The sequence below is a fragment of the Desmodus rotundus genome, chromosome 12 (assembly GCF_022682495.2).
Source record: "Desmodus rotundus isolate HL8 chromosome 12, HLdesRot8A.1, whole genome shotgun sequence".
NCBI lineage: Eukaryota > Metazoa > Chordata > Mammalia > Chiroptera > Phyllostomidae > Desmodus > Desmodus rotundus.
The window spans coordinates 34,565,021-34,688,748 of NC_071398.1; the positions used below are offsets into that span (position 1 = coordinate 34,565,021).

Consider the following 123,728-nt stretch of genomic DNA (forward strand, 5'->3'; position numbering starts at 1 on the left):
CAGCACTTGATCACTGCACATACAACACTAGTGCGGTAACCACCAAATTAGGCCATTCTGCAGAGAACATTCAGGCCTGAGTTCCCTTGAAGCTGTCCCAGGGTTACATTTCACCATCCAATTTCAAAAAGCAACAGGATATCAAGTCTGTTAGGATTCAGTGAAAGTTGGGACCACAGCACATCATGCAAATTGAACATTTGCTTCCATCCACCATCCCTAATAACGGTGGGGGAGGGAAGGGGAGAGAATCTTACATGTTTTCTAAGCATTAAACTGGACTTGCAGAGAACTGGCCAAGATGGAGGTGTAGGTAGATTTTGCCTCCTTGCACAACCAAAAGAAAAACAACAACAATTTGAAAACAAAAAACAACCAGAACTGACAAAAAATTGAACTGTATGGAAGTCCAACAACCAAGGAGTTAAAGAAGAAACATTCATCCAGATCGGTAGGAGGGGCAGAGATAGGCAGCCAGGCGGTGAGGTGGCGGCTGGTGGACCTGGCAGTCCCACATTTGCGTTTGGATAAACAAGAGGAACAACTGGGGAGTGAGACAGACTGTACAACCCAGGGTTCCAGTGCGGGGAAAGCAAGCCTCAAAGCCTCTGACTGTAAAAACCTGTGGGGGTTGCGGTGGTGGGAGACACTCCCAGCCTCACAGGAGAGTTAATCGGACAGACCCACAGGGTCCTAGAACGTACACAAACCCACCCACCCGGGAATCAGCAGCAGAAGGGCCCAATTTGCTTGTAGGTAGCTGCGGAAGTGACTGAAAGCCAACTGAGAGCCAAGCAAGCGGCATTATTCCCTCTTGGACCCCTCCCCCACACAGTGCCACAATGCAGTGATGTGGGTTGCCCCGCCCTGGTGAGTACCTAAGGCTCCACCCCTTACTACATAACAGGTGCGCCAGGACAAAAAAATGTGGCTCAAATGAAAGATCAAACCTCCAGAAAAAATAGAACTAAGCGACGAAGAGAGAGCCAACCTATCAGATGCAGAGTTTGAAACACCAGTAATCAGGATGCTCACAGAAGTGGTTGAGTACAGGCACAAAATAGAGGAAGAAGTGAGGGCTATGCAAAGTGAAATAAAGGAAACTGTACAGGGAACCAACAGTGAAGGGAAGGAAACCGGGACTCAAATCAACAGTTTGGACCAGAAGGAAGAAAGAAACATTCAACCAGAACAGAATGAAGAAACAAGAATTCAGAAAAATGAAGACAGGCTTGGGGACCTCCGGGAAAACTTTAAACATTCCAAAATCCAAATCATAGGGGTTCCAGAAGGAGAAGAGGAAGAACAAGAAACTGAAAGCTGATTTGAAAAATAATGAAGGAGAACTTCCCCAATCTGGCAGAGGAAATAACTTCCAGGAAGTCCAGGAAGCTCAGAGAGTACCAAAGAAACTGGACTCAAGGAAGCACATGCCAAGGCACATCATAATTACATTACCTGAGATCAAAGATAAGGAGAGAATCTTAAAAGCAGCAAGAGGAAAGGAGACTGTTACCTACAAAGGAGTTCCCATAAGACTGTCAGCTGACTTCTCAAAAGAAACCTTGCAGGCAAGAAGGGGCTAGGAAGAAGTATTCAAAGTCAAGAAAGGCAAGGACCTACCTGCATTTAAGATTACTCTATCCAGGGGGGAACCAAGATGGCGGCGTAGGTAGACACACTGCGCCTCCTCGCACAACCAGAACTGACAGAGAATCGAACAGCAAGGGGGACTGACACCAAGGAAATATAAAATAATCATTCATCCAGACTGGTAGGAGGGGCGGAGACGGGCACCGGGGTGGAGAGGACTCGCGAGGCTGTGGCGGGACTGAGACTGGCGGAGTGTGGGACAAATGGCGCAGGCAGTCAGAGCACTAGCAGACACTGCGGCCCCACATTTGCACAGATAAACCCAGAGGGCCGGACTCAGAGTGGCGGAGAGTGGGGCAGGCAGAGTGGCGGGTAGCACCCTGCGGCCCCACATTTGCACAGATAAACCCAGAGGGCCGGACTCAGAGTGGCGGAGAGTGGGGCAGGCAGAGTGGCGGGTAGCACCCTGCGGCACCACATTCGCACACAGATAAACCGGACGAATGGCGGGCAGCGAAGCAGACCGCGCATCCCAGGGCTCCAGCTCGGGGAAATAAAGCCTCAAACCTCTGATTGAAAGCGCCCCTGGGGGTTGGGGCGGCAGCAGGAGAGACTCCCAGCCTCACAGGAGAGGTTGTTGGAGAGACCCACAGGGGCCTAGAGTGTGCACAGGCCCACTTACTCGGGAACCAGCACCAGAGGGGCACAGTTTGATTGTGGGTATCGGAGTGAAAGACTGAAATCCGGAGGAGAGTGAGGCGGGCGCCATTGCTCCCACTCGGCCACTCCCCCACGTACAGCGTCACAGCGCAACCAGCATTACCCCGCCCCGGTGAACACCTAAGGCTCCGCCCCTTAAAGTAACAGACGCGCCAAGACAAACAAACAAACAAAAAAAGGCCCAAATGACAGAACACTTCAAAGCTCCAGAAAAAATACAACTAAGCGACGAAGAGATAGCCAACCTATCAGATGCACAGTTCAAAGCACTGGTTATCAATATGCTCACAGACTTGGTTGAATCTGTTCGAAAAACAGATGAAAAAATGAAGCCTATGCTAAGAGAAACAAAGGAAAATGTACAGGGAACCAATAGTGATGAGAAGGAAACTGGGACTCAAATCAATGGTATGGACCAGAAGGAAGAAACAAACATCCAACCAGAAAAGAATGAAGAAACAAGAACTTGGAAAAATGAGGAGAGGCTTAGGAACCTCCAGGACACCTTGAAACGTTCCAACATCTGAATTATAGGGGTGCCAGAAGGAGAAGAGGAAGAACAAAAAATTGAAAACTTATTTGAACAAATAATGGAGAACTTCCCCGATCTGGCAAAGGAAATAGACTTCTGGGAAGTCCAGGAAGCTCAGAGAGTCCCAAAGAAGCTGGACCCAAGGAGGAACACAACAAGGCACATCATAATTACATTACCCAAGATTAAACGCAAGGACCTACATCCAAGATTACTGTATCCAGCAAAGCTATCATTTAGAATGGAAGGGAAGATAAAGTGCTTCTCAGATAAGGTCAAGTTAAAGAAGCTCATCATCACCAAGCCCTTATTATATGAAATGTTAAAGGGAGTTACCTAAGAAAAAGATCAAAAATACGAACAGTAAAAATGATAGCAAACTCACAGTTATTAACGACCACACCTAAAACAAAAACGAGAGCAAACTAGGCAAACAACTAGAACATGAGGGTTGTCAATAAGGGAGTGGGAGGGGGAGAGGGGGGTAAAGGTACAGAGAATAAGTAGCATAGATGATAGGTGGAAAATAGACAGGGGGAGGGTAAAAATAGTGTAGGAAATGTAGAAGCCAAAGAACTTATAAGTATGACCCATGGACATGAACTATGGGGGGGGATGTGGGAGGGAGGGGGGTGGGCAGGATGGAGTGGAGTGGGGGCGGAAATGGGACAACTGTAATAGCATAATCAATAAATATATTTAAAAAAAAAAAAGATTACTCTATCCAGCAAAGCTATCTTTTAGAATGGGAGGAGAGATAAAGTGCTTCCCAGATAAGGTCAAGTTAAGGGAGTTGGTTATCCCCAAGCCCTTATTATATGAAATGTTAAAGGGACTTATCTAAGAAAAAGAAGATGATCAAAAATATGAACAAGTGACAATAAGCTCACAACTATCAACAACTGAACCTAAAAACAAAAAAACAAACTAAACAAACAACTAGAAAAAGAACAGAATCACAGAAATGGAGATCACATGGAAGGTTATCAGTGGGGAGCGGGGGAGAATGGGGGAAAAGGCACAGGGAATAAGAAGCATAAATGGTAGGTACAAAATAGACAGGGGGAGGTTAAGAATAATATGGGAAATGAATAAACAAAAAAACTTATATGTACCACCCATGGACATGAAGTAAGGTGGGAGAATGCTGCTGGGGCGGGGGAGTGCAGAGCAGAGGGGAATAAAGGGGAGAAAAAATGGAACAACTGTAATTACATAATCAATAAAATAAGTAGATGAGTGATTAATATGAACGGGTAGCACATAAAACAGTTTGATTAAAATACTCAACTGGATACACTCCACTGGTCTCCAAAAGGAATAAACCGACTATAATTTCTGTCTTCTATTAGTGCATTTAAGGGCAGTAATTGTCTAAAAAGTGTGTCTCTTCAAATATTTGTTGTCTCAACCTTGTAAAATCTGTATTTAGTCTTAATTCAAAGTACATAGTCTTGGCCAAGTAGCTCAGTTGGTCAGAGCGTCGTCCCCATACACCAAGGTTGCAGATTTAATCCTCAATCAGGACACATACAAGAATCAACCAATGAATGTATGGATAAGTGGAATAACAAATCAATGTTTCTCTCTCTTTCCCTCAAATCAATCAATAAATTTTTTTTTTAAATGCACAAAATTGGGAGTGGGGCTGGGTGAGCTCATTATTTGTGTTGGTGAATAAGTACATGTTGGTTTAATTAAAAAAAGAAAAACTCAGTAGAAATGCAACCCTAACTTTAAAATGGAGTTTATGATTGTCTAAAGAGTGCTTTCTGATACAAAATGAATTACAGTCTAATTTTTTCTCCAAAAGGGCTGGTAGTAGGCCAGAGAGAGGGGGAAGCCTGTGGTACTGCGGTCTCCTGGGAGGTGTGTGCTGCTGTTAGTCCTGAGCGTCCACAGATACTCAGAGGGGAGTGTGTGTTCTCCCAGCACTTAGAGCTACTCTTTTCCAGCTCTGGGTCTGATACCTGCTCCTCCTCACCCTCACCCCAGGGCTGTAATGAAGGGAACAGGGTGGAAATTTAGGCCTTACCTGTTAGAGTCACCGGTGAGTAAGGTCCATGAGGCAGTCAGGCGAAACAGGTCAAAAAGAGACTGTAACACAAGGCCAGCAGAGCATGTGAAACAAGGCACCAGATGCTGGAGTTGATGCAAAAAGTTGCTGGTGTGATGAATCAGGGTGTGCCTGGGGAGAGGACTGTTGAGGATTATCTGACTTGGCGCACCCAGTGAGCATACCGTGACAAAGAGGTTAAGGGAAGTTAGTTTACTTGGGAGATGAAGGACACACAGGTGGAGTTGTAGGGGCTTGAGCCAGGGAAGGGAAGGCAACTAGCTAGTGAAGCTTGTGTGTGTTAGATGGTAACCCGTGGGGATGGGGGTCCATGGCCCTTAATCCTTAAGGGGAACACTGAGAAACAGTGTAGAGTATGCTCAGAGTTCCACCTGAGGGCCAAGGGAGCCCTGGCAGATTTATGCCCCACCTTACGTAAATCCTTGTTTAAAAGCTGACAAAGCACAGGTTAGAGAAAGCTCTCTGGCCAGGGAAGGCAGTGCTGTACAAAAGAATAATGACTAAGCACACTCTTCCCATAGGATCCAGCAATCCACTCCTTGGTTTTTACCCAAAGGAGCTGAAAACTTACATCCACATAAAAACCTGCACGTGGACGTTTTCAGCAACTTTATTCATAATTGCCAAAACTTAGAAGCAAGCAGGGTGCCTTTCAGTAGGTAAATGGCTAAAAAACAGTGGCACACGCAGACAATGGAATACTGTTCAGCACTAAAGTCAAACAAGTATCAAGCCATGGAAAGACACTGAGGAACTTTTAACTTTAACTTTCAACTCCTTTAACTTGACCTTATCTGGGAAGCACTTTATCTCTCCTCCCATTCTAAAAGATAGCTTTGCTGGATAGAGTAATCTTAAATGCAGGTAGGTCCTTGCCTTTCTCCTTTCCTCTTGCTGCTTTTAAGATTCTCTCCTTATCTTTGGTCTCAGGTAATGTAATTATGATGTGCCTTGGCGTGTGCTTCCTTGAGTCCAGTTTCTTTGGTACTCTCTGAGCTTCCTGGACTTCCTGGAAGTTATTTCCTCTGCCAGATTGGGGAAGTTCTCCTTCATTATTTTTCAAATCAGCTTTCAGTTTCTTGTTCTTCCTCTTCTCCTTCTGGAACCCCTATGATTTGGATTTTGGAATGTTTAAAGTTTTCCCGGAGGTCCCCAAGCCTGTCTTCATTTTTCTGAATTCTTGTTTCTTCATTCTGTTCTGGTTGAATGTTTCTTTCTTCCTTCTGGTCCAAACTGTTGATTTGAGTCCCGGTTTCCTTCCCTTCACTGTTGGTTCCCTGTACAGTTTCCTTTATTTCACTTTGCATAGCCCTCACTTCTTCCTCTATTTTGTGCCTGTACTCAACCACTTCTGTGAGCATCCTGATTACTGGTGTTTCAAACTCTGCATCTGATAGGTTGGCTCTCTCTTCGTCGCTTAGTTCTATTTTTTCTGGAGGTTTGATCTTTCATTTGAGCCACATTTTTTTGTCCTGGCGCACCTGTTATGTAGTAAGGGGTGGAGCCTTAGGTACTCACCAGGGCGGGGCAACCCACATCACTGCATTGTGGCACTGTGTGGGGGAGGGGTCCAAGAGGGAATAATGCCGCTTGCTTGGCTCTCAGTTGGCTTTCAGTCACTTCCGCAGCTACCTACAAGCAAATTGGGCCCTTCTGCTGCTGATTCCCGGGTGGGTGGGTTTGTGTACGTTCTAGGACCCTGTGGGTCTGTCCGATTAACTCTCCTGTGAGGCTGGGAGTGTCTCCCACCACCGCAACCCCCACAGGTTTTTACAGTCAGAGGCTTTGAGGCTTGCTTTCCCCGCACTGGAACCCTGGGTTGTACAGTCTGTCTCACTCCCCAGTTGTTCCTCTTGTTTATCCAAACGCAAATGTGGGACTGCCAGGTCCACCAGCCGCCACCTCACCGCCTGGCTGCCTATCTCTGCCCCTCCTACCGATCTGGATGAATGTTTCTTCTTTAACTCCTTGGTTGTTGGACTTCCATACAGTTCAATTTTTTGTCAGTTCTGGTTGTTTTTTGTTTTCAAATTGTTGTTGTTTTTCTTTTGGTTGTGCAAGGAGGCAAAATCTACCTACACCTCCATCTTGGCCAGAAGTCAATCATTCCTCTACGTTTTTTTTTTTAAATTTTTCATTCCTCTACTTTAAGAAACATTTTTAATCAACATAACGAACAAGCTAGCAAAATACAACCAAAGACGTTGAAATTGATAACAGGCTGACAGTGACCAGAGGGGAGAGGGGAGGGGATAATGGGAGAAAAGGGTGAAGGGTTTAAAGGAACAATTATGAAGGACACATGAACAATAGCAAGGGGGGTGGAAACAGGTAAAGGTGGGGAGGGCCAGGGGAGTGGAGAGGGGTGGGGGAAAATGGCAGAAAACTGTACTTGAATTAAAAAAAAATGTTAAAAAAAAAACATTTTTACCTAACGGGATTTTACACTTGACCCAGGGAACCTCGTACAAGTACATGTCAGCCTGCTCGCATTTATGCATTCACTCATTTTATAGTTGTGTGAATTCCACTACGTGTTAAGGAGACCCGGAAAGGTTTTAAAGTTGAGTAGGAAATTTTCCGTTAGCTGGCTCAAATTGAGTTTCCTCTCTGTGTGACAGAGTGTTCCAGTCATGTCAATCCCTCACCGTGGATGAGTTTACTAAATAGTTAAGAAAACAAGATAAACGTGTGAAAGGTGACCTATTAACACAAAGTGGCAGAGCTTTTGTTCAAAGGAGGGATACAGATAAGGAATGGGAAGACACAGCTTGGAAATGAGGCAACACCGGGCCTCAGGCCAGGCACAGGGCCCCCCCACCCAAGAGACCTGGAAATCCTCATTAGTACCATCAGCTCAGGTAAAAGATGGAGATTCCAAGTTTGAGGTGGAAGGAGGGTGAGTAAACATCAAGCCTGGAGAATCTCCCTGATCTTCAAGCAGGTGCCTATGACAAGTGTGTGGCAGGTAACTTCAGGGAGGTAAGGGGGAGGTTGTACAACAATCATGGAACCAGTGGAAAAAACAAGCATGTGTGACATGGGCAGCTACCCCTGCACAGCGGACAGGAAGGAGTGTGCACTGGTGTGAGAAGATGGGAGTGACACAGGAGCAGTTGGGCAGACAAGTGAGCGTTTCCCTCCAAAGAGCCAGACGTTTCAGGGCCATAGTCCCCCAGCCTAGGGAGGCCCGTAGAGGCCTCATATCCTTGGGGCCCTGTCAGACCTTCTCCGCCTTCCAGGGGAACCCTCCTTATTAGGACAGGGAAGGATCCACCTGTGACATCGCCACCCCACCCCCACCCCTGGCTTAGAAAGGACAGCCCAGCATGCCCTGCCCTCAGGGCCAGAGAAAGAAGACAGAAGGGGAAGGCGCCATTCTGCTCCAGCTGTATTTCCCTTGGATTCTGGACACATCCTGGGCTCTGCCTCTAGGAACCAGGGAGCTGGTGGGTGTCTGTTGCCTCAGACTGCTTCTGCTACCCTGGGAAGGAGTGCCACACAGACTTCCTCCCAGGATGGCTCAGGAAGAGCCTCCCCATCTCCACTCCAGGCCACAGGGCCCCTCCTATCACTGAGCCCCTCACCCAGACCTTCTCTGAGTCGTCACCCAGTCCCCAGAGCACATGTGCACACACCCCTCTCCCAGCTGGGTATCCGGCACACCCACTCAAGACCCACACAGACCCAGTGCCCACACACCATGCAGAGGCAGGTCCTCCAGAGCTGTACTGGTGGGAGGTCACCTGTGACCTGGGCACTCCCGCACTCCCAGACCCGTGCTGAGATCCCAGACCAAGGCCCTCCTGGCGCCCCTCCCCGGCTGAGCCCTCTCCCATCCTGCAGCCTTGGCCCCTCTCAGAGCTGGAGCTCAACCTCAGGGATGGGGATGGCAGTGGGAGGAGATGGTGCTGAGCAGAGCCCCACACACCACCACGTTCATCCTGACCACCACTGGGGCTGGCCCACAGCCATCAAGTCATTCCTTTGCCCCTATTGCTCTCCGGACCTTATGCTGTGGATTCCCATGCCCAGCCCCTCCCAGGTCCCATAAATCACTGCCAAACTGCCCAGCCACGCCTAGCCCCTCAGGAGCTAGGGACTCCAGCTTACCCTCAGTTCAACAAACTCTGTGTCTCCTGGCCAAAGAGGAGCAGGAAGCACTGACCAGGAGGGGTCAGCACCATCCCCCTCTGCCCTGCGACCATGTGAAGGCACCCCAGGCCAAGACCCACCCCAGAACCCTCCAGGAGCCCACCATCCCAGCCTACCATCTGCTCTCACACGTGCGCGCACACACACGCAGTGGACACGGCACTCTAGGGTCTTGCCTCCAGGCACGGGCATTGAACTGAGGGCCTAGCACAAGGTACACCAGTGTGTACTGCCTGAGGCACACATGCACACACTTGACTCAGTGTGCACTACTCGAGAAGACACCAGTTCTTGAGCCTTTATGTCCCACCCGTGGCTCCTTTGTTGGGCAACTTAGGCTGCACTTGGACTTGCAAGCCAATGTGGGATGGGTTTCTAAGTCTAGACCTTAAAAGTCAGGGCAGGGTCTGTCTTGGGCTATGGTGCCAACCATGTGCCAGACACTGGGGAGACCCAGACAGACCCTGGCCTGGAGAGCACACCATCTAGTGAAGGAGTGGACTTCAAGAAAATAAGTATTTATTCTCTTGATACATGAAAGCATAGCAGTGACTATAGGCACGGTTACAAGTGTCACCAAGTACTGACATCATGGGAGATATCCTAGAGGCAGGGGGGCTTGGCACCCAGGATTGAAGGATCATGGGAAATCTATCTGGCTTGGAAGCAGTTGAGACAGCTTCCTCAGTCTCAACTCCTAAAGTGGACTAGAAAATGCTGCTTTTGGAAAATGAGCTTGGAGAGCAGAGGTCCAAAATTCTGGGAGTTCGGCAAAGTGTAATAACTGGGAGCCTGGCTAACTTGTGTACCTGAGACCTGGAGGATCTGACCAGGAAGTAAAGCACTGGGCAGGGAGGGGGCCAGGCAGAGGGCACTGCATATGCAAAGGCTCTGTGGTCAGAGGGATAGTGGCAGTCAGCAGTCCTGACAGAAGGCAATATGGGCCATGGAGCTCAGAGACAAAGGGTGACATGTTGCCGAGATGTACCCACTGCCCGCAGGGTCATGCATTCTCTTGCCTCTGACTTTCGACAAAGTACGGCACACGAACACAGTCCCGCAGGGGGGGGCATGGTGACCAGGGTGGAGAAGGCATGGAGCTGGAAGATCCGAGGCCACCTCCACAGCAGACACAAAGGAAAAAAGAAGGGATGAATTAGCAACAAGGATAACCAAGAGCAAAGCAGCTTTGGCATCAGAAGCAAAAAAGAGAGGGCAATCAGAAAAAACCTCCGTGATAATTGGCTACAGAGCAAAGCAGCCCAGCTTAAAAAGAGAAAGCCAGAAACAGGCTCCCACTCCTGGGATCACCTCCTCCAAGAAACCACCCTGATCCTGCTAAAGTCCCCTTCTCTGGAGACACATTGCTCCCACCTCAGGACAACCTCTGCGTTTAAGTCACCAATACTCCCGGTACTTGCTTCCTCAGCCCACTAGGGGGCCTCCGAGCCCCAGACCTGACCTCGGCTGAGCCACACGGCACCACCTCCCCTCCCATTCATCCCGAAGGGCACTCCTCACAAAGTTCTGGTTCCTTCCGCCTGGCTCTCCGAGATGAATGGTCCTACAAGCAAAGAGCCCCTATATCTATCAGTGGGGGAAAGGAACGGCAAGAGCAGTAGCCAAGAGAAGGTGCTTCAGGTTCTTACAAGAACAAATAGATTTGTCAATATTCCGGGAAAAGCACGCTGTGGTTCATGACGATTTGGTCTCTTGCCCGTGGGGCCACCCACACAAGCAACTCCAACACAGGCTGCCAGTGGGAAGTCCAGGCTTTCCCGATGCTGATGTGTCTTTCGAAGAAAAAATTTAATCTACATTTCTTCTAGCCACACTTCATTAGGTCACCATTCGTAAGGCACCAACAAACAAAACCCCACACTATTATTCTAAATCTGAAAGGCAGACACATATATCGGGATTTTAGAGGCATTTATACAAAAATAGTCGAAACTACAATGCTTTTACCACCTGAAAATATGACATACAAATGGACATTTGTGAGTTTCTTATAATTTTTCTACAAATAACGGTGGGCCAAGTTTTAGAAGAAAACTATATTCTTTTAAAGAAAATGAAAATATTCTCAAAGGAAAAACTTAATTTAAGTCAAATCACATGCGTTAGTCCTGGAGCCTGATATAGTGCTTTCCTGCAGCAGGGGTTCTCCTGTCGCGGGAGCCCCTTCATGGTTTCTCCTCGGAGACTTGTGGCTGGAATTCCGCGAGTGAAGGAAGGTTCTTTTCCCGAGGCTGAAGGATGGGGAGGGGAGGGGGGGGGGGAGAAATCTCCAAGCCTGGAGCTAGGGATGGGGAACTGAGGTGGGATCGTAGCTGAAAACACCCACTGGAATCCAAGGGGCCAAATCCCGGTGACCACACTGGCCAAAGACAAGCCGCCTTTGCAGGTCCCACACCCTCCCGTGACCCCAACCAAACAAGGTACACACTGGTGGGCAAGACGCCTAACGGGACACACAAACACGCACACCTTCATGCCCACCGCCGCCTGCCAGTCCCCCCCCTACCCAGAGCACTCAACGAGGGGATCCCGGGGCCCTCAGGGGCAGGAAACTGGCTCCACCCAGCGGCCATCTGGGTGCCTGACTCTAAGGGGCATATGGGGGTTCCGTGGGAGGGAAGGGAAGGGTGGTCTCAGAACAGAAAGGGGGGTTAGGGAGCGGCAGGGCCGGAAGGAAGCGGCTGGAGGCGGCACAGACGGTGAATAAATAGTAGCTTTGCCGTGGGGCCGGCCCCTCGGACAGCAGCTTGGCGGCAATTGCAGTGGGGTGGGCGTCAGAGGCGGGGCAGCTGCGCCACCTTGACGCAAAGCTCCGACCCTGACCCGGGCCACCCACCCCGCCTGCCCTCACACGCACTCACACACACAAATACACACTGCCCTAGGCCCGCCCCTGCTCAGAGCTCCGTGACGTGCACAGCAGGTGAAGGAAGTGGCCCTGGACGGAGGCGCCGCAGGTGGCAGCGGCGGCACAGCAAGTGGCCCTCCAGCGGGTAGCAGCGGCGTCCATCCTCCCCGCTCAGCTGAAGCCCGCAGTCCTAGGCAAGAACACAGCCCAACCCGGGTGAGTAGGCAAGGGGAACATACTGGGCATCTCAGAGTCCAGGGTGTGGGCAGATGGGTAGGGCTCTGTCCGACCTGGCTTTTTCTCTTCCAGGGTGGGGGATCAGGAGCTCAGTAGAGGACACGGGAAATTGGGTGCCTCTTAGAGGAGCGAGATGGTGACACAACCTGGAGTCTCCGAGAGAGAGCTGGGCAGTACATGGGGACTGGGCATAAAAATGAGATGACCCTGCCCTGGCTGGTGTGGTTCAGTGTATTGAGCACCAGCCTGGAAACCAAAGGGTTACTGGTTCGATTCCCTGTTGGAGCATTTGCCTGGATTTCAGGGCAAGGGGCAATCCATGGATGTGTCTCTCACACATTGATGTGTCTCTACCCCTTTCTTCCTCCTTTCCGCTCTCTCTAAAAATAAATAAAATCATTTTTAAAAATGAGATGATCCTAACAAAACAGACTGCATCTCCCAGGGAGCACAGAAAACTGGAAGAGAGGACAAATGGCCTGAGCCATGGAGGCTCCAATATAAAGGAGAAATGGAGATATGAGCCAAGGACACGTGAGGGGGAAGTGAGTGAGGAAAACCAGAAATGGATGGTCCTCAGGGCACGGTGACAAGCCCGCAAGGGGCTGGTCGGCATGCGGCTTCTGAGAGGTTAGGGCCCTGACAACTGAGAAGTGTCTCCTGGATCCTGCCATGTGGGGTCCCTGGTGATCTTGGGAAGGAGAGGCTGTCAAATGCCTGACCCAGTGGCCTTAAAAGATACTGGAAGAGAACTGAGGACATCAAGTAAACAGGGAGTTTTGCTTTGCCTCCCTCATCTTACCACTTTACTAGTGTGGTGTATGTTATGGGCTAACTTTTTTTAACAAGTTATGTGACTGGCATGTGAGCTCTGTAAAACAAGTGCCAGGAAGTGCGCGGGGCAGCCATGGGAGCTGTGCTGGCAGAGAGAGTGGGACATCGGGCGAAACCAAACAACTTTCCCCTTCATTTTGCCTCCCACCCCAAAGAGGCCCCTTTGGTCACACTCCCACTACACGCAGGACTGAACTCGAAGTTTTGGTACTTGTCACCCAAAGGCCCTGAGACCAACACCAGCCCCCCCCCCCAAGAAGTGACGGAGCTGGGCTGCTGCAGGGGAGCCCCATGTTCCGAGCCACTCATGTCTCCAGTGTCCTCCCTGTCCTGCCACAGCTTCCTGATGGCCCTGCTACTAACTACCACACGCCAGAGGGGGACAAAAAGGGACTTAGAGACCCTACTTCCCATCCAAGGGTCTCAGTCCCGATGCTCTGGGTGTGACCCACCCACTGCTTGACTTGCTCCTGGACTCCCATGATCAGCCTTATCCTAGGGACTGTGCTTAGTGATCCCAAAAGGACACCACAGTCTCCAGGACAGCAGAACAGGATGCCATTACTGGGAGAGGGGGACTGTGACCCTCTACAGGCCAGGATCCTTCTTCCGTGTTCCCCCAACAGGATTCCTATTCCCACTGGGCCACTTGCCCCTACCTGGGCAACCAGGTTCCACATGGACCTTTGATGATTGAAGATTTCTCACTCCCGCTCTTCCCTGGGTTCTGAAACCCAACTGCTCTCCTAGGTTTTTCTCCTACCTACTCATTCACCCATTCTCGGCCTCCCCATATATCGCTTTGCCTCCATATATCCCTCCAAATGCTGATGCTCTTTGGACAATTCTGAACCCCAATTCTTCCACCACAGCTCTCCCTGGAAGACCTGTCACTCCCCTGGCTCCTGCTTCAGGCCATCACAGTAACAAGGACTGGACTTCCCATCCTACCTTTAACAATGAAAAGCCGGGCAAAATATATCAAACAATGGATTCTCAGACCCAAGGCCAGAGGCAAGGCAGGTTGGTGATCTCTGAGAGAAGGGAACCTAAAGAGGTGAACCGTACAACTGCTCCAAGTTATGACCAGGAAAGATTTTCCAGGCTGCCCAAAGTGGGCCCACTGGTCTCCTTGAATTGAGAACTCAGGGAGGCCAAGGCATATAGAAACCACAGGGCAGAGGATCAGAAAAGAAAGAGTTATATGACGCCAATGACTCCCACATACTTGTACCTGGAGTCAGAGTCTGAACCCCAGTCCATCTAGCTGCCACCTGGACACCTCTATTCCGGTGTCTCCAGCTGCCAAAAATAAGAGCATCTTATTCCCCCCTCTTAACCCTCACCTTTCTCCTGGGGTCCTCATGGACACCTCCTGACCCCCAAACTCCCACATCCAGTCACTGATCAAATTCAGTTACTTTTATTACCTAACAATCACTCAACTCGATTTACTTCCCTGAGTCCAGGACCAACCTCCTCAGGGAACCCCAGCTGCCTGCCCCTCTTCCTCCATTCATTCTCTGCACACTGCTGAGTGCCCTTTCTAAAATCCAAATGCCATTGTGTCACCTTTTTGATCATTCTCCATTGCCCTCAGGGTAAGTTCACACTCCTTACTTCCAATGGCCTTTTGTCCCCAGCTCCTGCCAACTTCTTCAATGAAACCAAACAACACACCCATCTTCACACTTAAGCACATTCTGCTTCACCTGCCTGAAAATGCCCTTCTCACTGCCTCCTTGGCTACCTCTTGTTCATCTTTCAAATCTTAGGTTCACTGTTACCTCCTCCAGAAAGCCTTCCCTGATTTTACAAGGCCGCCTGTGTGCTCCGAAAATTCCCCGTGAAACAATGATGACCTGTGCAGACAATGCCTGAAGACTTGGCTCTCCCACGGGAGCAGGACTATATTCTATGTGATCTACAATGCCCCACACTCTGTAAATCATTAGTAAGTATTTGACTGAATAGCAAACAGGCTGAGAGGACATATCTTGGGGACAGGGCTCATGGGGGGTGGGGAGGACAGGTAGGATAGGTAAGAAACCATAGGGAGGAGATGGGCCCACAGAACACCTAGAGAGAGGGGGACCTGTGTGAAGGGGCACTACCCCAGCCTCTAGCCGTCCAGGGGGCGAGGGCAGGCTCACCTCACAGTGGTAACATTCCACGTGGTAGTCTCTGTCCATGGACACCACACGGATGGTTGTCTCACAGCCCTGGAGGAAGAGATGGGGTTCACATGCAGTAAGTTGGGACAAGAGGTGAATTGTGTGTGGGGGCACAAACCTACACCATGTGCTCGTCACGGTGGGCATGCACTCTTGCCCATGTCAGCACCGACACCCGGGTTTCCGTGTGGCCGGAATGGGCACCAGTAGATGCACAAGAATGGATGTGCCTGTGCCCAAGGCTGCAGCCACAAGCACGCACACATCCATGAGAGCCACCACGTGGTGTAAACGTGTGGGTACATATTCTTTTCAGTTCTTTGGAGTCAGGAGACCACTGCCAATCCTGCTTCCCCAGCCTGGGACAGAACCAGCATATGCAGCAGACCCAGTGCCTCAGAGGGCTGCCCTACCCAAGGATGTCTCCTGCACGGACTGTCCCCTCATCTCCTCGGCTCTCCCGCTACCTCCGCCTGCAGAGGTACCAGACCCAGGGAGCAGTTCTTCCATCCATGGGCAAAGGAGCTGAGGGTAGCCAAGGAGCAGGGACCACCATGTCCCTCTAAATCATGCAGGGACACCGCACTCTACATGCATGGGCACAATAACACACCCCTTGGCCCTGAGGGATACAGGGCAGGAGCATCTGCTCAGCCCTCCCATGGGAGCCCAAGGACTGGGGCTGATCCAGGCAGGACCAGGCAGGGACTGGGCTGGGCTAGGCACCTCATCATCTCCTGGTGAGTGGTTCCTACCTGTGCAGGAAGGATAGGACGAGCACAGGAGGCACATTTTGGTGCAAAAACCCTAGAAAAATAAAAACCAGAAGCGACCAGCTGAGTGATCAGAGGTCAAGGGCACAGGGCAGGCCCACCCCCATGACAGCGCCCAAGCGTCAGGCCCCCTTTCCTTCTGTGGACACACTGGGGTGGGGGCAACTTCTGCCATGCTTTCTTGGCACTGGCCTTTTATCTGGCTCTCCAAATCACCTCCACTTGATCACCTTCACCAGGATGGCTTCAGGTTCCACTCAACCTTCTTCCTCACACTTCCTGCAAGATCCCCGCCTACTAATGTCCAGGTCTGGGCTGCCCTCTAACTGCGATGCCTGTAAAGCCTGACTCCATGCTGAGTACCAAGTATCTCTGCCAGGTACCGACCCCATCCACCCAAGGGAGCAACATAGGACCAGAGCTCCAGGGGCTAAGCCTGGAGTCACAGCAAAGGAGAACAGAGTGGCTGCTCGCATGGGTACCGGACAGGTAGGAAAAAGACTGGAGAGACCCCAACCTCCCATCCCAGGCAGAAGAGGCCTGGTCTGGCCCTCAGAGCAGACGTATAGATGCTAGGTGGGGCAGTAAGGGAAGTCCCTACCACTAGGAGTGGGGAGCATACAGGCCAAGGTGGCGAGAGCAAAGAGATGGGTGGTGGCTGAACCACCCAAGAGAGGTGGCTCAAGACAGAGATCTGTGCCTTGTCCCAACTGCTGAGCACACAAGGGGAGGCCAGAAGTGATCAGGTCAAGAATGAGAACACAGTCAGTCAAGCCAGGAAAATGTTTCCAGGAAAGGCAGAAGAAACAGTGGGAGTCATGCCTGCTCCACACACGGCTACTCACGTGTGATAGTCTCTGACACAGTAGATGTTGTTCTCCACGTCCACAGTGAAGGGCACCCCGTCCAGGCACTCATTGCACACGGAGCACCGGAAGCAGCCTGGGTGATAGGACTTCCCAAGGGCCTGGAGGATCTGGGGGTGAGAGGCCCTGAAGGGTCAGTGCAGGTAGAAGACTCAGCAGAGCCCCCGGAATAGGCTCTGGCTCTGAGCCCCTGGCAGGTCTGAACAGGTGAAAAGGGTGGGGTCCTAAGTTCGCCCATGCCAGAGAGGCCCCAAGAGGGTGGGGAAGGTTCTCACCATCTCCATGATGAGGTGTCCACACACGCTACACTTGTCAGCCGTTTGCTGGAACCCGGAGTACTGGCAGGAGACACAGGATCCAGGAGGTTATGTGACAAAGGGGCACTCACTGCCCAGCCAGCATCTGCCTCCTGGCCTCAGGTGTGCATGGGAATCCAGAGGGCCCCTGCCCCTTTGACTCACCAGGAAGTCCTCCTGGCAGTACACTTTCTCGCCCACATTGTAGAAGGCCTTCCCACGAAGTCGTCTCCCTGCAAGGACGAGGGTCGAGAGGGGTCCCTGGGCTGCTGGAGACCAGGGATGGGTCCCTGCTGCCACTTCTCAGCACCCTCCTCCAACAGATGAGATGCGGGTTATGGACAAATTTTTAAATTTCTCTGTAATGCTATCTTATTATCATTATACTAGTTTTTTAATTTGCTTTTCAATTACAATTGACATACAGTATTAGTTTCAGGTGCATTTAAATAACCTATGAAACAACCCCCCAGTAAGTATAGTGTCCATCTGACACCGCACAGTACCACTGACTATATTCCCTAAGCTGTACTTCACATCCGTGACTGTTTTGTACTTAATTCCTTCATCTTTTTCACCCAGCCTCCTAAGCCCCCTCCCATATAGCAGCCAGCAGTCTGCTGTCTGTGTTGATGAGTCTGTTTCTGTTTTGTTTTTTTTTAATACTCCACATATAAGTGAGATCACATGTTGTCTTCTCTGTTTATTTCACTTGATATAATACCTTCAAGATCCATCCATGTTGTCACAAATGGTAAGATTTCATTATTTTTACAGCCAGGTATTTTATAATGTATATGTACCACAGCTTCTTTATCCAATCACCTAACGATGGGCACTTGGGCTGCTTGGTGTCTTGGCTATTGCAAAAAATGCTGCACAGAAAATGACCACGGGGATCCATGGATCTTGTTGAATTAGTGTTTTGGGTTTCTTTGGATAAATACTCAGAAGTGGAATCGCTAGTTTATAAGGTAGTTCTAATTTAGTTTTTTGAGATAACTCCATACTGCTTTCCACGGTGGCTGCACCAACCTGCATTCCCACCAACAGTGCACAAGGGTTCCCTTCCCTCCGCATCCTCACCAGCACTGGTATGTTGCTTTACTGATGGTAGCCACTCCGACAGGTGTGAGGTGGTATCTCACTGTGGTGTTAATTGGCACTTTCCTGATTATTAGTGCTGTTGAGCATCTTTTCATATAGTAATTAATAAAAATTAAATAGAACATGTTGTCAACAGAACTATTGTAAGAGGTTGCCAAATATTTGAAGAATTTATTTCAAATGTATATTGATGTTCTAATTTTTTTAATCACATTTACTTCAGTAAAACTGAGAGCACTTTTCAGAATGAATTTCCTTATTCCGTGAACATCAGAAATACAACTCTGACCAGGTGAAGGAGCCTAACAGGAAAGAGGCGTCCTTGTCAAAACAGCAGCCCCAATAGCTGTGTGAAGCATCCCCATGAGAGTCAGGAGGAAGACACAGCACCTAATCAGCAATCAGGGCGCCTCCTTCACCTGATGAGGGGCATCCATGCAAATCCACAGCTGACACCAGGCATGATGGTGAAACAGTAAATGCTTCTCCACTTAGGGTTCAACCCTGGCCACACGTGGTGCAAAATAAGGCAGGGGAAAAAAATTTTAATTGGGAAGGAAAAGTAAGACTATTTTTTTTTAAGATTCTATTTATTTATTTTTAGAGAGGGGAAGGCAGGGAGAAAAAGAGGGAGAGAAACATCAATGTGCGGTTGCCTCTCGCATGCCCCCCACACACACTGGGGACATGGCCCATAACCCAGGCATGTGCCCTGACTGGGAATCGAACCAGCGACCCTTTGGTTTGCAGGCTGGTGCTCAATCCACTAAGCCACACCAGCCAGGGCAAGTAATACTATTTTTAAACACAGATGACATAATTGTGTTATGTAGAAAATTATAAGGAATCTATTAAAAAAACTACGAAAATAAGTGAATGTATCAAGGTTGTAGAATAGGTGGACAGCATATGAAAACCCAACATATTTTTATGTGCTAGCAACAATGACTGGAAAAAGAACTTATAATTTTTTAAATTGCCTTTATAATAGTACCCCCAAAAATCCATAAATAGTAAGGGATAAACTTAATGAAAGACATGTCTGAGCTTACCCTGAAAAACCAAACTTTGCTGAGAGGAACTGTAAAAGACCTATATAAACAAAGAAGACCACTGCCGGAAGACAGCTCTCCGCTGGGTCTCTCACAGCTCTGCCCATCTTACAAACCAAGGGCTGGCAGCTTTCATTCTGTGTTATCTTTCCATGGACGTCTGTGGAGCAAACTGCTTAGAAGGCAGAGAGAGCATCTTCCTCCGAAGCAGAGGACAGGTTTGTTTGCTGTCCAGTATAATAAAGATGCGTTCCTCTAGGACAAGGGTCAGAGAGCTTTGCTGGCAGCCCTTTATAAAATACTGTAGGTCCCTAAGGTCAGGGATCCTCAGCCCTGACACACACCCACTGCGTATCCAGCATCCACATAGGCCACCCCGTGCCACCCCTGTGGGACTCGGGAAGGCAGGCATGATGCAAACAGGGCGCGCACACAGCTTGTGGTTCTGAGTCTCTGCCCAGCTGGCTCATGTCTTCAGTCAGCATCTGCAGAAACAGTGGCGGCTGACCTGTCACAGACCCTGCACAGTTCCTGACAACCATCTTCATGGCTTCAAATGTGCTGATATCAATTCTCCTCAAATTGATCTATACATTCAATGCTGCCCAATCAAAATGCCAGCACTCATTGTCTGTGTGTGTGTGTGTGTGTGTGTGGAAACTGCCAATTTCGAAATTTATATACAAATATAAAGAATAGCCCTGGTTGGTATGGCTCAATGGACTGAGTGCCAGCCTGCGAACCAAAAGGTCTCTGGTTCGATTCCCAGGCAGGGCACATGCCTAGGCTGTGGGCCAGGTCCCCGGGAGGGGGCATGTGAGAGGCAACCACACAGTGATGTTCCTCTCCCGTTCTTTCTCCCTCCCTTCCCCTCTCTCTGGAAATAAATAAAATCTTAAAAAAAAGACACAGAATAAGTAAAACAATCTTGAAAAAGATCAACAAAACGCGAAGACTTACACTGCCTCCTATTTTAAGATTTACAGTAATCAAGATAGTATAATATTGGGATGAGGACAGACAAAAAGATCAGTGGAACAGAAGAGAGTCCAAAAGTAGACCCATAAATATTTCAACAAACACACAAGTGGGAAAGCAAAATCTTTCAGCACCTAGTGCTGAAACCACTGAATAGCCATGTGGGGAAAAAAACAAAATTCAGCCCTGATCGGTGTGGCTCACTTGGTTGGGCGTCATCCTGCAAAGCAAAAGGTCACAGGTTAAACTCCTGGTCAGGGCACATACGAGAAGCAACCAATGGATGTTTCTCTCTCACATCAATGCTTCTCTCCCTGTCTTTGTCCCCGCCCCATACCCCCTCTCTAAAATAAGAAGAAGAATAAAACATTCAATTTCATACTTCATACCATACATAAAAATTAATGTGAAATGGGTTATCAACCGAAACATAAAATGAGAAACCTAAAGCTGCTAGAAGAAAACACAGGAGACTATCTTCATGACTTAAAGGGAGACAAAAAAATTTTAAATCATAAAAAATACTAACTATAAAACAACAACAAAAAAACCTGACAAACTGGATTTCATCAAAATGTAAAAATTTGGTTAAAAATAAATTTAAAATATTTTTTAAATCACACTAGGAAAAAATACAAAACATATGAAAACAACTTGTACTCAGAAGATACATCTTTTTTCCTACAACTAAACAGTAAAGACAAATTACTTCCAATTTAAAAACTGAAGACTTGAAAGGCTTCACAAAAGATGATATAGATGACCAAGAAGCGGACAGAAAGATGCTCAACCTCATTAGTTCTCAGGGAAATACAAATTAAAATCACAATGAGATACTACTCCATACCTATTTAGAACGGGTAAAATTGAAAAGACTAAAATACCAATTGTTAGCTGATACGTAGACTAACCCAACTCTCTTATATTTTCTAGTAGGAGTAAAAATGGTACAAGCCCTTTAGAAACAGTCTGCCAGTTTCTTATGAAGTTAAACATACACTTAGCCCATGACCCAGAAATTCCACTTCTTGTAACTTACCCAAGAGAAATGAAAACATTTGTCCACAAATGACCTGCACAAGAATGTTCATAGCACAGTCTAGTATCTACCAAGAGTCAAATGGATAAACAAATTACGATACATAAATGTGGTATATTCATACAACAGACTCCTACTGAGCAACAAAAAAGGAGTGAGCTACAGTTCCTTTAGTCCATGCGATAACATGGACAAAAAGATTGATATGCTTAGCAAAAAAAAAAAAAATCAACCACAAAATAGTACATACTACATGCTTGCATTTTATATAAAGTTCTCGGACTGACAAAACTAATCTACGGTGGTGGAAATGACACTGGTTATGTGGACTGACTGGGGAGCATACAGGGTAATTACAAAGGGCAAGGGAGAAGTTTCTAGGGTGTTTAAAATTTTCAATCCCTGGCTGGTGTGGCTCAGTTGGTTGGAGGGTCATCCTGTACACGGAAAGGCTGTGGGTTCAATTTCCGGTCAGCGCACAGACCTAGGTTGCAGGTTTGATCCCCAGTCAGGGCATGTACAGGAGGCAACCAATCAATGTTTCTCTGTCTTCCTCTCTCTCTCTCTGTCTCTCTCCCTCCCTCCCCAACCCCTTCTTCTCTCTCTAAAATCAATGAAAACATGTCCTCGGGTAAAGATAAAAAAATAATTTTTCTGTATCTTTGTTAGGGTTATATAAAAATGTATATGCTTCTCCATATCTTTTTACCATATACTTAGGATCTGTTTGCTGTACTATATATAAATTGCACTCAATTAAAAACAAAGATAAACCTAGAACATCTTGTGCCAGAGTAAAGAAGTGCTCAAAGAATGACGGGGACATGTCAAAGGGCACAGGAGCCAACTGGAAGGGACTTCCTCTAGCCAAAGTTGAGACAATTTGTACATGAAAAAGAATAATGACTCTATTGCAATATACTGCATGAATAAAAGTCCATGAGTATATAAGAATACTCATAAAAGAAAAAATACATTTTCCCCCATTCAAGTTCAAAACTTTTCTTAACAGAAAGCTTTCAAACATTCCCTAGGAAAATGAACCTTCAACACAGACCTCAACGGACTCCCTCGGGCATACCGTCACAATCAAAGGTTACAAAACACGGGAGAAAACAAGGCATCAAGACCAAGAGTAAACAGTAAACCACAGAAGCAGGACTTCAAAAGACATCGGAGACTGGGAACATTAGACACAGAACACAGAGTATGTGTGTTTAATATGCTTACAAAATAAAAACTCACATCTAAAACATGAGACTACGAAGATTTCTCAGAGAGGACATTAAAAGAAATAATTATCAACAAAGATTAATTGGACTTCATTAAAGATGTCTTTTCATCAAAAGACTTCATTTTGAAAGTAATGAAGCAAGAATCACTTAGGAAAAGAATTTACAGCCCTGGCTGGTATGGCTCAGTGGACTGAGTGCCAGCCTGAAAACAAAAAGGTCGCCAGTTCAATTCCCAGTCAGGGCACAGCCTGGGTAGTGGGCAGGGTCCCCAGTGAGGGACGCCTGAGAGGCAACCACACACTGAAGTTTCTCTCTCTCTCTTTCTCCCTCCCTCCCCCTCTCTGAAGATAAATAAATAAAATCTTTAAAATAAAATAAAATAAGTAAGAATTTACAACACATATATCCAACAAAGAACTTTATCCAAGATGTGTGAGAATTCCTATAATAATGGAAAGGTAAGTGTTTTTCTGCTATTGGAAAAACAGCTTCTCAGAATGATTTGACTTAACACTGGGCCTGTATTATACTTTAATAAAATAAAATATTAAAATGTCTAGTGTAAATGAATGAAAGACGTCTGCTTTGGGGCAAAGCCTGAAAGGACAGCAGGAAAATCAAGAGTGCAGATTTATTATGCTGGTTGGGTTATACTTTTCTCTTTTTGTAACTTTGTTTAGGTTAAATTACAATATTTATAGTTTATACTGTGTGCAAAATTCAGACAAAAAAGAATTGCATGGAAAAGAAATATTAGCCCCGTATCCAGGCAGGGAAAAGGCACAGCACCTAGGCAGCCAGGAGACATCAGTACCCTGCATGGGATAAAGGCTCCAAAGCCCAGGCCCAGAGAGGCAGCCTTTCCCTACGGCCAGCAGAAGGCTCCTCCCTGGCCCCACACATCTTCCCAGGGCCTTGGGCCTCTCAAACAGGCCAGGCCCAGAGAGAAAGGGGCCACAGCTTAGCCTCCTCCACACTTCAGCCTAGGTCAGATCTGGGAGTCCATCTACCTGGGATTTTGGTGCAAAGCAGTTCACGGTGCCACAGGGGCCGGGCCATAAAGAGGTTACCTACCACAGGAGTCGCACGTGAAGCAGTCGGTGTGATACAGGCTCCCCATTGCCTGACACGCTTGCCTTGCTCCATAGATGCCAAGCCCACACTTGATGCAAATGCCTATGGGCAGGAGAGGCAGGAGAGAGCAGTGGTCAGCACCATGACTGTGGGGTTGGAGAGACATGGATCTGACTCCCAGTCCTAATGCTGCCCACCCGCCTGACCTTGGGCAAGTGAACTTCTCTAGGCCTCCAGCACACAGTTACTAAAAGCTAACATAGGGACAGTAAGGGTACCCACTACGTACGGTTTGTTGCTGCTGTTGTTTAGCAGAGCACCCGGCACAGAGTCATCCTCACAATCAAAATCATTATGACATGTTTTTACCTAGAAAGTCATTCTGAACCCCTTCCCCCATGTCCTGCTCTTGGACTAAGGAAAACTCCTTTCTTCTGTGACCCAGAAGGAATGAAGACCACACAGGCACAGACAGGACAGGGTCACTGACCTGCCCCAGCCACACTGTTCTCATCTGTGCCCTAAGGTTCATTTATTCTCGTTAGTTAGCACATCAACAGAAATGGCCTGCCATGTGCCCTGCACACATAGGTGCCCGAGACTCTATAATGCACCAATCAATTCCCCACCCTCAGGGGCCTGTATTCCAGTGGAGGGAGACAGAAAACACATAATACCTCAGAAGGAAGCAAGTGCTATGGAGGAAAATAAGGCTGATTAAAAACATGTCTGAGTATACGATTTTTAAGTAGGGCGATCAGAAAAGGCTCTGGTGATAAGGTGATATCGGAGCAGAGGTCTTAAGAAACAAGGGAAGGAAGCTGCTAGGCAGGCATCTGGGATTGCTAGGTGGAATCAGAGACCACCCCTGGTAGCACAGGGTGGGGTGCCCGGCAGGCAGGGGAGGGGTGGTAAGGAGAGGGGTAACAAGGAATGCCAGGGCAAAATTTGGCACTGGCCCTAAAGGACTCCCTGACCAGTGTTCCTGGATACCCAGCCCATAGGTGGCCAGGTCACACATCAGAAATCCCCTTCTCAGAGCTGCCCAGGGGGTCCCAGGCCCCAAGGGCATGAAGATGCACTCCACCTGCCTGCTGGACCCAAATCTGGCTGCTTTAGGACCTGCTACCCTCACGCTCTCCCTCCTGCTTTCTACCAGATCTCTCTCCTTAACGTTTAACTATGGCCAAGCGTCTTCCATCTTAAAAAGCCCCTCTCCTGCAGCCACCCCGTTCCCCTCTTTCCGTCAGTCAAGAAAGCAAGCGTAGTCCACACTCAGTCATCTCCCAACTGCAAATCCATGACTTGCCGTATGGATATTGCTATAAGGGGACCTCTCTTTGGTTTCCAGGACAAGACCTGCACCTGGTTCCTTGCCCCTCCCAGATTGGGTTTTCTTCTACTCTGTCTTGGGTTACCCATAACTGTTCTCCCAGGGCTTAGGAAGACCAGTTCATTTGCTCTCAAACCCTGGCAGGAAGGTAAAGGTGGCTGGTGGTGACCCAGGTGAATGGAGAAGAGAGCCATGACTGCCGGAAGTCGCAGCTATGCCTTGGCTGCGCTACCAGCCGCAGGGGTATCAAACTCATTTTCAACAGGGGCCACATCAGCCTCACGGTTGCCTTCAAAGGACCGAATGTAATTTTAGGACTGTATAAATGTAACTACTCCTTAACTAGGGGCAAGGAGCCCGGGACTGCTGCTGGGTAGAAACAAGGTGCCGGGCCGGATAAAACAAAGTGGAGGGCCGGATTCGGCCCGTGGGCCTTGTGGATGCCACCTGTGAGCTACAGGGTGGGAATGCAGGCCCAGCACTACTAAAGATTCTGATTTTTCAAGAAAAGTTAGATACCTAGATTTGTATGTGAAATCTTTCCATGCTGAAGTTAATCACTAACTTAAATGTTTTGAAAAGGCAGAAGCCAAACACACCATGTCTGCAGGGCTCCCTGGGCAGTCGCAGCTCCTCTCAACTGTCCCCTGCAGAGGGCTCTGCCAGCCAGGACCTCTCTCCTGAGTCACGGCTCCACCTCCCAGAGGGCCCCCCAGACCACTCCGGGGTTCCCACAAAATAGCTCTTGTCTCTGGATTCCTGCTCAGGAAACGGCACTTTTAGGTAACTAGGTTTTAGGGAGCAGCCAGGTCTACCTCTCTCACCTCCAACTCTGAAGCTTGGCTCCTGTGTTCCCTCATCTTGACTCCATTCCCCCCGACACTCCCACTAGCCTGACTGACCATCACCAATTCTTATCCCAATGGTTATTTCAATAGCTTCCTCATGGTGTCCCAGCCTGGCCCCCAATAACGCATCCCAAAAATTGCAGCCAGACTTACCTTTCTAAAATGAAAACAATACACTCTCATACCTTCACTCTTGTGTATCTATTTTGAAAGCGTGACCTAGTCACTTCTCTAAGTTATCAGACTACGTGGTGAAAAAAAAGAAAGAGAGAGAAGTCCGCTGCCTGTGGGACGCAGGACAGAAGGATGGGCTATGACCTTGCATCATTAGGTTTTTGGTTCTCTTTGATGTTTACCTAAAAACGTGCCTGCATCACTTTGACAAAAATACACTGAAGAAGGAAAACGAGAAGCATGAGGCACTTCAGAAATTCAGGGAGCAGAGTGTTTCAAGGAGAGGTGACTACACCTGGGAGACGTAGCAGTGAGGTCCAGACCAGCAAGGCCTGGCAAACACCGGCTGGGGCTGGAGCAGCACCAGGGTCCTGTGCAAGAGCTGGGGTGGCCAGGGAGGGGAGATCAGAGGCAGATAAGCAAAGATGATGCCCACCTGACACCCTGATGAGGAGACGAGATGAAAGGGCCAAGCAGACCTTGTGGCCATGCAGCTTTAAGGTATTTGTTTTTTTAAAATGAAAGATCCTTGTACACAGTTATAACCAAAGGACAAAGGCAGTGCAAAGAGGGAAGCTGAAGGTGGGGTTGGAGACAGAAGGACCCTTGTCCTCAGATCTGGATGTGGACTTGAGAACCCGTGGGGAAAAGAACAGGAAGCCACTGGGGAAGACAGCTGCTGACCTCAACTTTTTCAGCCAAGTAGGAAAGGCAGGGCTGGAGGACAGAGGAATGTTGCTGAAGGAACACAAGAGGGAACTGACCAAGGCTTAGGGTGGTGGATGGCGCCCAGAAAACCAGAAGACCATCACCCTGGCCCCTGGTGTGCAGCAGAACTACAGGCTGCAGCGCTGACTTGGAGTCGAGTTCCACAAGGCAGACAGCAATGAGAGGAATCAGAGATTCTAGTGAGACAGAGGCCACCGTCACAACTGAAGACTGCAAAAGGGTAGCAAAACAGGGTATGGCTCTGGGAGTGGGTGGCTGAGGAGAAGGCAGAGAGGTCACCAAACTTAAAGAGGCTCCAGGAATCTGAGGCGGCTGGCTGGCTAATAGCAATGGAAGTTGGTGAGGAGAGATGGGAAAGTTCCCAAGACATCAATGAATGGCAGGGGAATCAGGAAGTCAGCAGGTGCCAGAGCCAAGGAGAGGAAGGAATGGCACAGGCAGGAAGACGCACACCTTGAAGTTTACTACAGATCACTTGGGCTCAGATTACTTGCAGACTTCCTTGTGTAGACTGTTGTATTATTGAGGTTGAATAGTAAGAAATTGCCACTTTTATAATTCCAAACGTCAAATATCAGCAGTAAAATACCAGCCATTCAAGCAAACAGTTCCCCGTATTTTTAAAATCCGAAAACTACTACCTAAATCCGGCTTCTCTTGAAAACAAACAAAGATCTATCATCACTCACCTCCCCCTTCCACTGCTTCCATGGGCTGGAACTAAGCAGCGGCTCCCTTTATTAGAAAGGCTGACCCACTCACTACCCACCGTGGTCTTGGGCCTTGAGCCCCTTCACTTCTCCCATTACCTGCCTGAGTCTGACCACTTAATCTTCACGAAAGGTTCATTTGGAGCTGCAGAGGCCCACAGAACACACCCCCAGCAGGTTCTGCAGTAGGTAGGGGCAGGAAAATGAACAACCTTTTGTGCGCAGAGCAATGAAAAGTCTTTCTCTTCAGAAGACAGCTTTTGCTCCTGCACCAGCCGGGCACAAGGGGCAGCAGCTTCCTAACTCATCACCCTGCTCCCAGGTGATGCCACAGCAGTCACACCAGACATTCTCACCCTATGGCCCCCAGATGAGCCTGAAACCCTTCCGCGTCTCCCCTTCCAAAAGCAGGCCTGTGAGGGCCTCAACCACCTGATCCCTCCTGGGCTGCAACCCCGGAGAACCTAGTGGGACAATCCACGTCCTTACTTGCCCTGCTTTCTTTTGCTCACATTCTTTCCTCTACCTGAAATGCCCCCATCTGACTTGTCACATACAGCCTCCTCCACCCTCACCATCCAGTTCAGGGCGTCCTGAGCTGCTAGCAGGAATGAATGCATGAAACCCCATGAGAGCCTCAGTCCCTGGCCAGGATAACCACCAGCGAGCTCCCCCCCTCCCCCAAGCTGGGTTCCTCAGCTTTCCTGCTTATCAGTGAGGGAGGGAAGGAAACCCCCTCCCCAGGCCTCTTTTAGGAACCTCAAGCTTTAAGAGCCCTAAGAGTTGTCCAAAGGACTGATGGAGATCTGTGCGGGCCAGGCTCAGACTGGGAAAGGGAGACTGTCAGAGACTGGTGAGCTTTGCAAATGCTGTCAAAGCAGGATTCCCTTTGGAAACATCCCACGTACAGAGCGCAGCCCAGAGAGAGAAAAGCCCAGTGTGTCAGGCTTGATCCCACTCCCCTCCCCCTCATGGTTGGACTCTTCCTCCCCCACCACTCTACCTCCAACAGCTACCATCTCAGGTCAGGCCAGGCGGGGCCGCAGGTCAGGTGGGATCTGCTGGTACCTGAACCGCTCCACCACCCCACCCGGTCTCCACAACCTGTACTGCTGGGGTGGGGGGACACCGAGAGGTCTGGGGCCCTGCCCTACACAGCTTAGGCCGACCCTGGTCACAAATCATCGAGTAGGATGAACAGAGGCAAGTGCCAAGGGTTAAAAAGTTATCCGAAAATGGCTTGTTCTGCCTATTAACGTGACTTTTTCTCTGTTAGGATAAGGACTTCAACTCACTTTCTCAGAACCCCCTCTCCGGCCGGATGACCTAGAGAAGAGGCCGGCGATTCACACTCACACACCTACGAAACACGCCGCCGGGTCCCCCTCCTCATCCGGGCCCCTCGACAGCGCCTGTCCCCAGCCGAGCCGGCCGCCACTCCGCGGCCGTCACGACCCGCTCACCGAAGTAGTCCCGCGCCGTTCGCGCTTCCAGCGCCCGCTCCAGCTCTCGCGTCAACGCCTCCAGCCGCCGCTCCGCCGCGCTCGGGCCGCCCTCTCGGCCCAGGGGCAGCGGGAGCGAAGGCAGAGGGAAGGCGGCCGGCGCGGCAGGCTCGGGAGAGCGAGTCGGAGCAGGGCCGGCGCCAGGCAGGACCATGTCCGCGTAAGTGCCGGCCGAGCCGCGGGAGCCCAGACTGGACATGCTGGAGCGGGCGCTGCCCACCGACGGCGGCCCGGGGCCGGGGCGCGGGTCCGAGCTGCCGGAGCGTGGACTGCCGTGGCGCTGGTCGTAGCCCAGGCTGATGCCGCTGGAGCGGGCGCTGCCGCCGCCGCCGCCGTCAGAGCCCTCCAGGCTGGCCCGCGGGCTGCCCGCCGGCTGCGCGCTCAGCTCGGCGGCCCCCGCGCGCCGCGGGCCGCGCTCCCCACGGCTCAGTCCGTCCACCCCGGCCTCGGGACCGCCGGCGCCGCCCTTCCCTCGGCGACCCAGCGCCGGCGCCGCCTCGTCTCCGGGCCCGGGCCGCGCTCCCTGCCGACCCCGGCCCGGAGAGTCGCGGCCTGGCTGCAGCTCCCGCAGGGCCAGCCCGGCCAGGAGCAGAGCCGCCTCGTCCGTGGCCGCCCGGGAACGCTGCATGGCCCGGCCCGCCGGCCCTCGCGCGTCACCTCCGCCTCGGCTTCCCGCCGCCGCTCCGGCTGCGCCGCTGCATCGTCCGCCCGAACCCGGAGCCCGCCCCGGGACCCCTGGGCGCGGGGCGGGGCCGGCGCCGGGCCGGGGTCGCTCCGCCGGCCACGCACAGTCCGGGGGCCGCGGCGCTCCGCTCACTGGCGCTCGAGGCGGAGGAATGTGCGCGCCGAGGCGCCGGGCCGCGCCCCCTCCTCCCGCGGCCGCGCGGGGGCGGAGGGACTCCTTTGTGGGAGCAGGAATGCGAGGAAGGAGACGGCGCTGCGGCCCCTGGAATGTGGGGGAGTGGCGGCGGCTGCCGCGGCGCCGGGAGAGTGGAGCGGCGCGGAGGCCGGGGCGCAACGCTTCTGGGAGCTCGCTCTGGGGTGGCTGGCGGCTCTCGTGCGCCCGGACGGTAGGGCCTGCGGAAAGATCCACGCGGGCTGAGCTGGACGCGGCTGCCGCAGTCCCGGCCGGAGAAATACGAGCAGATGACAAATGTTTCCCACATCCTCTCCCATCTTACTTCCCGGTGCCGCCACACTTTCAGGCTCTTGGTCTCCGGTCGAAGCGCTGCGCCGGATCCAGGGCTCTGGAGAACACTGTGCGTCTGGAGCAAAAGCGTCCCCAGGACCTCGCGTGACCCCACGACCCCCAGCTGTCCGTGGGCCGTATGGTTGCTCACTAGTTTCAGGAGCCCCCACGTATTTTGTAGATAAGGCGCCTAGTGCTAGGAGCCAGGGTAGAGTAGGGAATGGTCCTCGCGCCTGGTCGCTGTGCGCAGGCCTCGAGGCCAAGCCAGGCCGAAGCAAACCTCAGGCTGAGCCAATAGATTGGTGAGCCTCGGCTGTGACCACCACATGTAGTCACCAAGAGATGTGAGGACTCCCTGTTTTTCCAGCATCTGCCCTCAGAGTCTTGTGTTAGGTGCCAAGGGGATGCTCCTGAAATCACTTGGGCCACCACAGATCCTGGGATGAGGTGGGACCTTGGGGGCCACGTGGTGTGGGGGGAGAAAGAGAGGTGACTAGGGCTTTGTCCCAAAACACACAAGCTACAAAGGCCTTGTCATAATTTCAAACAACTTGTCAGGAAGAGAAGCAAACCATTCATTACCTGTCAGGACCTGGTGGATCCAGGAAAACAACCTTGAGTTGGATGAGTTCTCTTTCCCAGCCACCTCCCAGAGAATTCCAGCAAGGCTCCCACAGTGTCTCAGTGTCTCAGGGAGCAGCGAGTCTGGACTAGGAGTTGTCCTGGTGCAGAATGATCAGGATGTGGGGCCTGAACATTGCTAGGAGCTGGCTGTGGCCCATTCCCCTCAGTTGGCAGTGTCTGATCCAGCAGCCCCTCCCCAGTCCCTGTCAGCTGGCAGAATCTCAACACCGCCTCCCAGCCCTCATGCTCAGGGTGAGAGGGCAGGTGCAGGTGGGGACAAGCGTTTGGGGGAGTAATTATCCAGAGAAGCTATCTAATGAAAAATCTGAGAAAGGAAAAACTAATTAAATCAACAATGAGATACCACATTTCACATCATCTCCCATTTTAAAAATGGAAATTTTGCCCTGGCTGGTGTGGTTCAGTGGATTGAGCAACAGCCTGTGAACCAAAGGGTCGCAGATTCTATTCCCAGTCAGGGCACATGCCTGGGTTGTGGGCCAGGTCCCCAATAGGGGGCGCTCCAGAGGCAACCACACGTTGATTGCTCTCTCCCTCCCTTCCCCCTCTCTAAAAACAAATAAAATCTTTTTTTAAAAATGGAAATTTTGACGAGACTGTGGTGAAACTTGACTATATTTTACTGGTAGGAGTGTAAGTTGGTATATCCTGTCAGAAAGAGCACTTTGGTGGTATTAACATCCTCATAGGTGAAAACTCTTATAAGCAGTAGTGCTCCAAGAATCTATTCTATGGAAGTAATGCAAAATGCTGATAACAGTGTAAGCAAAAAGTGTTTATTGCATTATTTATGTAATCAATACAATTCTATGATATCCAGCCTTCTGAAAAGGCGCTCTCTGCCCTCAGATGTAGTTCTTAAATAACTGTTCCATCCCCACATGCCCCACTTAAAGCTTCCAAGATTTAAACAATATATTGGAGCCCAGGGTCAGCTAAAATGCATTACTCTAATAATAATAAATAACAACAACAACTTGCAGTCAGAAACAGAAACAACCCGAAATAGTTTGCTTTCTCACTTCCGACCATCTTGGTGGCTGTTCTTGGTTGGGGGCCATCCCACACCTAAAACAGGAAAATGGTGGCTGCAAAGAAGATGAAAACACAGGAGTCAATCAGCTCTAGGATCCAACTGGTTGTGAAAGTGGAGAGTACTGCTGGGGTACAAGCAGACTGCGAAGATGATCAGACAAGGCAAAGCTTTGACCAGATCGGACCTGGTCATGCTCGATAATATCTGCCCTGCCTTGAGGGAGTCTGAAATAGAACATTACCCCATGTTGGCCAAAACTAGTGTCCATCATAAGTGTGGCAATAGTCCTGACTTGGGAACAGTGTGTAGAAAATACTACAGAGTATGCATGCAACTGAAATACAGGTCCAGCTGCCTGCCACTATGAAAGCCAATACTCAAGAGGCGGATGCTAATGTAAAGGAATGTGTTTTATTTGCAGATGCTGGCCACCTGGAAGATGGGGGACTCAGGTCACAAAGCCCATCTCCACCTCTCATTGGAGGCCCAGGTTTTTATAAGGAGGGAGAGGGGAACAGAACAGAGGTCAAGGGAGGGAGTTGAAAAGTTCTCTATATGCAGACAAACACAGTCCATTCTGATAAGGCAAGTGATTGTCCGGTGTGCATCATCCTGGTTTAGTCATCCTGGCTTCACTTCATCCTGGTTTCATGGATGAAGGTCAGCAAATCTCCTGGAGCTGGGATGCCTGAAGGTCAAAGCCTGTATCTTTTCAAGTTAGTTCCTAGGATTCTTATATAAACATGCTGTTTATCTACAAGCTAGGATAGCATTAGTCAGAGTCAGCACTTACAGAAACAATATCAAAAAGAATAATGGGGTGGGTTACAATTTCCCACCATTACAATTTTCCACTGTTACATGCAACTGGCTGTCATTGATCCAGGTAATTCTGATGTAATTAGAAGCATGACAGAACAGACTGGTGAAGAGTAAATTATGCAAAATTTATCTTTAATAAAATTGGCCTGAACTCATTTAAATAAATAAAATGTTAATTATTCAACATTAGAGCAAAGTACTTCCATAAAGTGGGAAGCACACTAAGCAATGATTTATAAATATATTACAAATATTTAATGGCATGGCAAATCATACCATTGCCATGCTAAATAGATACAAAGTAGCATTCAAAATTGTGTAGTCTCATCTATACATTACCTAAATGTGTCCCAGACCTCACCCTCTTTTGTAGCCTCACTAAGGGTATGTTCAGTGTTTGACCACAGTTTGCTGGCTTTTTCTGTCTGAGAAGCACAATAGCGGAGAAAGAAGAGAACAGGAGCCAACTTGTGGGATTTGAAGCGCTGCCCATGGACTCATTGCCCAGCTTCCACTGATGCCTTCTCTGTCCTCCACTGATACAGAGGTGTTCTCTGTGCTCACCTCTCTCTCAGGCCTTTTTCTTCCTGGGTCCGGTGGTATGCTGGTAAACGTTTAACAATCAGTGCTCACACCTTGATCAGCAGTTGGATTCCCAGTCAGGGCACCTGCCTGGGTTGTGGGCCAGGTCCCCAGTAGGGGGCATGAGGGAGGCAACCACACATTGATGTTTCTCTCCCTCTCTTCCTCCCTCCCTTCCTCACTGTCTAAAAATAAAATAAATAAATAAAATCTTTAAAAAATAAAAAACCAACCAGTGCTCTGGGGAAGATTTGTGCAAATCAGGAGCCTTATTTATAGCATTTGCCAATACCACCACGGTTGATTTAAACTACCAGTATAGTATCACTGAATAGAGTTGGGAAGAAATGAGTATAATCAGCTTGGAAAAGCTGGTAGGAGCTGGCTCCAACTACCACTGTCTGGGTCCCATCATTGGAGAAAAAAAATGTTTTTCACAAAAAAATTGCTGGACCTTTAGATCTGTCATCCTCTCAAGTTAACCAGAACCTTCTATTTCTAGGCAAATGGATACAGAGGCTGGAACAGAACATGTTCTATAGTCTCACACCAAGTCCTAAACCCACCATCTTTTCCTTTTAAGGACGCAGAGACTTATCCTACCCAGACTCTGTCCACACTAATGGTGATTTTTTAAAGATATTTTATTTATTTATTTTTAGAAAGAGGGAAAGGGAGGAAGAGCGAGAGAGAAACATTGATGTGAGAAACATCAACTGGTTGCCTCTTATATACACCCGACTGGGGACCAAACCTGCAACCTGGACATGTGCCGTGACCAGAAATTGAACCAGCAACCATTCACTTTGCAGGATGACGCCCAACTGAGCCACACAAGTCAGGGCACTAACGGTGATTTTTTTTTTAAAGAGATGCTTAATCTCCCCTTGTAATGTAGCTTCCATCATAAGTCTGTAGTGTCTGTATTGTCTGGATCCCAATTATGGACACAGTTCCAGGGGTTTCCTACAGTCTTGGGATTCACTCAGGTGTCAGTCAAATGTGGCTGGATAACTTTGGTTAACTACAGAAGGGGCATGGCCTTTGAACTCCACAGGGAGGAATTGCTGGGATCCACACTTTCTCTCCCTGAAGCCAGCAGCAGTCTACCGTTAACAGTTATTCCTGGGAGAGTAGCAGGAATCTTTCACCTAAAGCACACTTCGTACCTCTCCCATCTCAGCTCCTAGGGGCCGATCTTCCTATATACACACAGCCCCAGGCCCAGGGTGCATCTTCTGCCTGAACCACTGGGAGGCAGTCCACTGGAAGTCTGCTCGTGCCCTCTTCTGAGGCCCAGCTCTTTCAACCAGATTGAGCCAAACTTCCCTGGCCATGGTATCCCCTTAGGACTCTGGCAGGGCACAGAAGTTTCAAAGCATTGATAGCTGCAGCTGTCAACAGGATGGTCCCAATCTAAGAATTAGGGTTAGGATCCAACAGTTACAGGAAGCAAGTGACCATCTTTTTATTTATTTATTGAAAACTAGAGAGAGAGAGACATCAACCCCGTTGTTCCACTCATCCATGCATTCATTGGTTGCTTCTTGTATGTGCCTGATTGGGGATCAAACCCACCACCTTGGTGTATTAGGACGATACTCTAACCAACTGTCCCACCTGGCTAGGGCCTGCAAGTGGCCATCTTGGAAGGACCCTCACTTTCTCATCCTGACAGCTTATTCTGCACTCAGGAATGGGAATTTATGCCCAAACTTTGTGGAAGGCAGAGCCCAGCCAGTCTGCAGTCTCATGGAGAGGAGCTATTTAGGGAGCCCATATTGCTAGTTTAGGTACATTTCTGAGCTTCAGGTTGGTGTTCATGAGGTTCAGTGATGCTGGGAGCTGCTGCTGGGTCTAACTGGGAAGCTTGGCAATATATAGGATGTGGGGGGCCCAGATCCCCTTCCCACCAATTATTGCTACAAGAAGTTGGGTTTCTTTTGCACACCAGCTCTTATAGTGTCTTACAGCTTTCAAAGGTTTCCACCTAGGCTGGCAAAGTTGGCGAGATTTTCCAAGTGCAGCATAGTGCGGAGCAGGGACGCAGTACATGTTTATAGGATGAGTGAACAGCACAGGGTGTGCACGTCTACATTTTCCCAAGATCGACTATCTCCTGAAAAACAAATTGAAAATTTCTTAATGCCTGAGGGCCTTCCTGGTGCATTGTACATTCTAGTACAATTTTTGCTCAGAGCCTTTCCCTATGTAGTAAAATCATTGTTGCAACATTTAAAATTTTTAAATGTTGAGTTAGACAGCAAAACTTCCAAAAATAGGATAATGGTCTTCAAAATACAACCAAACTGCAGAGCAGCATCATAGCCCTATAATTCAACTCAGTTGATTCAGTGAGTTCAAAAATTTCTCAAGTTTTTGGCTGGATTTTAAAATTAGATACTGGGGGCAGGGGAGAAGGGAGTTCCTTCTGTGTGCAGAATGCTAATAATATATTTCCAGTATGAAAGTGTCTACAAAAATACTTCTCTAAATATATCCTCCTGCAGAATGCTCAAATGGAGATTCTGGACCTCAGGAACACTACTGTCAGATGCAAAGAAATGGGAGGACTTCACCACCTCTGCAAGTCACAATAACTAGAAACACCAACATTTTTCTCCTGATCTTTTTTTTTTTTACTTATTTTTAATAGCTTTCTTTTTCTGTATATTAAAAAAAGGCTATTAGTAAAGGCTTACCTTTGCTCATATTCAATAGGGGAAGTATACTAAGATGTGTGCCACCAATGGGCTATTTTCAATAACAGGAATATTTATTATGAACCAAATGCTTTCTGGAAGCTTCTAATTCATCTACTAGGGACAAGTTAAATTTTCCTAGGTCTCTGAAGGCTCAAATGAAAGAATTCTTCCTAAGTCACAGCCTAGCAACAAGGATGAGTAAAACTAACTTGATCAATGTTAGACCCAGGAATCACTGTAACACTCATGCCAACTTTTTCTTTTAATAATCTTTATTGCCTCCTGATTTCAATCATAGAATATATTCAATACAAAACTTTTAAGTCACATAGGCACAAAAGTAAGGTACAGGCCATATATATAATCCCCACTTTGCTCAGTTTTCAGAAAAAAATTGGATAGTGTGATGAACAATGTGCATAGGCTCCACCTATAGTCAATGTTAATTTGCTTTTATTTTCCTGTATTATATATTTTGCCAACCATTTAAGTTGTATTACAGTTCCACCCCTAATATTTCAAAATCCAGGACACTGTCCTATATAACTACAATATTATCATACCTAAAAAAATAATTCCATTACCACCTAATTTATCCCATTTTCAAATTTCCAATTGTCACAATAATTTTTAGTCGTTTATTTTGCACTTGAGTTCTAGAATGACCTACATCCTGTACTTGTCCCATTATTTGCTCTTAATTTTCATCTGTTCTTCTTACCCCTTTATTTTCTGTCAGCTGCAACTTAAGTCTAGGCACTCGATTAGATTCAGGTTAATTTTTTTTGCCTAGGTGCTGTCAGTTTTTATTTCATCAGGAAGCATGTATCAGGTTGTCCCATTAGTGATGCTGGGTTTGATCACTTGAATACTAACTAGTGCCAGGCATCAGTCCATTGTCAAGACTTGTTTCTTTCACAAGTTACCTGTACAGCATTTGAGCACTAAGCGAAGACTCTTTTGGCATCCAATATAGGTTTGGATATAGGTTTCGATTTGATCCAAAGATTTTGGCATCCATCGATGATCTTTGCCTGATTAGTTACTTCATTAAGGATTCAGGCTCTAACCTCATTGGTACCATGAAGAATTTTCATTTGAGCCTTCAGTAATGCAGATTAATCTTTGGGACCACGAACTGTCCTGGTTGACATCAGTCCTTGGACTGTTTCCAATTGGGCTGGAAGATGGTTTGCAGGCTGTATTTGAAGCTGGAGCTGCTGGGGAAACAGTTCAGGAGCCCTGCTCCAGGCTGTCCCACTGAAAAGACAACTCACATGGGAAAACCAGAAACACAAGGCCAGATCTAAAGTGTCTCCACACTCCAGGGGAGTGGATGCAGCTTGGATTTGGTAAGTCTAGTTGAGCAAGACCCCTGGAGTCAGACCTACCTTGCTGATAAACAGTTTATTTAAAAACAGGTTGAAAATGAACAGAAACTGCTGAAAAAAATATAGTAATAGACTTGTTGAAAAAAATGAAAATCACTGCTCTGCCAAAACAGAAACATACCTCTACAGGTCAAACTGGCACTTACTTCCATATTCTTTCAAATGGGAAAGAACATACACAGAAATGCCAGAAACATTGCTGTTAATTATATCCAAAAGGCAGGTCAAGGTTTTAAGTAATTAAGAGGATTTCAAAATGCAAATTTCTGCATTTTTTCAGAATTCAAATTTCAAAATAGAAAATGATTCTCAGTGACCAACCAGTTAACCAAAAATTATTCTGAGGGGTGATATTTCAGGATATTTCTTTTATCTGTTACTTAGTTCTGTGACTTTGAAGTTTTTTTCTGAAGGAAAATGAAATTCCTAAAAATCTCAAAGCAAAGTGAACCTCACAGGCTCAGAATTGTGGGTGGGGATCCAGACTGCTTGCAGTTGCTATCAGAAGGCTGAAGTCAGTCCATCTTGGAGGCTTTAAGCAGCATGCTCCTGAGGGCTGTGTTGTTCAATATATTTTTCTGAAGGCTTTCATTATATGCTGAATTTAAAATGATATAAAACAAGGAGTAAGAATTAATAAGCTGGGTAGCAATTAAGAGTTACACAAAGTGAGACAATAAGTTATCAGTTTGAAATTTAGTTGACTGCGGCCAAAAATCCAAAGGCAAAGATGGAGAATGAGGAAACAGCTTCATGAGTTTGTTATCTGAAAACTCAAGGCACATCTGTGTGAGGAGATAACTCTAATGGCCCTCGGGGGCCCATGTGAGTGCTGATCCATCCAGAGCTGGTCTGGCCACATTTCAGGCTAGAGTTGGGCCCAAAATGACTGATACCCTCAAGAATAACTCTGATGAAGTAGGGGAACAACTCAAATAAGGCAGAATCAAGGAAAGACTCTCACCCTTTGCAACGTCAAATCCAAGGCTCCAAGTTACTGGGGTTGGCCAAAGATTTCTTAAATGCTCCTAACAAAAGGTCAACTGTTTACAATTCAAATTTAGAAAGCAACATCGCCATTAAAAGCTTTATTTTAGAAAGTATGCATCTGTGGCAAACAGGGAAGATCTTTTAACCACCACATCCATTACAAGTTAATTTTTTTAAAGGAAAAAATTTAGCATGCCTGCAGTAAACACAATGGATAAACCCAACAAGGCAGCAGACACGTGAACTGTGCAGGCATGTATAACAAGTATGCAGAGGCCATTTATTTGGTCCATAGTACAGCATAGTCGTATTTGAGTTATACAAAACGTCAAATATAAATAACCTGAAACTGTAACAATACACAAAAATTGGCTTCTTACACAGACATACCAGGCAGTACAAGCTGAAAACTTCAGTAAAGTAACATTGTTTTACATCAATATACATAGTGCCAGTTAATATTTAAAAACAAGTTTCAATGCATAGCACTTGATACTTTTTGAATCTGTTTAAGAGTATGAAAATGGTTAGATCTAGGCTAAAAATAATTCTTTTTCTAACCAAAAATAAAGGCATAATATTTATAACCAGGTATCAACTTTACTAAACCACAATATTTTAAACTATTAAATGATACCTAAGGGTATTTACATTGAAAAGGCAACATGCATTCTGTTGTTTCATCTCATGACTGGTTACATAAACGCGTTGTTCAAAGGGTTTTAGAACTATATTCCTACTTTCCAAACAGCATACCGCAATGTATCTAACAGTTCTAGCAAAATTAGTGCTTTCAAACGCAGCAGAATCATCTTCAAGTCACTGGTGTCAACTTTTTACCTTTGGAACAAAGGACATAACCACCTGGATCTGCCCAGGTGACCTAATGCAGTAAGAGGGTTCTGTTAGAGGTATTGCTGTTCAATCTAATGCTATAACATCATCAAGCTCTTTTGCCTGTTCTGTGCGTGACCTCTTTGTACTGATATTCTCTTTCTCATCTAATTTCCTCTTGCGACTTCTCTCTTCTTCACTTATGTCATCAGCATTATTTGAAGGACCTTCTTCATCTGAATCAACTATGAGCACATCATCTTGCTCTTGTGCTTATTTCAGAAAAAGAAAAATGAAAAAATGGTTAAAAGTGTGGGAGTTACTAGTGGCTCATCACTATTTCATATAAATGAAAAGCTAATTCTTCTGATATGCTCCAGACTTAAGAATAATTACCCTTAGGGAACCTTTGCTTTATACTTTACATACTCCTGTACTGGTTTAATGTTTTCTGTAACAAACACCAGTTCTTTTCCAATCAAAACAAAAACTTGTAACAAACATTATGTAACTCAGAGAAATTATTCCAGTTCCTTGTTTCTATTTCTCCAACAGAAAATGGGAGGGTATAATTCCTAATACTGGTAGTGGCAGTAATAATTATAAATAACAACAACAAAACAAATATATATATATATAATGTATGTATGTATATATATAGCACTTACAATGTGCCAGGAACTGTTCTGAGCACTTTGCATATAACAACTCATTTAATCATCACAACAACCCTATAAAGAAGATAACATTATTATCCGTTTTCCAGAAAAGGAAACTGAGGTACAAAGAGGTTGACTTGCCCAAGGTCACACAATAGCAGAGGATGAGGTCAGGATATAAACCCTCAGAGTGGGGGACTCTATAGTACATGCTTTTAACCTTACACCACAGTTAGTTTATGCTCCCGCCCCCAAAAATAATCAAAAGTGGGGGACTGATCTTAGTGCTACAGCCTCCAAACCCTACCCACAGATGATCAATAAATGCACATTTCAAGTTATGATTTAAAAGAAAACACCATAGTCCCTTCCTCAATGGGTGGACAGATCTATTTTCAGAGGGGGAAAAAAGGTCGTGAACCCATGGTCCACAAGTGGACCAAACTCTCTAGATATTCTCAAAATCCATCTTTAAAACTCTAGAGAACACCAGAACCGAGAAACACATTCCAAAGAACACCAAGGACCCAGGGTCAAAGAAATGGAAACAAGTGAAAAATTGGTAACTTTTAGTTTCCTGACTTAAAGAATAAAGAGGGTGTGTGCCCGCATGGTGGGGGGGGGGGGGGGGGGCGTGCGCCCTGTGTCAGTAAACACCCAAATCCAGCACAATAAGGCACCAAGCACCAGCACTGAAAACCCAAGGAAAGAGCCTCTGATGCATTTCCCCAAAGTCATACTGGTTCTGAGAAAACTGAAATGCTGTAATTTTATACTCACCAAACATCTGCACACTTAAAATAGATGCACTCATGTGTCACCCCTAAATAAACAGGGGTACAAAATCCAAAACTACTACTACACTAAGAATGAATGGTCTTTATTCACTAGTAAACTCACTGATATTTCCAGTTGTAAAAATCCACTAACAAACAAGTAACAAAGTCTATTTTCAGTAAGTCCTTTTCCCAGCCTTAAATGGTTTCATGGGTCATATATTCAAAACTCCATTAAAACAATCAATGCCAAACCAATACATACCTCTAGTGGTCCTATGGACTTCTACGTTATGGTCAACGTTCATATAATAATCATAGTTTGTTGGTAGATAGTCTTGCTTGTTGGGTAATTAACAACCTGCTGGCTGGGGCCATGACTCACCTGTGGATGTGGAAGGCTGAGCTCCATCGTCACTGCCATTGGTTATGCTTTTGGCAGCACCTTCAGCTTGTTTGGGCCCCACTTTTTCTGGGGCATCACCAACAACTTCAAATTCAACATCCTTTCCTAGGTCTTCACTGTAAGAGAAGACACACGATAAAACTGGGCCAGTGCTATGAATATTTACAAAATAAAGACACACCAGAGAGATACTGTTCCCTCGGCTTCAAGTGTATACGTACACACCCAATATTTGGATTCTGGTTTTTCAAAGAGCTAAAATAAAAACAAGACTATACATAACAGGTTTTTGTGATAATTCAAAATCTAACTGCCATGGTAATACCATTGTACCTCCAAATCAGGGAAACTTTTTTTTTTTAATTAAAAAAATAATATTAAAGAGGAAGAGACACAGAGAGAGAAACATCGATTTGTTGTTCCACTGATTTATGCATTCATTGGTTGCTTCTTTATGTGCCCTGACCAGGGATCAAACCCAACCTTGGTGTACTGAGACGATACTCTAACCAGCTGAGCCACCTGGCCAGGGTCCAGGAAAAGGTTTTAAAAAAAAAAAAAAGTTAAATAATTTTCTTCTGCTAAAGCAGAACATAGTCTAAAACTCTATGGCCCAATGTAACTTGGGCATTGTTTCTTTAGCTACTATGTGAAAAGATTCTACACACTCTACTCTGATCTTGACAAAAACAATTAGGTATTTTACGATTAGGATATATGGACTCTGGGTTTCCACCCATCTTTACCGGCAGTGCCCTGCTTTTGCAATGCGTTTCCAAAAACATGTACGAAAGCTTAATGCATGAAAGTCAAACAAAAGACTTGCATGTTATAAAGGGGGTTCTGTTCCAGAGAGCTAAAAAATATGATTAAAAAACCCCTAATTGTGCCTCCTCTTTCAGACACCATCTGATATATTTCCATTTTATTATATATGTCTTTTCATGGTCTTTTCTTTCACAACTAAACTCAAGCACACCACTGACATCCAACTGGTGTCTAACTGAGGCCAGAGATCATTCCCAGCATTATCCTGGACTCAAATGTCTGACTTTGTAAAACTTATTTCTAACAACCCACATTCAGTTTTTCCTGTTATTTTATGCTTTTTATAAGCCAAATACAGAAAATACAATGTTCTCCAAACCATGCAAACTATATGTTTGTACGGAGATGGTGACACGGGCAAAACAACTGGACACAGCTGTTTGTTAGATGGTACCCAAAAGTCCTAGTCAGGATGCAGTTTAGGAGTATTGAGTGTGTACAAAATTGCACCATGTTCAACAGATAAAATGACCAAAGTAGAGGACCATCTATATTTTAACTTGTCATATATATATGCAAATATTCTATGATACAAGTATTTTGTATTTTGAATGGCTTTTTTAAAGGATGTAAAAATAAATAAAAAGAAAAAAATCTATGACCTAGGAACTATACAGAATAATTTTTAATATTCTTGTTCTTCTTATAGATCCCAAATGAAGTACGTCTTCCTTTCTTCTAATAAATTTTTAAAAATAGAAATTTTTATTCTAGTTCAATTATTAAAATGAACTCGCCTCTGAATATAACTATTTGAATGCCTCAACTTCTACCCTCCTGATCAGCCACCTTTGACAACAGTTATCCTTAAACATTTTTTGTCTATCCCTTTTATTTCTGAATGCCCAAGTTTTTCTGTAGGTCAAACCTCAAGGAATTTTGTGGCCAACTCGAGCAAATATACTGTGCAGTTTCAAATGATCACAGGGTTTAAAGGTATTTTTTTTATCCATACACTTTATCTTAAGTGTATATATACAATTTCTTATAGTTAAAATATTAATAATTCCTACCTATGAAGGATGTTGATCAATAAAGTGTAGTCCTGAAGGAAGTCGTCTGCTTGAAGCCGGCTCCCATTTCTAATTCCAAATTCTGACAACTTCTTGTGATTATTAGCTACAAAATTTTAAAGAAATTTAGATACTTTAGTTATATCTCTATGGAGCAGACACATTAGTTTTAAAAGTTGAAACCCCTACTCTAAGCTGAATTGTGTCCCTCTGATTTATATATTGAAGCCCTAACCCCAACCTCAGAATGTGACTGTATTTGGTTAGCACTTTTTAAAGTGATAAAAAGGAAGCTGTTAGGGTGGGCCCTGATCCAGTCTAACTGGTATCCTCATGAGAAGCCAAGGAAGAGAAACCTCGGGAGAACACTAACCTGTAGACACTTTAAGACCTCTAGTCCCAGAACTATGAGAAAATAAATGTTATGTAATTCACCCTATCTGCATATTTTGGTACGGCAGCCCTGGCAAACTAACCCATTAAAATATTAGGCACTTAGGAACTCATTCTTGGACTATCAACTGCTAAAGCTACTCCAAAGGCACCAAACTAAGAAATTCTGAGAATCTTCTCCCATTCAAACCAAATTAATCTGGGATCCTGAGGAATCAAAGACAACTACACACACACACATACACACACACTTTTGAAAGAGCAAGAGAAAGAAACATCAGTTTGTTGTTCATCTTACTTATGTATTTGTTGGTTGCTTTTTGTGTGTGCCCTGACCAGAGATTGAACCCACAACCTGGGCATTGTTGGGAAGATGCTCTAACCTACTGAGTTACCCAGCCAGGGCCCAAAAGATATTCTATGTTGCAAATAGGTTTTCCATGACAGAACTTTTTAGAAAACTTTACAATTCAGAAATATGAGAAACTTTTAAGTAAAATTTTCATTTTCAACATCTCTCAACGAAGAGCTAGTGGTGGCCGTCCAAAAATAAGTATTCCAACCTAATTCTATCTTCCACATGTCATTTCTACTTCATCTGAAAACCCCCAGTATGCAGATGTGCTTAGTACCCAGTTAGCACTCAATAAAAATTTTCTGCATAAATTGTCAATACTCCAATGAAGAATAATCCCTCCAACCAAACTCTTAGTGTCACCTATTCCAGAGCCTTTCTGACTTAATTATGCTCCCCCTCCTACAAGTTCAAATATTTCAGTCTCCTGACCTGTAAATGCACTCAAGTCTCATCTACAAAATTGCTTCCTCCAGCAGGGGTAGTCCAACCTTTTGGTATCTCTGGCCACACTGGAAGAAGAGGTATTTTGGGCCACACATTAAATACATTGCAACATGTAATAACAAAAAAACCCCTCATACTGTTTTAAGTAAATTTACGATTTTGAGTTGGGCTGCATCTTGGACGTTCCCTGCTATAGCACAGGGAATCAGTGAATAATACTGTAATAACTACATGTGGTGTTGGGTGGGTACTAGACTTAGGGGGTGATCACTTTGTAAATTGTGTAATTCTCTAACCACTATGCTGTACATACCTGAAACTAATTTGACATTGAATGTAAAGCTGTAATGAAAAAAAAAATTTTTTAACCCTCACCTAAGGACATTTTTTTCATTGCTTTTAGAAAGAGGAAAAGAGAAACATCAATTGGTTGTCTTCTGTATGCGCCCCAAAGAAGGATGGAACCACCAACCTAGGTGTATGTGCCCTCACCCAGAATTGAACCCATGACCTTTTCAAGTATGGGAAAGGTGCTTCAACCGAGCCACATTAGACAGAGCAAAAAAAATTTTAATAAAAACAATAAAGTCTTCAAAAACAGAAACTAAAACCCTGCACCTCCATCTTGCTCCTATATATACACACACTCTCCTTGCAACATTCAGTCCACTTCATTTCCTATTTGTTCTGTGAGGGGCACAGACTGTACAGAACCTGTTGACCTGGACCTACAGTTCCTGATACATACTGAGTAAACTATATCTTAATTCTAGTTATCGTGTTTATATTTATGTCATTTCCTTTTTCAGTTTTTATTATTTCTTTCATTGCTTAAAAGGAAAATGCTTAGAAAGTATCTCCCTACCTAACTTTGAAATCCAGAAACTACTAACGGTTTCTAGTTCTTTTACAAATCTATTCTTATTTTAACTTTTTATTCTACCTGGAATATCTTTAGAAAACAGTAATTCTTACCCATACTTCCAACCCCAAGACCTCTCACACATTCCCCACTCACTACAAATTCCTCAGACCCAACATTCAAAACAGTTACTGTGCATGCCATCCTGTTTAATGAACATCATCTGTAAAGCCAGAGTCCTGGCAACAATCCTATACAGGCCGAACAATGCTACTCCTTTTCACCTGTGCCCTAAATTCTGACCTTGCAAATCTCAAGGCTTATCATCTGCTTCTACCTTAGTTAAAAATTCCTTACTCCCCTCATTTCTTTTCCTTCCTAACTGGCTCCTGTCTCCACCCTCACACCGTTAACTCACCTTGCACAGATTATACTAGAAGGTAAGCACATTTACTGCACCACTGACACCCGGTGGAAGGACTATACCGGGGGAAGAAGATAAACACACATTACATGCAGCCACAGTGAGTCTCCAGTGCACCGCCACCCCAGAACACACCACCTTGCAGTGAAACAAAATAACTGGCCATTCCCAAAGCCTTTTATGTTGTTTTTAAGTCATAGCTTTGTAGAAGCTACTCATTCTGCCCAAATGCACACACTTCCTTCTTTGCCCAGAGGGTTCTCACTTCTTCAGGAACTGGCCCAAGAGTCCTTTCGCCTGTGATCTACCCTTTAACCTTCCCCAGTTTCAATCCATACACTCTTTTTCCATAGTATTTCTTAAACTGCACTAAATCTACTAGCTGATAATCTCGCCTCTCCTTCCAGGCTATAAATTAATTCAAACCAGAGACTACTGTTGTATTCATCCTTGAATTATGAATATGTATGACTATACCTATAGCAGAGGATTCCACACGTTATTTGAATAAATGCCATCTCACTCTCAGCACCTGTATTTTGCAGCGAACAGCCACATTTAAGCCACTGCAATTCCTGGTCAGTTTCTATTTTTAAGGTCCTAGCATTAAAAGAGCTGGCTAGAACTAAGAGGACAGTCACAAACAAAGCTTCTTTTTCCTTCCTTTCTTTTTTTTTTTTTTTGGTAAAGACAGCTGGCTAGAATGGGGCCCAAATATTCAACTAGACCCTTAAAATAGACTATTACCCAGCCAAAACAAGGCCTCCAATTACTCATGGCCTAACAGCCCAAACAGTTTGACAAGGAACTACAGCCAGGAAGACACTTAAGTCATAATTTAAAGAAAGCTTAGCATTTGAACCCCCATCAGGATCTGGCAAAGTGTATGAATAAATAACCAGTAAAGAAATAGATAAATAAATAAGTCAATATAGAAAAAAAAGCCCCCAGATTTTAAAAGTAATAATACACTAGCAAGATTTATCATAAAGAAATCAACTAAAATGGTAACCCAAGAGATTCTAAGACGCCAAAGTGACAGAAGAGCTGTGAGAACTTTTGAGTCCATTCACACTGACTAGTGTGGGATGAAGGAGGTACAACCAGAATCAATCCTCAACTAAGAAAGTTTAAACACAATCGAATGCATTGAACTTTGTGCAACAAATGCAATGACAAAAGAGATGGCTTCTTCAGAGCTTTGAAAAAGTCTAAAATGCCAAAAGTAGGCACTGATTTTCAGCACTACTTTTTGCTCTATAGTAGGACTGGCTATCAAGGCTTCCCCACTCCTGGACCAAACACCTAATAGCCTTAGATTACCTACTTTGATCTAATAGCCAGAGCAATCTGCTCACTACCAATTTAGCTCTCAAGATCCATGATATAGGCCAGGCAGTTCCTTTGAAGTAGACAAGAACACTAAGGTCACTAAAAATGGTGGCTGTGCGCTGGGTTATTGAAAAATAGTTACTGAGATACACTGACAACACGGAGTTCCCAAAACCAGAACTGCTGTGATCCCACCAAGGCAATGCTGTCTTGAAAGGGGCACCTTCTTGACCATGTTGCACCTTTCAGCTGTGATACTGAGTAACATATATAGCAAATGGACAGACTAAAGTGCACTCTTTCCTTTAGGCATCTCCGCCCAAATGAAGGAAGTGAATAAATGCAATGCATCATACCTTCTGTCTCTCCCTCTTCTGAAGATATCAGGATTGTTCCTTTCCCATCTTCAATTTGGACATCTGGTGCTACCATAGCAAATTTTTCTTTCACAATCTACAGGAAAAAAGATTCAAAATATTAATATATGTAATTAAGACCATAAAAAAAGACACTTGTTTCCTTAAAAGGTCTTACTTTCCCCTTCCACTGGAGAGGGACAAAGCTGTTCATAAGATACCTGAAGACAAGTAGGAAAGCAGTGGGAATGCACACAATTACCTCATGCCCATGTTCTACCCTCATATTTGACCCCTGATAAGATCAGAAACAACTTTCTCCAAATGGGGGGCTGAGAATTCCTTGACTGGCTCTTGGTACTTTGTTCTTCCCTGCAGATCAGGTACTGAGCCGGACATATTACACAGTTCCTTACTCTATGACAATCCTGTACTGGCAGATGTTTTACAGACACAAATGTTCTCATTAACTCGATTCTCAGCCCCTCCTCTTCCATTTCACTTTAAATTCCAAGATGAATCAAAAGCGGTAATATTCTGTCAAATCTACCTGCTCCTTAAAAAAAGAAAATAGGGGAACTCTCTAAAGGTCCTTTTATTCTACAAATAGTGGAATTGCCTTTAAGCTCAAGAATGAGTAGATGCCAACTGTAACTATTTCCTAAGGAAGAAGGTAGGGCAACGATCCTCTGTTGGCCAGTATTCTAAGTCCTGCTATTTTGCCATCCAAAACATAAGATCTAATTAACCTGCCCTTATATCCATTTCTGGGAGAAAGGCCATTTCCTCTTAAAAAGCCTTTAGGACCATGAAGGTCTAGAAGGTATGTAAATATGTAACATGATGATGGATATAATCAGAGAACAACCTGAAATGATTCCAAAAGTGGGACGTGATACCCACTGGAACATTTTTGGTATCTTCCCTAATAAAGGAACTAAACTAGCCAGTTTAGGAGGAACCTAAAAACCAGGCCATAGAACCAGACCACATCCTAACCCCAGCAGCACGGCAGAGTGATACAGGTGAATGCAGTATATAAATGCTGATTTTCAACTGAACACACCAGAATCAGGACCATCACCTAACTGTTTAAGGATACCTCCTGTCTGCCAAAAACACCAAATTTATATACTAACTGGGAAACAAAGCGTGCAAAGAGTCTCTTGCCTGCCAAGTACTGCACCACCTCTGTAATACTTGTGGTGCATTTTCAATAAATATAGCTAATTCCTTTCTGGGATATGAAACACATATTCTGGAACCACAGGAAAAAAAGCCAACAGGATCCCATGTGGTCAAGTGACCAAGGCTACCAGAGCATCACACTTTAGTAGCCAGAGTCTGTCAGAGTAATTATGGGGCTTTTAGTTTGTTATTGCAGTAACACAGTAAAAGGCAAAAGGAAACTCGAGGGTTGTTTGTTTGTTTGTTTTTAGGAAAAGGAAAAAGAACAAACTTGGGTGAGAGAACTAGCCTCTGCACTCACCTTATCTTGTAATGTCAGAACAGTCACTTTATGGACATTCAGTCGCACAGTCACCTCTGGCTTGCTGGCACATACATAACAATTAGGGTTGGGAGGATCCAGTGCACAAGGCACAAGGAGCTTCTTTCTTGGGTTTGGTTGTTTATTCAAAAAAATCTTTGGAGGGAAAAACATAAGCAGAAATCAGAAATTCAAGTCAATTTTATACATCATACAATTTGAAGTTGTATACAATTATACATCATGACCGTAAGAGTCTGATTTCCCAAACTTCTTTTCAAATTAGCTGCTATGTGAAAGGCCGAGCTTACTGAAAAGAAATCTCATTGTGCTAAAGACACCAGACTATCCTGCAAATGAATTTAGCAACACTAAGGACTTAGCCATACTCATCTCTGGTATCATTAAATCAGCTTTTGGGTGCCTTCCTGGTAGTTATTCACATCAATTTAAAGCCAACTTCTCAACAAGACCAATACATTAATACCTCCAACTAATGATAATGTTTTCATAAATGTGTGGAACCAATGTGCTTGCATTTCTTTTCAAATTTTCTATAACTACAACATTAACATTTACATGACTGAGAGAAAAATAATGTTCTTCTGGCACTGTATGTAGGCACCTATTTACCATTTCCCTAATACCCAAGCAAAAAATAATAACAACCAAAGAAAAATTTAAAAACTGCATTTTAATTTATAAAGGCCCTAACCTCATACTACTACAAAGTTCTGAAATACTAGCTAGATTAATACAAACAAATGTCAAGACAACACTAAAAGCTGATATACAAATTCTCATCCGTGACTACCATGTACTATGGTATTTGCTGAGATTAATTAATTCTAAAGATAAAAACTCCATGAATTCCCCTAAACTTAAAGAAGTAAATTCCTCAGGAGGCAGTTAAGTGGTAGGAAGAAACCTCCTGTATTAACAGTATTGCCGGTACTAGCCATTGTACTGGTGGGTCTGTAAGCAGGATATGACGGGAAAATAGATTTGTTTGATCTTGGGCTTCACTGGAAAGGTAACTGTGCCTCAGCAAACTAAAAGTAATGAAAACAATCACTAACACTGCTAATACCCAGGCTAACACTATTAACTCATCCTGAAATTCATTATGAACAAATAAAAGCCACAGATAAGTATCATTAACCTGAGAGGAAAAGAGCCAGGACAGCAAGAACCAAGAAGGATGTTACAGGGAACAGTAGACATTTTAATAAATTCAACAATTAGTAATGTTTGTGAGCTCAAAGCAATACTGTAGGCACAGGATAAATTAAGGTTGCTATAAAAAGGTAGAAATCAAAAAATGAAGTTCTTAGAAATTAAAAATATGTTAGCAAAAAAACTTTTAACGAAAGATGGCAGGCTGGCAATATGATGCTACACTCCTTCACCTTGAAATTTCATGAAAACAGTAAGATATTTTAAGACGGCATCAATAATGGCACTGAAAAACAAGAGTACCATTGCAGACTAGGTTTCTTTTTTTAAAAAAAAGAAATTCCTAAAGTAAATTGGTCCTTTTATTTCAACATTATAGTAAAAAGGGGAACCTAAATAGCAAAAATATTGGCTACAATATATACATATTTTTTAAATCCTCACCAGAGGATATGTTTATTGATTTTAGAGGAAGAGAGGAAGGGAGAGACAGGGGGGCAGGGGAGGGAGAGGGAAAGAGAGATGGACATGGATGTGAGAAACACCAATTGGTTGCCCCTTCCACCCCACCACACCACAACCAAGGATCAAACCTGCAACCTAGGTATGTGCCCTGACTGGAAATCAAACCGTGATCTTTTGGTGCAGGGGACAATGGTCCAACCAATTGAGCCACCTGGCCAGGGCACCTACAACATTTTTAAGGAATTTTTTGAACTGCTAAGCTGGTAAGGGAGCAAAGCATCTTCAGACACACAAACTCAATACAGAATGAAAGCAGGAATTCAAAGAGAATATCCAAGTGGCTTTAATCTTGAGGTATATCTAAGGAGACACTTAAATAAAACAAAAACCTGCAAGGGGAGGAGAGAAAACAACAGAAAAATATCTTCCCCACAGAAATAACAAGAAAAATTACCTTGACCTTGGTGCTTCAAGGAGTGGGGGAACTTCCTTATAATTAATTACAATATTATAGGGCTCATGCAGATTTGCTGTTTGAATATGTATGTGGATTGAAAAACTAAAGAATTCTAAAATGGTCCCAGATTGCCAGGACCCCAGGCACCCACATATAAGTAAACACAAATCCTCTTTGAAGAAATACACCTTCAATGGGTCCTTAAAGAATTATCAAAGCTACAGTTTTAACAACACTAAGTCAGTTAAAAAACAAATCATACACCATACAATATACTATGAGAGATCTGACAGACATAACCATACTCATTCATAAGACTGTCGAATTAACATTATCAAAGAATATAAAACAGATTTAAAGTAAAATGACTTAAAAATGGGACCAAATACAGGGATATAAAGTACAGCATAGGGAATATAGTCAAGAATATTGTAATAACTATCTATGGTGCCAGACAGGTACTGGAAATACTGGAGAGAACACTATGTAAAGATTATGGCTGTCTAATCACTATGCTGTACACCTAACACTAAGAAACAACAATATTAAATGTAAACTGTAATTGTAAAAGGAGAGGCACTATAAAACGAAAACAAAACTTAAAAATCATAAAGACCTCAGCACTCACAAGGTAATTGGAACAATTATTTTTCCATTGCTTTAAACCAGTTTTTATTGATTTAATTTTTTAATTGTCAGTTTAATGGTTTTTTTTTTTACAAATTACTTTTTTCCTCTGCAAGTATTACTTTACAAAGAGGTTGAATAAAAAAGTACAAATAGAAATACTCACTGTTCTACACTGGTCTATTTTTCCTGATAAAATCTTCAATCCTTCCAATACTATTAACCCAGCAATCACTGCATTAGTAGTAGCGATAGCAGGAATAATGTTCCCTGCCATTGCTAAAAAAATTAAAAATTAAAAAAGAGATAAATATGTTTAACTTCTAAAAAGGAAAAGAATTTAGCATTTTAGAAGACACAAGTGAAGTACAAAGCAACTTACATTTTATATCAAATCTACTCTTCATATTCATACTGAAAATATGCATCCTGAGGTTTGCAGCAGAGGTGACAAAATCCATTGCAGATGGGTCATCCTGCCAATAAGTTAAATAACTTAAAGTCTCCCCACAAATTTACTAATTTGCCTAGTGTTACTTTCAGAACAATACTTTCACATGTTTATAACACTGCAGTCAATGAACCACAACAAGAGATGGCCTTCAGGGAGTGGTAAAACCTCACAGTAGCAGGGAGACTGGATGAGTAGAGGGCAGGGTCTCCTCATCAGCTGACCGGGGAAGTAATCTGACAAGAACACCATGAGCCACCAGGCTTCTAAGAACTCATCCTACTTAAACAAATGCACTGGAGACTAAGTGTATAGACTCAAACAGCAATCCATTCCTTGACAGTGGCAATCCTTTCCTGGGTCAGTCAGTCAGTACAGGCACACCTCGGAGATATTGCCAGTTCAGTTCCAGAACACCACAATAAAGTGAGTATCATGATAAAGCAAGTCATAATCCTTTTGCTGGTGGAGGGTACTGCCTTTGGTTTGTTCAAAAACACAACATCCATGAAATGCAACAAAGAAAGTACAATAAAATGAGGTATGCCTGTAATGATAAGGTTGTTTGACAAGCACAGATTTCAGGCAAAGAAAAAGAGGCTTTTTTGAGAAAGCTGTTTCATTAAAGCCTCAGAAATACCTGGACAACTCCTTTTGGCTTTCCTTCTCCAAATTCCCTTCATATACACCCCACTCTCCTACATTTGCTATTTCTTTTCAGATACGGCAATATCCGAATTGCCTGCATTGTTATGGCAAAATTTTCCCCTCACAATTTATATTCTTCCTGAAACTATATCCTAGTCTCTTTACTTAGATTTCAGCAAGGTTTCCTGCTTGCCTGAGAAGATACTATCCTACCCTACAATTCAGAAGCACCTACGTAAGAAGAAAAAGTATTGACAGGATGTGGATTCTCTATGTATTTACTGGCTGGCTGTGTAACTCGAGGCAAATCAACCTCCCTGACCCAAAATTCCTTAATACGTTAAATAGGAAAATTATATAAACATCTCATAAGGTTGTAGTTAGAATTAAGTTGAAATATTTTAACAGTACCCAATGCAGTGTCCATAAATTACTTCCCTAGGCAATTGGCTTATCATGTTCATTAGGTATAGATTTTATCCAGAGGGTAGCAATTCCCACTTCTTAGACTTCGTTATCTAGTCCCTGTGTACCAATGAAAACCTCCCAAGTCCCTATTAAAATAACAACAATGGAAATATTTTTTAAAAATATTTACTCCTTACAACACACATACCCAAGAGACTGTTTATAAGAATCCCCAAAACCTAAATTTACTAGCTTCATTTTTAGATGTCTGATTCAACCATAATTCCAAACTTTGCACACATAAAGTTATCATCTTGGTTTGCTAAAACTGATTAAACTTTTTCTCTCACTTTAAAACTTCTAGCAAATATTTACCATCATAGGAACACATAAACTTTGTATCAGATTATCCCTTGTAGACACATAAAATATTGCCTACAATTAAAAATAAGTAAAACTCATCAAACCTCAAAATAATCACATCTAATTGCAAAATACTGTTATATATTAACTCGTAAGGATAATTATGTCTCATTTTTGTATGGAGAGGTGACACAACTCCAAAATATTTATGATGCTCTTGTCTCCAAAAGGATTTTGACTTCTAGTCACAAATCTATACTACACAGGAGCTTTCTTAAGTCTGTAAAATATTTTACTCTAATACATTCATAATATTTCTCTAGTCAACATAATTATAAAACCACAAAGTTTTATGATATTGCCTGAATTAATATATAGAAAACTCATAGTTCAATGTAGTAATTAAAGTTAAAAACATCCAAACAGAATCAATACTATGTCCTCAAAATCTGGCAGAATATACAATATTCAAAAATTTACTAGCTTCTAATTACAGGTGAACAACTATATCATACATTTGACATATGAGTAACTGCCACACTACTTCAAAACGAACCTTGTCCCATATGAGCTCAGCTCCATCCCCTTTTTCTGCTAAATGAACTCTCAAAGTCTCAATGCTCTTTGAAAAAAGACGGGCGTAACTCTTTACATCTAGAACCTGTTGGTCTTTCAAACCTAACTGGGGTTCATTTTGTTGATCTGCTGCATTGATTTCTTCTCCTAAGAGGAAAAAAAAATCAGAAATTTCACTATTAAACATCATTCCTCTACTGTTTTTAACAATTCAATGCACGAAAAGTAAGAAAATATAGAAGAAATTCTATTTCATAATTATCACTATGATACATATATTTGTATAAGAAAATTGCTAATACTGAGACGGGAAAGGTGCAAAACTGTTTCAGAACCTCACACTGTTATTGGAGGATTCAAGAATATAATTAATATAGGTAAGATGATACGCATTATGCCCAGAACATAGTAAACACTCAATAAGTGGACACTATTAGAGTCATACTTAAATTGGTCTGTAAATTCAAGTATCCATTACTGTAGAAAACTGCTCTAAATTGACATCCCTAATCTCCTGGGACCCTTTAAGTTCCAATGTGCTGACCACTGCTGTGTACACATCAATAACAATACAATTCAGATACACCAGGGATAATGTGTTGAGGGGGAGTGGGATAAGGAAGTTGTCACTACTGCAATAGTTTTACTCACATTTAAAATTATAAATGTTCCTAATTTAAATTTTAAAAGAGATAATCACACAAAGGTACAGAGATCTTATGTACACGTGTCCTCATCACTACACTGTTTTAGGGAAAGTATGAAACAAGTAAATGTTAACTGTAAGGGACTAAAAATTATTTACTAAAGAACAAGTCGGAGCATATGAATTTACATGATTCCATAATCTAAAATGCATAGATCTGATGAACAGACATTCCCTAAAACATTAACAGTTACTATTTCTCTAGGTGGTAAGACTTCCAGTGATTTTCCCTTCTTCATATTTTTCTCGATTGTTCAAACTTCTTACCGTGAATATATATACCATTGTCAAGAAACAACAGGGCTATTTAAAGACTGAGGGAATTCCCAATGTATCCCCAAACTAAAATGTACCCTTTACCTTGACTCTGTACTTCAGCCCAGTCCAATGGAACTGGAGGTTTCCTTTTTCGCCATAATTTGTCCATTGTCAACAAATACCTGATATCATCTTTAAAAAGCTTTAAAAAAAAGAAAGAAATTTCATGAACCCTACAGTCCTTATGCCGATAAAATACAACAAAATTTCATTGCTGATTTTTTATAAATATTATAATATATAATCTGCAGGTTTAAAGACATGTCATATAGCAGTAGATTAACAATGAAAAATTTTTTTCATTGATTTAACAGAGAGCGAGAAACACTGATTTGTCATTCCACTTAATGTATTCATTGGTTGACTCTTTTTTTAAAGTATATTTTACTATTATGCTATTCCTGTTGCCCCAATTTTTTCTCCCCTTTATTCCCCCTCTGCCCTGCACCCTCCAGCATTCCCCCCCAACTTTAGTTCATGTCCATGTGTAGTACATATAAATTCTTTGGCTTCTCTCTTTCCTATACTATTCTTTACCTCCCCCCATCTATTTTATGCCCATCACTGGTTAACTCTTGTATGTACCCTGACTGGAGATCAAACCCACAACTTTTGTGAATTGGGACAACACTCTAAACAACTGAGCTACCCAGCCAGGACCGAGATGAACAATTTTTAAAAGAAGCTCAAGCCTTTTGTAAAAGGAAATTTGACAAAGAACCCCTATATTTGAGACACTTAGAAGCAGAGGTGCTCTGAGAAAAGCAGAGTAAGGAAACTCTGACTGCGCTGACTGACCCTGCCCTCCCAACTCACCTACCTACCTAACAGCTCTCCAAAGGCCCCAAAGAGCATCTGAAGCACTATCATACCAATCAAGAGGCTAAGTAAACATATACCAACTCCACAAGAATTGGACACAATTACTAAGCCTAGAGATACCAGTTAGCAATATCTTTGAAATGTGCAGTCCCCAAAATAAACACACACACACAAATTACTATTTCAAAAACCTCTACACGTAAACATTACCTCATATAGATTGAAATACTACCACATGAATCACACTATCTCCTTTGTGGTGTAACTTCTAATGATTTTAATAGCCTTAGGTGCATTTTCTATTGCTAAATGAATTATCCAACATATTCATTATATTAATCTGTTATGAATTTATAAATTCCATAGATTTGGCTTAAATTAAAAAAAGATTAAAAAAATGATTTTATTTATTTATTTTTAGAGAGAGGGGAAAGGAGGACGAAAGAGAGGGAGAGGCATCAATGTGTGGTTGCCTCTCATGTGTCCCCAACTGGGGACCTGGCCCACAACCCAGGCATGTGCCCTGACTGGGAATCGAATCGGTGACCCTTTGGTTCACAGGCCAGAACTCAATCCACTAACCCACACCAGCCAGGGCAAAAAAGAGATTATTTCTATCAAAACCTCTTCAATTTAGTATTTATTGAGCATCCTTAATCTTTGGAAAACCAGCCAGATATACAAATAATTAGAATACAATTTAGTGTGAAAATCACATAGCTTAGAATACTATCAGGAATTTTATTGTATCTATCTGAGAAATGAGGGGAACTCAAGGAGAAGGTAACATCTGAAGTGGGTACACAGACAAGGAATGAGAAGTCTGGTATGAGTCACAGATGTGCCTGGAGACATTTTGTAGAGGAACTTCAGCACTTGGCTGAGAAGTCTTCTAGGCAATGAGCAATTAGCATGGTTTCCCAAGCACAAGCTCTATATCCTTCTTTATCCAGTTATTACATGCCAGGAGTCTCTCAAGAGTTTTACACTGAAGTATCTCCACACTCCTCTTCTTCTATAAACCCCAAATACATATCTAGGGAGACCCCTCTACTCACCTATAAAATCACTTGTCATCTAATATTCCACAGCAATCCTATCTCCTTCCTCTACATTCCAACCCCTACACATCTGCTTCCCACCTTACCTACCTCAGAGAATGGTTCCTCTGTTCATCCTGCTGCCCAGCAGGAAACCAGGTATTGATTCCTCACCTCACACATCCTAAGTCCTGTTAGTCTACTTCATGCTCCACTGGGAATATAGGGAATAGAGAGGTTGTCCTTCAGACTACTGTGGCACTGCACAAACCCAGAAGGCACTGTCCCATATTGCTCACAACAGGGTATCAGGTGCTAGAATGGTGCACTGCATACCCTCTATACCCTTACTGTGACATTACCATCTTCTAATGGATTCCCACTATCTTCGTATAACATCCTTATAACCTAGAAAGCCCTTCCTGATCTAGTCTCAACTTACCTTTCCATTTCTCTTTCCACTCTCCTCCTTAATGGGAATGATTTCAATACTGCCACCTGAGATTTCATTTGTATATGGTCCATTCTTGTCCCCACCCTTAATCTTTAAAATCTTAGGGTGAAATGTCACTTCCTCTGGAAAGCCTCTCTCGACCCTTTATGCTAAGTATAAAGTAAGTAGGTTAAGTCTACTTACTATTAAAGGATTACAATGTAACTGAACTTAATGTCTTAACACCGAATCTGAAATTACTTGTTCAATGTTTGACTTGCCCTCTAAACCTTGAGTTCCTTACAAACAGCAGGGACCCTAGTTTCTGTCTTGTTCTCCTGCTAAATCTCCTGTACTTAAAGTGGTGCCTGACACACAGCCGAGGCTTAAAGTAACCAACTGAACAAAAGATTGGAGATGTACTTCAGATTATCCTGGCATTCAACTGTTGCTCAGATTGGAATGGAAATAGGTATGTGGACGTCAGTCTGGACAATAATGTCACTATCCATACCAGAGTTAAGCAAATTTTAAGTATAATCAAAACAAAAAACATTTTTTTAAGGAAAAGGCAATGGAGAGAAAATAAATTCATAGGCTTAATAAAGTCAACCTGGAACATCTGTTGACAGTGAGGAAAGAGTTGAAATATAAGCAGCATGAAGCAGTACTCAGGACAGCGGGACCTGGTACATTAGAAAGCAGACAGAAGGGGACAAGAAAGATGCAGGGCAGAGAAAACACTGTTGCAAGAATAAAGTACAAAGAGAAAGGAAAATAGCAGATAGAAGAGTTAGCCTTTCCTCAGAGATTTCTCTCAAACAAAAGGGAAAAGAAAAAAGATTTTGCAGTGAAATGGGACATTCTTTTAGCAGGTAAATTACGTCCAATGTCTTCTTCAAACCTGTTACATGTCTTTAAGATCATCTGGTTAGTGAGGGTGGCTAGAATAATTAGGCAGTTTAAGAAGAGCTGAGAAAGCTTCAAGTATCTGTTATGATAAACTTGCTAACAAGCAAAGGTAGAGGAAATGAAAAGACTTTAAAACAAAGATCTGAGGGCCTGATCCCAATTAAAACAATCTTGAGTGATTCTGTAGAATTATTCAGCGGCAAATAATATGTACTAATGAAAATGGATTCAGCCAAGAACAAGAGGCTTCGTAATCCAAAAACACTTCAGAACATTTTCAACTGCCAATAGAATATTTAAGCAGGAAAGGGATATAAGCTGGGTAACAGCAAGAACCAAAAGCCAGTTACAAGGAAAACCAACTTGCACTGACAGAAGGGAAGAAAACCAAGAGTGTATCAGCTTTTGTATTTTACCTATTAATGTGCTTTACGAATTTAGACAGATGCCAGTTTCGAAACCTACTTATCTTGACACATGAATCAATTTGTTAAGACAGTTATCAGGCATTAAGGAGGAACATAATTCAATTTCATGTACTATTTTAAAACAAACTGAATCCACTGAATTAATATAATTCCACTATAATCCACTGAATTATAAAGTAAACCTAACCTTGGTAAAAAGTTTAACTGGATCATATCCAGTTGATTTTGCCCATTCCTTTGTGGAAATACGTTTAATGTCACCATCTTCATTTGATGCTCTGGCTCTGGCTTCAGCTTCCATTGGTTCCCCTACAAAACAAACACGTGTTTTCAACTATAATAAATATAGAACTAAGGTCTCTTCCACCTTTAGGAGGAAAAGGGTTACGCATTGAAGTCACCTGCACACAACACATTCTGAGTTCAAGGATAAAGAAAAATAACATGCTCATCAGCACCTTCATTGCACCTCAGTTTCTGAAGGCCACATGCAAAGTAATTCAAAGTATAAACCTGTAATCACATCTGGTAACTCCCAGCCCTATTTACTAGATTTGTGAAATTTCTCTGCACCTTAGTTTTCTCACCAGTAAAAGGAGGCTACTCATTTTAAAAAACATTGTTTTAAAGATCAAATAATAGGTCTTAAGCATATAATATAGGATCTAGCACGTAACAGCATTTCCCCCCTTGAACTATCAATATTAAATTGACAAAATAAAGGTAGTGCTCACTAATAAAAAAACATATCCTAAGTGGTTTAACTCACAGGAAGCTTCAGGGTCAGCTCTGTCAGGAGATACTTCTTGATCAGCGTCTTCCTCCCCAAACAACTGGCTATAATTTAAAAGTAGTAAATATTCATGTACAACAAAATATTCTGAATGTTTACTTTTCCAACTTTACTCACAAACAGCTAATTTAGAATAACCCTAATCTTTAGTAAGGATGAGAACAAACGACTGATAAATAATACTCCATAAACTTCATATCTGTATGTTAAAAGTCTTTGATCAATACACAGGTGAGCAACCTTTACATTCTGACCTGGATAACATTCTAACATCAGAAAAATGTTGGTGAAGTATACCTGCAGTTAGTATTCAACAAACATTATCACATGTCTGCTAGATACCAGGTACTGCTTTAGGTGCAAGAATACTCAGCAGTGAATAAGACGTTTTTTTCATGGTAATATGTATCATCACTACTACAGAATCTTAAAAAAAAAAAAAAAAAGATTTAGTTATTTTTAGAGAAAGGGGAAGGGAGAGTGGAGAGAAACATCGATGTTGCACATTAAAGGGTTACCTCTCACATGCCCACAACTGGGTACCTGGCCTGCAACCTAGGCATGTGTCTTGACTGGTAATCAAGCCAGCAACCGTTTGGTTCACAGGTTCACAGGCTGGTGCTGAATCTACTGAGCCATACCCACCAGGGAACTACCAAAGAGTCTTAAGAAGGAATATAAAAAGTAGTAAGCTGAAATTCTCTTTTGTTAATCAGGCTACACTAAAAGCTGTTTAATTAACAACACTTATGGGACTACAGTTTTCCAACCTTTCCTCAAGCACATGACATGGAGAAAGTTATCTTAAGGGAATCCTTTGCAGTTAAAAAAAAAAAACCCTCAAAAGCTAGTCTCTCAAAGCTCCCAATATATTTCACAAGAAAATGCCCATTTGTTTCTTGAAGTTGTTGTACCAATTTATACCCCCACAACAGCATGTAAGAATTCCTACTGAGTCTCTTCCTCTCCAGGCTTAATGTTTGCCAAACTAGTGGTATAATATGGTATCTTGCTGTGATTTTATTCTTGTCTTTGCAAGTTAGTCATAAAGCTAAACCTATCATCATTTGTTTACTGCCTATTTGGGTTTCCCTTTAAGTGAAAAAAGTGACTGTCTGTATTATTTTTGTCAGACTGTCTTTATCTTTTTTTTTTTTAGGTTGTCTTTTCCTTACTGATTATAGGAGTATATACCAAATCACCTTTTAGTTGCTTATATGTTGCAAATATTTTCTCACATATAATGGCTTAACATTTATACATCATTTAATGTCTTTTGATGGTGAGATATTTGATGGATTTGAATGTATCAATCCTTTAGGTTGGCACTTTTTGTGTCTTGAGAAACTGTTCCCTAACCCTGAGGATAAAGACTTCCTCCATTACAAAAACCTTAAGTTTTTTCTTTCACAACTAAATATTTAATCTGTACTTAATGTCTACATTTTGTTTGAAGTAGAAAATATAAAATTTCCCACACTGATAATGAACTAATCTACCTTTTCTTTAATCCCTTCTTTCACCTGGGACCCATTATGCAACCTCAGCTATGAGCTCTGCATTGTCCCAAAGTTGTTTCTCTACCCCCGTCCCAGCAACACCCTAAATTATTTTTAGCTTTTATTAAATCATGACAGTTGTCAGAGCAAGTAATCTTAAGTTATTCTTCTCCAGGAATGTTTTGGTTCTTCTTAGGCCTTATTCTTCCATATAAATTCCATATGAACTTTAGAATTAGCCAGACAAGTTCCAATAAAATCCCTGACGAGCCCTGGCTGGTGTGGCTCAGTGGGCTGAGCACCAGCCTGTGAACCTAAGGGTCACCAGTTCAATTCCCAGTCAGGACACATGCCTAAATTGCACGCCATGTCCCCCCATTTGGGGGCGCACGAGAGGCAACCACACATTGATGTTTCTCTCCCTCTTCTTTTTCCTTCCCTTCCCCTCTGTCTAAAAATAAATTTTAAAAATCTTTAAGGAAAAAAAAAATCCCTGATGAGATTTTAATTAGAATGTATTGAATGTACAGATCAATATGGAGACATACTGACAATATTGGAATTTTACAATCCACAAATACACTCTCTTTTTAGTTGGTGCTTCTTATGTTCTAACAGTCACTAACTTTCTATATTGAGGCTTATGTATCTTAAGATTTATTTTCAGGTACTTCATACTTTTCAACAGTTCACATTTAGTTATCTTTTATAGTTAGCTATATGCTTTTCTAGTGAGTTATCTATTTTTATATTATACTTTCTACCTGCCTGATATGATTAGAAATGCAACTGATTTTAAACAATCTTTTAGTTAACCACGTTGCTGAACTGTCACTATTTCTATAATTTGCAATTCTTTGGAGTTTTTTTATGTAGGTTACCTATAATGTATGCAAACTACAACAGTTTTTTTTCTCCATTTCCCAATTTTTAAGCCTGTATTTTCTTTTTCTTGTTTATTATGCTGGCTAGGAACTTCAGTACAACACCACAGAGAAGCAGTGCCCTGACTGGGGTGGCTCAGTGGATTAGGTATTGTCCAGTAGACCCAAGGGTCACCAGTTCAATACCCAGGCAAGGCACTGGACTGGACTGCAGGTTGGATCTGGATGGTGGCACATGAGATGCAACCAATCAATGTTTCTCTCCCTTTCTTTCTCCCTCCCATTGCCTATCTCTGAAAATAAATACGTATTTTTTTAAAGTAGCACTGAGTATCATGTTGTCCATGACTTCAAAATTAATGCTTTAAAATTCTTATTATTAAAACTAATTATTAAGTATATGGATAGCAAATAATGGGAGCCACGTTTCTGACTTTTGAAGTGGGAGTTTACAGGTAAGCAAGGGTAGACAGGAAATTAGAATGATGCAAGTAGTAAGGGATTAGAGTTGGAGACAGTATGAATTCATGTTTAGCTTATATAGATATGGATGGTTAGATACAGAAATATTTATAGATTTGTATACAAAAAAATACAAGTTAGTAAATGTATTTTTTTTATCTATCAGCTATACCTAAGCACTCAGATCTGGGCGTCTAATGCCATTCTTCAATAAAAGGAACCAGGGTTCCTTGGAGAAATGTGTTCTAGGACTGGGTCAGGAAATATTATATACATAAGATGAGCCTGGAGCACCTTGTGGTACCAGAAAGTAAGGAATTGCTAAAACAAAACAAAACAAAAATAAAAACATGCCCTGGCTGGTGTGGCTCAGTGGATTGAGCACCGGCCTGCAAACCAAAGAGTTGCTGATTTGATTCCCAATCAGAGCACATGCCTGGATTGCAGGCCAGGTCCCCATGTGGGAGTGTGTGAAAGGCAACCACACATTGATGTTTCTCTCCTTCTCCTCCTCCCTCCCTCCCTCCCCCTCTGTCTATAAATAAATAAAATCTTAAAAACAAACAAACCCAAGACATTAAAGGTGTTACACAGAGCCACCTGAAAGAGCTGCTAATGAAAGAGCTCCTAATGGCCAAAGCTGGAATAATTTGAGCAAAACGTAAAGTAATATCGGGTTATAACCCAAAGTATAAAATATATTCAATATCAATGAGTCCATATTGAGATAAATGATTGAGTAAATTAATAAAATGGTGAGAAGGCCCTGGGCAGGTAGTTCAGATGGTTAGAGTGTTATCCAGATACACCAAGGTTGCAGGTCTGATCCCTGGTCAGGGCACAAACAAGAATCAACTAAAGAAGGTATAAGTAAGTGGAACATAAATCAATGCTTCTCTCTCTCCCTTCCTCTCTCTCTCTCAAATCAATAAATTAAAAAAAAAAATTTTTAATGGTGAGAAGAGATAAATTTTCCAGGCAGAACTCCAAATAATTTATGTAGATTCTCGCCCTCAAGGAGGTGGAACGTAACTCCCCATTCCTTAGGTCTGGGCTACACACAGGGACATCCTTTCAGAGTAGGCAGTAGTATAGTAAGCAGGGGGTATGGGGGAGGGAGTAACTTTATAGTGGAGAAACCTGACAAACACTGAGTGATCGAGGCCAACATTAAATAATTATGTCGAGAATATGTACCCTGCATATGTGACGAAAATGGCAACTCTATGGTCTTCACCCCAATAACCTGTAATCATAGTACTATTATTATGAGAAAAAAAAAATCAGACAAATTCCAAGAGTGGGCGTTCTACAAAATATCTGACCAGTACTCCTTAACCCATCAAGGTCATCAAAAACAAGACAAGTCTGAGAAACTTTCACAGCAAAGGGGTTCTAAAGAGACATGACAACTCAATGTAATGTGGTATCCCGGAAAAGAAAAAGGACATTAGGTAAAAACTAAGGAAATTTAAATAAACTATAACTTTAGTTAATAAATAATGTACCATATCAGTTCATTAATTGTTACACATGTATCATACTAATATATTAATACTAGAAGGAACTGGGTGTAGGAACTGCACTGTTTTCTCAATTTTTCAGTAACTCTAAAACTATTCTAAAAAGTCTACTAAAAAGAAAAGTTTGCCAAATAAAGTTTGTAAGTGTATTTTTTGTAAAATTTCACTGTTATATAACTGTATGTATACTTTTCTGAGTGTACTTATACTTTCATCAAAACAAAATGAAACAATGTATGCTGTAGGTTTCTAGGTATCTTCAACTCTCTTCTTTTACTGAGAATTTTTGTCACAAAAAGATGTATGCTAAAATTTTACCACATGCCTTTCCTACGTCTATGAAGATTATATAGTTTCTCTTTAATTTTTTAATAAAGTAAATGACACAAGATTTTTTCTAGTGTTAAACTATGCTTGCATTACTGGAGTAAATACAACTTGCAAGTCTAATTTGTATGCTAATATTTTGTGCAGGATTTTTGCATCTGCATTTATGAATGAGAATGCCTTGTAATATTCATTTTATCCCATAATGGCCTTAACTGGTTTTGCTATCAAAAGACGTGATAGCCCCATAACATGGGCTAAGTACTCAATTTTTAAAAATTTCTCTGGAAGAGTTTATGTAAGATTAGAATGATATATTTTTATTCCTTGCAAATTTAATGGAAATCACCTGTAAATTTACAGATATTTGTTGCATTTTCAGAAGAATTGAAACGAATGGTTAAATTTTTCTAAGGCATAGTACTTAACGTTATTAGGACTTCCTATTTGAGTTGGTTTTGTAATTTTAAAATAATTTATCCAAATCATTACAATTTTAAATGTACTGACATGGTATTCTTTATTGTTGTTTCTCTTCTCGGCTAAGATTACATTCCCCACTTAGTTTAGTTATTTATGTCTCCTTTCATGATCAAACTTGACAATTTTTTTCTTTTTGCTCTTATCTCAATTACATCCTTCCTTCTAATTTTGAGTTTATTCCGTGGTTCTTTTCTAATGTAAGTTAGCTCATTAAAGTTCACCCTTCTCCATGTATGTAAGCCTACAACTTTTCTTCCAACTACTACATTCAAAGCAACCTACAAGTTTCACACGCAGTATTTTCACAATCATTACAAAGTATTTTAACCTTCCATTTATTTTTTTAATCAATGAGTTATTTTAAGTATGTTTTTATACCCCACAAATACATAGATGTGTACTCATTTAGTTATATGCCTGTCCCCAATATCACACTAAGCCTCCTAAATAGTTCACTGCATACAACAGACATGCAAATAAACGTTGGCTGAATTTAATCCAAGCACTATCACAAGAAAGCTACTAAAGTGTCCCTTTACTATATTTAAAATAACATACATCATTAAGTACAATCTCTTCAAGACTTTAAATAAAAATGACCTCATTTTCTATCACCAGCACTAAAAATATTCCCAGAAATATATATAACTCTTACTTGAACAAATACTTTGCCCAAACGATGCAATGAATAGGTTCTGAAGGTGTGTTACGAATTGTACAGCCAGGAAAAGTTCTTTGAGTTGGTTTGGGATGACATTCATAACACTCAGTCACACCCTGCAAAGTAAAAATGTGAGATAAAACATTTACCCCATGAGAATGGTTTCTCAATGAGGTATTATCATAAACATTTCATTCATTCCTCTCCATCCCAACTGGGTTGTATATACTGTTAAAGGAAATTTTAAAATATTAGTGACCCCAAAACCCTTACTTTACAAAGAAGGAACTATAATATAAAAGCTAATTGAATGAATCAACCTTAGTCACAGCTAAGGCTAACCCAGGACTCCTCTGACCCCTGGCCCAGGGAACACCACTTATACCAGTCAAATAAAAATCACCGCACCTTAATATCAAACATAAGAAGTTTACCGTAATCACACCAAAGAAAAACTACTAGAGAGAGAAATAACTTTCTAACTATATCTATCTCAAAGTCGTGAAACTCAGTTATTTAAGTATTATTCATAGCCTTACCTTATTCTCCTAAATACTAATTGAAAGTAATTACTGATTTCAAGAGCAATCTAGATACCTCGGAAAAATAGTAGGTAGTATCAAACCAAATATTCTTCATTTTGCTGAATGTTACCTTTCATGTTACACCGTAAAAAGTGCCAAAGTCTACAGCACTTGAGACAATTTTTTAAAACTATCAATTTTTCACCCTGGCTGGTGTGGCCCAGTGGATTGAGCCCTGGACCACAAAGCAGAGGGTCTCTGGTTTGATTCCCAGTCAGGGTACGTGCCTGGGTTGCAGGCCAGGTTCCCCGGTATGGAGAGCACAAGAGGCAACCACACAGTGACACTTCTCTTCCTCTCTTTCTCCCTCCCTTCCCCTCTGTCTAAAAATAAATAAATAAAGTATTTTAAAAAAGAAAATGTAAAGGTTATATTAAAAAAAAAAAAAACTATCAATTTTTCTTTCCTCTTAGCCATTCTCAAACTCAGTCTTAATACACACTAGTATCTCAGGATCATGATGAGAATTACCCTTCTAATAACGGTGAAAGAACCAAAATTTGTAAATATTGTTTCCATATAAATTGTAGCAGATCCAGGGTTTTCCCCATAATACCATTTCTGGGGTCCTTCCAATATGCTTTCTTAGAGGCAGTCATATGGCAGTTATTCCTCACAGGAGTGGAGAAAAAAAGAACAGCTGCCTTCACCTATCAATAGATCCTGAAGGCCTCCACTGATTTAATTAAATTGACCACACTTTGGCATTTACACATCTTTACAGAATGATCCTACATAAGCTTCCCAAAGTAGTTTTGACAGTTAAAGTAGAACCAAAATTTTCAAAATGGGTAAACTGTCAATCAAATAAAAAGGGCAAATTTCAAGTACAGTGTAATTCCTTTTAGTTTCAAAATCTGTAAAATCATCCTTCAAATGTATTTGTGTTTAGTTTCTTGAAAGAATTAGAAAAAAAAAGATGTGAGCAGCAAATGAATCACAATGCTAAGATTTTATAATTGGGTTATGAGTACACAGATATTTGCTCTATTATTCTCTATCCAAACTTTTGGGAAACTCCACAAATACACCAAAAATATTTTCCAACATATTCTTCAGATCTATCCATCCAAACTTTTTTTAAATTTTATTTTACTGTTTATGCTTCTACAGTTGTTCCAATTTTTATCCTTTTACCCCCTCCACACACTGCCCACTCAGTAAGGCAATCCCCACACCGTTGTCCACGTCCATGGGTCATGCATATATATCCTTTGGCTACTACATTTCCTATGCTGTCCTTTACATCCCCGTGACTATTCTATAACAAATTTTTACTTCTTAATTCCTTCACCTTTCCCCCCTATCCCCCAACCCCCCTCCCATCTTGCAACCATCAAAATGTTCTCTGTATCTATAACTGTTTCTGTTCTGCATGTTCATTTGCTTTTTCAGATAGAATTGTTGATAGATATGTATTTATTCACATTTTATTGTTCATATTTTTTATCTTCTTAAAGATGACCCTTTAACATTTCATATAATACTGGTTTTGTGGTGATGAACTCCTTTACGTTTTTCCTAAGAAGCTCTATCTGTCCTTCAATTCTAAACAACAGCTTTCCTGGACAGAGTAATCTTGATTACAAGTCCTTGCTTTTCATCACTTGGAATATTTCTTGCTATTCCCTTCTAACCTGCAAAGTTTCTTTTGAGAAATCAGTTGACAGTCTTATGGGAACTCCCTTGTAGCTAATTAAGTGCTTTTCTCTTGCTGCTTTTAAGATTCTCTCTGCCTTTAACCTTTGGCATTTTAATTATGATGTGTCTTGGTGTGAGCCTCCCTGGGTTCATCTTGTTTGGGGCTCTGCGCTTCCTGGACTTGTATGTCTATTTCCTTCACCAAGTTAGGCAAGTTTTCTTTCATTATTTTCTCAAATAGGCTTCTAATTTCTTGCTCTCTCTTCCCTCCGACACATCCATGATGCAAAAGTTGGTATACCTGAAGTTGTCCCAGAGTTTCCTTAAACTATCCTCATTTTTTTGGATTCTGTTTCCTTCTTGCTGTTCTGATTGGGTGTTTTTTGCTTCCTTATATTCCAAATCACTGATTTGATTCTCAGCTTCACCCACTCTACAGTTGATTCCCTGTAAATTAACCTTCATTTTAGTGTACGGCTTCATTTCTGACTGGTTCTTTATGGTTTCTATGTCCATTTTTATGCTGTCGAAGTTCTGAATTCACCTGCTGGTCCCTTAAGTTCATTCAGCAACCTTATAAAGTGTTTTGAACTCTTTATCTAATAGATTGCTTGTCTCCATTTCATTTAACTCTTTTTCTGGAATTTTGTTCTGTTCTTTCATTTGAGCTGTGTTTCTTTGTCTTCTCAATTTGGCAGGCTCCCTGTGTTTGTTTCTATGTATTAGGTAGAGCTGCTACTACTCCCTTGCTTAGAAGAGTGGTCTAATACAGTATGTGTCCAGAGGCACAGCCTCCCCTATCACCCCAGCTAGGCACTTGAGGTGTGCCCACCATGGGGGCTGTGTACAACCTCCTCTTGTAGTTGAGTCTTCATTGCTGCTGGCAAGTCAATGGGAGGGATTTACCCAGGCCAATCAGTTACAACAACTGGCTGTAACCACTGACCACTGTATAACATCAGCTGTGGAGGGACCCACTCCACAAAGCAGGACTTACTTCAGCAGGGCTCTGGTGCCTGTTGAGTCCACCCCTTGAATGTGTTGCTTGTGGAGGTGGTAGGGTAGTGGTACTCCAATATGGTCCATAGCTGTCCACCAGTTACGCTGGCTCTGGGGTCTCACGGAAGGTGGAAGGCCAAGGTCAACCACTGCCTGTGTTCTGTCTGGGGCCAAGAGCATAAGCTACAAAGCAATCTGTAGATGACTGCTATTGTGCTGGGCTTAGAGGTGCCCAAAAGCCAAGCTGTGCACCAACGCCAGCTGCTGCTAGTGCTGGGCCTCCAGCCACTCAGCAAGAACTATGGGGCTCACTGAGGCCAGATACTGTTTGTCTGAGATTTAGAAAAATCTGAAGCATGAGCCAAGACAAGCCATTTGTACAGAAAAGCCTTTGGGAACAGCCTGGGTGGGCCCTAATGTACAATAGGACAGAGCCTCAGAGAATCAGCAGGGGTGGGTCAAACAGTGTAAGCCAGGTTGATGGAGTCTCAAGATATGTTGCTTGCCTACCAGTTTTATGGCTCTGTGGTTTGGGGGAGGAAGCTCAGAAAAGGAACATTGGCTTCTGCCACCACTTCTCTCTGGGAAAAAGTTAGCCCCTGGCTCTCGCCCTGATGCCAGACAATTCAGCTCCTCCCTGTATGTCTCTGGTGCCTTTCAATCTGCTGCTCTCATGCTGGAGCTCAGACGGAGTGAGTCTCAGTAAGTCTGTGCAGGGGTCCTTTAAGAGAACTGCCAGGGAATTTGGCAGTTTCTGTCTTCCACAGCCTTGATTTTTACCACCAGAAGGTATGTGCACCTATTTTCCTGGCACTGAAACCATGGACTGGGGAGCCCAGTGTGGGGGTGGGACCCCTCACTCCCGAGATATCCCTCCCGATTTTTATCCGCCACACTAGGACCTTCCGTATCTCCTCCGCCCCTACCAGTCTTGATGTGGTTTCTTCTTTAATTCCATAGTTATAGGACTTTCATTCAGCTCGATTTCTGGCAATTCTTAACAATGGTTGTTCTAGTTTAGCTGTAACTTTGATGTGGTTGTATGAGGGGGCAAGCTGTTTACCTAGGCCATCTTAGCTTTCTCCAGACTTCTTTACCCAAAATATAACTTTTTAGAACCTTTGTTTACCATATGTCAACTATACCATGACGTATCTCATGTCTACAAAGAATTTTAAAAGTCAAGTTTATTATGTTTGCCAGTCTACAGATTTTAAGGTACAAGCTAAATGACTCAAAGTAGCACAGAGATAAAGGATCTCTGCCTGTCCTCTTTTGGGGTGCCTTTATGGTATCCTAAGTTTTATAGGGGCACAAAATTCCTTATGTCTTGGACACTGAATCACCCATATCGTATAAATCCAAAGTTTATGTCCTTCCTCCTCTTCCTTGGGGTCTCAAGTATTTGTGAAGTATATATATAAAAAAAAGTTCTTTACCTTTTTGATAGTAGTTACTTGCCCAAGATAACCAGCAGTTCCACTCTCAATAAGAGGGACATCAGCCGCCAGACACATCCTATTAACATGGTTGCGGGCAGCTGGGGGAAAAAAAAAAAAAAAAAACTAGTTAGCAGGAATTTATTGGGTAGGGGAGAAATTAGTTAACCTTTAATTAGGATGACATTTACCCAAACTATTTCTAATTGATTTTATCTTCCATACAATTAATTTACTTAGAGCTGTGACCACAATAATACAACTGTTATAGACATTTAAAAAACATTCACTAGCGTAATTTCCAACATAAGGACTTTGTTTACCCCAGGAAAAGCACCTCTATGTTAATTATTAAATTCCAAAGTGCCATCTTCTTCTATTGATGTGCCTATTCCATAAACCTTGACTAAAACATTGTTTCAATGTGTTCTGAGTTCTCAAGTTGCTATTATTCTAATACAATTTCAGGCAATACATGAAAGTTTAGGAGAATGTGGACTATCAACTTGGAACTACTAAGGTAATTTAAGGCTAGGTGAAAGAAAATGAATTCAATTAAAAGATTCATTCTGACCCTTTATATGCGACTTTGTATGTTTTTTCTTTTGGTATTTCTGTCTCCAAATTGTTACAAACTCATTTGACACATGTATTTTAAATGTGGAAGTAATTAGAAGCAAGGAACATTAAGTATTTTCACCCCACATTCCAGAAACATACGTCTGTTAAAAATGACTGGCTACATAACACTGGATTATATGAAACATCACCACATACTGTGAAAAGTTTTAGTTGGTCTATAATGTGTGCATCTAATAGAATCCAATCTAATCTAATATCTTACAGCACTAGATATAATTCAAGAGCCATAGCTTTTGTATCAACTTTGGCATCCTGTTGCCTCATTCTCAAAACAGTGGTTTTCGGCCCTGATTGCACCTTTAAACCATCTGGGGAACTTTGAAAAAATGACCCCATAAGTCTGGCTGAACTAGTCTTGGGTAAGATCTGGACATTGATACTTCTTAGATTTCCACATAAATGAAGGGAGTATGTAAGTGTTGGGATAATCAGAATCAAACATCCATGCATACACCCTATGTGGTCACCCTCTTTAGTATTGTTCCTTATATTCACACCTTTGATGGCTAAATTCCTGCCTGGAACCAGTTTTAGTTAAAATTACAATCATATGGCAAGATTTAAAGCTGATCACATATCTGTTTAAGTTCTAACTCATAAAGAAATATTTTGATTAATTCTAAATGTGTAAACAGACTTGTTATGGGGAAAGAAACATACTTAGATATCATAAATATTAAAACAATCTCACCTCTGTTATCTAAAGCATTCATAACCAATATAAATTGTCGGAAAAATTCCACATTATAGTCAGGGCTACAACACAAAACAAAAAAAAGAGAGATCAATAAAACAACCAGCCTTAAGCATGATCTTCACAGTAAAATACAGGGTCCTGAAAAGTATATTACAGTAATAACGGTGCAAAAATAACGGAAATAATTAGGGGTCTGTACACTGACATAGATTTGACTTTTCTAACCACCATAAGCAGATTTCAAAGAAATTACTTCCCCCTAATCCTTATGAGTGGTTATACATCCTTTGTGCCAGCTACCTAGGGCACAAGGGCAAGATCTCCAACTAGCAGAAAGATGGCATGACCTCACTAGTCCCACCAGGCCTTCTCTGGGCAGTAAGTGCCTGGGAACACACAAAGAACACATTCCCAGGATCTGCCTGGCCTCTGGCTTCACCTCACATGGTTAAGATCAGGCAGGGTTCAGGCCCCAAGAGTCCCTGCTTTTAGCAGCACTGGGAAAAGCAACACAGGGTAAGAGGGCTATAGGGCTATAGGCAGGCTTGTAGAACAAACATCCAGAGCATAAAAAAGAAACTGGAAATACAAATTCCCTGAGAAAGTATAAGACTTCCTCTATTTCCAGACCTCAAATAAGAAGTCATTATTTTCAGTACCATTTACTTGTGAGCTACATTAACAACTCTAGGATAACTGAAGCCCTGTGCTAACACCTCCAAAATGACACATTAACTGTATCTAGCTTTACTGAGATCAGAGCATATTCATATACTGTCAAAACTACTGACCCATGACAATTCCTGGCATTATACTATAGAAGTTACAGTCTTAAAAATGAATTATCTTGGAAAGCAACCTTTAAAACTGAAAAAGACCACAGCTGAAACCAATCAGAATGAGAGCAAATAATTTAGAAAAATTTGAATCATCACATAAAAAGGATTTTTCACAGTTTAGAGTATCTTGTTACTTAAAACAATATAAGATCCTTTATCAAGTTTCCAAGTAACTTATTTATTTAAAGTATTAAGATATTTCACCTCTTATCTAAATTACTCAAATCATATATATGAACTATTACAAGAATGTCACTCAACTTATGTGGGCACAAACTACCACATTTTAATTATTCTAGAAAAGTCATTTTTACAAAGCAGAATGACGTCAAGCTCATATACTTGGCTAATAAAAATATCATATACTTTAAAACTTTAATTAAAAATGTACAACAAAAAAATTTTGCAACATAATAATAAGAGCATACTTCATGATGCTGTCATGGTAGGCTATGATATTAGCTTGCGGGTAAAACTGCAGTACACTTTCTTTGGCAACCTGGAAAAACAAGCAACACTAAATTACTAATTTACTAAATTGATACAACATTTCTATCTGTATTTGAAATACATTTATGGCAAACATTACTATTGTTTCACCTACTTACATAATCTTATTCACAAAAAAAATAAAGAAATATCAAAATGTCAAAATTTCATTAAAATTAAGCTATATACTCATATTTATAAAATAATAGGAGGGCCACCCCACTCCCATATATAGTTCTACAAGAAAAACAAGCTTCAGCAAAAATGTAAAATATAGTACAGAAGTGTTATACATTCATTCAACCAATATTTACTAAGTATCTTCTATGTACCCAGATCTGTGTAAGGAAGGCACTTGGTGAGCAAAAGTGACATTAATCTAATAACCATCCAGATAAATGCTACTACAAACTATGAGAAATGATATCCAGAAAAAGTAGGTTATTGTAAGAAGATCTGGTTTATTCTAAGAGATTTAGGACAGTACCCCCAGAGAAGGGAGCCTAATGGAGAAAAGCGTGGGAATTTGCCACAAGGACTGGAGAAAAAACCAAAGGGAAAAGATGTTCTAACACCCTTAATCAAAATGGAACATTCAAGGAACTAAAAGCCCTGGCCAGGTAGGTGTTGGTCAGAGCACTGTTTACACCAAAGCTGGAGGTTCAACCCTTGGTCAAGACACATAAAAGAATCAACCAATGAATGCATGGATATGTAGAGCAACAAATCAATGTTTCTCTAATAAAAAAAATCAATAAATTAAAAAAGAAAAGAAAAGAAAGGAACTAAGGAAAGGGTCAGGGTGGCTAGAACCTCAGGGGAGGCTGTCTCCTTTAAAAAGGGACAACAGCACTGGCTGGTGTTGCTCAGCTGGGCATAGCCCCACAAAGCAGAAGGTCCCACCCAGGTTGGATTTCCAGTCAGGGTGCATGCCTGGATTGCAGGTTAGATCCCTGGTCCACTTATGGCAGGCAAACTAGTCCATGTTTCTCTCTCACATCAATGTTCCTCTCCCTCTTTGTCTCCTTTCCTTACCCTTTCTCTAAAATAAATAAAGTTTAAAAAAATAAAATAAAAAGGGACTGCATAAACTGCAGCTTCTCTTGCCTCCAAATACAGGAGCAGCCAATCTCTAGAGAATGTAGGGACACAAGGTTCATCGTAAGCAAACAGTCAGAAACTTAAATAAGGGGCAGCATTTACAGGATTTGGTAGAGCACGTCCATTTCCTCGGTAGACCAAAAAAGGGAAGGTATCTTTAGTCCTTTAGTCCACATATCCCTTTTATTTTTCACAGTCCCTCAGCTAAAGAGATAGCTTCTCCATATTCTCCTTCCTACTAGATATCTGATTAACTTGACACCATAGAGGATCCATCAGACTAGAAAAATAAATGAATAAATAGAAATGGTATGAGAAACATAAAGTTACCTGGGCCTTTGATCTTCCAACATGTTTCTTTTGAAATAAAAACTGTCTGTTGAGGTTGCTGACATCAATAGTATCCAGATCAATCTACAAATACATAAAATTCAGATAAATCACAAAATTTCTGGTATGTTTGAGCAATATCACTATTTTCAGCATAACCAAGAACTTTTGATATTTGCCACATTCGTGGAGAAAACGTTTTTCCACCAATGCCAATATTCTTAAACAGATAATCTAATGAATATAAAAATATATATAGGAGTAATTTTGATTTTTCAAAATTACTATGGTCAGGGTTGGGAAAAAATATACAATATGAACAGAGAAAACAGGGAATAACAAATAAAAGATAAATACCCAAAACAGAGTCATAAAATATTACCAAAAAATATGTAAAATAAGAGACAAAAAGTCTTTAAAAAACAAAAACAAAATTTAACTCGAGATAACACCCCCCCCCCCGAAAATTTTTGGATTAAAAAGATACCCACCCACCCCCGCCCCACCGGAATGGTGTGGATGGGTGGGTTGAGCATCGCCCTGCAATGGAAAGGTTGCTCATTTAATTCCCGGTCAGGGCACAAGCCTAGGCTGTGGGCCAGGTCCCCAATTGGGAGGCATGTGAGAGGCTTCTCTCACACATCAATGTTTTTCTCCCTCTCCTCCCTCTCTCTAAAAATAAATAAATAAAACCTTTAAAAATATTTTTTAAGGATGCAAATATGTTAATAAATTCCATATTGGCCCTGGCCAGGTAGCTCACTTAGTTTCAGGGTTGAGCCACCATCAGGGCACATATAAGAAATCAACCAGTCGCCCTGGCCAGTGTGGTTCAGTGGGAGCACCAGTCTACGAATCCAAAGATCACTGGTTTGATTCCCAGTCAAGGTACCTGCCTGGGTTGTGGACCAGGTCCCCAGTTGGGGCATGGGAGAGGCAACAGATCTACTGATGCATCTATTGTCATTTCTTTTCCTTTCTTTCTCCCTCATTTCCCCTCTCTAAAATAAATCAAATCTTCAAAAAAAAAAAAAAATCAACTAATGAATGCATAAATAAGTGGAACCACCAATCAAAGTTTCTCTCTCTCCATAAAATCAATCAATAAATTCCATATTGAAAATGCAGCCCTGTCTGGTGTAGCTCAGTGGACTGAGCACAGGCCTCAGAATCAGAAGGTCGCCAGTTGGATTCCCAGTCAGGGCACATGCCTGGGTGGCAGGCCAGGTCCTTAGTAGGGGCCACATGAAAGGCAACCACACAATGTTTCTCTCCCTCTCTTTCTCCCTTCCTTCCCTCTTTCTAAAAATAAAATCTTTAAAAAAATGCATTATATAGCCATCTCTACCAATCTAATCTTTCAATCTACATATTAGATTTAACTGTGCCATTTTTCTTCCTTAAATAATACTTGGCAGACAAATTTATTGAATTTTGATAATTTCTTTAATTAAAAAATCTTCATCACAAACACAATTTCATTTACAATTGTTTCTTGAGGGATGTAAAGAAAAATTTCTACAGAAGATTTTAAGTGTCATTTTAAGTCTTATCTACTGCTGCTCAAAATTAATATAAGGGAAGAAAATAATGATTAAAGTCATTTTCATTCCATTTCAGTAAATTTATGTGCAGAGTAATTAAATCTTCTAATTATGAATCATCTTAACAGTTTTGCTTATAATTTGGGAAAATCATCAAAACATATAACCAACCACCTAAACATTTTTTCTTTGTATTTTCAAAATTTACTACAAAAATTTGAATTAAAAATTTTACTACAAAAACCAAACCAAATAAAATAGGATCAGCATTTACTTTCAGGCGCCCAATTTCACTGTCTTGTCTATTACAAAATGGTTCTTTTAAATAAGTATCAGTAGTTATCAGGTGAGGTACAAGCATTTTGAATTTGTGGTACAGAAAGTAATGGGACGACAAACCCTATAAAAAGCCAAAGGAAAAATGTGTACATTGTTCCCCCAAACACTCGTTTATTAGCTCTGTCAGACATCTCTACTCCCCCCTCCATTCATGTTTCCACTACATCTTAACACACTTTAAACTCACATCCAATTCCAGGAAACACCTTTAATCTCTAAAGCGTTTACTTTAATAGGAATAACTTGATTTAAAATTAGTCACTGTAAACTAATGCAAAAGTTAAGATCCTAACCAATATCTTTGATGAAATAAGCACGTGTATTATCTAAGGTAACAGTAATAGTGACAGTCACCCTTATACTACCCAGAACAGAAAAGCACGAGCCCCAAAGGAGTTCTGCCACCTGCTTCGAGACCCAAGGTAAATTACTAAATCCCACTGCATCTCACTTTTCTTCACATCTGTTAATAAAAAAAAAAGTGATGAAAGTAGCGTTCGCAACCATACAGTAGTAGAGAAGATTACTTGAGTTAATGCGAGTAAACCCCTCAGGACTTCACCAAAGCTCGGGACAAGCGCTCATTTGGGTAGTAATACCGCCACCCTCTGCTCTGGATCATTTCTGAGTTCAGGGGGCCCTCTGATTTAAACAGTCACAACGTGCACTAGACATTCAACCACCTCCTGCCTCGCGTTAAAGCTAAGAACTGCTCTGCAGCGAGAGGCCGCTTCTACACACTAGAGACGCCACAAATCGGTGCTGCCCTGGAGGCGGAGGCCGTCCCGCCGCCGGACGCCCGGAAGACCCAGGCCCGCGGCCTCCTCGGTAGCCCGAGCAGGCCCAGGGAGCAGCGAGGCCCGCTCCATCCCCGTCGAAAAGCTTCCTCATTTCGGCCGGGACCCCGGGGCGTCTTGGCCTGCCGTCGCACCCCATCTCCGTTCCCGAACCCCGGGCCCGGGCACCACGGCCCACCATTCAGCCCGCGCGCACGCCTGGCCCTCACCAGGTCGATGTGGGTGAACCCGGTGAGGACGAGGTTCTTGAGGAGCTCACAGCCGATGCCGCCCGCGCCCACCACGAGCACCCGGCCCCGGGCCACGGCCTCGGCCACCTCCCGGGGAAGCCCCCGCGACAGAGCCATGGCGGGACGACCACGAGAGACGACTCTGGCGGAGGCGGGAGAATTGAGCCGCGGCCGGAAGCGGGTGGGGGAAGGGCGGCCCGGCTTCCGTTCCTGCGCACTGCGGCCGCCAGTCGGCTCCAGGTGCGGGCGGCCTAGGTAGAACCTGGTAAGAGGGCCGCCCCTTCCCAAACTGGATTGTGAGCAGCAGGACTCTAACACTTGGGGCTGTACTCCTGCCTGGTCGTGTTCTTAGTTTTTAATTTATTTTTTAGGGACAGGCGAAGGGACGGCGAAAGAGGTAGAGAAACATCAATTGGTTGCCTCTGGATCGCCCTGGACCGCGGACCTGGCCCCGTAACCCACTTCGCCGAAGGACGGCCAAACCACTGAGCCACACTGGTCAGGACGGGTTGTGTTCTTTACGTACACCGCAAACCCACTGTCCACCTTAAGAAGCCTAAGCCTCTTGTAGCCTGTGGTTTGAACTGCCAGCGAAGGTTTCTTTACAGGTTAGAAAACAGATAGCCCTACATGTAAAGAGCTCTTATAAATTAAGAAGAAAATGAATGTCACCCCCCCCCCAATATAGGCAAAAGATGTGAACAGGCAATCAAAAGAAAATGGGCAATACGATCAATAAGCATATTGAAATTTAATCAAAGAAATGCAAAATATGTAAATTATTTTTACCTGTTAAACCAGTAAAAAGTTGAGAGGGGGGTTGGGAGTCTGGGTGAAAAAGAAAGGATTAAGAAGTACAAATTGGAACCCTGGCTGGTGCGAACCAAAGAGTCCCCGGCCCAATTCAGTCAGGGAACATGCCTGGGTTGCGGGCCAGGTCCCCAGTCAGGGGCACGTGAGAGGCAACCACACATCATGTTTCTCTCCCTCTCTCCTCCTTTCCTTCCCCCCTCGCCAAAAAAATTTTAAAAAGACAAAAAGTGAAGCAGGGTGCAGCCAAGAGGAGGGCCCCAAGAAGGGATTTGTAATGGGGTCCAGGACTCAGGGTGTCCAGGAAATATTAGAAAAATGTATGTAGGATGTCCTCACCCCCACAGGCCTGAGCCAAGGGGGATGGGACACATGGAACAGGGCCATTCAGAGCTGTTTTGGGTAGCAAGAGCTTTGCAGCTAACCCCAGGCATGGTCATTTAACATATCTATAACCTTTAACTGGTTTCATGGATATGTTAAATAGCTGTGGCCCTGCTTTGAGCCAGGGAGATGGGAGTGACTTCCACCCAAGGTGGGACTGGGAAGCAACTCCCCCTGGTTACAGGGCCTGCGTGAGAGCTTGGAGATGATTGGCTCCATGCCATGGGACCACACCTGCCCAGACTTACTATGGCAGCCCAGTAAAGCTGGAAGAATACGGGGATGCTGGCAGGTGTAGCTGACTGTAGGAGGAGTCAGAAATGGGGCTGCAAAGGAAGATGGCACTGGGATTTAAACCTAGGCCCGGCAGCCATAGAAGGAGAAGAGACCGCGCGGCTCCGTAGTAGTGGGGAGGATCACAAGGTTTTGGGGAAGAAGGAGGAGACCACACGGCTCCAAAAGTAAATGGGGAGGAGACCATGCGGCTCTGAAGGAAGGAGTGAACCACGAGACTCTGAAGCAAGTAGATAGATAGAGGTCCATGTGGTTCTGAAGTGGGGAAAAGGATCACGCGGTTCTGAAGGAGAGTAGAGAGGACCACGAGGTTTTGGAGTGCTTCTTTTTGCCACGCGGCTTAGGCATCAGGAGAGACTTTGCAGCCATAGAAAAGGGGAGAGAGGACTCTTGCTGGTGAGCCATGAGAAGGTGCCACATGGCTTTGGATTAACTGGAGATCGCAGCAGCCACACAGCTGATGGTGCCGGGAGCCTGAATCACGGACTTCTACTTCTTTTCCTGAGACACGGTACCCCGGACTGGGCACAGGGAGAGGGAAGGACTGTGCATCTGTGGGTGTTCTAGAGGACTTCAGTATCTTATTGAAGACATTAGGTCATTATTCTAAGTTTGTGTAACTTTTAAATAAACAATGCCTTTCCTTTTCACCAGTCTCTGGCATTGAGAGACGTCTTTCCTCTGGCGGCGGGCATTGCGAACCTAGCAGGTGGGCGTGGGGGAAGGAACCTCCAGAGACAGAAAGGCGGAATCCTTTCTGTAATAAGTTATCGTGAACCACCCCCTCCGCCTTCAGCTCTGTAACAAAAGTACAAACTGGTAGTTACCAAAGTGTAGGTAGGGACTATAGCCAATAATATTACAACTATGTGTGGTGCCAGATGGTTACTAGACTTATTGGAGATCACTTCATAAGGTGTATAAGTGTCTAATCACTATGTTGTATACCTGAAACTAACATAATACTGCATGTCAAATGTAACTGAAAAAATATTTTTTTAAATGGCAAAAAAAGTAAAACACTTGTCAAAGGATAGGAAATGAGCATGAATAAAGCAGAGCTTTTAGGCATATTAAAAACTTCTGAGTTTCTTTGAGCAAAAATCGATTCAAATCAGGCACACCCAATCTAGCTGGTAGGCGCTTTGAGGAGCTGTTAAAACCCTTTTATAGACAGAAGGGGGCAGGAACAAGAAAGTTACACTAGGCAAAAAAGTGGGTGAGTTGTTGCAAAGTCACTTTCCTTTAGAGGATGAAGGGTTTATGAGGCAGATAACCCGGTTTGGTGATATGCAGCCTAGCATACGAAACTCCATTTGGGCTACGGTATTTTTTATTTAACAAGGATAATTTAGAAATATGATCCAAAAACTCTAAAATTATGCATAGCTTTTGACTTATTCCAATTCAAAGAATTTGTCCTATGACAATTATCACTAATTAAAAGAAAGAGCCATAGGGATGGATGTTCATCACAAGAACAAAAATTGGAAAAAAACAATAACAATTTGTATTTTTGATGCATATTTTTAAAAAAGTACTTTGCAGCAATACAAATTATGTCCTGGGCAAATACAGTTGGGGGAAATGCTCTCAATTTCAAATGAAATATACAAAACCATTTGTATGATGAAATTATGTGAAAACAAATAAAAAATATATTTGTTAAAATCAAAAGCAAATGGAGAGAAGTCTTGGAGTTTCCCTGAGAAAACAAAACAAGTTTAGCCAATGATTTAGTTTAATTACCAACTACTATGAAGACACTGCTTTATCACTGTATAAGCTGCTTTGTAAAATATATCCCTGAGTCTCATTCCATGTTTTAGTTTGAGTGCTCCCAGTTTGCAAACTGTCTTTTCAGTGTGTGCACAATAAGCTTTTACTAATTACTACTTCTGTGATTCATTGGTTTTACTTTGGCTGAACCTTTGACAATTAAAAACCAAGAAAACCATAGTTAATATTTTATGTATGTGGCAGAATTACACATAATTTTCTTTTTTAAAGTTTTTTTTTTATTACAGTTATCCTAATTTTTTTCCCTTTTGCCCCCCTCCACCTAGCCCATCCCTCTAGCCCAGTCTGTCCATGTCCATGGGTCATTCATACACGTTGACTAGTCCCTTCCCCTTCTTTCCATCATTCCCCCCCCACCCTCCTCCCCTCCTAGAGCTATCAGTCTGTTCCATGTTTCCATGTCTCTGGTTGTTTTTCTTGTTAGTTTATTTTATTCATTAGATTCTAGTTATAGACGAGATCTGCTATTGGTTTCCTACATGTCATCTATATAGATGAGTTCATATGGTATTTGTCTTTTGCCAACTGGCTTATTTCACTTAGCATAATAGTCTCCAGTTCCATCCATGCTGTCGCAAAAGGTAGGACTTTCTTCCTTCTTTCTGCTGCATAGTATTTATTCCATTGTGTAAATGTACCAGTTTTTTAATCCACTCGTCTACTGATGGGCACTTGGGCTGTTTCAAGCACTTAGCTAAGAACATGGAACACTTCATGAATTTACGTGTCATCCTTGCACAGGGACCGTGCTAATCTTTTCTGTATTGTTCCAGTTTAGTGTATGTACTGCCGAAGCGAGCACTCTTCTTTAAAATTTTGTGTACTTCTCAAGATGCTCATGTTCCTTAAAGAAGATGTTTTAGAATCGGAAAAAAATTATTACCCAACAACTGACAAGAAAGGATGATTATGTAATGTATTAAAGGTGCTAAATATTGCTACAATGGCAATCATAAACATGTGGGATACAACAGTATGTGTATCAAATCAATATATTGTACACCTTGAATTTAAACAATATTATATGACAAATATATTTATTTTAAAAATTATTAGCCCCGGCCAAATAACTCAGTTTGTTAGATTGTTGTCCTAATATGCCAAGTTTGTGGGTTCAATCCCTGCCCAGGGCACATAACAAGAATCAACCAATGAATGCATAAGTAAGTGGAACAAATCAATGCTTCTCTCTAAAATCAATTTAAAAAATATCATTAGAAGAATAAAGGGAAAAAGGGAAAACACAGAAAAACGCTTGACTTCTGTGGTCTTTCTCATCAACTGCTTGATTCTCCTATTAAACACCAAGCTGATTTGTGAGGAATACTTAGGCTGCTACTCTGATGCGTAAGTTACAGGAAGTATGAAGAGTGCCCAACCAGGATGGGGGGCACCCCTGCATAGTGGGTTACTGATGGTCCTGTCCTACTATTGGTCTGGCTCTCACAAAGGCCCCACCCTGGCAGCTAAACCTAACAGAAACCCTCCACAAGATGCAGAACTTACTTCTATTTCTCTCTTTAGTCTCCCAGTGAATAGGAGCCACCTTCCTCGGCTTTCCTCCTGCCTCCAGCTTCTTCCCCTGGGCTTAGGCTGGGCTGGGCACCTAACTCTGAAGGCCTTTGCTTTTCTTTGTGGATATGTTTGTGTGTGTGTGTAAAGTGTAAAATACTTGCCCATCAAGTTCAAATAGGTTATAAGTAAAGGAAGTAAAAGCTGAAAGTCTCACCCCATACCCTAATCCTACTCCTGTGCTGGCCTTGGTCTTTCTAGTTCTAGGTTTTTAAATAGCAATATGCAATTTTACATTTAAATGGGTTCACATTGAACTTATTTGCACTACCTTTCTGCCTTAACAATGTGTAACAACTCTACCCTTATTTACTGTGCTTGATAACCTCTCATAACTGGCTCCCCCCTAGCCTCTCAATATCTTTTTTATTTAGCTGAAGAACAGTGATGGCTTGGACTATTTCTGGGAGTTACTCAGTTTTCCTGGTTCTCTCCCACATATCCAGGAGGAACACCTGTTATTAAACTTCTTTTTTTCTTCTGTTAATCTTTTATTACATTGGGGGTGCCTCAGCCAAGAATCTAGAAGGGTAAAAGGGAAAATTATTTTTCCTCCCCCACAAAACCCAACATGCCTGAAGCCTCACTGACCAGCCCCTTCAGTTTGTACACAACCAGCCACTTTCCTTCAGGTGCCCGAGGGGGCAGGATCAGGTAGGGTTCTAACCAGACACACACTGACCAGGAAAACCCCACCTCATGATAATCTGGGCCTAATGTGTTATTTACCAGAGCAGCAAACCAAATTGTATATACCCAGTTTCCTCATCTCTGCAGGCAGAGAGCAAGTCTGTATACAACTGGTATTAATGTTTTTATACTGCTGCCAAGGGGTATCAGAACGGAAAGGGTTAATAGCAAAAACCGAATGGAAAGAGGATGAAAACAAGGAAAGTCAATGTATTGCTGCTTGTCACTACCAGAGCCAGTAAGTAGAGACAAGGATTGGATCTTTATGGGTGCTTTATTCAGATGGCCAGCAATCTGAGAAGGCAGGTTGTAAGAAGATGGCCTGAAAGACCATCTTACATCTCATCTCAAGCCAACCTTTTTTTATGAGAGGGTAGGTAATGGGTTTGGAATTCAGGGGAAAAGGTTAATCAGATAAAAGCTGCAGCCCTTCCATTTCCCTTGCATCCTTTCATTTGCTGACTGGTGATTATCTGTGTCCCTCCCCCCTGCAATGTTCCCTACCTGGAGCACGACAGCTCAGACACCATCTTGACTGCTTGCAGTCATCCTGGGGCACAAAGGTAGAATTGCTTGTGGGTCTCCTGGAGTCAGAGTAGGGTCAGTCATACATTCCAGTTTCTGGAATAATAGCTTTCTACATGCATTAATCACCAAGCCTATTAACTGTATAACTAAAGCTAAAAAACTGGCAACTCTTGAGTTCCCCTATGGAGGAGAAACTGGAAAAGTAGATGGCTGGATGGAAGGACGGCATTCAGAATTCAGTAAGAGCCCCCTTCCGGTGATAATGTAAGGGCAGAAGCTTAAGAGATGTTGAAACCTGTAGAGAATTTTTTTTTTAAGATTTATTTATTTCTTAGAGAGAAGAGAGGGAGAAAGGGAGAAGGAAACATCCATCAATGTGTGAGAGGAACATGACAGGCTGCCTCTTACACAGGCTGCCTCTTGGGGAAGTGGGGACCTGGCCCCCAACTCAGGCATGTGCCCTGACTGGGAATGGAACTGGCAACGAACGTTTTGGTTCGCAGTCTGGTGCTCAACCCACTGAGCCACACCAGCCAGGGTAGAATTTTTATGAGTTTAATTTGGTAACAAGAAGCAAAATCTCAACTAAAAAAATTCTGCAGAGAATGGCAGTTTTGCCGTTTATTTTATACACAGACTAAAAAGAGGAGACACAAGGAGGGTTACATGAAATCCATCGGTGATAGATTAAGAGTTGAGAGAAAGCAAAGTGAGGAAAAATAGAGAAACATACTTCTTTTACACTGGTAGTACAGGAGCGTTAATAATTAACATTTACAGCACACAGAGATGGTATGGGGTTCCGTGGTCTGGAGTTCTGGTGCCAAGATTGTGCCTTGAGAGGTCTGGAAAAGATGACTCTCAGATTTCAAAGGTATATTACCTTAGATGCAAAAAGATAATAGACAGGTTCACCCAAGGTAAAGAGTGACCTTTGTTAAGGAAGCTAAAGGTCTAGGACATGACTACCCACCAATGACCCACTTTTAGTTAGGAAGTTTTATGTTCAGATCATCCTGTGGCGTTACTTTCAGTCCCTGAATTTATAAGGCTGCTATGTAGGACTCCCCTGAGCTTGTCAGGTTTAGAGTGTGGCCCTTTTTAGTCCACAGTAGGAATAGGTGAGAGCAGGGAGCATGGGGTTGGGGAACATGGAGCAGATATAAACAGCTAGTGTCACAGGACGGGAGTGTGAAGCAGCTGGAGCAGGTGGAGGGACCTGTTGGCATCCAGGGACTGCAACAGAGTTCAGGTAGGTACAGAAGCAGGAGGTGTAATTAGGTGCTGACCACTGCTCATGGCTCTTCAGCTGCTGTCCCTCCTAGATGCCCATCAGGCTGCATGTGCAGGGAAGCCTGCGCTCTGGGCTACAGAGGAGCCTCATTCCAAGCTTCCACTTCAGAGAAAGGCCACTGACCCTGGAAGGATAGATGAGCCCACAGCCAGGACATTCCTAAATCTCACTTCAGTCCCAGCATGGTGTCAAAAAGTGAGACAACACTTAAAAACGAGAGTGAAACTGGTGTAGCTCAGTGGATTGAGCCTGGGCTGCGAACCAAAGGGTTGCTGGTTTGATTCCCAGTCAGGGCACATGCCTGGGTTGCGGGCTAGGTCCCCAGTATGGGGTTTGCATGAGGCAACCACACGTTGATGTTTTTCTCCCTCTCTTTCTCCTTCTTTTCCCCTCTCTGAAAATGAATAAATAAAATCTTAAAAAAAAAAAAAAACCCCGAGAGTAACTTGTAGTCAAAATGAAGTAAAAACACAAATTTGGACATTAAAATTTGTTTTCATTTATATAAATAAAGGGAAATATTCTACTTCAATAATAATTCATCTGGGTCTTCTTGTACAATATAAAATTCTTCCATGGGAGTCTGCTGATTTTGAGGCCAGCAACTCTTCTCACATGTGTAAATTAGAACTGTTCCAAATTCCACAGAAAGACCTGAAAAATATAACACATTCAGGATTCCAGAAAAGAGAAAGTGTTATGAGAAATGCTCAATATGAGTTTGTTTAGTGGACAGAGGTCCGACACTGGAGCAAGCCTGCTTAGGTTCGTACTCCAGCTCTACCACCTGGACCAAGGGACTTCACTTCCCTGTAATGATGACTCTATTCATCAGGATGCTAAGAATGTTGTGAGGAGGATTAAACAAACAAATTCATGTAAGATACTTATTACAGAGCCTGGCACATCTTAAGTGTTCACCATCCAACAAGGAGGTGAAGCAATTAGATGGTAATAGAAGGAAAGGAGAAAGATGGCTCAATATCAGGATAACCGGTATTGATACAGGGAGCCATTTTACCTTACAAGCTGAAAAAATAATTACGTAAAGCAAAATCAGTGCTTATGTGCTTGCTAACTTTCAGTCACAATACAGTCATGCTCTTTCCTACAGTAAATGACTACTGATGATGAAAAGCAGATTTAACAGAAAAATATACATTAAAAATAAGTTATTCTTTTTTTAATATCTTTATTATATCTTCATACCTTTTTTTAAAGATTTACTTATTTTTAGAGGGAAGGGAAGGGAGGGAGAAAGAGAGGGAGAGAAAGATCAATGTGTGGGTTGCCTCTCATGTGCCCCCCGACTGGGGACCTGGCCTACAACCCAGGCGTGTGCTGTAGAATGGGAATCGAACCAGCGACACTTTGGTTCTCAGGACCGTGCTTAATCCACTGAGCTATGTCAGCCAGGCCAGGAAAATGTACTTTAAAAATGAAAACAAATCTAAACAAGTCTTCATTACAGCTGTCTAGACTATCTGACAGTGAAAAATCATTTAAAAATATATCATTCTAACAGAACACACTACCTCCAAGAAAGGATTCAGGCAAAATATAGAAAATAAATCCTAAGAGTTTATAGAAATATATCAATGAATGAAGCCATGAAGAATGGTACCAAGGAAACATGAGCAACAACAACTTCTGCTAACATCAGAACAGGAAGACAGGGCAACAAGATGAGATGGGTAAGTGGTTTGAAGCAGTCAAGGAAAAATTTTTTTAAAAAAATGTAGGCAGGGATAATGGAAAGAAAATGATCAACAACATTAGAAAGAAGGCCAAAATAGAGCTGATTAGGGAGAAATAAACTGGTGCATTTGACATAATTTCAAACAAGAATGTGCAACAGGCAAAGGGTAGGAAAAGGCTGGAGCCTCAGAACTAGTAACCGCCAGGATACAGGAAAAGGCGGTGTGAGAAATAAAACACTACCATATTTTTGGACTATAAAACGCACCGGACCATAAGACGCACCCAGGTTTTGGAGGAAAATAGGGGGGAAAATCCGCTCCACCACTACCTCCCCCCCCAGACAGGTAAGCTACGTTCGGACTATAAGACGCACCCCCATTGCCCCCCCAAATTTGGGTGGGGGAAAGTGTGTCTTATAGACCAAAAAATATAGTTAGTATCCGAGTAGTGCACATGAAGCCTGAGCTCAGAGACCTGTCACAGCTGCGGGGTGAAGGAGGGCTCTGGAGAAAGAGGAAACGTGTGAAGGTGAAGACAGCCCCATTACACATCTAATGAAAAATATCAGAAACCACAAGCAATAGAAAAAGACAGGTGAAACCTAATTATAGGCAGAAAGGAAAGACTTGAGAGAACCTCAATGAGTGCAAAGCAAAGGAAACTGATGTTGACATGGATCTGGGAGGAGAAAGGTGACTAAAGCAACTCAGGCTGTTTTGGTGGAAAAGCTACAAATACAACGAAAATCATTTCAGAAATTAAAAGGAAGAAAAACTAAATATATTGGTTCAAAAACCAATCTTGTCCCATGATAAAAAGTTTACAGAACAATGGGACAGCAAGAAGTAACTGGTTTAGTGACTGAACTTCATGAATAATGAGAATTCTACAAGTAACCCAGCGTGAATGTTAGTTACAAGGGGGGAACATAGGCTACCCTCAGACTTCTACAGGGCAATATTCAATGCCAAAAGATATCTGTGTAAACGTGAAAGATCTCAGAGATTTTTCAGAAAAATATATTTCTCAGTGAGACCCAGCCATGGGAGTTGACAAAAGGTAAGAAGTAAACGGGCTGGTGGGACCTTGGCTCACTATACAGTGACAGCTCAGGGCCTACAATGTTGTACAGAAACTGGGGCTTAAGAATTTTATACATGTGCTGTCTTTCAAATACAAGAGAGACTGGCACACACATTCTCTTTTTAAATTATTGTTTTGAGAGAGAAACATTGATTTGTCCTTCCACTTATTTATGCATTCACTGGGTGATTCCCATACATGCCCTGACCGGGGACTGAATCCTCAACTTTGGTGTATCGGGAGGATCCTCTAACCAACTGAGCTACTTACTGGGTCAGGGCCTAGCACACACAGTCTCAAGAATGACACCTATGAGCCCTCCTAGAGGCTAATATTGGATAGAATCTAGCTTCTAGAGAAGAATCAAAGTAAAGGATTTAGGTATAGTAAAGCTAAAATGTAGATTGGTGCAAACACCAAACTCATTTAAACATAGAACCAAGGCTCAGTAGCTGGAGAATTGTTTTTTACTTGATAAAGTAAAAAATGATACTAAAATATTTGGAGATGGACTAGGGTATAAATTTTCCTTTTATCCTCATGATTCTGTGACTCCTGTAACTGATTACTTTTCCCTTTTAGATACCATGATTAAATGTCTAAAACCAACACTGGCTGATGTGGCTCAGTGGGTTGAACGACAGCCTAAGAACCCAAAGGTCACTGGTTCAATTCCCAGTTCAGGACACATGCCTGGGGTTGCAGGCCGGGTCCCCCGGTGGGGGCCTGTGAGAATCAATCAGTGTTTCTCTCCTTCTGTTATTCCCTCCTTTTCCCCCTTCCCTAAAATATAAAGCCTTTAAAAAAAAAAACATTTGCAACCAGCTTTATGGCCCATTTTCAACAAGTATTTTATGTATTTATGACTTTCTGACATTATTTTATATGCTACTCTTACTTCTAATTTCTTCTACTCTTATTTTCTTCGACTAATTTTTCTCATTTATTTGAAACAGTATTTAAAATTCCTGAATTTTAAGTATCTTTACAATTAAGTCATTTTTGGAACATAATATTTATTGATTCTGTGAAGATCTAGTAAGTGAAAAGTAGCTTTAAAAAACTTATTCTTGCCCTGACAGTGTGGTCCAGTTGGTTGGGTATGCAGCCCGCATATTGAAAGGTTGGTTTGACTCCTTCTCAGGGCACATGCCGGGGTAGTAGGTTTGTTCCTGGTTGGGATGCATAGGAGAGGCAACCCATCGATGTTTCTCTCTCACATTGATGTTTCCCTCCCTCTCTCCCCCACTTTCTAAAAATAAACAAATACAATCTTTTAAAAAATTTATTCTTTGGTAAAAATGTCTTAAGGTTATATTACTGGTTTGAATTCTTTAAATGCAAAGTAATTACTCTGGGCATTCACAACAATTCTCTAAAATAACGTAACTGAACTGAGATTTTATTGAAGACTTATGGATTACTAATATGTTCCCTAGAATACATTTTCAGCAGAAATGTCCATAAATCAAAGCAAAAATTAGCATGCCAATATAGAAACATAGAATGATCAGTTTACTAATGAAGCACTTGGTCTCTTAAGATATTGTTAAAATGGATATGTAAGTTACAGCTTGCTTGCAGAAACAGACCCCTCTGGAAAAAGAAGGGTTTAAATTTTATTATCCATTATAGTAAGGAGACCAATGCATACTATCTAAAAATGAAACATGGAGGGACTTCCAGTCAAGATGGAGGCATAGGTGGACACACTGTGCGTTCCCACACAACCAAAAGAAGGACAACAAACTTAAAAACAAAAAACCACCAGAACAGACAGAAAATCGAACTGTATGGTATGGAAGTCTGACAACCAAAGAGTTAAAGAAGAAACAGTCATCCAGACAGGTAGGATGGGTGGAGATGGGCAGCCAGGTGGAGAGGACTCTCGGCAAGGCAGTGGCTGGCAGACAGGGCGGGTCCCACATTTGCCTGCAGATAAACCAGGAGGAACAACTAGGGAGCGAGACAGACCGTACAACCCAGGGTTCCAGCTTGGGGAAATAAAGCCTCAGAGCCTCTGACTGAAAACACCTGTGGGGGTTGAGGCAGCAGCGGGAGAAACTCCCAGCCTCATAGGAGAGTTCACTGAGGAGACCCACAAAGTCCTAGAACATACACAAGCCTATCCACCTGGGAATCAGCACCAGAAGGGCCCAATTTGCTTGTGGGTAGCAGCAGAAGTGACTGAAAACCGGCAGAGAGCGGACCAAGTGGCACTGTTCCCTCTCAGACCTTTCCCCCACATACGGTGTCACAACACAGCGATGTGGGTTGCCTGCCCTGATGGATAGCCTTCCCATAAGGCTATCATCTGATTTCTCAAAAGAAACCCTGCAAGAAAGAAGGGGCTGGAAAGAAGCATTCAAAGTCATGAAAAGCAAGGACCTGCATCCAAGATTACTCTGTCCAGTAAAACTTTCATTTAGAAAGGAAGGGCAGATAAAGTGCTTCCCAGATAAGGTAAAGCTAAAGGAGTTCATCATCACCAAGCCCTTATTATATGAAATGTTAAAGGGACTTATCTAAGAAAAAGAAGATCAAAAATATGAACAGTAAAATGATAACAAACTCAAGAGCTATTAACAACTGAACCTAGAAAACAAAAACCAACTAAGCAAACAACTAGAACAGGAACAGAATCACAGAAATGGAGATCACATGGAGGGTTACCAGCAGGGAGGGGTGGGGGGAGAAAGGGGTAAAAGGTACAGGGAATAAGAAGCATAATTGGTATGTACAAAATATACCAGGGGAGGTTAAGAATAGCATGGGAAATGGAGAGGACAAAGACCTTATATGTTCAACCCATGGATATGAACTAAGGGCAGGGGAATGCTGGTGGGACGGTGGGTACAGAGCAGAGGGGGATAAAGGAGAGAAAAAAATGGGACAACTGTAATAGTATAATCAATAAAATATGCTTAAAAATTTATTTTTCATGCGATCCATCCAACTTTCTGTCTGTATTTATTTCAAGAATGATGGCTGAAATAATGCTTATTATTGTTGTTAATAATGAAAGTTCACCAGACACTTACAGAAAAATCTCCAACATAACATTCAGAGACCAAAACAAGCACAGAAAAAAAGGCAAATTGCAGACAGCAGAAAATGCAGGTAGGAAGTGAAAACTTAAAAAAAACCCCACAATACTACTTAAAGATATAAAAGAAGGTATTAAATTCATAAAATATAAAAAGTGGTATGAAAAAGTTTCAGATAACAAGGAAGATCTTTTGAAAAATAAAAATAAGACAGCTGCACTAACATTGAAGAGAAGGGTTGCAACAAAGACACAACAATAAACAAAAGAAGCCAGGCCGAACCACCCTACACTACACTGGTGATTTTCAACCTTTTTCATCTCACAGCACATATAAACAAATTACTAAAATTCTGCAGCACACCAGAGAATATATTTTTTGCTAATTTGACAAAAAATAGGTATAATTTTGATTCATTCACACTGGGCGGCTATTGTTGTTTTGGCTGTCGTCATTTTTCATTTGACAATCTAAGGGAAAAGAAGTCAGTGCCCCTAACTAGTCAGATATTGCATAGTTGGGTGTTTTTAAAAGATTTTATTTATCTTTAGAAAGAAGGGAAGGGAGGGAGAATGAGAGGGAAAGAAACACTGATGTGTAAGAGAAACAATCAGTTACCTCTAGCACACTCTCAACTGGGGACCTGGCCTGCAACCCAGGCATGTGCCCTGACCTGGAATCAAACTATCCACCTTTTGGTTCATAGGCCAGCACTCAATCCACTGAGACACACCAGCCAGGGAAGATATTGCATGTTTTAAAAATTCCTGTAGCACACCAGTTGAAAATCATTGCTCTATATGATTCCACCTGTGTTAAGTTCCAGAACAGATTCAAATTCATATGGGAACAGAGGAGAAGAATAATGACCTTAGACAGGGAGGGACTGACTGACTGGGAAGGAGACACAAGGGTCATTCTGCAACACTAGAAGCTTCTCTTTCTTAATCTGGGAGGTGATTATGAATATGAGAGAGAGAGAGAGAGAGAGAGAGAGAGAGAGAAAGAGAGAAAGAGAGAGAGAGAATAAAAATTCATGAAGCTGACACTTAAGATCCGTGCACTTTACTATGTGCTTTCTTTTTAAAAGGAAATACAGGCATAGGCGTGTCTCCTTTTACTTGAGCTTTACTTTATTGTGCTTTGCAGATGAGTTTTTTTACAAACCGAAGGTAAGACCTTCCATCAACATAAAGATTAGTACTCAACTGAAGGCTCAGATGATGGTTAGTAATTTTTAGCAAGTAAGTAGTTTTCAAATTAAAATATGTACATTTTGTACACATAATGCTATTGCACACTTAACAGACTAAAATACAGTGTAAACATAACTTTTATATATGCGCTGGGAAACCAAAGAATTCATGTAACTTGCTCTATTATATTTGCTCTATTGTCGTGCATGGAACCAAACCCACACCACCTCCAGGGTAAGCCTGTACGTGGCAAGGATTTCCTGGTTATGACACTAAAAGCATAGACAACAATAGTGAAAATAGAAAATAGACAAACTAGTTTATTTCAAAACTAAAAACTTATGTGCATCAAAAGACACAATAAGCAACGAAAAGATAATCTACAGAATGGAAGGAAATATTTGCAAATCATACGTGGTAAGGGGTTAACATCCACAGAACATATAAAGAACTCCTACAACTCAACAACAAATAAAGAAAACAAATGGCCTGATTTAAAGATGGACTTAGGTAAACATTTCTCCAGAAGTGACATGTAAATGGCTAACAAGCCATTTCTATGAAAAGATGTTTAATATCACTAATCATCAGGAAAATGCAAATCAAAACCACAATAAAATACTACTTCACACACCTGTTAGGCTGATTACTAGCAAAAAGCCCTACAAAATAACTAGGTGAAGATGTGAAGAAACTGGAACCCTTGTGCCCTGTTGGTTGGGAATATAAAATGGTGTAGACACTATAGAAAATAGTATGGTGGTTCCTCAAAAAATTAAAAAATAGAACTACCACATGATCCAACAATTCCACTTCTGGATGTATACATGTATATCCAAAAGAACTGAAAGCAGGATCTTGAACAGGTGTTTATACACCCATGTTTATAGCACCATTAATCACAAAAGCAAAGAGGTAGAAGCAACCCAAGTATCCATGAACAAGTGAACAAAATGTGGTATGTCCACAGGACAGAATATTATTCGGTCTTAGGAAGGAAATTCTGACACATGCTGCAACGTGGGTGAACCTAAGGACATCATGCTTAGTAAAATAAGACAATCACAAAAGGACAAATACTGTATGATGCCACTTACATGAGGTACCTAGAGTAGCGGAATTCAGAGAAACATCAAGTACAAGGGTGACGGCCAGGGGTTGGGGAGAGTGGGAAATGGGGAGTTATTAATGGACATAAAGTTTCCATTTTGCAAAGGAAAAGTTCTAGATGCATAACAATGTGAATAAACTTAACATTACTGGATTGTATACTTAGAAATGGTTAAGATGGAAATTTTATGATACCTATTTTTTACCACAATTTTAAAAAGTAAATAAAGTACAAAGATGGGGAAAACTTCCAGAAAGCAAAACAAAAATCAGACAACAAAAAAGACAAAATACAGAACCAAATTAGGAAATCAAACATCTGACTAACAGAACTTGTAGTAAAAACAAAACCAAAAAAGAAGAAGAAAAATCAAAGAAATTGAAGGACATGAGTTTCTGAACTGAAAACACCCACCATAACTCAGCCCAATACATAAAATTTCCGAGTATCAAGGAAAAAGTGAAAATTCTTAAAGTGACCCAGACTCAAAATAGTTCATGTTGAAAGGAACTGACAGTCAGATGGCACTGTTCTTTTTCAACAGCACAGGATACTAAAAGAACGGGGTAATACCTTAAAAATTCTGGAAAAAATTGTTAATACAATGGCTTAGGATTCCATATCTAACTATATGATGAACTGAACATAAAACCAGAATAAATTTAAGACTCATGTGGTACTCAAATGTTAATACACTGTACACATTAGCAGTACATACACTAGAACTGGAACAGCACAGAAATTAATTAGCATGGACCCTGGGCAAGGATGACAGGCAAATTCATGAAGTGTTCTGTATTTTTTTTAAATAATAAAATAAATAAATATTAATACATGAATGAGCAAAATTAATACAGTTTCTAAAGAAGGAATGTTCCCAGGTTGGTTTAACTGCCTCCATTAAATCTAATTGCCGTAACAGCTATTCCTGTTGTCTTTGTAAGAATCATCAAAGGCATTCTGCAGCTGCTCACATGGTGTTTTTAATTGAAATCTGATTCACATGCCATAAAGTTAACCATTTTAAAGTATACATTCAGTGCTTTTTATTATATCTACAGAGGTATACAAACATCTCTATGACCTACTTCCACAGCATTTTCATCACCCCAAAAAGACAGCCCACACCCATACCCATTAGCAATCACTCCCCATTCTCTCCTTCTAGCACTCGGAGACCACTCATCTATTTTCTGCTTCAGTTGATTTGCCTATTTTTCACATTTCCTATAGATGGAATCATACAATTTGTAGTCTTCTGTGTGTGGCTTCTTTCACTAAGCATAGTGTTTTCAAGGTATAGCCACGTTGGAGCTTGTGTAGTACTTCATTTTTTTTTATGGCTGAATAATACTCAATAGAGAGCCCACATTTTGTTTACACATTGATTAGTTGATGGACATTTGAGTTACTTCCACTTTCTGGCCATTCCGAACAATGCTGATATGAGTGTTTGTGTACACATGTTTTCAATTTTCTTGGGTATATACCTAGGAGTGGAATTGCTCCTTTTTAAACCATATTCACAAAGCTTTTCCAAGATTTTATACTGTCAAAGATTAACAAGATATCAATACTCTCCTATGTAGCTTAGAGCAACATGAACTTGTACAGACCTTTTAAGCAGCATAAGTTAGATAATACTTACACAAAGAGCCATTAAAAAGAATGCAAAAAAATAGGAATAGACAGGAACTTCTTCAACCCAATAAAGAGCATTTACAAAAACCCTACAGTTAACAGGTTAATAATGATTGAAGATTGACTACTTAACTATTATGGTCAGAAATATGACAAGAATGTCTGCTCAAGTTATTTATAGTCAACACTGTATTGGAGGTTACAATCAGTACAGTAAGGCAAAAAAATAAAAAAGGAAAAAACAGCTAAGAAAAGGAAGAGGTAAAACTGTCTTCACTCCCAAATGAATGACTGTCTACGTCTAAAACCTTATATAATCAACAAAATGTCTACAGAACTTTTGTGCAGGGCATAAAATCAATATACAAAAGCCAACTGTGGGAGTAATGTCCAGGAAAGTGGCAGAATAGTATGCTCCAGGAATCTTACTCTGCAACCAAGCACCACTGAGCTGGCAGAACTACCTGAGGCAATTACTGTGGAACTCTGGAATCCAGTCAAACACTTCATCTGGGAGGGGAGAACTGATTAAGCGGCTGGTGAATTTCAGGTATTTTCCTTGTTTCCTTTAGCAGGTAGCTACTAACCCACAGCCAAAGGTTCAACAAACTTCAGGCAGGAAAAACTGAAAGGGATCCACCACACCTGCACGTTACAGTCAAAATGTTAAACCTCAAAGACAAAGAGATAATTTTGAAAGCAGAAAGATAAAAGTAACTAGTTACATAAAAGACAGCCTCATTCAGATTTAAAGGCTGGTTGCCCTGACCAGCGTGGCTGAACTGATTGGGTGTAATCCTGCAATGCTAATGGTTCCAGATTCCGTCACTGGTCAGGGCACATGCCTGTGTTGCAGGCTCAGTCCCCAGGAAGTACAGGAAGCCACTGATTGATTTTTTTCTTTCTCTTCCTCACTCTCTTCCTCTCTCTCTAAAAATAAATAAATGAAATCTTAAAAAATACGAAAGATTTAACAGCTGACTTCCCAAAACCCAAGGCTAGGAGGCAATGGGATGACATTTTTAAAGTCCTGAAAGAGTATAAACCAAGAATTGTATATCTGCAAAACTATCCTTCAAAAATAAAGGACAATTAAGACATTATCACATTTTTTTAAAAGCTGAGGGAAGTTATTACTAGAAATGCTAAAAGGAATTCTTTAGGCTGAAATTAAACGACACAAGAATGTAACTCAAAGATGAAATACAAAGAACACTAGCAAAAGTAACTTCACAAAATCCAGCTCTACTTTATATACTTTTGGTTTAGCTTATAATTTCTTTTTGCTATGTGATTTAAAAGGCAAATGCATAAAATAATAATTACTAATCTATATTAATAGACATACAAGGTATAAAGATATAATCTGTGACAATAACAATATAAAGGGAGGGGAACAGAGGTATATATAGAAGCAGAGTATTTGTATCCTACTGAACCAAAGTTCTCATTATTCAAACTAGACTCTTACAATTTTAACAGGTTAATTATAATCCCCAAAGTCACCACTAAGTAAATAACTAAAAAACATTCAGAAAATGAAAGAAGGGAATCTAAATGGCATACTACAAAAAAATCACCTGAAATATAAAATGAGCAGTAATGGAGTAATTGACAAACAAAAAATATTATAAAATATAGAGAAAATAAATAGCTAAATGACAAAAGTAAATAATTCTTTATCAGCAATGCCATGAAATGTAAATGGATTAAATTCTCCTATTTTCAGAAAGGCTTTGGCAGACTGGACAGACCAAACAAGGTCCCTGTGCACACTATTAAGAGACACTCTTTAGATACAGGGACAGGAGGAAAACAACGGAATAGAAAAAAATATCCTAGGCAAACAGTAACCAAAAGAGATCTGGGATGGCTGTATTCATTGTGAGACAAAGTACCTATTAAATCAAAAAATGGTTACAAGAAACATAAAGGGATGTAATAGTTTGATAAAAGGTTCAACAGGACAAAAAGATATAAAAATTGTTAACATATATGCTTCTATGTGCAGAGACCCAAGATATATGAAGCAAATATCGACAGCATTGAAGGGAGAAACAGACAGTATTATAACAGTTGACTTTAATAACCCCACTCAGAAGATCAGTGAAGAAACAGAGGAATAGACAGTGCCGTAAATCAATTAGAACCAACAGCAGTCTACACATTCTTTTGAAATGCACATGGAACATTATCTTTTCTGATCACAATGAAATGAAACTAGAAATCGTTAACAAGAAAAACTGGAAAATTCACAAATATGTGGAAATTAAATAAAAACACTTTTAAACAACCAACAGGTCAAAGAAGACATCACAAAGGAAATCAGACAATACCTTGAGACAAAGGAAAACAAAAACACAACAAACCCTTCAGAAGCAGTGAAAGCAGTGCTAAGAGGAAAATTTACAGATGCAAACATATAAATTAAAACCAAAGAACACAATACGGTGGCATAGAAACACTTGGCTTGCCTCTTCGCACAACCACATCAAAATTACAACTAACATATAGAACCACCATCACTTAGAACCATCAGAAATTCTGTTGAATGGAAGACTGACAACTGCAGAATTAAAGAAACTACATCCATCCAGTCTATTAGGAGGGGCACAGATGTGGAATGGGCTGGTCCCCCATCCACATGTGGTGGATAAAAATTCAGGAGGGATAGCTTGGGAGCAAGGAGCCCCACCCCTACACCAGGCCCCACAGCCCAGGGTTCCAATGCCAGGAAGATAAGTCCTCACAACTTCTAGCTGCAAAAACCAGCAGGGATTGAGTGGGTAGAAGAAACTTCCAGAGTTCCAAGCAGTTCCTCTTAAAGAACCCACATATGGACTTACTTGGACTCACTCTCTCTGAGCTCCAGCACCAGGGGAGCTTGAAAGGCACCAGTGTCATACAGGGAGAAACTGAAGTGTCTGGCATCAAGGTGAGAGCCGGGAGACAGAAATGTGGGCAGAGACCACCGTCCCTTTTCTGAACCCCGTATGATTTCAACCCACAAAGCCATAGAGACAGCAGGCTGGTGCAGTATCTGAGACTCTATCTACCTGGTTAACACTGTTTGACCCTCCCTGAGATCCCCAGAGACTGTCCCACACAGTCCCACCCACCCAAGCAGCTTTTCCACATGAATGGCTCGACTTGGTTCATGCTTCACAGCTTCCTAAATCCTCTCAATCAACGGCCAGACTCAGTGAGTCCCCAGCCCCCATACCTCTTGCTAAAAGGCCCCAGGCCTGGCATTAGCAACAACTAGCCTAGATTCACAGCTTGGCTTCACATGGGAATCTCCAAGCCCAGCACAAGTAGCAACCATCTCAGACTGCTTTACAGCTCAGGCAGGTTTCCATGAGCAAAATGCAGGTGAGGGCTGACCTTAGTCTACACCATCTGGGAAACCACAGAGCCTGCAACCCAGTAGACAGCTACAGACCACGTCAGATCACCACCATCCTGCCCCTGCACAGTTGATCTTCCGCAGAGGTTGGAGGTTGGTGGTAGGGTCACAGCCAGTCCTTGCAGCTGACTGGCCAGGGTAAATCCCTCCCATTGATATGCCAACAGCAATCAAGGCTTAACTACAAGAGGAAGGTGTACGCAGTCCATACAAAGGGCACCCCTTGAGTACCTAGTTTGGGTGACAGGGGAGGCTGGAATCTACAGGACACCTACTACATTAGGGTACATACCAAGACACAGAGTCAAAGCAGCTCTACCTAATACATAGAAACAAACACAGGGAGGCTGCCAAAATGAGGAAACAAACAAACACGGCCCAAATGATCAAAACTCCAGAAAAAGAACTAAACAAAATGGAGATAAGCAATCTATCAGATACAGAGTCCAAAACACTAGTTATAAGGATGCTTGAGGAACTCAGTGAGGACCTGAACAGCATAAAAAATATCAATCACAAACAAAGAATACACTAATTAAGATAGAGAACAATTTACAGGGAAACAACAGAGTGGATGAAGCCAAGAATCAAATCAATGATTCGGAACATATGAAAGCAAAAAACCATGCAGAACAACAAGAAGAAAAAATAATCCAAATAAATGAGGATATTTTAAGCAGCTGCCGTGACAACTTCAGGCATTCCAACATTGGCATCATAAGGCCAAATGAAAAGAGAAAGGCCAGAAGGAGAAGAGAAAGTGCAAGAAATTGGAAATTTACTTGAAAACATAATGAAAGAAAACTTAATTTGGTGAGGGAAATAGACATGCAAGTCCAGGAAGCACAGAGACTCCCAAACAAGATGGGTGCAGAGAGGACCATTTTAAGAAATATCAAAATTAAAATGCCAAAGGTTACAGATAAAGAGAGAATCTTAAAAGCATCAAGACAAAAGCAGTTAGTTACCTACAGGGGTGTTCCCATAAGACTGTCAGTTGATTTCTCAAAAGAAACTATGCTGCCCTGGCTGGTGTGGCTCAGTGGATTGAGCACTGGCCTGTGAACAAAAGGGTCGCCAGTTCTATTCCCGGTCAGGGCACACACCTGGGTTGTCAGCCAGGTCCACAGTTAGGGACGTATGAGAGGCAACCACATACTGATGTTTCTCTTCTTCTCTTTCTCCTTCCCTCCTTTCCCCTCTCTCTAAAAATAAATAAATAAAATCAAAATTAAAAAAAAAAGAAGAGAAACTATCTATATTAGAAGGGACTGGCAAGAAATATTCAAAGTCATGAAAAGCAGGGACCTACAGCCAAGATTGCTCTACCCAGCAAAGCCATCATTTAGAATCGAAGGGTGGATAAAGAGCTCCCCAGACAAGAAAAAAACTAAAGGAGTTCATCATCACCAAGCCATGATTATATGAAATGTGACAGGGTCTTGTTTAAGAAAAAGATCAAAACTATGAAAAATAAAATGGCAATATATACAAACAAAACAAAAAACCACCTCAAATGAATGACCCAATGGTATAACTTGAGGTAGCAATTTTCAAACTTTTTCATCTCCTGGAACACATAAACTAATTACTAAAATTCTGGGGCATACCAAAAAGTATATTTTTTGCCAATCTGACATAAAATAGATATAATTTTTATTGATTTACAACAAAAACATGTAATTACGGACTGTTTTTGCTCCAAAGTGACTTTTTAAGAAATCAGGTGCTGTCCCGACTGGCGTGGCTCAGTTGGTTGGGAGTCGTCAGACAAACCAAGAGGCCGCCAGCTCAATTTCTGGTCAGGGCACATGCCCGGGTGAAGGTACCTGGTTGGGGACATGCATGAGGCAACCCATCGATGTTTCTCCTTCTATTTTCCCTCCCCCATCTCTAAAAATTAATAAATAAATAAAATCTTTAAAACATAATAAAAAATTAAATTAATTATCAGGTGCCCATACTTGCACACAAGTGTTTCTAGTAACAAGAATTAATCAGTCAGATGCAACTCTATTATATGACCTGTATAATAGTTGAAGACTGGTCATTCACACCAGACAGCAACTGTTATGTTGTCTCTGGTCAGTTTTTTATTTGACAATCTCAGGGAAAAGAGGTCAGATGCCCTTATCTATACAGTCAAGTATGCGTATTTTAAAGGTGTTGTGGCGCACCAGCTGAAAATCACTGCCTTTCCACTGAACTGGAAAAAGAAGGCCTACAAACCAAAGCTATTAGAAGACAGGAAAATAAAAGCTAGAGATTTTTTAAATGGAGAATATAAAAAAATAGAGAAAAATCTACAAAACCAAAAGTTTGTTGTTTATAAATATCTAAAATTGACATCTTTAGCTACAGTGACTAAGAAACAAAGAGAGAAGCCTCAAATTGCTAATATCAGAAATTGAAAGGACATTACTAATTTTATGGATATAAAATGATTATAAGAAAATACCATGAACAGTTGTATACCAACAAACTGGATAACCTAAATGAAATGGACAAACTCCTAGAAACATACAGTCTACCAAAATTGTCTCAAGAAAGAAAATTTGAATAGACCTATAACTAATAAGGAGATTGACTGAGTAATCAAAAACCTCCCAAGAAAGAAAAGCCAAGGACTAGATAATTTAACTATTAAATATTACAAAAAACATTTAAGGAGGAATGACTATCAATCCTTCTTAAACTCTGCGAAAAAACTGGAGAGAAGAAAATACTTACTAAATCATCCTATGAGGCTAGCACTACCTTAAAACCAACCCCAGACTAAGGATACAAGAAGCCCTGGCTGGTGTGGCTAGTGGACTGAGCGCTGGCCCACAAACCAAAAGGTCACAGGTTTGTTTCCTGGCCAGGGCACATGCCTGGGTTGTGGGCCAGGTCCCCAGTTGGTGGCATGTGAGAGGCAACCAATCGATGTGTCTCTCACAGATTGATGTTTCTCTCCCTGTCTTTCTCCCTCCCTTCCTCTTTCTCTAAAAATAAATAAATAAAATCTTTAAAACATAAAAATAATATAAATAAATAAAACCTTAAAAAAATAAACTCTCTCTGTGGCCTTTATTTTTCCTTTCTTCTGCCAACTTTGGTTGGTTGGTCTTCATTTGCTAGCTCTTTAAGATACACAGTTACATCAAAAATTTGAGACCTTTCTTTGTTTTTTAAAGACTTTATTTATTTTCAGAGAAAGGGGAAAGGAGGGAGAAAGAGAGGGAGAGAAACATCAATGTGTGGTTGCCTCTCGAGCATCCCCTACTGGGGACCTGGCCCACAACCAAGGCATGTGCCCTGACTGGGAATCAAACCAGTGACCCTTTGTTTCATAGGCCCACATTAAATCCACTGAGCCACTCCAGCCAGAGCTTCTTTGTTTTTAATTTACGTGTTTACAGATCTAACTTTTCCCTCTTAGCACTGCTTTCACTTCCTCTCGTAAATATATTCAAGAAGGGGGTTGTGAGATAACAGGAGAAAGAATGGAAAGGGTCTACTCGAGGAACACGTATAAAGGACCCATGGACATGGACAACAGCGTGCGGATTGACTTGTCAGTGGAGGGATAAGAGGGGCAGGGGAGAGCAACGGGGGAAAAATTGGGACAACTGTAATTGAAAAATAAAAATATACATATATTCAACAATGTTAGAGAACATAGCAACACCCTCATATTAGTTGTATGAACACACTTGCAATGAACAATCCTGAAAAAAAAACTTTAAAAAACAACCAACATTTTATAATAGCATGAAAGAGTAAAATACTTAGTAATAAACTTAACAAAGGAAGCAAAAAGTCTTGTACACTAGAAACTACAAAACAGTGAAGGAAATTAAAGACAACACAAATAAATGGAAAGACATCCTGTGTTCATAAATTAGAAGAAATGATATTGTTAATGTAAGAGTACAACTCAAAGTGATCTACAGATTCGATGCAGCCCCTATCAAAACCCAGCAGTGTTTTTTAAGAAAATGAAAAACATTCTAAAATTCTTAAGAAATCTCAGGGTACCACAAATAACCAAAATAATGTTGAAATATAAGAACAAAGTTGAGGCCTGGCTGGTGTTTCTCAGTGGACTGAGCTCGGGCTGAGAACCAAAGGGTCGCCAGTTCGATTCCCAGTCAGGTCAATGCCTGGGTTGCAGGCCAGGTCCCCCAGTGGGGGCCACATGAGAGGCGACCACATGCTGACATTTCTCTCCCTCTCTTTTTTCCTCCCTTCCCCTCTCTCTAAAAATAAGTAAGTAAAGTCTTAAAAAAAAAAAAAAGAACAAAGTTGAAGGAGTCACATTTCTTTGTTTTAAAAACTTACTATGAAGCTACAGTATTCAAAATGGCATGGTACTTACATAAAGATAGATAAACCAGTGGAATAGTGATCCCTCATATGGTCAAACCATTTTTCACATGAGTGCTATGTCCATTCAAAGGGGAAAGAAAAATCTTTCAACAAATGATGCAGGGAAAACTGGGTATGCACAGGCAAAACCATGAAGTTGGACCCTTACTTTATGTCATGTACAAAAATTAATTGGAAATGGATTAAAGACCTAAATTTATGAGCTAAAAATATAAAACTCTTATAAGAAAAAAGCAGGTGAAAATATTCACAACCTTGGATTAGGCCGTGACTTCTTAAGTATGACACCAAAAGCACAGGTAATAAAAGAAAAAAACTGATAAATGAACTTCTTCAAAATTAAAAACTTTTATGTTGGACTCTCATTCCCAGCCTCCAGTTTGATACTATATAGCTTTATTTTTAAAACTCTGTGGTATTATGGGAACATTTTATGTATTTTTGGTCTTAGCTATTTGTTAAGTCACAACAGACAACCCACAGAATGAGGAGAATCATTTGCAAATCATATATCTGATAATTTGGTTAGAAATTAATATGCAAAATATACGAAGAACTCATACACTTCGACAACAGAAAGATAACCCAAGAAAATAACTTGAATAAACAGTTATCCAAATAAGATACTTAAATAGCCAATAAACACAGAAAAAGATGCTTAACATAATTAGTTATTAGGGAAATGCAAATAAAAACTATAATGAGATACCATCTCACACCCAGCAGGATGGCTATTATGAAAGAAACACAAAATAACAAGTGTTGACAAGGACGTGGCGTGAATATAAAATGGGGCAGCCACTGTGGTAAACAGTTTGGAGGCTGCCCCCAAAAACTTGACCATAGATTTACCATGACCCAACAATGCAATTTTTAGTATATATCCCAAAGAATTGAAAACTCAGACTCAAAACACTTACTTGTATACCAATGTTTACAGAAGCATTACTCATAACAGCCAAAAGATGGAAGCTCTCATTAATGAATGAATAAAGACAATTTGTGTATACACATTATGGAATATTATTCAGCTCTAAAAAAATGGCAAATTCTGATACATGCTACAGCATGGATGAACCCTGAAATATTATTCAGAGTGAAATAAGCCAGACACAAAAGGACACATTTTATATTATTCCTCTTAGATGAGGTATCTAAAATAGGCAAATTCATAGATGGAAAGCAGAACAGAGGTTACCAAGGACTGGAGGAAGAGGGAATGGTGAGCAAATTCTTTTTTTAGTGGGTAGGGGTAGTTAATTTTTAATGGGTACAGGTTTTCGATCTGCAATGATGTAAGAGTTCTGGAAATAAATAGTGTTAGTGGTTGTGCAACATTGCAAATATATTTAATGTCACTGAATTGTACACTTAAAAAATGGCTGAAATGGTAAGGTTTATGTTATGTGTATTTTATCACAACATTTTAAAAAATCAATTCTATTTTGATACACTAGCAGCAAACATTAGAAACCAAAAAAAATTTTAAATCCTTACCTGAGGACATGTTTATTGATTAGAGAGAGGAAAAGGAAGAGAGAAAGAAGAGAAACATCGATCAGTTGCCTCTTGCACACACCCCAGCTGGGGACCTGACTGGCAAGCGAACCTGCGAACTTTCAGTTTATAGGACAATGCTTCAACCAACTGAGTCACACCAGCCAGGGCAGAAACTGAAAATTTTAAGATGCCATTTACAACAGCATAGAAAAGCATTAAATATTAGGGGGAAAAACCAGAAAAATGACATACAAGACTATAAAATGAAAACTACAGGATAGTACTGCAAGAAATCAAAGACAAACTAAATAAATGGAGAGTCTATGCTCACGGGTTGGAAGACCCAACATTGTTAAGATATCAATTCTCTCCAAACAGCAATCCCAATAAAAATCCCAGAAAAGTGTTTTATTTAAAGGAAATTGACAATCACATTCTAGAATACATACACATAGAAATGCAAAGGACCCATAAGAGCCAAAACATCTTTGAAAAAGGAAAAACAAAGCTGAAAGACTAACACTATCAGATGAAAAATCTTATTATAAAGCTACAGTAATCAAGATAGCTATGGTAATGGTGTTGAGATAGAAAAACAGATTAATGGGAACTAAATGTAAAATGTAAAACTAGAAGAAAACCTGGCAGACAATCTTTGCATCCCTGAGTTAGACAAATATTTCTTGGACCAAACATCAAGAGCATGACCCACACTAGAAAAAAATAATAAATTGTCCTTTAAAATTAAGAACTTCTACTTTTTGAGCCCTGACTGGTATGGCTCAGTTGCTTGGGCATGTGGTCCACAAAGCAAATGGTCGCAGGTTTGATTTCCAGTCAGAGCACGTGCCTGGGTCATGGGTTTGGTCCCCAGTTGGGGCATGTACAAGACGCAACCAACCGATCAATGTTTCTCTCTCACATCGATGTTTCTCACCCTCCCTTAAAAAAAATCTTTTTTAATTAACAAGAAACTTCTACTTTTTGAGAGGACACAGATTAGAAAATGAAAAGACAAGCTAGTATATCATGAAAGGGGAGAAAAAGGAGGAGCTTTAAGGTGGGAAAACCTGATAAACACTATCTTAGCCAGGTGGCCAAGGCCAACATCAACAATCATAAATCACGTTGACAGCATGAACCCTTGGTATGTGTGACAGGAGGATAATGGCACTTTACTTCTGTGATACTCCTTTCAGTAACACATAGCCCTATTCTAATCACAAGCAAAAACATCAAATTCCAATAGTGGGGCATCCTACAAAATAAGTGACCAGCACTCCCCAAACCTGTCAAAGTCACCCAAAATGCAGAAAGTCTGAAATCCATGACAGGCAAGAGACACAACAACTAAATGCAATGTGGCATCCTGGATGGGATCTTGGACATTAGGTAAAAACTAAGGAAATCTAAATAAACTATGGACTTTAGTTAATAATAATGCATTTACATTGATTCATTAATTCAAACAAAAGTACCATATTAATGTAAAGCTGCTAAAAAAGTAAAGTCTATTCCAAAAAAACAAATAAAAAAGGCAAGCCACTGTCTTGGAAAAAATATTTGTTGATTATGTAAAGAGGATAACGATCAGATAAAGGACCTGTATATCCAGGATATACATAAAACTCTCAAGAATTCAATAAAAGAAACAACCCAATTTTTAAAGAAATAAATGGTTAGAACAGGCACTTCATCAAAGAAAACATACAGTGGTATGAAAAGATGCTCAAAATCATCAGCAGTTAGAGAAATACAAGATAAAACCATGAAGCATCACAACACAACTATGAAACTGGCTAAAATTAAAAAGACCATACAAAGCGGTGTCGAGAATGTGCAACTGTCACGTATTGCTGGTTGACTTGTATGGGGCACAACCATTTTGGAGAACAGTTTGGCAGTGCATTTAAAAAAAATCAAACAGCCCTGGCTGGTGTGGCTCAGTGGATTGAGTGCCGGCCTGCAAACCAAAGGGTGCTGATTCGATCCCCAGTCAGGAAATGGGCCTAGGTTGCAGGCCAGGTCCCCAGTAAGGAGTGCACAAGATGTTTCTCTCCTTCTCTTTCTCCCTCCCTTCCCCTCTCTCTAAAAATAAAAAAATAAATAAAAACACCAATTAAAGAAAAAAACCAAAGACACACCTAATATATGACTCAACCATTTTACTCCTAGATATTTACCCAAGATTAATAAAAGCTTGTGTCCATATAAAGACCTGTACACAAATGTTCATAACAACTTTATTTGTAACGGCCCCAAATGGAAACATGGAAACACCTAACAAAAAGTCCACCAATGAACAAACTGTGATGTACCCACAAAACAGAATAGTAATCAGCAATAAAAAGATGTGATTTATTGATATACAAAAACACAGATGTATCTCAAAGTAATTATTAGTCAAAATGGACAAAAAGTACATGGTTATGTTAAATTTCTAGAAAATGCAAACTAATCTATAATGAAAAAGCAGATCAGGGCTTAGTAGAAGGGGTAAAATAGGGCACAAAGGTGCTTGGGGAAACTTCTGAGAGTGATGAACACATTCACGACTTTGTGCTAGCGGTGATTCCATGTGTATACATATGCCAACACTCAGCAGACCGCACCCTTACAATATATAGTTTTGTTATATGACAACTACATCTCAATAAAGGTATCTGCAAAAAGTTCTAATAAATTAATATGGAAAAAATCCACAATTATATGAGAAAGAGGCTAAAAAATAGTATGCCTATTTTTGTCAAAAAATCTGCTTTATATAGGTTCTATTTGTGTATGTACACATATGTTTAGAAGAAGTACAGGAAAATACACTCACCATTAAAACTAGTTCCCTCTATGTAACTGACATTAGGAAGGTCTTTACTTCTTACTGAACATACTTCTCTGCTGCTTGAATCTTGCTTCACAAAATGTATTACTTTTAATATAAAAACTTTCCTTTTTCTAGACTATAAATGATGATAAATAATTATAATCATATAAAGCTATTTTTAAAAGAGTAATACATTTTTATTATGTAGTAATATGATGAAAATAATTTTAATGACAGAGAGTGGCATGCCTTAAATCAACCAAAACGTTATCAGTGCATTCATTAGATCGGTGGATTATAAATTCCCTTAAAATTATGTCAATTTCCCAAATTTTCTGTAATATGCTTATATTTTATAAGTAAACAAAATGAAATAGTCTTTCATTTTTAAATAATTCCAAATTACTGCCGTAAACTCACAAACTCAAATTAATGAAGGGCTTATTACCTGAATCGGCACTTCTTAGCATGCTGACCAGAGCTGGCATGAGCTGAAACTCAAACGTCCTTTGGGCTCCACAGTGGCTGCAGGCTGGGAGCTCAGTGACTTCCGATGTAGGACAGGTCAAAAAAAGTGGTTCTCCACTCCAGGAATACCTAGGGCAAGAAAACAGAAGATAATGAGTCAGGACCACATACAAGTCATATTCCAAAATCTAAGAGCTCACTTTGTAAACTTTGTTTCTTTCTTGCAGAGTACCAGAAGTCAGTCAGAGAAAAAGAAAATCCAAAGGCCCACAACACTAGTAGCAAGCCTGTGAAGTACAGGAGGCAAACACAAGGCCCGCAGGCCAAATCCGGCCCTCCTCTGGCCTCCACCTTGTTTTTTCCGGCCCTGCACCTTGTTTCCACCTGGCAGCAGTGCCAAGCTCTTGCTTAACTGTTAAGGTGTAGTTACATTTATACAGTCCTAAAATTACATTCGGCCCTTTGAAAGGCAACAGTGAGGCTGATGTGGCCCCCAATGAAAATGAATTTGACACCCCTGCTGTAAAGCATGGTAAGATATCTGAAGTCTTATCAATGCTTGATTCAAAGTTTGGATGAAGGCACTAAAGCCAATGTGGGACTAAATCTAACTAAAAAGGTCACAAAGCCCAGACTCAGTTCAACTGCAAATTAAATGGACTCAGACCTCCTCACTATTGGTATAACCTTCAAAAGAGTAAATATTTACTTCGCTGTCTGCCCTTCTCCAACATAGAAGTTCTGGTAAACAATTTTTTTTTAAAGTTGTTAGATATGCAAAAAAGAAAATGTTTAACTCATAAGGCAAGTCAGTACAAGGAGACCCACAGACAAGATGACAGAATTATCAAAGACTTTAAAATATAAATAATACACATGTAAAAGAATCCAGTAGAAAAGGTGAACATGCATGAACAGATGAGGAATTTGGCACAGAAATGGGACCTACAAGAGATTGAAACAGAAATGTGATACCAGAAATAAATAATTTTATTCAGTAAAAGATAACAATGACTGGAAACAATGACAACAAAAAAACCTATGTATTTGAGGAAAATAGAAATATCCAAAATGAAACAAAAAGTGAAAATTTAACACAAAAGAAAAAAAAAAGCATTAAAACCAGGAGACACTTTCAAATAATCTAGCATGCAATTAACTGGAGTCCTAGAAGAAGGAAAGATAGAAAAATATTGGAATATAATGGCCAAAATTTTTCCAAAATTAATGAAAAGACATCAACCCATAAATCCAAAAAGCTGAGCAAATACCAGGCAAGATAAATTAAAACACACAGATACTCTCTGAAGTACATAAATAATACACATATATTCAAAAAAAACAATAAGAATTACAGCTAATTTCTAATGGAAATAAAACATAAGACAATAGAACTTTCAACAGTGCTGAAAGAAAAAAAAAACATTTATATCCAATAAAATGTCCATTAAAAAGTATTAATAAATATTTTTAAAAGATTTTATTTATTTATTTTTAGAGAGGGGAAAGGGAGAGAGAAAGAGAGGAACAGAAACATCAATGTGTGGTTGCTTCTCGCACACCACCTACTGTGGACCTGGCCTGCAACGAAAGAAGGCTAGTGCGGTTATATTAATTAATATCAGACAAAACACATTCCAACGAAGGAGTATGAGCAGAAATAGTTATAACAATCAGTTCATCAGATAAATATAATGTTACAAGCACACACATCTTTAAATAGCACCAAAATGCATGAGGAAAAAATCTGACAGGAGAAAAAGCTATCCATAATTGATAAGCAAGACGACCAAAGTAATAATAAATAAAAACTGGTGCTACAACAATTGGATATTCACATGGTAAAAAAAATGAACCTTGATCCTCATATATAAAAATTAACTGAAAAGAGATCACAGACCTAAACGTAAGAAATGAAACTAAAAACTTTTACAAGAAAACAGAAGAAAAATCCTTTGTCATCTTAGGAGCAAAACCAAAGCAAAACACCAGCCTCTCTTTCCTCCATCTTGGAGCCTGCGGAGAACAGGACTTCTGAAATTACAAATATGGCCCTGACCGGCCAGTGTGGCTCAGTTGCTTGAGTGTTGTCCTGCAAGGCTCTGGGTTAAGGGTTCAATTCCCAGTGGGGGCCCATGCCTAGGTTGCAGGTTTAGTCTCCAGTAGGGACACATGCAAGAGGCAACCAATGTTTCTCTCACATCAGTGTTCATCTCCCTTTCTTTCTCCCTCTCTCTAAAAATAAACAAAAATCTTAAAATCAAACAACAAATATGTCTGTTAGGCTGTGGTCCAAGGCTATTTCTGCTGCCTATAAGCAAGGTCTCCAGAACCAGAGGGAGCACACAACTTTTCTTAAAATTGAAGGTGTTTATGCTTGAGGTGAAACTGAATTTTATCTAGGCAAGAGATGTGTTTATGTGTACAAAGCACAGTGACACCTGGTAGCAAACCAAACAAAACCAGAGTAATGTGAGGAAAAGTAATGTCCTCATGGAAACAGTGGCATGGCTGGAACCAAATTCCAAAGCAGCCTTCCTGCTAAGGCCACTGGACATAGCATCTGTGTAATGCTATAACCCCTCAAGGATTATGGTTTAATAACTTTAATAATTTAAAGTTATTAAAAAGTAAAAAAATAAAAGTGGATTAAAAAAACTGTTAAATTGGACTTGATCAAAATTTAAAACTTCTCAAAAGGCCCTATTAATAAAATGAAAGGCAAGCAACAGTCAGGTAGAAAATATTTGAAATGTATATAATCTCAAAAAGGACTCATATCTTGAAAATATGAAGAATTCCTACAGTTTAATAACAGAAAGATAAATGACCCAATAAAAATATGGGCAAAAGATCTGAACTGACACTTTCCCAATGATGACAGACAGAGATGGAAAACAAGCACTTGAAAACATGTTCAAGATCACTCATCACTAGGGGAACGCCAATTAAAGCCATGAGGATATACTACTACTACACGTCTCATGTGGGCAATATTAAACACTGAACACACGAACTACTGGCAAAGATGTGAAGGAACTAGAATTCTTAAAACGCTGAAGGCAATGTAAATGGTTATAGCCACTTTGGAAAACAGTCTGGTTGTTTCTTAAAAAGTTAAACATACATATACCATAAATGCCCATACAAAGACTTCTACACTCATGTTTATAAAAGCTTTATTAATTATAGCCAAAAAACCAGAAATAATTCATCAACAGGTGCATGGATAAACAAATTATGGTATATCCATAATTACACAGAAGTAAAAACAAATGAACTACTGATATATGCAACAAGGATGAATCATGAAATAATGATGCTGAAAAACCCAGACCCCACCAAAAAAGTATATCCTGTATGACCTCATTTACAAAAAATGTACTAAGGTGTAAAGACAAAAGAACATCGATGGTTACCTAGGGGTGGGGAAAGAGACATGGGACAGGACAAGAGAGAAAACTTACAAAGGAATATGAAGAAACTTCGGGGGGAGGGAGTGACATTTTTTTTTCTTACCTTGATTGTGGCAATGGTTTCACGGGTGTGAACATACGTCAAAACTTAGCAAAGTATACATTTTAAATATGAGCATTTTGTTCTGCCAACTGTACCTCAATAAAGGTGTTTAAAAATGGATATAAACACATACTCCACTAAAGATATAGATGCCCAATAAGCATGTAAAAAGATGCTCAGTGTCATCAGTTATCAGGAAAATGAAATTTAAAACCACAATGGAATACCACTACCACCTACCAGAACGGATAAAATTAAAGACTGACAATATTTTTAAAACCACCACCAAGCTAAGTCTCTGTCAACTAGTCTTGTACTCAATGTACTTTATTTAATGATTTTTTAAAATGTCTTTTCCTTTAGAGATTGTGTTTATTTTAGAGGAAGAGAGGGAAACATCATTGTATGAGATATTGGTTGCCTCTCACATACCCCTAGCCAGGGACCTGGCACACAACCCAGATCTTTCACAGACACCCTCTCTGTGAATGCTGTCTTTTTCTTCTGTGTTCACTGAATTATCTTAAGTCTTTCTCTACATCAGTACTTTGATGTTTAGTCAAGCCTATTGTTATTTATATTCTAAATTTATTAGATATATCATATTGTGTGGCTTGGTTTCCTTAACAATTCAATTTCCCTTGGCATCTCATGGTTTCTTTACTTTCTCACTGGATTTACTCTTCTATATCTTAAAAAATGTGCTGCTTAGATCGTTTTCTTCCAGATATGGTTCTTGACTCATTTTTGTATGTACCATTCATTTAATTTTATTGCCCACAGTATAATTATGTGAGTGGTATGCCAATTTTCATCAAGCTCATACCTACAGGGGCAACTCTGTTTAGACTACCTACTCTCTCCAAAATGGTACTGGTTTCCTGTCAATCTTCTATCTGAGGTCTGTTCTTTCTCTCTTCCCCAAGTGCAATTTTCATTTCCTCTACTTTCATGTAGGTGGTAAAAGACAAGGAATTGGGGTAGGATATAGTTCTGCTAAGACTGGATGCAATCGTTACTAGTAACACATGGGCTTTGTTTTTACTTCTGAGGACGGGTAAAAAGTCCTTTATGTTGGGAGAGAGCCCACTTACATGGGGGAGGAGTTGGCCTTGACTTCCCTATCATTGCTCTAACTCATGGAACCCAGTAACTTTTGTTTCTGAGAGGTAATCCCTAATTCCATGCACCATCACCCCCAGTTCCTTGTCCAAGAGACAGTTCCATTATCCCCTACATCAGAAAAATACAGATTTTCCTGTTTCCTTCTTTCCAGATTCAAAATTATTAGTTTTCAGAATTTTGTGACAAGAGGGCTGCATGGTTAGAACCTGCACTAAACCATACCAGAAATTTCTGTGCCTTTCTCTATGAAGAGTAAATCAAGGACATACACGAATACATGTGAGGCACAGAACAGTATTAGACATTTTGATACTATATCCTGAGCTGCCACTTTGAGTTTTATGGTATTCTCTTTTTATTTCAATTCTGATGGAAGGGATTTTCTTTTCAGTATTTACAGCTGGTCCTTGAACAATAAGGCGGGGGCCAGAGAGGTCAGAGGCACCCACTCAGTCCAAAGTCCGAGGATAACTTCTGACTCCCCAAAACTCAGTCACCCCTTGGTATACATGGCAGACTGGTTCCAGGACTCCCAGTTACCAAAATCCAGGGATGCTTAAGTCCCTTATATAAAACGGTGTAGAATAATGCACACAACTGGCCTTTGCACCTGCAGTTTCCCAATCTTGGAGAGAAAATACTGCCCTGCAAGCTGTAGCTGCCTGAATGCGAGGGTGTGAAGTTGCAAATACTAAGGGCCGACTATATATTTATAAAAACAAAACCCAAAACGTGTAAGTGAACCCATGCAGTTCAAATCCATGTTGTTCAAGAGTCAACTAACTGTATTTGTTTTTTTCTATTTTATTTTTGGCTGACTTTTACCTTTCATATTTATTGTGTCAGGTATTAGGGGAAAACGACCATTTGATTTTCCTATGCCTATTTTATCCAGATCCATTTTCACAAGTTTTCACTGTCATTATTTTTATAGGTACCTGCTGGGTACATCATTTCCTCTGAGGCCTCAGTGACATGCTACTTTAAAAGGCTTTTATTTTCCTCACTTATCACTTCTGTAAATCATTAGATGTGTTTTTAATACTAGAATATAAAAATCTTAGCCCTGGCTGGTGTGGCTCAGTGGATTGAGCTCCAACCTATGAACAAAAGGGTCACCAGTTCAATTCCCAGTCAGGGTACATGTCTGGGTTGTGGGCCAGGTCCCCAGTAGGGGGTGAGGGGCAACCACACATTGATGTTTCTCTCCCTCTCTTTCTCTCTCCCTTCCCCTCTGTCTAAACACAAATACACAAAATCTTTAAAAAAAAAAAAATCTATAAAAACTTGAACTTTGTGTCATTTCCTGCTGTACCTGCAGTACCTGTAACGGAGTCTTGCATCTAGAATAGACTCAATAAATATTTGTTACATGAATGACCATGTTTACACCTCAATGAATCTTCCATATAAACTAGGGATTAAACCCACTTTAGAGAGGAGAAAATAAAAGTATAGTCATCTGCCCAAGGCAAAATCTTCTAATGTCAAAACCAAGGCTCTTTTCACCCCCACCTTGTTTGAAAAAGTGTTGTTCCTACAAAGACTCAGTGGAGTATCAACTATATGTGGGCACTGTGCCTTGCACAAGAGTTATATGCTGTCCTCATTGACAAAGAATTTATAGAAATCAGGTAATTCAGTAGACTCTTGTCCTAAGATCATAAAGAATTCATAAATATGCCAATACTACTAAGAGATCCTAACAGATCTCTGCTTCCCCAAAATGAAGAATAGATTTCAAACAAAAGTTAGTATTTATATGTATTTTACAGAGTATTTCCAGTCATTTCCAAGACCTCATGGGAATCCTATGAAATAGGTAGTTGTATCATCACCCCTACTTTAGGGATAAGGCACTGAAGATAAGAAGGTTAAGAAGGACTTGGATTCAACATCCTATACAGCACTTGTTACTTACTACAAAAGTACTATGTCTTCAATATACAAAACTTGTATAGTAGAATGTGTAAGAAAAATAAAATACAGAGTAGTAACAAAGATTTAATGAATAAACATTTAAATCAAACTGACAAGAACACACTCTGTAGTCCAAGAAAAATCAAGACCCCTGCGCTCCAGATGACAGCCTCAACACTTGTCCAACCCCACGAGCCGGCACCTCAAAAGCACTTCTGTCATCTTCCAATCTCTCCCTCTTACATTCAATGGTCACCAAGACCTGCCATTACCCAAATATCTCTGAATTTATCTCCTCCTTCCCACATCCTCGGCCGTGCTCCAGACCCTCTCACCAGCTCTCACCTGGATTCTTTTCTCTCAGAGTGATCATAACACTTCCCTGGCATCCCCTAGCCACGGAATAAACAAATTCTTTAGGAAGAAGTGGATTGAAAACATACCAGTTGAGCACCCAATCACATGCCAGTACTAGGTACCAAGTATAGGGAGCACCCAGTCTGACAAGAAGAAAGACAATAAGGGGTACGTGTCCTAAAGGAAGTCAAAGTATGGAGTTGCTCTCACGTCAGACACCCTGACGTCTAGCTCACTGAACTGGCCCATCCCCACCACTACGCATTTGGGTACCTTTTTCCTTAGTCAGTGATCTCTCTGACTTGGAGCATTCTTGCCTGTTAGTCCATCCAGCAGGGCTCAGGGCCCAAGTCCGTCTCTCCTGCACCAAGGCACAGGCCTCCCTCATCCCTCCTCTGTGTTTCCTGCACACTTATTCACAACCCCACTGTACACCTGTCATAGTGTACGATGTTGTCTGCCTCCCTGACTAGACTGGGTACTTTTGTGATCAACACCAAGGACAATAGTTATTGGTCCTCCTCCTACCCCTACACACAACAGCTCATCCCTTTAGTAACAGGGGCTCACGGTAGGCAGTGAGTGAAGTAGCCCCTCCCAAGAGATGGTCTCCAGCAGAGAATCATGGCTGCTACTGAGGTGCCACATGCTTAAAAAATTGTTTAAAATGAACATTCTGTTGAAGGTATCATAACTTGGGCATGTTTCCATGAGGTCGTATATGTTATGAGATCTCTAGTTGCCACACATAATTAAAATAAAGGGAAACAAAATAAACTTACTTTCACAAATAAAATTAGGATGCAGGAATCAAAAGTTTGACTTTGTACTAGGCAGTAAATACTACAGCCAAACAATATATACCAAGAAACTGAAACAAACTAGATGGGAGCATTTAAAGACCCAGTGGTATATATAAATATACATGCAAGCAAAGTAAAACAAACAAATCAAGAAAATCAATCATAATACAGGGCTAACTCCCTAATATATGAATTCATAAAAATCAAAAGAACCAAGAACTAAAAAACCTATGCACCCCAATGTTCATAGCAGCACAATTTACAATAGCCAAGTACTGGAAGCAACCTAAGTGCCTATCAGCAAATGAGTGGATCAAAAAACTATGGTATATTTATACAATGGAATTCTATGCAGCAGAGAGAAAGAAGGAGCTTATACCCTTTGCAACAGCATGGATGGAACTGGAGAGCATTATGCTAAGTGAAATAAGCCAGGCGGTGAGGGACAAACCATATGATCTCACCTTTAACTGGAACATAATCAACAGAAGAAAAAAGCAAACAAAATATAACCAGAGACATTGAAGTTAAGAACAATCTAACAAGAAAAGGCACACAAGTGTAATTGAATAACAATAAAAAATTAAAAAAAAAAAAAAGAACAGTCTAACAATAGCCAGGGGGGAGTGGGGAGGGGACAGTGAAGAGAGGGGATTACAGGAACTACTATAAAGGACACATGGACAAAATCTAGGGGGAGGGTGGAGGTGGGGGAGGGAGGTGGGTTCGGCTGGGGTGGGGTGGAGGGATGGGGAGAAAAGGCATACAATGTAATTGAATAACAATAAAAATTTTTTTTAAAGTTATTCAATAAAAAAATATTGGATGGATGGATGGATGCACAGGGGGTTGAAGGCAGTGTGATGATATTTAAATACTGTGTAATTATGGTTTGAATAAAGAGTAGAGACATCAGAAAAAAAAAAAGAACCAAGAACTTATGGAAAAATGGGTAAAGGATATGGATAGAAATGATTCAAAATCATAGAGAAAGAGGACTTCCGGCCAAGATAGAGACGTAGGTAGACACACTGGGCCTCCTTGCACAACCAAAAGGACAGTAACAATTTAAAAACAAAAAACAACCAGAACTGACAGAAAATCGAACTCTATGGAAGTCTGATAACCAAGGAATAAAGAAGAAACATTCCTCCAGACCAGTAGGAGGGGCGGAGACGGGCAGCCAGGCAGAGAGGACTCTCGGCAAGGTGGCAGCTGGCGGACCCAGTGAGCTGGTGGATTGTAGAGCAGGGTGGGAAAAGCTGCAGCTGGCGGGTGAGGCAGCAGCTGCTGGACCAGGCGACAGACCGTGCAACCCAGAGTTCCAGTGTGGGGAAATAAAGCCTCAAACCTCTGACTGAAAACACCTCTGGGGGTTGAGGCAGCAGTGGCAGAAACTCCCAGCCTCACAGGAGGGTTTGTTGGAGAGACCCACAGGGTCCTAGAGCGTGCACAAGCCCACCCACTCGGGAATCAGCACTAGAGGGGCCCAGTTTGATTGTGGGTAGCGGAGGGAGTGACTGAAAACCGGCAGAGTGGAGCAAGAGCCATTGCTCTTGCTCGGCCCCTCCCCCACATACAGCGTCACAGCCCAGCGACCAGAGTTACCCCACCTGGGTGAACACCTAAGGCTCCGCCCCTTTACATAAAAGGCCCGCAAAGACAAAAAAAAAAGGCCCAAATGAAAGAACAGATCAAAGCTCCAGAAATAATTCAACTAAGCAGCGAACAGACAGCCAACCTATCAGATGCACAGTTCAAAATACTGGTAATCAGGAAGCTCACAGAATTGGTTGAATTTGGTTGCAAATTAGATGAAAAAAATGAAGGCTATGCTAAGAGAAACAAAGGAAAATGTACAGGGAACCCAGTAGTGATGGGAAGGAAACTGGGACTCAAATCAACGGTGTGGACCAGAAGGAAGAGAGAAACATCCAACCAGAAAAGAATGAAGAAACAAGAATTCGGAAAAATGAGGAGAGGCTTAGGAACCTCCAGGACAGCTTGAAACGTTCCAACATCCAAATTATAGGGGTGCCAGAAGGAGAAGAGGAAGAACAAAATATTGAAAACTTATTTGAACAAATAATGAAGGAGAACTTCCCTAAGCTGGCAAAGGAAATAGACTTCTGGGAAGTCCAGGAAGCTCAGAGAGTCCCAAAGAAGCTGCACCCAAGGAGGAACACACCAAGGCACATCATAATTACATTACCCAAGATTATACAGAAGGAGAGAATCTTAGAAGCAACAAAAGGACACAGTTACCTAAAAAGGGGATCCCATAGACTGTCAGGTGATTTCTCCAAAGAGACCTTACAGGCAAGAAGGGGCTGGCAAGAAGTATTCCAAGTCCTGAAAGGCAAGGACCTACATCCAAGATTACTGTATCCAGCAAAGCTATCATTTAGAATGGAAGGGCAGATAAAGTGCTTCTCAGATAAGGTCAAGTTCTAGGAGTTCATCATCACCAAGCCCTTATTATATGAAATGTTAAAGGGAGTTATCTAAGAAAAAGAAGATAAAAAATATGAACAGTAAAAATGACAGCAAACTCACAGTTATTAACAGTCACACCTAAAACAAAAGCAAACTAAGCAAACAACTAGAACAAGAACAGAACCACAGAAATGGAGATCACATGGAGAGTTATCAACAGGGGAGGGGGAGAGAGGGGGAAAAGGTACAGAGAATAAGTAGCATAAATGGTAGGTAGAAAATACACAAGGGGAGGGTAAGAATAGTATAGAAAATGTAGAAGCCAAAGACCTTATACGTATGACCCATGGACATGAACTATAGAGGGGGGAATGTGGGAGGGAGGGGGTGTGCAGGGTGGAGTGAAGGGGGGTAAATGGGACAACTGTAATAGCATAATCAATAAATATATTTTAAATAAATAAGAAAATCTTTAAAAAAAAAAAAAGAAAAGAAAAAGAACCATCGATGTGAGAGAGAAATGATCAATACATGCCCTGACTAGGGACCGAACCTGCAACCTAGGTATTGTGTCCTGACAGGCAAAGAAGGAATCAAACCCGCAATCTTTTGGTGTATGGAACAAAGTTACAAGGAACTGACCCACCGGCCAGGGCACATACAATATGTATACATTTTTATATTGAGATTTAGTAATATACTACCTACTGAAAATTTAAATTAAAAAAATTAAAAAAAAAAAAAGAAGAGCCCTAGCCAATGTGGGTCAGTGGGTTGGGTGTCATCTGCTGACAGAAAGGTCACAGGTTCAATTCCTGGTGGACACACGCCTGGGTTGTGGGTTCCGTCCCTGGTCGGTTCAGTCCCCAGTCAGGGCACATACAAAAGGCAACCAGTCGATGTTTCTCTCCCTCTCTTTTCCTCACTCTCCCCTTCTCTCTAAAATCACTAAGCATGTCTTCAGATGAGGATTAAAAAGAAAAAAGAAGAAACATTGAAGAGTTTTTAACATATAACCAAACCCTCAGTATCAATGAATGTGTATCGAAAAGGAAAAATTATAAATATTCTATGATCTCAGTTATATTTCTAAAAGATATACAATACCTACCTACACGCACGCATCCAAATGCATAAGAAAAGAAGTGAACGTAATACACTAAATCTTAGCTTCTCTGTTTGAGGAAAATGGTGGATTTTGGTTTTCTTGTTTTACTTTCCTGTGTTTTCCAAACTAACATATATTACTTTTATAAGCAAGAGAAATAACGGGAGAAAATGCACCTTTACCTCAAAATCTGCTCCTGACAAGCAGCAATTCTCTTCATGAATTTGTAAAATACCTTATCTCCACTTCTAATTATGGTCTTCTCATATTTTTCATTACCATCACTAGAAAGACTAAAAAGAGAAGCAGAAAATGCTTTTGAGTGTCTATATCCAAAGAACTACAGTATTTAGGAAAGGAGAAAGATAATTAAAAAAAAATTTTAAATCAAAGTTAGCATATGCACACAATTTAAATATCACAAATTTAATGTATAACTGTCATTCCCTACACAACCTTTCCCAAGCCCTGCTCCCTGGCCATGTTCAACTCTGGAATAATTACTTACTATTTAAAAAGTTATTATAGGCTCTGGCCAGGTAGTTCGGTTGGTTAGAGCACCGTCCCAATATGCCAAGGTTGCGGGTTTGATCCCCAGTCAGGGCACATACAAAAACTAACCAATGGCCTTGACCAGTGTAGCTCAGTTGGTTGGGCGTCATCACACAAAGGTGGCTGGTTTGATTCCTGGTCAGGGCACATGCCTGGGTGATGGGTTCCATCCTTGGTCAGGGTGCATATGAGAGGCAACTGACTGATATTTCTCTCTCACATCAATGTTCCTCTCCCACTCTTTCTCCCTTCCTTTCCCTCTCTCTAAAAAATAAATAAATAAGCAAATAAATATTTAAAAAACAGAATCAACCAATTCATAAGCAGAATAACAAATCAATGTTTCTCTCTCTTCCTCTCTGAAAATCAAAATAAAATAAAAAAATAAAGTCATCATATCCACCGATTCTCCATTTCTTTCTCCTTTAGTGCATTATTTTCAAACACCAACATGACCTGATGCAACCCAGTATTATTCTGAAAAAGCTTATGAATGGAAGAGCTCTGATAGAGAATCAGGTCATCTCTCAAAACATCCTGTTGTAATTTTATTATAATAGCAAAAATAATCATTCTTACACTTAGAGGGCTTTGGTTTATATAGTCTTTTAGGACCTACTCTCTCACTTGACTCCCAAAACCATCTGACGAGACAGACAATAGATATCAATATCACTCCCATCTTATAGGTCTAAAGTGAGGCTCTGGAAGGATCTCTCAGGTCCTGTATCAGCTTTTGAATCACAGCCAAGAGTCAATGAACAAATGGCACTTTTCTAACTTAACTGCTTCAGTTATACATTTAGAAACAGAACACAAAGTAAAGAGAGAGTGTGAACACATCTTCTTCTATTAGCAGTTAGCATCCCTACCTTGTTTGTTTGTTTTCTTAAGGGTGCTTATAAACAGAACAAAGTGTTTTCAAGCTAACTTGAAGGTGGCTACGATCCCCTGGTCTCTGCCTCCCTTTCCCGCCCAAGAGGACTAAACACAAAAGTCCTACACACAGTTCTCCCTGAAAAAGTTTCCCCAGGTACTAGGGTAAACCCAAAGGGTATCTATCTAGTGCAGCAGCTGTCTGTTCAAGTCACTTCTTCACCTCAGCGGCACGCGTTCTCACCTTCGGGAGAGCAACTGTTCCACGTCAATTCCTTCTCGCTGTTGATACTCCCTGAGAAGACTATGAGCATGATCTAGACTGACAACACCGCTGTAATCATCCTCATCTACCACACAGACGTAGTAGGACAGGAACTGTGGCACCACAGAAGGCACCCCAGGTAGCACAGGAACAGCAGCACCTGGTACAGTATCCTGCAGGTGGAGGTCTTGGAGCTGGGCAGTCCAGTCTATGTCTGTGGCACTGTTAGAATCATTTCCAAAATCCAAGGTAAGCTGTGGTGAAGGCCTCTCCTCATTGTCACTTCCCCAGTCACCTGCACCTTCACACCAATATTCAGCTGCAAGGCCATTTTCCTGTGTCTGGAAAAATATCCAGTGAATGAGGTCCAAGCGCACTTAGGTAATCTCACCTATTCTCTTGGCTTCACCAGTCTTCCCTTCACCCCAGCCACTTCCCCTCTGGCACACTCTGATTCACTTCCTGGGCCCCATTTACTCAAAAGCATGTTGGAGGTGTCAAACAGTGTCTCCTTTTTAGGGGCAGTACGGCAGATGTAGTACAGTGTCTTCAACCACCCCTCCCAAACTGACTTGTGCTTCATGTAATGCAGCATCTGGCAGGAAAGAACTACATTTTCCAGACTCTTTAGCAGCGAGTTCTGATCAGGGTTCTGCTAATCAGGTCCACTAGTGGGAGAGACCAACTTGTGAGGCCATGAAGCAAAAGTTTGTAGATGGAGACAGAGCAAGGCTCTGGGGTCAACAGTTCTGACAAGGGCAGCTTCCAGTTCACCTCTGCTTCCTGACTGCAGCAGAGGCAGCACAGCAGCTCCCTGCCAGGCCAGTTCTGAGGTGTGGTTCTGGAGGTCATTCCTGGAGTTGCCTTCTCCAGGCTCTCCAAGTAAGTTAGCAGACACCTAATTTTAAATCTGTCTCACCTTTAAAAAGTGCTTTTTTATTATTTTCAATTGCACTCTGACAAATATAGGCAAACACCACGATCATCTTTTTATTCGCTTTATGGCTAGTACTATGTCTGGCACATGTAAGAACTCAGCACATACATAAAGCAACATTTAAGGCAAAGGGAGGCTGAATTTTGTTCCGCAGCTACCAACTTGCCTAACTTTTGGATTATTAAATCAGATTGCATCTTACTAAGTGTACTATGCATAAACACATACCACAGTAAGAATATTTACTATAAATACATGTATATATTACACACAACCGTGTATATGTACACACTCATACTTCTCTCCAAATAGAAAAATCAACAAGCTATGTGTCAAGACCGTCGGTGCATATTAAAATAAATTAACAAAACCTTAAACAGCATTTTATGGTTCAGAAAAGAGCAAAAATCACTCCAAAGTATTTCAAAGAACACAGCTTAAACTACTCTGAACCGATATTCTGGCAAATACCCTCATATCACAGCAAACGCTAACATACACAAGCGCTTTACCTGAGTGTCCGGCGCTTTCTCTTGCATCTGCAGGAACTGGGAGCGGAACACCTTCCAGCTTAAGGGTAGAGATATAAACTGCTTTGAGGGCTCCACGCCGAACTGCCGGCTCCGGCCAGCCCCCATCCTAGTGCGCCCGGTACCGCCCCTAACTCCCGCCCGCTCCGCTGAAACTCCCGGAGGGAGCTCTGCAAGTCGCCCACCTACCTGCGCGCCCCGCCGCTGCCACATCGGGGGCTGGGGCAAGCGAACACGTGCAGGAGCCGATGAAACGGGGAGCCTTCCAGCGGGCAGTACACCTGCACGACCAAGGCGAGAGACTGCCTGCAACGTTCGCACACTGGCTTCGGCGCTGCTACCGCAGGCAAGGCGTCCTAAGGCAGGGGCGGCGCTCAGACCCGACTGTGCCGCGGAGCGGAGCCCACTCCCTCACCTCGTAGCCCCCACCAGCACCCGCCGACCCCGACTCCGGCGCCCCACCTCACCGGAAGGCCGCCAAGCTTGCTAGCAGTCCAGGCGTCCGGCCCCGCGGGGCAGCCGTGCACAGCTATGTCTCGAAGGCCAAGCAGCACCGGTCTCCGCAAGGCCGCCATGACGACGGGGCGCCCACGTGAAAGGACAAGCTACGGCAGCCGAGCTGGTAGGCCCTCTGCGCAGGCGCACCTCCTGCTCCCGCGAGCCGGGCCGGGCCGGCCGCTTGGATCCTTTCCTAGAGTGGAGTGCTGAAGCCGCATACGCGACTTAACGCTGTTCTGGTCTCAAAGTCCGGGATCCCAGGCTTTCATGTGCCTCCTAATGCACCGCAGTAGAAGTACGCACAACCTACTATGAAGCGGTATTGCCATCAAGTTTTACCTGATATAAGCGGGAAAATAGCATTATCGTTAAAAAGGACAAAAAAAAAGTCCTTAATTTTTAGATATTACACATCAAAATGCTTATAGATGAAATGATATATCTAGGACTTGCCAAAACATGTTGGAGTGGTAGATAAAATAAGGCCTTGAGTTGACAATTATTGAAATTTGGTATCAGGCAAATGGAGGTTTTTCATACTGTTTGTTGTCTGCTTGAAATTTTCCATAATAAAGCTTTTCAAATGCTTGGGTCACAACATAGGTGAACTTCAAAAAACATGCTAAATGCAAGAAGCCAGACACAAAAGGCCACATTCTAGAAACCAGGTAAACTTTAAAAGATGAAGAAATCAGATCGATGGGTTTCAGAGGTAGGGATTGACCACAAAAGGGTGCCAGGAACTTTTTTGGGTGATAAAAATGCTTAGTGTCTCAATTGTGGTGGTTTCATGACTGCATACATTTGTCAAAAATTCAGAACTGTACACCAAAAGAGCGTGAATTTTACTACATGTAAATTATGTCTCAGTAAACCTGACTTTTAAAAAAGGCATGTTGCAAAAGCACTATTTCCGTCTTCATACCTAGTGAGCAAAAGAAAAGAGTGTTTTTGAGGATTCACACTGCTACCAAACTCAAGGAGTTTACCACTTGGAGGGCTCTATTAAAAAATGAGACATGGTTGTCATAAGACAGTTTTATTTACTTGTAGCAAGTAATAGACAAGATTTATAGCCAAAGCTCTGCCTCCTGGAAGGGAGGCTTAGCCATTACTAATATACACTATTTGATCAATTACATGTTGATATCTTCTTTGCAGTTGGCCACTTTCATCAGGTTGAGTTCCCATCAGCACATCCTGTGTAGAGCTGCATCTGCAAAGTACTGTGCTACATTTTAACATTTAGCAAGAATACCGTTTAGAACTGCAAAGACCTTGAGACACTTGTCCATTCTAATACCTCAAAAGGATACAGGTGATTCAATGTTTGGCTCCAGCCCCAGAGAGGACTTGGAGATAAAACTGTTGATGGGAGAGACTGGGTTCTTCTTGTTGACTTGTGTAACGAATTACAGATCAGCACATCTATTAGCATATAATCAGTTTATTAGTGACCCTTTCCCATGGAAGAAAACGGAACCAGCCAGAGTGGGGGGTGAAAGGCAAAAGCAGGGTAGCAAAAGTTAAGAGTGGCTGAAGGTGGCCTGAGAGCCAAGAGCGCCAAGAGCACCCCAAGCCCCCAAGAGAGAGCGAGTCTTTTGTTCTGAGGACTTATATAGTTGGTGGGATAGGAGGAAAAAAATTACATATTAACAGGTGAATGTGGTGTCAGCTTTCCTGGGGGAATGTGATTACCCAAACTTAGGTGTATGTGGGGGGTCTGTTAGCTCCAATCCTTATCTTGCTCCAGACTCCATTTGTTCATCTTGTTATAAAACGAATACATAACAGGAGGCAGTTAATTAAAATTGGGGCACTTCCCTAAAGTTATTTATGGGCTCTTTCTGTAAGCATCAGGGACTCCCTTGTAAAACAGATAAGTGAGCAGTAGTAGACAATTAACCAAAGTTTTTTTATGGGCTGCTTCTTTGGGCACCGGGGACCCTCTCCCAAATTCCAGGCCCTGGGATGAAAGCACAGTTTCAAGGCTTTCTTTCCCAGATAGTGAGAACACCACATACAATTTCAAGGACTTCCTGCCTTTCTTGCTATCATAGTATTTCTAGTGATGTTGGAACACCTGGCAACATTATCAGACCAGGCACAGGACTACTGAGTTAGTGTGTGACATGTCTCCTTCCTCCTCCCTGCTGCAGTTTACTGTTCATTCTACCTAAGTGATAAAGGCATTTCCTGGAAACCAGGGTGCTAGACACTGGCCAGTAACAGCAGTGCAGTCTCAGAGTTCTTCCTATGCTGTCTCCTGCCTCAAAACCAGTTTACTCCTGGTTTATTAATGCCAATCTGATAGCTTTAAAAAGGACTGTGAACCCTTGTCAGTGTGGCTCGTTTGGAGTTTTGTCCTGTAACTGGAAGGTTCGGGTTCAGTTTCCGGTCAGGGTACATGCCTGGGTTGCAGGGTCACTCCCAGGTGTAGGCGCGTGTGGGAAGCGACCAGTCAATGTTTCTCTCTCTCTTCAAAAGCAATGGAAAAATGTCCTTGGGTGA

The 123,728-nt window shown here is 41.8% G+C and overlaps 3 protein-coding genes, 2 non-coding genes and 1 pseudogene across 7 annotated transcripts; 2 read left to right on the plus strand and 4 right to left on the minus strand.

Annotated features, from left to right (window-relative positions):
• Positions 1-10,631: 10,631 nt before the first annotated feature.
• WTIP (WT1 interacting protein) lies at positions 10,632-29,812 on the minus strand. The gene is made up of 8 exons (XM_053914775.2): positions 28,869-29,812; positions 23,612-23,713; positions 17,292-17,359; positions 17,106-17,168; positions 16,810-16,940; positions 15,947-15,998; positions 15,171-15,239; positions 10,632-12,136 (listed from the first exon to the last, which is right to left on the minus strand). Exons 1-8 carry the CDS (start codon positions 29,533-29,535, stop codon positions 11,996-11,998), a joined length of 1,293 nt encoding a protein of 430 aa, XP_053770750.1. The 5' UTR covers positions 29,536-29,812; the 3' UTR covers positions 10,632-11,995.
• Positions 29,813-31,822: 2,010 nt separating this feature from the next.
• LOC112320234 (large ribosomal subunit protein eL30-like) lies at positions 31,823-32,713 on the plus strand (annotated as a pseudogene).
• A 5,623-nt stretch (positions 32,714-38,336) lies between these two features.
• On the minus strand, positions 38,337-76,760 carry UBA2 (ubiquitin like modifier activating enzyme 2). The gene is made up of 17 exons (XM_024577453.4): positions 76,554-76,760; positions 73,665-73,748; positions 72,173-72,243; positions 70,900-70,964; positions 69,567-69,667; positions 64,898-65,019; positions 59,041-59,108; positions 58,459-58,580; positions 54,679-54,778; positions 53,593-53,759; positions 51,549-51,642; positions 51,333-51,445; positions 48,442-48,597; positions 46,953-47,049; positions 42,784-42,889; positions 40,922-41,058; positions 38,337-39,373 (listed from the first exon to the last, which is right to left on the minus strand). The coding sequence occupies exons 1-17, from the start codon at positions 76,689-76,691 to the stop codon at positions 39,189-39,191; spliced, it is 1,926 nt and encodes a 641-aa protein (XP_024433221.2). The 5' UTR covers positions 76,692-76,760; the 3' UTR covers positions 38,337-39,188.
• A 3,798-nt stretch (positions 76,761-80,558) lies between these two features.
• On the minus strand, positions 80,559-80,664 carry LOC112320272 (U6 spliceosomal RNA). Its single transcript, XR_002976405.1, has one exon. It is a non-coding gene; the product is annotated as a U6 spliceosomal RNA (small nuclear RNA).
• An 84-nt stretch (positions 80,665-80,748) lies between these two features.
• On the minus strand, positions 80,749-121,682 carry PDCD2L (programmed cell death 2 like). Of its 3 annotated transcripts, none has more exons than XM_024577536.3 (7): positions 121,187-121,680; positions 120,909-121,000; positions 120,702-120,759; positions 119,232-119,593; positions 117,742-117,852; positions 106,272-106,420; positions 80,749-84,600 (listed from the first exon to the last, which is right to left on the minus strand). In XM_024577536.3, exons 1-7 carry the CDS (start codon positions 121,292-121,294, stop codon positions 84,470-84,472), a joined length of 1,011 nt encoding a protein of 336 aa, XP_024433304.1. In that variant the 5' UTR covers positions 121,295-121,680; the 3' UTR covers positions 80,749-84,469. The 3 variants fall into 3 exon arrangements, with proteins under 3 accessions (XP_024433304.1, XP_024433303.1, XP_045041325.1); XM_024577535.4 differs by having other exon boundaries at positions 120,909-121,075; positions 121,187-121,676; XM_045185390.3 differs by lacking the exon at positions 117,742-117,852 and having other exon boundaries at positions 120,909-121,075; positions 121,187-121,682.
• On the plus strand, positions 92,782-92,887 carry LOC112320276 (U6 spliceosomal RNA). The gene has a single exon (XR_002976409.1). It is a non-coding gene; the product is annotated as a U6 spliceosomal RNA (small nuclear RNA).
• Positions 121,683-123,728: the final 2,046 nt, after the last annotated feature.

Coding starts and splice junctions, on each gene's coding strand:
- PDCD2L (XM_024577535.4), bottom strand. CDS start 121,294: ATGGCGGCCTTGCGGAGACCGGTGCTGCTTGGCCTTCGAGACATAGCT. Junction 121,076..121,186: donor GCAAGCTTGGCGGCCTTCCG/GTGAGGTGGGGC, acceptor CCCCTGCCTTAG/GACGCCTTGCCTGCGGTAGC. Junction 117,853..119,231: donor GAACAGTTGCTCTCCCGAAG/GTGAGAACGCGT, acceptor TTCTCTTTTTAG/TCTTTCTAGTGATGGTAATG.
- WTIP (XM_053914775.2), bottom strand. CDS start 29,535: ATGCAGCGTTCCCGGGCGGCCACGGACGAGGCGGCTCTGCTCCTGGCC. Junction 15,999..16,809: donor TGTGTCAGAGACTATCACAC/GTGAGTAGCCGT, acceptor TTATTTTTCTAG/GGTTTTTGCACCAAAATGTG. Junction 15,240..15,946: donor GTCCTATCCTTCCTGCACAG/GTAGGAACCACT, acceptor CTCTTCCTCCAG/GGCTGTGAGACAACCATCCG.
- UBA2 (XM_024577453.4), bottom strand. CDS start 76,691: ATGGCTCTGTCGCGGGGGCTTCCCCGGGAGGTGGCCGAGGCCGTGGCC. Junction 73,749..76,553: donor GGTTCACCCACATCGACCTG/GTGAGGGCCAGG, acceptor ATGTATTTGTAG/ATTGATCTGGATACTATTGA. Junction 51,643..53,592: donor CTGAGCTCATATGGGACAAG/GTTCGTTTTGAA, acceptor ACTTATTGGCAG/GATGACCCATCTGCAATGGA.